Source organism: Carettochelys insculpta, chromosome 2, assembly GCF_033958435.1.
Source record: "Carettochelys insculpta isolate YL-2023 chromosome 2, ASM3395843v1, whole genome shotgun sequence".
Lineage (NCBI taxonomy): Eukaryota > Metazoa > Chordata > Testudines > Carettochelyidae > Carettochelys > Carettochelys insculpta.
This window is the reverse complement of record NC_134138.1, coordinates 278184655-278328050: the sequence shown is the minus strand read 5'-3', so window position 1 is coordinate 278328050 and position 143396 is coordinate 278184655. Positions and strand designations below refer to the sequence as shown.

The following is a 143396-nucleotide window of genomic DNA, read 5'->3' as shown; positions in this document are numbered from 1 at the left end:
TACTTCGACGTTGAACGTTGAAGTAGGGCGCTATTCCTATCTCCTCATGAGGTTAGCGACTTCGACGTCTCACCGCCTAACGTCGAAGTTAACTTCGAAATAGCGCCCGATGCGTGTAGCCGCGACGGGCGCTATTTCGAAGTTGGTGCCGCTACTTCGAAGTAGCGTGCACGTGTAGACGCAGCTTATGTGTGAAACTGATTGTTCCTTCCTAAGTGGAGCACTTTTCATTTGTCTTTTTTAAACTTCATCTTGTTTACTTCAGACCATTAATAGTTTTGATAGTATACAGAGTAGCATGGTTATCTCTCTGTTACTCCCACCTCCTGTTATGCAAAAAACCCAGCCCTTGGCAGCTACAGTTGAGGGAAGGTTGACTGTCTGTGTCACAGATGGGTGGGGGGTCCCCAGGCCCTGCCCTCCAGCCACAGTCAGATGTGACTCTGATTCAGCAGGGAGAACAGAGGGTTATTAGGTGACAGGGACATATCATAGAACAGACTTTTTTTTTCTTGCATGCCTCATAGAGCTGGAAGGGACTGGGGAGCATCGAGTCCAGTCCCTGCCCTCTTGGCAGGACCAAGCACCATCCCTGACAGATTTTTTTTAAACCTATTTGCCCCAGACTCTAAATGGCCTAGTCAAGAATTGAACTCACAACCCTGGGAGTACAAGGCCAGTCTCAAACTAGTGTCAGCACGTAAACCAGAACCGTAACAATGTTTTCAGAGAGTGGAAGGGTAACTCAGTGGTTTAAGCATTAGCTTGCTAAACCCATGCTTGTGAATTCAGTCCCTAAGGGGGGCACTTAGGGGTGAACAGGTCTTAAAAAACTTGTCAGGGATGGTGCTTGGGACTGGACTGTGTGTGTGTGTGTGTGTGCGCGCGCACGCGCGTGCGCCCATTTTGGGGTAGGGGGTCCCCAAGCTAGGGCCATTCCCTGTTCCAGTTCAAACCAGCCAGGCCTCACCTCCCTCCTTTGTCCTGTTTCCCTGGGAAGAAAGGTGTTGCCTAGGTTACAAAGTTCCTAGAGGGCTGTCTATGTGAGAAGGTAGGCCAACCCTAGGGAAGAAAGCTCATTTCAGATGCACAGTTGAAGCTACACCACTAGCATAGCTAGAATCAACTTTCTCCCCTAGTGTAGTCTGGGGCTTGGAAGTCTCGTGTCTATGTCCATTATTCCACACAATAATGTGGAGTACTGGGGTCGATGGCCAAGCCCAGAGCGGTTGATTTTGCCACCTCTTAACAGATGCAGCAAATTTGAACTCTGGAAGATGGATCTTTCCACAGTTGATCTTTGTGTGAGTATAGAGTACCCCTGAGAAGTCCTCATGCTGAAACGCCCAGTCCCCGTGTGCACTGATGCTGTGGAAACTCAGGGAAACTGAGGCACCCACCTTGGTTTACTACAGGGCATCAGGAAACACATGCAGCCTAAATGGGGGAATAAAATCCTCACGCACCCCTCTTCATCACAGCCTGTTAATTACGTGTTCCTGCCCCAAAGACTCAAACTGCAAAAAGTAGCAACGCTCAGATTCCTGGGCGTGCTTGGTCTGAGCGCACAAGCGTTATGAGGTTTTAACTCTACAAACCCCAGACTGTGGGTTTTCAAGGCCTGATCCCCTGCCTTGATTTGGTGCGATCTCCAGTAAGATCAGGGCTGCAGGTTCTGTTATTGCTGAATGCATTTTCTCTGATTTCTATGATTTCACCTTAGTAAACACACTGAGGCTATGTCTACACAGCAGCATTATTCCTCAATCAGCTATTCCAGAAGGGGTATTCTGGGATAGTTATTCCAAAATAGCACAGCTACACACAAAATGCATTTCAAACTAGTTCTCAGCTGGTTTGAAATAGACCGTCTACACACAATAGCTACGTCTACACGTGAAGCCTACATCGAAGTAGCCTATTTCGATGTGGTGACATCGAAATAGGCTATTTCAATGAATAACATCTACACGTCCTCCAGGGCTGGCAACATCGATGTTCAACATCGACGTTGCGCAGCACCACATCGAAATAGGCGCAGCGAGGGAACGTCTACACGCCACAGTAGCACACATCGAAATAAGGGTGCCAGGAACAGCTGCAGACAGGGTCACAGGGCGGACTCAACAGCCAGTCGCTCCCTTAAAGGGCCCCTCCCAGACACAGTTGCACTAAACAGCACAAGATCCACAGAGCCGACAACGAGTTGCAGACCCTGTGCATGCAGCATGAATCCCCCGCTGCAGCAGCAGCAGCCAGAAGCCCTGGGCTAAAGGCTGCTGCACACGGTGACCATAGAGCCCCGCACGGGCTGGAGAGACAGCGTCTCTCAACCCCCCAGCTGATGGCTGCCATGGAGGACCCCACAATTTCGACGCTGCGGGACGCGGATCGTCTACACGGTCCCTACTTCGACGTTGAACGTCGAAGTAGGGCGCTATTCCGATCCCCTCATGAGGTTAGCGACTTCGACGTCTCGCCGCCTAACGTTGAAGTTAACTTCGAAATAGCGCCCGACGCGTGTAGCCGCGACGGGTGCTATTTCGAAGTTAGTGCCGCTACTTCGAAGTCGCGTGCACGTGTAGACACAGCCAATAGAAACTATTTCAAAATAGAGCCCTTCGACGCACTGTGGCTTAGTTCAAAATAGGCTCTATTCCTTACCTACTGTGCCCCATTCTGAAATATCTATATATCTATATCTGTTTCAAGATAGGCTCTATTCCTCGTGCAATGAGCTTTAGCAATTTTGAAATAAGGCATCCACTATTTGGAAATTTTTTCAAAGTAGCAGTTGCACTGTGTAGTCGCTCACATAGTTATTTCAAAATAGCAGCAGCTATTTCGAAGTAACTTTGCTGTGTAGACACACTCTTAAAAAAGGTGATATGATGACATCTAACCAGGGGCAATTACATGGTTTATAGCTTCTATGGTGAAAGCAAAGCTGGCCTGCTTAGGCTGTCTGACTTGCTGGGGAATTCACGCTATAGGCCAAAAACATGCAGGCTAGAAAAGAAGATGCAAGTTTCTGCACAAGAGATGTGACAGCTGAGGAGCTAAGAGCCCTGAGAGTCCTCCCTTCCTGGACCCCAAGGGCAAATACAGTGTAACACAGCAGCACTGACGGACCATGAATTTCAGAGTTGCTATGAAATCAGGGCTCTCTCCCCAGCTAGTCAATTCCAAGGGGTTGGTGGGAAGGTTAGAAGTGGACAGACCCTCATTTGGGTGGTAGGCGATGGGCCAGTGGGGATAAAGCAGCCCGATCTTACTGTGTATTCAGCACAAACAGGCTGCCCTTGTCTGCATGTCATATGGGTTCCCAGAGGGCCTCAATGTTGCAAAAACCGAGAAACGCCCCCTCCCCGAAACCCCCTGCCCAGCTTGACTTTTATTCTTCCTGCCTCAAGTTTCGTGGCTGATGCCAGCTGGGGATTCAGCTTCTGGTGCCTTGCAGGTACAGAACATTATCTGGCGGGGACTGACTTGTTTAACAATGCGGGTAGATGATTAACCATTAAAGCAACATAGCTTGCTGAGCCATTAACCGCAGAGGAAGGGCCTTCCAGTTTGCTAGACAATGGGCTTGACACATAAAAAAAACCAGCTCCAGGTTTCCATCTGTCGCTATATTTCCCAACCCTGGCAGTTATGTAAGCTCACGGTAACACCAGTGTTAGCCAATCTGATACTGGTATGCTGAGACCCCCGCCAAGGGAGAAAGAAGCACCTGCTAAGGGTCAGCTGGCTTTTCGCTCATGCAGTAAGCACGTGGCTTTAGCTCAGGGGTCGGGAAGCCCCAGCACAGGTGCCAAGAGTGGGAACTCACTGGCAGGAGCTCAGCCCTCCCCTGCTGGAGCATGGGGCTGGGGCCCGTTGGGGCCAGCGGAGGGCAGGAGGGCACCGCCCTGGCATCTGCTGCCCTAGCAGATGCACTGTATCTCGCTGGGCCTTACAGGGCTAGGTGCTGCAGGCAGAGCTTCTCCTCGTAGGCCTCGGGCACCCAGCTTCCAAGGCCTTCAAGGTGCACAGATGGCTGGATGGCTCAGCCCCTTCCACTGTACTCTGCAGCTGCGCCCGCTGTGGAAAGACCCGACTGGAGCTGTCCAGCTGGGGGCAGAGCATCGGGTGAGAAGAAGAACCCCTCCCCGAGCATCTGCCCTGCTCTGCTCTGGGAACAAGGACCAACCCCTCTGACTGCCCCCACCTCTGCCATCTGCCCCCATCCCCCGGGGACAAGGATCAACCCCTCTGACTGCCCCCACCTCTGCCATCTGCCCCCATCCACCGGGGACAAGGACCAACCCCTCTGACTTCCCCCACCTCTGCCATCTGCCCCCATCCCCTGGGGACAAGGACCAACCCCTCTGACTGCCCCCACCTCTGCCATCTGCCCCCATCCCCTGGGGACAAGGACCAACCCCTCTGACTGCCCCCACCTCTGCCATCTGCTCCCATCCCCCGGGGACAAGGACCAACCCCTCTGACTTCCCCCACCTCTGCCATCTGCCCCCATCCCCCGGGGACAAGGACCAACCCCTCTGACTGCCCCCACCTCTGCCATCTGCCCCCATCCCCCAGGGACAAGGACCAACCCCTCTGACTGCCCCCACCTCTGCCATCTGCCCCCATCCCCCGGAGATGAGGACTCACCCCCCCGACCCCCCTGCCATCTTCCCTCCCACCTCCAGGGGCAAGGACTGACCCCTCTGCCCCCTCATGCCTGCCATCTGCCACACCAGGGACAGGGATTGAGCCCCTCTGTGCCCCCCCACCATCTGCCCCAGGGCAGAGATTTTTCAGTCCCTCTGCCCCCACCTCTGCCCACTGGCTAGGATGGGGGCTGAGCCCTTTTGCTTTCCATTTCTGTCCTGTCTTGCTGCCTTGCCAATCGCTGCTGGCATCCTTCGGGCAGGCAGTTAATTCCAGCGAGGGGCTTGGAGATCTGGCTTCCCCAGAGCAGCTCTGGTTCCTCCCCCCAGCACATGCCAGTTCCACTTCTGCACACCAGGGCCCCACTCTGGCCACCGGCCACAGCTAACTGGGTATGCTCTGCATCTTCACTGATGTGTAAATGAAGCTCTTGACAGGAGGACTATTAGTGACTTTGAAAAGTATCACCAGCACTCGGGCTGTGCGTGGCAGTCAAAAGGTCAATTTTGTGCACTCAACCTCTCAAAGGTTGCTGATCTTTGCTTCAGCCCCCTACGGTGACAGGTTCAAGTCCCTTCTGCTGCTAGCACGTGGGCCACATGTTTTCCTAGCTACTCCAGAGGACCAGAGTCAGGCTGGGATTTAAAAGTTGGTGAGAACCTTGGCACCATTGCTATATTAAGTGACTTCACACACTCCACATTAACGCTCATTTTGGTCCCTGAGCGGCATGACGCTGACATGACGAAATGTATCTCTGTGAGGTACCGAGGCTGCTCGCGGACTGTGTTTCAAACTGAGCTCGTCTAACACCACTGGTACAGCTCCCAACAGCCTCTGCGTGGCCCACTCTGGCAGCCCCCTCTCGCTGTAGTCAGGCTAGGCCAGGGTTACTGGAAACAGCTGGGGAGTTGGCAGCGCAGGTTTTGACGAAGTGTCTGCAAAGTGACGTTGATAGCGCTGCCAGAAAAGCAGCCAAGTGTTTCGATGATGTCAAAGTGCCAGTTTCAATCCTTCAGATTTTTTGAAGATTTTTTTTTTCCAGCGACATGGGTGGAACTGTCAGTTTACCATGGTCAGAGTCAAAATTGAACTGGAATATTTCTATTTTCTTGGCAAGCAGGGCTGCAGGCTGTGTTCCCCGTAAGCTGAGTGCTTGGGTGGCCACCCAGGAGAGATTTGGGTGCTGCCCAGCTGATCAGCAGAGAGCCCACAGCCATCCACAGTGGGAAGCCTGTGTTCTTATTGGTGGTGCACATACCCATATGCCTGGGTGCACCTAAAATTTATTCCACACTTTGGGGAAAAAATGGGAGGGATCCTGACCCATCACCCACTGAAATCATTAAACACCCAGGTGGTTTTGGGGAAAAAAAATAACCTCATTAAGAATCCACATACCAGTGAATACTTTGGCCTTGAGAACCCTGTGTCTACAGTAGATGGATTACTGGATGGAGCACTGGAACGTGTTACCTAGAGAGGGGGTGGAATCTCCAACCCTAGAGGTTTTTATGTCCTGGCTTGACAGAGTCCTGGCTGGGATGACTTAGCTGTGTTTGGTTCTGCTTTGAGCAGGGAGTTGGGCTCAATGACCTCCTGAGGTTTCTTCCAACCCTATGATGCACTGACTTAGCACAGAGGTTAGCAGATACAAAACCCCAGGATGGTCTAGACCCAGTCTCTGGAAGCCATGAGCCACTCCTCTTTCCTAGGACCTAACTGGCCCTATGTGTTCCCATGGTAGTCAAAGGGTGTTTCCCCTGGTGTTCAATGGAAGCAGAGCTGAACTCAGAGCCCCAAGAGGATGGACTGCCATTAGCACTGCTCTTCTGATGTTGGTAGGTTTTAGTTGAACGTGGCATTATTAGACATTTGCTTCATTACACGGTCACCTACAGACCCACCTGGAGAACAGGGCCTTCTTGTGCCTAGCACTGTGCATGTAACCCACACACTTACTGGATGTGGTTCACTGGCCCATATAGAGGGCTAGGCAACCTGCAGAGAGAAAAAACAAGTCTCCACTATAGCCTTATCGGGGAGCCAGGCTAGCTTTTCGATCAATCTGTAGCATCTCCTGTCCTACTCTCTAGAGGCTCCGGGTTGGAGCCCACCTATGTATGGTTTCATACAAACACAGGAGAAGACAATCCTTTTCCTCAAGGGTGTGTAATCTAAATAGGCATTAGAGAATCATCCATCCCATTTTATAGCCAGCAAACTAAGCATGGAGAGGCCAGGCCCAGAGGGACTTTGCCGATGGACTTGGAGTTGAACGCAGCTTTCCCAAGTCAGAGGCAATCACAGAGACCATTGCTGCTCCTCGTCCTCCCTTGAACATGGGTTTGTGTTACTAACCCATCCCCATTTGGACTTACTGATATTTCAACTGGTTCCCAACATCTGCATGAACACAGAAAAGTTCTGCAGACACCTCGAGTCTCTGTTCTCAGTGAATTGTATTTTTCCTCACCTCAGAGGAGGATCTCTTCGTTTCAGTAAACTTGTTGATGTGATCCCACATGATATTCTCCCAAACAAGCCAGGGATGTGAAGGGAAGATAAAATTACTGTACAGTGAATGTCCTGCTGGCTGAAAGATTTTACTCAAGGGGTAGTTGTCAGTGGTCCACAGTCCAAATGGGACAGTGCCTCTAGTATGACCCCAAAGGGGTCAGTCCCTGTGATATTTTCATGACTAATTGGAAGAATGGAGGGGAGAGCAGGCGTATATAGTTTAAGGGTGACACTAAGCTGGGGGTCAAGCTGCCAGCCCTTCGGAAGATGCATCAGAATTCAAAACACCTTGACAAATTGGAAAGCTGGTCTGAAATCAACAAGCAGAAATTCAGTAGAGCCCAGTGGAAAGTACGGCACTTGAAGGAGGAGAAAATCACAGACTTCTTCCAAATGGGGACCGACTGTCATGGCAATAGCACTGCTCAAGAGGGTGGGCTCTAGGGGATCAGGAATTGGTTCATGGGTTAATGGGACACTATTGTTGAATAGGCTAATATTGTGTGATGCAATATTGGACAGGGCTGTTGCCTGGAAGGCGTGGCCGTGCTGTAGGAAAGATGCACCAATTAGAGACCACCCAGAGGAGAACAAAAGTTAAATGGTTGAAAACAAATGAATTCTGAGGAAAAGCTAAATTAACTAGGCACTGAGGGGGGACCCAATAGTCTTCAGATATGTGAAAGGGCGATTATTAAGAGGCTAGGAATCAACTGTTCTCCATAGCCACTGAAAATAGGGGAAGTAATGGGCCTTGTCTTCACCAAGAACGATTTAGGTTAGCTATGAGGAGGCATAGAAAAGTATTGGGACAGGTTACAAGAGAGGCTGTGGAATCCCCATCTTTGGAGGTTTTAAAACAGGTTGGACAAACACCTCTCAGGCAAAGGCATGGGAAGCTGGGGTGCAGGCACCTTCAGGCTGTGCATACAGCTCCCCCACTTCCAGAGGCCTGGCCTTGCTGCCAACCTGCCGTTGGCTCCACCAGCCCTGGGTTCCAGTCTCCGGGTGGCCCCTGAAGGGTCCCACCAGCTCTGCCACTTCTGTGGTCCCATTGCTTGCCGTCCCTGCAGCCCTCCTTCCTTGTGGTCCAGGCCACCAGCCCTGTAGGCTCTGCTGCTGATTGGGGTCCTGCTACCAGCTTGTGGCTCCACAGCCACCTCACAGCTTTGGCTAGGTTGCCAGCTCTTCCAGAACAGACACAATTTGTAGCAGTGACATCCAGTCTGGGAGAATTCCCAACCCTTGTTGTTAACCCAGCCTGGTGCAGTGAGGGGCATAGACTCGGCACCCCATCCTAAAAATAGCTCCAGCATCACGGCTGTCTGTGACGGCCTATCATCAGCACAAGGTGCTGGACCAGATGGCCTCTCAAGGTCCCTTCCAGTCCTACATATCTAAATTTGTTGGCCCTTTCCTAGGTTCATCTCATCTTCTGACATTCTTCTGAGATGTCTTGCTGCCCCTGAATGTTTTCTTTATTCATTTAATTTCAGACCAGGAAGAGGGTTGGAGAAATTCAGGCTGTAACCCAGTAAGGAGGAGAAGTGGTCTGTCCTATCCCTATGGCAGAAAAAGGAACCCCAGTGGCAGTGTCAGCTTCCTCCAGACTGGAGTCATGGCAAAGAGAAGAATAAGTCATTAAAAATATGGTATTTCATTGTTTCCATTCAGTGGTGTTCAAAGTGCAACATTCACTCCTGCTGCTGAAATTCTTGCTGCGTTTTCATGAGAATGTAGGAACCGGCCACACTGGGTTGGACCAAAAGTCCATCTCACTCAGTGTCCTGTCTGCCAACAGAGGCCAATGCCAGATGTCCCAGAGGGCGCGAACAGAACAGGTGATCTATGAGTAATTCCTCCCTTGTCATCCATTTCAAACTCTGACAGTCACAGAGGCCAGGAACACCGTTCCTACCCATCCTGGCTAGTATCTATTGATGGATCTAACCTCCATGAATTTATCTAGCTCTTTTTTGAACCTTGTTACAGTCCTGGTCTTCACAATATCCTCTGGCAAGGAGTTCCACAGGCCAACTGTGTCCTATGTGAAGAAAAACTCCCTTTTGTTTGAAAGCTGCTGCCCATTGATTGTATTTGGTGATCCCTAGTTCTTATGTTATGGGAACAAATAAATAACTTTTCCTTATGCACTTTTCCCACACCAGTCGTGATTTTATAGACCTCTATCATATCCCCCCTTAGTCTCCTCTTTTCTAAGCTGAAAAATCCCAGTCTTTTTAATTTCTCTTCCAAGTTAAATGTTTAGAGCCTGGATTGACAACTGGTATCTGCCTCTGCCAAAATGAGCTATGGAGATCCATATCTGTGGATTTGCAGGGCTCCCTAAACGTTCTCCTTCAGCTGTTGCATAAAGGGACCCCTGCCCTGGTTCTCTCCCCAGCTCCTTCGCACTCTAACTTCTCAAAAAGTTCTCTACCTTAGTGAATGTGATGCATTACCCCTTTTCCAGAGTTGGAGAAGCTTTGACAAGGTACAGAGTGGGAGAGAAGAGGCTGTAACGAGATGTTTAGGCAGAATCTCCTCCACTGCATTCAGTGCCAGGATAGGCAAATTAGGAAGGGGAAAAAAAATGAGCTTTCCACTTTTCAAAAAACAGTGGAAAAATTTTGATTCACTGAAAGAATTCCCTGTAACAGCACCAGATACTCCAGCTGGCTTCAGGCTAACCACAGACTCACGTTTCTCCCGTCAGCCCACGACTGCTACTGGCTTCCCATTCGGGTTTGGGCAGTACAGTAACTAGGCCCCATGGCTAAGTCAAAAGAAAACCTCAAAATAAACATGGAGCACAAAGGCTCCCAACACAGATTGAAGCTGATTACAGCCCCTCCTTAAAGGGCTGTTCTCCTCTCAGTCCTGCCTGGGCTTCTTTCAGGTGTTCCTTGCAGGTCTCTTGTGCTGTAACTTTCAGCCTTTCTACCTATAGTCCTTCTACCCCCACCGAGCTCTCTTCCAGCTTATCAGAGAATCAGAGAATCCTAGGGCTGGAGAAGACCTCAGGAGGTCATCAAGCCCAGCTCCCCGCCCAAAGCAGGATCAACCCCAACTAAATCATGCAAGCCAGGGCTTTGTCCAGCTGAGACAATCTCCAGGGATAGAGATTCCACCACTTCTCTGGGTAACACATTCCAGTGCTTCACCACCCTCCTGGTGAAATAGTTTTTCCTAACAGTCAACCTACACCTGTTGCTGTGTAACTTGAGGCCATTGCTCCTTGTTCTGCCATCTGCCACTCCTGACAGCAGCCTCTCTCCATCCTCTTTAGAGCTCCCCTTCCAGAAGTTGAAGGCTGCTATCAAATCCCCCCTCACTCTTCTCTTCTGCAAACTAAATAAATGCAAATCCCTCAGCCTCTCCTCATAGGTCGTGTGCTTCAGCCCCTGAATCATCTTGGTCCCTTCTCCTAGCTACATCTCAGAGGCCTGATCTGCCTGTTGTCATGTGACAGCCCATCTTCTTTACCTGGGGAGGTGAGCCAAGTGTATAGCTGGTCTGGCACCTTGAAGGCCCAGTCACACTGTCAGGTTCTCCATGAGAACTATGTCTCACTCCATATGGAATTTTGTTTCCAAGGACTGTCTGCCCAGGACCCCAGTTTCAACCAGCTCTACCCCAGACTGACACACAGCAGCATCAGCCTTCTCCAAGGGTTGCAAACATTCTAACTGAACACACCCAAATAACCTTGCCCTGCCCTTTGCCCCATCCCGAAGCCCCAACTCTGCCCTGAGGCCACACCCCCCACTCACTGCTGCCCCACTCCCTCATTCCCTTTCACTGGGCTGGAGCAGAGGGTTGGGGTGCAGAAGGGGAATACATTCTGGGGTGGGAGCAGGGGTAAAAGGTTTGGAGGCCAGGAGATGGCTCAGCACTGGAGCAAGAGGTTGAGATGCAGGTTCTGGCCTGGAAGTGCTTCAGATGTCTCCTGGTCAGTGGTGCATTGGGGCTAAGGCACTTTCTCTATGCTGCTCCTGGAAACAGCCCAGACATCTGGCCCCTAGGCAATGAAGAAATGTGCACTGAGGAATTTCAGGGTTTTACCTCTTGTTCATCTGGAATGAAGCCTTAGGTCACTGGAATCTGCACAGCCCACCCATGGGCTGTACCAAGTCCTCAGCTAAACTTGACATCCCATGTTCCTGGTACATTTCTTTACTAGGGATTCTTACGAGGCCAAGAAATGCCACCATGGCAGCCCCAGAGAATGAGGTTTTTACTTATCAAACAGAAGCAGAATGAGTTTCTCACACAGAAGTATCATGGAACTAGAAGGAACCTCAAGAAGTCATTAAGTACAGTTCCCTGCCTTCGCAGCAGGACTAAGCACCTTCTACATCATCTCTGTTAGATATTTATCTAACCTGTTCTTAAATATCTCCAACAATGGAGATTCTACAACCACCCTAGGCAATTTATTCCTAATTAACCACCAAGTAATTAACCACCCTGACAGGAAATTTTTCCTAGTATCCAACCTAAACTGCCTTTACTGAAATTTAAGCCCATTGCTTCTATTTTCAGAGGCCAAGGAAAATAATCTCTCTCCTTCCTCCTTGTAAAACCATTTTAAGTACTTGAAATTTGCTGTCATGTCCCCTCTCAGCCTTCTCTTTTCCAGGCTAAACAAACCCAATTATTTTCTCTGCTCTCATAGGTCACATTTTCAAGACCTTTAATCATTTGAGTTGCTCTTCTCTGGACCCTTCCCAATTTTTCCTAAAATGTGGGGCCCAGAACTGGACACAACACTCCAATTGTAGGTTAATCAGTGCAGAGTAGAGCAGAAGAATGACTCATGTCTTGCTCACAACATCCCTGTTAAGGCATCCCAGAATCACATTTGGTTTTTTTTCTTTTTGCGCGCTATATTTGGGTCCACCATCACTGACACCCTGTCGTTGGACACTGAGCTAAATAGGAGGATTGGAAAAGCAGCCACAACTCTGTCAAGACTCAGCAAGAGAGTGTGGAATAACAAGCTGTACACTCACACCAAAATGCAAGTCTACAGAGCCTGCATCCTTAGCACCCTCCTTTATGGCAGCGAGACTTGGACCCTGCATGCCCGCCAGGAAAAGAGGCTGAAAGTCTTCCACTTGCACTGCCTCAGGCGCATCCTTGGAATATCATGGAAGGACAGAGTGACCAACACCACCGTCCTCGAGCAAGCTGGAATCCCAGCCATGCACACCCTCCTCAGGCAGTGTTGGCTCCGCTGGCTTGGCCACGTCCACAGGATGAATGATGGAAAGATTCCAAAAGACATCCTGTATGGTGAGCTAGCCTCTGGCAAAAGACCTCCTGGATGCCCCCAGTTGCGCTACAAAGATGTCTGCAAGAGAGACCTCAGAGAGGCAGACATCGAGCTGGACAACTGGGAAGAACTAGCAGGCGACCGCAGCAGATGGAGGCAGGGGTTACACAAGGGCCTTCAGGAGGGCAAGATGAAGATCAGACAGCTAGCAGAGGAGAAGCGAGCACACAGAAAGCACACTAAGGACTTGCCAGACATCCACCACATCTGCAAGAGATGCAGCAAGGACTGTCACTCTCGTGTGGGTCTTCACAGTCACAGTAGACACTGTAAATGAAGTCCTCAGTTGACACTATAAAGGGCGCGATCCATAGTCTATGCAGACTGAAGGATGCCTACTACTACTACTACTATAGCATCACACTGCCTGAGGACACTGCCTGATTTTCCCCAGGTCTGGGTCTTACAATCTGCAACTTCAGCAACTCCTAGATTAGACCTAGCCTCATACATCCTTCCACCAGCACACTCCGTTTTATACTGGTGCTGCTGTTGGCACATGCCCAGAAGGGGCCAGGAGGGCGTGGCTTCCTCAGCCCACAGTGCAGGGTTAACTCTTCCCTGTCCAGTGCACAGCGAGTACACCCAGTCTCAGCTCCTCACTATGGGTGATAGAGTGATCAGATTTTGTGAAGAAGATGCTATTCGTGTTTGGTACTGGACCGATGTCACCAACTTATTAACACGAGGAGCCAGCAAGTGACAGTAATTGCCAGTCCATGCTGAATTGGGCTGGATTTGAACCGCTAAGCTAGAGACAATCTGGCTCTGCCAAACCCCTGAGCTACCTACCATTGACATGGTCCAGTGTTTCTGTATGGAGGCTGCCCTTATTTCCCTAGAAGAGGCTCTGATCCCTAAGTCATCTGAGCAGCAGTGGGGCTCTCTTCTACTCCCATGTATCTCCTTTTCCTGTAAGCTGTGAATTTGTGGGGCCAGTCAGGAGAGATTCAAATGCCACCAACTGATTAGCAGCACACCACAGCTAGGTTTTTTGATTCTGCCGGCGGTGCACATCCACACATGCCTTGCTGCACACAGGAAAATTTATTCTGCACACAGGAGGAAAAAAATCTGCGCAAGGATGAAAAAGACTAGCAGGAACTTGGCTTCTGAGATGGGCTAGTAACCCTTAAACACAAAAGCTGATGAGCAATTGGATTTAGTCACCAAGAAGCTCCCAAACTAACTGTGACTTACAGGCATCAAAGAAGCTGGAGATTCAAGCCAGCTGGCATGATAAGTCCATTTTACACTGTGCACCGTCGCGTAAGGCTGCTGAGCGTCCATGATCGTACCGGTCTGACGTTGCGCGTGCCTTGGGAGCATCAGTCAACACTTGGTGTCCTCTTCAGCCCTCTCAGCTGTTCACATAGGCAACGTCACACATAGCCCACCAAGGAGTGACTGGCTCCTTTAAGGAGAGATAGGCTTAGCAAGGTGGATTCTATAATTACCTGCCTCCCAGCCTGTGGATGAGAAACTGAGGAGAGTCAAGGAGACATCTGGGCCTTATTAAAAGGACTGAAAGAGCTCCGTCCGCAGTTGGAGAAAAGTGGAGATGAAGTAGCTGTGGAAAGTCAGGGCTTTACCAAAACTGACATGAACATAAGACCATGTAGCCCAGAAAGAGGTGGAGAACAGGGCCTGGAAGGATGGTGGGGCCATGGTCTTTGCTGGGGCCTTTCAACTGTAGATGGATGGCACCCTGGAAAGTTTCATGGGGAGTCAGCTGGAGGGGTAAGCCTCATCTGCAGCACACACTGGTGAGTGGAGTGTTCTGGAGACCCCTTGTATGCAGGGGAAACTGAGGCACGAAACACTAGCAGCACTGTGGCTGGCCAATGGGATGTGCAATGGCACTCCTAGGACACCTATCTAAGTTATGAAGGTGTATAGGCTCTATGTTTCTAAGCCCTGCAATCACAGGCAAGTCATTTTGCTTTCTTCCTCAGTTTCCCCATGGGCATTTTCTTTACAGAGATAGCTCAGATGTGAGGCTTGATTAAATAGGGCCAGATGCTGCCAATTTCTCCCTTGCTCCAGAGCCAGGATGCATGGTGCATTGAAAACTGAAAGTTACAAGCTCCCTTGAGCCTGTACAAGGAGATTTCTGGCTCTGCTGGAAGGGTAGAGGGCTTTGGAGAGGGGTGAGCTTCAGCAGTGGGGTTTTAGGTTGCCTTAGGGAGCAGCCTGCTTTGTCTCAGTTTTGAAGTTCTGACTCATGAGGATTCTGGATTCTAACCTCCCAATGTTATGTTCCAACTTTGCAGGCAGTCTTTGTGATTTCATCCAACTTCTTTGCTTCTGCTGTGAACACAAGGGGAGTCAGCAAGACTCAGGTATCTTTTCTTTGGAGGCCATTGCACACAGCAGCTGGAGAGGGCTAGGAAGGAAGCAAGAGGCCCTTTAATTTAATGGCTCCACCAGCCAAGTGTCTGTGCATTTTGGCCCAGGAAGGGGTTGCTGCAGCCTAAGACCACAATGATAACTGGAGCAACTCTGCCAGCATCCCATGGTGGGGAGCAGGGTTCCATCTAATTTTTTTCCATCTATGGGCAGAATAAATTTTATGTGCAGAAGTGCAAAACCAACAGAAATGCAGGCTGCCAGCTGTGGGAGCTCTGTTAATCAACTGGGCAGCACCCGAACCTCTCCTGGGCAGCCACCCAACCACTCAGCTTACAGGGAACACTGGGGGTGAGGACCTGAGCCCTTTTCCTAGGGCACCTCCATGGATCCTCAGAGTACATCCAGCGCTAATCAGCTGAATCCCACTGATGGGCCATATTTTGCCCTCCCCTGACCTAGGCTGATGCCTTCTATAACAGGACAGCACCCAGCATCGGCACACGGAACCCCATGATCAAATTAAACCAGGCTATTGCATGCCACAGGCTGAGATTCAGACGGACTGTGGCACAGCTCTGCTTGAGTGGTTAAATGGCTCTCCTTGTTATAGAGAGCAACTGGGGCAAGATGGGCTCCAGAACCAAGCTTCCCCACAGCTCAGATGAGCTGGCAGGAGGGTTTGTTGTGGGCTGGGTTCTCCCTCCAAAGGAGAAGCGAACACAAAGGTGCCCCACATGGAGGTGGTGTTAGAACCTCTGGTGTGCCCATGAATGCCAGGAGGCTACCAAATGAGTGGTTGGCCCTCACTTGGGAGCACCCCAGTCCACAAGAGCATTAACAAGGCATGATTTTGGCACCCACAGGGTGATGCAAGGACTGCTGAGGGGTCTTCTTACATGCTCCTGAAGCAGGTAGGCACAACCACCCACAGATTGGCTTGAACCTGGGCCCTCTAGAGCTCAGCACAGGCCTTAAGCTAAAGGCCTACTGCCATGCAGCTGAAGAAGAGACTCATTCCCTCTCTCCATAAGAGGTCCGTGTGCCGCTACAGGGGCCAGTGACCCGCACCCCAGAGGCCCGTGGCTTACACGCTTCCCCTTAGCGAACGAAGCACAGCAGGAGCTTCAGGGTGTGTCGACACAGCAAAGTTATTTCAGAGTAACAGCCGCTAGTCAGAAAGAACTTTGCGAGTATCTGCATAACAAAAACACTATTTTGAAATAACGGACGGCTTATTTTGAATTCTGTAAACCTCATTCTATGAGGAATAGCATCTATTCGGAAATAGATACTTTGGAGGAGTGGCTGTGTAGACAGGGAACGGGGGCTATTTTGACATGAGGCATAGTGCTTCCAGGGACTCTAATCCGAAATATGTGCTATGGTGAGTAGATGCGCTATTTTGAAATAGCTGAGTGGTTTCAATACACATTTGGGCTGTTTCTACACATGCTGCTTTTCGAAAGTGGCATCCTAATAAATGGCCCGAAATGTGATAACGAGGTGTTGATGCAAATTCCCTGCACCTCATTAGCATAAGGTCATGTGATTTGGAGTCTGGAAGACATTCTTCCAGACTCCAAAACACCATTTAGAAGTGCAGCCCCTGGTGGGTCTTCTGGAAAGAAGTCCTTCTTCTGGAGGCCCCTTCTTCCCAAAAATTTTCAGGAAAAAGGGGCCTCTGGAAGCAGGACTTCCTTCCAGAAGGCCCCCCCCCAGGGGCTGCGCTTCTAAATGGTGTTTTGGAGTCTGGAAGAATGTCTTCCAGATTCCAAGTCATGTGACCTTATGCTAATGAGGTGCAGGGAATTTGCATCTGTGCCTCATTAGCATATTTCGGGGCATTTATTGGCATGTGTAGAAATGGGCTTGGTGTGTCGCTGCCCTATTTCAAAATCAGCTCTTCTGGAAAAGCTTATTCCAAAACAACACTGCTGTGTGGACACAGCCTTAGACTTTCATTTGAAATCCTGGACAAGCTTCACTTGGAACTTCCACAGTAGACTTGAACCTGAGACCCTTGGAGCTCAGTGCAGGAGCCTTCACAGTTTGGAGCCAAAAGCTGCGGGGTTTTTGGCTAAGAGGAGACACCTGCTGTTGGTGTGTGAGTGGTCTGAATGCCACTGCCTGGGTAGACAGAACCTGTCTCTCCTGTATTAGATTTGAGATTGGCACACAGTCAATGCAGTTCATGCACTCAGGCTTAAATTCCCATGCACCAGCCCAGGGCTGGTGTGTTGCACACCACAGCAGAGTCATTCGCATCTTCCACACCCCCTTGAAACCGGCCTAGCGAAGAGGCGCGTGATGAACTCGGAAGGGAGGAGGAGAAACAACATGACCGAAATTGCCCTCTCGGAGAGTGAAGAGTTTTTCAGCAGTCCTGGAAAATACCCAGCCCGTTCGATGGGTGGGCTTGAGAGCGTGACAGCACAAATATTTTCCCTCTGTTGCTTTCTGGCTCCTTTGCAGCTGACGAGGAGCCAGATCTCTTGGCTGCACCCGGTATACCTCAGGCTGTGTCGGACAGGCCAGCTGACTTGGACAGGAGCAAGGGACGCGAGCAGGGCATCTGGTAGCTTTGCTACAAGCAGCTCAACTTAATTTGGTTGCTTTTAAACACAGTTTCACAGGAGGAGCTGCCCAGGGCTTCTTGAAAGCCTTCCCTGGGCTCCTTCTGGTTTTGGAGCGCAGAGCAGGGTGTTGAGAGAAGGCTCGTTTCCCCGCTTATTTCAATAAACATGTTTATTTCACGTACAGTGTGTGGAAGGAAGGGGAGATCCCTGGTGAAGCTGTTGCCATGTGAGCCCTGACTCTCAGTGGTTTCTAAGAGCTGCTGTCTCTCCCTGGCCCTTGAGTCAGCTCAGCACTCACGGGCCAACTCTCTCACTGCCCTCCAGAAACAGATGGTTAAGGGTGGTGTAGAACAGGTTCTTCTCCTGAAGCCAACAGGGGAACAGGATAATGATTAGATCAGATGCACAGAATCTATTCTCTCCTCTCAGGGCACATGGACACTCACACAGATCCTAGCATAATACATACTCTGTTCTTCCCCACTCCCCACCGGGTGCAAATCATGACCCATCTACAGACGGCCAATCAGGTACTGCTGCCTGCCCCGCTGTGACACCAGCACAAGGACACATCTAGGGGAAGCGAGGTGAGAGAGTAGGAGTGGATACAAGGCACCCCAGGGCTTTTGTTTTTCTCTGTCTAAAACGTATCGCTTAATTAATCCGGGGAACTCTACCGGTTTTCCCTGCAAGCTGAGCCTTTGGAGAAATTCAAGTGCTACCCAGCGGATGAGCAGAGCAGCTTGTGTTTCTACTGGTCGCACACATACGCATAGGCCTTGGTGCACGTAACTTTATTTCACCCATGGATGGAAAAAAATGAGAGGGAACCCTGCTCACTACCCCATAACGTTACCGTGGCAGGGTCCCCAGAAGAATCCAGTGACAGGACTAGATGTTTTAAAACAGAAAAGCTTCCATGGTTGCGTTTCACTGGATCAAAACAGGCCTCAATCTACGTTTCATATCATGAGCCAGCTAAGTTAGCAGCACCATGAAGCTGCTTCTCTTGTTGGCAGATGTGGCATAATCGCTACCCCCTTCTGCCTGGCTGGGGGACTTTGCCTCGGTTTCTTTCCCCTTCTTTTGACCGACTGTAGCCAGAAGAACATGCTGGCCCTCCAGCCAAACCACTTTACAGAGTCCAGCTCCTTCCAGGACCACAGTCCTTTATCAAAATCCAGCAAAAACGCACACAAACCATACATGTGGCCTGTGGGGCTCAGAAGCCCGTCAGCTCAGGGCAGGTGCAGCTGCATTGCTTCCTCTGTGGTTCGATCATTCCCAGGATCTCGTGTAACCCACACCTGGGTGTGGGAGCTCTGACCCGTGGAGTGGCCCTGAGCCCACTGAGAGGTTAATGAGTGAGGCTTAGACTTAGTGAACAGCCCTGTGGCTTTTCCCTCATGCAGTAGAAGCTCACACACTTAGTTGCAGAGGTCTCGTTTTCATCCTGCCCGTTGCTGATCAGAGTCTGCTGGTGTGAGACCCCGCGTCACACCTGAACCAGCACCTCTGGTCTCCCCCAGAAGATGTTGTCCACTTTCTCCTTTCTACACCCTTTCTTCACTGGGCCTCTTCCAGCTCTTTATGGTGCTGCTTGCCCCCAGCTGGGCATTATTGCTAATTTCTCCAGGTGCCCCCAGGCTGGAGAAATGGCCTCTCAGCCCCCATGATCCCTGGATCATCCTGTGTGGTGTGATCACCCCATCCCAGCAGGCTAGGCTGTTAGTGAGTTTCTTGCACTTCAGCCTGAACCATCTACTGCTGCCATGTGGCAGAGATGAGATAACGGATTCACTGGAGCACAGGTTTCACCTTGTCTGACAATTTCTTTCCTCTTCGTTGGGTTTTCAAATGCACGTACTTAGGGGTACCGTATCTGACCTTGCCGAAAAGAGGGCCCCCCGAGAGGGAGTGTATCTGTATGTCTCTCCCACCTCATAAGAACATAAGAATATATGAACGGCCATACCGGGTCAGACCAAAGGTCCATCTAGCCCAGTATCCTGTCTGCCGACAGTGGCCAGTGCCAGGTGCCCCAGAGGAGGCGAACCAAAGAAAATGATCAAGCGATTTATCTCCTGCCATCCATCTCCCGCCTTCGACAAAAGGCTGGGCACCATCCCTTACCCCTTGCTAATAGCCGTCTGTGGACCTAACCTCCAAATATTTATTGAGCTCTTTTTTAAACTCTATTAGAGTCCTGGCCTTCACAGCATCCTCTGGTAAGGAGTTCCACAGGTTGACTGTGCGCTTTGTGAAGAGAAACTTTATTTTATTAGTTTTGAACCTGCTACCCATTAATTTCATTTGGTGTCCTCTGGTTCTTATATCATGGAAACAAGTAAATAACTTTTCTGTATTCGCTTTCTCCACACCAGTCATGACTTTATATACCTCTATCATATCGCCCCTCAATCTCCTCTTTCTAGACTGAAAAGTCCCAGTCTCTCTAGCCTCTCCTCACATGGGACCCATTCCAAACCCTTAATCATCTTAGTTGCCCTTTTCTGAACCATTTCTAATACCAACATATCTTTTCTGAGGTGAGGAGACCACATCTGCACGCAGTACTCAAGATGTGGGCGTACCATAGTTTTATATAGGGCAAGTAAGATATTCTTCATCTTATTTTCTATCCCTTTTTTAATTATTCCTAACAGCCTATTTGCTTTACTGACTGCCGCTGCACACTGCGGGGATGTTTTCCACAGTGTATTCCCGCACTATGGAGATGATACACATTAATACAACGTGAGGTGGGAGAGACTGACACAGATATACTTCCTCTTGAGGTGGGGTGTCCTCTTTTATACAGTACCCCTAATTTATTGCTTTACCAGCCCCTTCCCCATTTCCCCACTGCTCTTTTCCTTTCTGGGGCCCCTGACATGTCCTTCACCCAGCTTGTCTAATACATTTTCGAGGTCAGTGATCCCTGACACCATCACACCATCGATAGCTGAGGTACACAGGCAAGGCGGATGACCTGAAGATAGAGTCCAGGTGACCAGGGGCACCTGTCATTCTTATGGAGGAGTTAAGCAATGGGCATCCTTGGAGATTTTCCTATAACCATATGCTCTGTTTTTATTGGGCTGCAACAGAAGCGTCCTCGTCCAGCAAAACACTTAGCCACCCGCCTCACTCCGTTAATGTTAGTGGGATATCTTACTTGCTTGAATACGTGATTGCACTGGGACCTCCCAGACTCCCATGAGGTTTTTTATAACAAATAAAGCCAAAGCCAATCAAGCTAATGAAGACCCAGTCTTACTAGGAGGCTAATCACAGTAGCAAGCCCTCTAGGTTAGATTTTTAAAGGTACTAAGCTGCCTAACTCCCATGGGACTTAACCCTCTTGGTCTAATCAGGGCTGTGTGAAGGTTTAAGCTCAGAGGCAGTGCTAATTAAGACCCCTCATCCTGCAAAGACAGGTGCACCTTTTTATCTTTGGGCTTACCCATGTGCTTGAAGCAAAGCATGAGCAGAGTCTTCAGAAGATCAGAGTCCACACCAATAAAGAACATGACCTGAGCTCAGCCAAGTCAATGAGGTCTTTACAGGGGATTTATAGAACAGCTTGTTATAGTCCATCACAGTTAATGAACAGACTCCTATCGACTTCCATGGAACTCGGAGCTGGGCTGAAGAGCTGAAGTTCAGCTTTCAATGTGCACCAGCAGGAAGTGTTGCCTTTCCAAAGCAGCTTAAAGCTAGAGTTTAGGTTTTTGTGATTAAAAAAAAAATCAAAAGCAATTTGCTTAAATCTAATACCCTCCTGCAGTGGCTCAGGCCAAAGGCCTGAACTCAGCAAAAGTGATCAGGCAGATGTTGCAGGGGTGCATTACGAGGAGGAGGGAGAAAAACTGTTCTGCTTAACTTCCGTGGTAAGACAAGAAGCAATGGGTTTAAACTGCAGCAAGGGAGGTTTAGGATGGACATTAGAAAAAACTTCCAAACTGTTGGGTTAGATAAACACTGGAATAAGTTGCCTAGGGAGGTTGTGGAATCTCCATCAGGTTGGGCAGGCATCAGTCAAGGATGATCTAGATGGTGCTTGGTCCTGTCGTGAGGGCAGGGACTGCACTCGGTGACCTCTCGAGGTCCCTTCTAGTTCTAGTGTTCTACAATTATATTTTATAATCTGGCTTCAAAGCATTTGGGCATTAAAGAAGTGGCTTGGACAGACTCTGGTCCTGGCATTGGTTCTTGGCTAGATTGGCAAAACAGCCCAGCATCCTACATGGAGCAAACAAAGCAACTTGTGGCAGGTCACAAGGATCAGAGGTGAAACTGGCTAGCGACCAACGCAGACTAAAGGAGTTATGGTTTGTAATTCACTTTGCTCTAGAACGGTACAAAGTTAGGGTTCAGGTTATCGCTGCAGATCAGCCTACACCCTGAGTGAACACATCCCGTAAACTAGAGTACAGTAGAACCCTGAGATACGTGCACTCGAGTTGTGCGTATTTCGCGTTAACATGACTCTGAGCGGTGGGGAGCTGGTGCCTGGCTCTGGGCTGCCCCTCATTCAAGGGAGATGTGAAACTGACCAGAGCAGCAGCGTTGGTCAGTTTCTTGGTTCCCCTGAGTTACATGAACTTTGACTTAGGTAGGATTGTGCAAGAATAGAACCTCCGTGTAAGTCGGGGGCTACTGAAATGGTGAAAAGTCAGTAAGATCTATAAAATGTCTTCCTTTTTTAGTAAACTACAGCATATTGTAACAGCATAATTCCAGATAACAGGATTCTCACTAAAATCAGACTGCTGTGTCAAAATGTCTTGCTTTCTGCTGCTCCCAGTATTGCAAAAGGCCCTGATCCTGTACCTGGGTTTGGTTGTGTAGACTTCTGAACAAGTGTGAAGTTCAGATAACTTAATTGTGGCTTTGTATAAACACAGAGGCCCAAACATAGAGATCCCATGTAGGATCAGCACTTAAAATAACTGAAAGGTATTAGATGGAGGAGAAAAAAGCTATTTTATCTTTTTATTTTGTACATGTGACAGGCCATCAGTTTTTGCCTGGTTCCATGCCCTTTCAGTAGGCATTGATCTTGCTGGGAAGTATTATGTGTATGCCGCTGACTCTCTATTGCAGAATTCCCCACTTGGCTATAAGAGAGATGGTGAATAGCTCTCTACAGGGAGAGGATCTAGGCTGTGGGCTGAGCAATCCTTGCGGGGGATCTCTGTGTATGTCAGTGGACGGCACAGGACGACCCTGAACCCATTTAAACTCAAAGGGATCTCCCTCCTCAAAGTCGAGAAATTTTCAAGTGGATGGTCTCATCTTAAGACAAATGCTGCACAGAACTGCCCGTAAGGTGGAAAACTGTCTTTTCTGGGCTATCGCTGATGTGAAAAGTTGGAAACCAAGCTGGAGGAATGAAGAATTCTCAAAAGTCACGGGCCCTCACCTCAGACTCCATGAATGGAAAGTTCGAGCAAGCCCTTTTCATGGAGATACACATCTCATGGAACTGGAAGGGACCTTGGGAGGTCATCACGTCCAGTCCCCTGCCCTCTTGGCAGGACCACGCACCATCCCTTTAAGCCCAGAGCATCTCTGAAGAATTCAGTAACATCCCTCTCTTAGTTCTTCTCTGTGGTGCATCAGAAACACAACGCTATAAACAACCCACGAGTCTGACCTTCATTCCCCCCAACATAGCAAGATTGGCTTGGGGTTCTAATTGCCCGCTGATTCACATGTTCAAGCCTTTCTCTGCAATCATGAGAAGGAGGCATTTCTGATTCCAGCATTCCAGCCCCACCACCGGAACCCTGAGGCTCTCATCTCAGTCTCTGACTTCAGGAACTGAAGCCCTAAGAAAAACCTTATTTGGTGGGATAACATGAAACAGCTTGCAATACCGGGAAAGGATCTGAGCTCGTCCACGATGGTGAGCTAGGAATAGCGATGACTCGTCACCAACATTTGATGAGGTTTAATGACTGTGGAACAGACGCTTACTTAGGAGTGCCACCCTGTTGTTAAGCCTCTTTGGATGTGTCCTAATATTCACCCAGGAACAGCTGCTGTAACAGATCTTGATGGCCTAGGGGACGTGATCAGGCTTCTCTGAGCACAGCCGGTAAGGAGAGAGTGTGGTTCAGTGGTGCAATTACAAAGAGACAGACCTCTTGTGCTTTGAGGTTGTGTGGATGAGGCTCTTGTAAAATGACTTAGACTTGGTGTGGCTTTGTCCACTCAACAGACCTAATGCCACTTACAGGAGAGTGACTTACACCTATGCTGGTGAGATCAGGATCAAGTTCTGTATAGGGTGTTACTAGAGGCAGAAGAACCGGCCTCTGGATTGGCTTAGGGAGAGTTTAAAGCAGTGGTTCCCAACCTTTTCAGTACCAAGGTTGCACTGAAATGACACAGACAATTCCATGGCGCACACGCTTTTTCCAGCTGAATCGATTGCTCAGAAATGTCACATTTACTTACATTTACTATGGTTACAATCTTGCCAGGTAGGTTTGCAACGCAGTCGTGCAGACAACAAGGATCAAATGCAGATCAATTTTCAAATTTTCAGTGGTTACTCGATTACTCAGGGGGCAGGAGGAGGAGGCAGCTCCAGGGGTCAGGCTCCCCTCCCCACCAACACATTAAAATCGAGTTGTGGCATTTAAACTAGATCCCAGCTCCGACAAGCTCCCTCCTGCCCTTCCTACCTTCTTGCCACAGTGGGGGCTCCCTGCCAGCCTGTTTCAGCCAGGAAGCAGCATTTCAGCTGCCTCCCAGCATGAACATGCTGCTGCAGGGGTGGCATTTCCCCTCATGGCGGCTCTGCAAAAAGCTGTGGTGCAGGGAAATGGAAGAAATTCTATGGCGCACTTGCACAGTTCTCATGGCAGGCCAGTGTGTCGTGGCAGACGGGTTGTACGCCACTGCCCTAGGGTCCCTTCACTAGGCAACGAGAGGCTGGGAATAGGATCCTGGCACTTGCACAGGTGATATTAGCTCCTGTGTGGAGGGCCTGCATAAAGGCCAATGCACTACTTGACTTACTTGACTTAAACCCTTGTACTCTGGGTAGAGAACAGGTCACCTACTCTGTCTTGGGACAAAACTTCAAGCTGACTCCAGGATTACCTCAGTTGCTGTCCTTTAGTCTCAGTAGATTTTCTCCATGTTGTCCGAGGTCTACCTGTTTTGCATTTTCCTTGTGGGGTCCATCGGAGAGTGTGATGATTCTGGATGATGGTTTTCTGATCATGTGGCCTAGCCACCCCTGCTTTCTTCTCTTGATTTGAACATCAAGTGGTCCTTCTCCTGCTCTGCACCAGTTAAAGTCCTTAAAATGGGGAAGGGGTTAAGTGCTGCATTTCAATGGAAGGGGCAACCTGAGCAGGAGTAAGAGGTGGGAGTGAAGAAGTTGTAGCATGTGGGGAAGGTGATGCAAGGTTGCAACTGACAGCTTCCTGATTCTGTATGCCAGCATGAATTATCTTCAGCCCAGGCATAGGCTAGCAAAGCTACCACTGTAAATTACCCCAGCTGGAGATGGTCCCTTAGGGGCAGTACACCCATGGGGCATAAATGGAGCACAGTGCAGTCTGACCAGGCCCTTCCTCATGCACCTGTATTTTGGTACTTGGAGCTGAGAAGTATGGTCTGATGGCTTGACTTACTTCACTTACACCCTTGTGCTCCAGGTGGAGCATAGGTCATCTACCAGTTTCCTCCACTTCGCTCTGTTTTGAGACAAAACTCCTAGCTGACCCCAGGAGTACCCCGGTTGTTGTCCTTCAATCTCAGTAGGTGTTCTGCAAGATCTTCTTGTTTTATGTTTTCCTTGGGGGTTCCATGTGAGAGCTTGACGGCCTCTGCTGGATGATGGTTTTCTGAGTGTGGCCTCGCCGTCCCCACTTTCCTCTCTTGATTTCAGTATCAATTGGTTGTTGTCCTGCTCTGTTCCAAAGCTTCTTATTTGTGACAAGGTCTTACCATCTGATGCAAGGGATGGACATTGGGCATCTGTTTGTGAATGGCTGTAGGTCGTGATTTGAAGATTTTTTTAGTACGCCAGGTCTCACATTCATACAAGAGCATACTCTTCACATCACCCATCACCCATCAATGTCTGCCTATGACTATTTGAATATTTGAATTGTGGAAACACCCTGGAGGGAGCAATTGTTTAGGAGTGGCAGCAGGCATCACACAGTTAGAATAAGCAAACCGATATAGGAGGAAGATTGGGGGAAAAAAATCCCAACAGTGAGATCTATTAGAGTGTGGAATGAATGCTAATAACTTTAAAAGAATTACTTTTTTGGCCTGCAGAGGCTCATTGACACCCTCAAATGCACCATGAACTCTCTGTGAGGCAGAGAACTGTAATCTTCATTTTCCAGCTGGGGAAACTGAGGAAGTGGAGTGTGATAGATTCCTTCTGAAGCACATCAATCTCAGGGTTGGAATGATAGCCCAGGGCTTCTTGGTACAAATAGCCCTTACCACCCTTCACTAACCTGCATCACTAAAGTCACTTAAAACTGGAAGCTGATCCTAAATATATTGTAGAAAACCCAGGCTGGACTGGTAACCAGGGACAAACTACATGATCTCATAGGTATTTCCGTTAGCTCCGAATCCTGGCTCAGCCTATGTGCACCCTCTTGAGCTATAGTCAATGACTCAGTGAGGTTTGGTTCATGCAGTCAGAGATCTGGCTGAGTGGTCACGAGCTGAGATGTTGGCACTTTGGTTCCTGCTGGGAAATGCCGTCAGACAGGGCGGACGTCTGGGGCGAGCTTGGTAAAAAATAAGCCAAAGTGAAAGGCACGAAATGGGAAGTGGAAATAAAATGATGGCCGTTCATGCTAATGCTTAGGCAGGTAAGAGCAGGCTGAGTTTCACGCGGTAAAGCAAAGCACGCGGAGGGTTCAATTAGGGAAAGAGGCAACAGGGGAAGAAAGCTTGCCTTGATCATGCAATGGCCCTTCATGGGCTGAGCCTGGAGCCTGAGAGCTGACTCAGCTCACAGTGAAGGAAAGCTTGAAGTCACCCTGGATATTCCTGGTGATTGAATGCGGGGGCTCCTCAGGACACAGGAGGCCATGGCTGTTGGTGGGGAAGGGACTGTTTGCAGAGTTCACTGCTCACCCCTCTTTTGGCAGCTGAAGTCTGGCCTGCGAGGGCCAAAGTGACAATGGATTTGGGGCATTGCTCTAGACAGTGATCAGAGATAACCCACCCATCACCGATGCCATTGCAGCCCATGCCAGGGCTGTAGGATATGTGCTCTGAGAAGTCGGCCATGAGACCAAAGTGGTGGGTAGGGGAACCATCTCTAGGAAGAGCTTTTAGCTACAGGGAATCAGGCTGGGAATAGGATCTGGTCCAGAGGAGGCCTGTTTTCTCCTATCTAATAAGTTCCTTGTTCAGTGTTAGAGGAATGTGACTCTGTGATTCTTCGCCATTATTGTACTGGTGGGCAGAAGGGTGTGCACATGTAACCCACGCACTGTGGTGTGCTTCAGTGTCCCCCATTATATATATGGGGAGATACCGATCTCATAGAGCTGGAAGAGTCCCTCAGGGGTCCTTGATTCCAATCCCCTGCCCTTGTGGCAGGACCAAGCAAAGCATCTGGGGCAATTTTTTAGAATCTATTTGCCCCAGACTCCTGAATGATCCCCTCAAGGATTGAGCTCACAACCCTAGGTTTAGCACACCAACCACTGAGCTAGCCCTCCCTGCACTACAGCACTTCCAGAGAGAAAGCCTGCGTCTCCTCTGCAGCCTTAACCCGGAAGCAGCTGGCTCTCAGTGCAAACCACAGCAGCTCCAGTGCTAAGCTCCTGAGGTCTCTGGTTTGAGCCTGTCTGTGGGCTGTTACATATGGTCTCTGGCTCTCTGTAGCACCATAAATAATTGAATTCACCACTGGCCAGTCCACACCTTTGTCTCTATTGCTCTCCATAGAGTCTGCTATCTCCAGGCCTTCAATTCAGTGATAAAGGACTGGCTGTTTCTCTTAGCTCCTGAGCAGCATTCCTCCCAGGCTGCGATGTGGCTGTATGTGCACTGGTATTTTCAAACCAAAAGCTCTTTCCTGAAACGTGGGCTGGTTGTTTGCTCACTGGTTTGTTTCCGGCTGGCTATTGTGCACCCCCTGAAATTCTGCAAAACGCTGCATGCAACAACACGTCTAAAAATGGCCATGGGTCGTTTTACCTGCGGACAACACCTCTATCAAGGCCTTCTCTGAGCAGCACTGCCCTCTGCTGGGTAGAATGCCAGGCCAGCTCAATTGCTGAGCTGGAGTGGGAGGCCTGTGTCTAGCTTTGGACTGCAACTTCCCAGGGAAGTGAGACTTTGAAAATCCTGACTAGGCACAGGTCTGTATCAGCATTGCACCAGTCACACTCTCTGCCATGCACCCTAATGGTATTCATCAGGGGTTAGGCTCAGCAAATATGACACTGCTATCATAGAATCCTAGGGCTGGAAGAGACCTCAGGAGGTCATCAAGTCCAGCCTCCTTCCCAAAGCAGGACCAAGCCCAACTATATCATCCCAACCAGGACTTTGTGAAGCCAGGACTTAAAGGCCCCTAGGGATGGAGATGCCACCACCTCTCTAGGTAACGCATTCCAGTGCTTCACCGCCTTCTTGGTGAAATAGTTTTTCAAATGGTTACAATCCATAGACCTCTGGGTTATGGGCCTCACCTACTTCTGCTGTGCCTCTCTGCTATATTAAAGGCAATATAAACTTCCTTTTTTAATAACATAGTATGGAAGACCGTTGGGTCTCAAGAACTTTCTTACGAACTACATAACTGGAACATTAGGGAAAGGGATGCAAACGATGGCTTAGATCAGCAGTTGACCAGTAGGACAATGCAAATCCACCATCTAAACATTCAGCGGAATATTCTGCCAGGGAAGACATTAGTCTGAGCAACATTGTAGAATGGTCTTCCTCTGCCTCACAAAAGCAGAAATCTTGTCAAGTTCTGATTTCATTTCACCTAGTTGGAGACACCTCAGAGAGCCAAAAATACCTCCAAAGTGTCATGGAACTGTCTATGGTCCAGTGTTCTCATTCATTCCCACGTAGCCTCATTCATAAAAGAATCATGTGCGGTCTGCCCTTGAATGTGAATCAAGTTTATTTCCTCTTTGCTTAGCTCCAAGTGAAAGGAACCAGCCAGAGGTTACAGCTACTCCACTTTTCCAAGCACCGTTGCTATGTGCATTGACTGACTCTGGAGAAGATTAGCATTCTTTTCCACAATTGGAATCTCATCTCCAACATACCAGCCTGTGGCTTTATTCATGATTCTGAAACTTAAGGGTGGTTTTTATGCATCTCGTTCATTGGTTGAAGGATTTGTGGCACTTACAACCTCATTTGGAGCCTTTCAGATGTCAGCTATTTTGTGCAGCTCTCTCCCATTGACCTGGATGAGGGGATGACTTGCACCCTCAGGAAATACGCAGATAACACTAAGCTAGGGGGTCAGGTAGATACATTGGAGGGTATGGATAGGGTCCAGAGTGACCTAAATAGATTGAGGACTGGGCCAAAATAAATCTGATGAGGTTCAACAAGGACAAGTGCTGAGTCCTGCACCTGGAGGGGAAGAATGCTAAGAATTGTTAGAGGCTGGGGACTGACTGGCTAAGGAGCAGTGCAGCAGAAAAGGACCTGGGGACTGCAGTGGATGAGAGGCCGGATATGATTCTACAGTGTGCCCTTGTAGCCAAGAAGGCTAATGGCATATTGGGGTGCATTAGGAGGAACATTTCCAGCAGATCTAGAGAAGTTATTATTCCCCTCCACTCGGCATTTGTCAGGCCACATCTGATGTATTTTGTCCCGTCCTGATTTGCAATGCCATACCTGTTCACTGCAGGACATTCACAGACTTTTTACATATTCTATTTCCTCACACTTTACATATGTGTCTGTAGCACTGTCTTCCTGACTTTCACGCCTGAACCTTCTCTCTCTTGATGGAGGATGCCGGGGGAATTATGTAATGTTTCGAGATCATGTATTGTTTGCTATTTAGATATGAGTTGTTCATTTTTGGGCTTTTAGATGTTCACCGTTTATTGAAAATAATCAAGAGGTTTTTGTTTTGTTTTGTTTTTAAACTTTGCAATTATAGCTTCGGGAGCCATAAAAAAGTCCTTAAAGAGCCACGTGCAACTCTGGAGCTGCAGGTTGCAGACTCCTGCTCTGGTTAAATGGTGGGATGGTGACACGGTATTTCTCAACCACTCACGCATGCCACCTTCGCTTGAGAAATGACTGTCTGCTGGGGCCCCGGGTGAAACTGGTGCCTGAACATTGCCATTGGCTGTGGAACCTGGGCTGCCCTGACCTTGTCCATGCAGAACTCAGCTCGACAGCAGCTGCTGTGAGTTTCTGTAGCTCATTGTGGAGATGGGACACTGGAACCCTAGAAGGTTCCATGATCCTTTGGAGATATTTTTGGCTGTCTGAGGTGTCTCCAATTAGGCAAAATGGAATGCAAATGTGATCTCTGAAAGTCATGGAGATGTGCAAAGCTGGGAAAAGAGGGTGTGTGTGTGTGTGTGTGTGTGTTCTTCCAGGTGGAAAAGCCAGATGGGAATGGGAAGGAGACTGGCCTGGCATGAAGGGCCCTGGAAGATCTTCCCCACTACCTATCTCTGAACGGCCGAGGTTCTGACCCATCTCTGAACGGCCGAGGTTCATAAAGGTGGCACAAACACAACCCTCCTGGCACTTGTGAGTCACATGCAAGCCTCATAACTGTGGAGATCTTGTCTGGCGTGAGATGACCCTTCTGGTCAGGGAGGGTGAGCCCTGTTCTGTGCTTAGTCTGCAGTCGATTTAGGTCTCTTTCAACTTGACAGCTTGGGTATTCTACTGGAGCTATGTTGACAGTCACACCACGATCTCTGAGGTCTGTGTGGCTCAGTCCCTGGTTAGGGTGACCAAATTGCCCTAGGGCAAATATAGGACACTGACCACCAGGTATGGGGAGCGGCTATTCCAAGTGGGGGTTCCTTGGCAATGGGAGCAGATGCCCCCACAGTGAGGCACCAGGGAGGGAGGCTCCGCAGCCTCCTGATGAGGGGGAGTGGAGGATGGGGGCTCCATAACCTCCCAGCAGGGGGGTGCCAGGGAATGAAGAGGCCACCCAGGGACAGAGCTCACCAGCAATGGGGGCTACCTCCATGGGGTGCCCTGGGAATGGGGCAGCCACCCAGCGGAGGAGCTCCCTGGCAGAGAGGGCTGCCACCTTGAGACCCCAGGTGCCAGGGAGCAGCAGCCCCGCAAAATATGGGCCAATTAGCCCATTTTCTTAAAAAAGAGCTGTGAAACAGCTTAAATAAGGGACAGTGCCAGGAAAAACGGGACGGATGGTCACCCTGTCCCTGGTGCATCCGTTAAGATGGCATTTGCCACATGGTGATTTGTCTGGGCTTTGAACTGCGGGGAACAAGCTGCTTTTCTCCAGAGGTGAATCATCTTGTCTGGAATACTACATGCCCTCATCTGTGTCTGATCCACGGATAACATGGGTCATATTTAGCTGGCACCTTTTCCCACATTGCCTTTTTAATTATAGCGACCATATCTCCCTGTCCCAAATATGGGACGGGGAGACATGGTGGGAGGGGAGGCTCCTCCAAGCCTTGGGGAGCCTGGAAGGAGGAGGCAGCTGCCAGAGCTCCCTGAAAGCCCGGTGAAGCCGCAGCTGCTGGCAATCCTGGGGAAGCTGCAGCTGCCAGCCTCCGTGGGAGCCCTGGGGAAGTGGCCTCTGCCCAAGCTCCCCTGCATCCCTGAGGCTGGGGAGGAGCAAATGAGGGACAATTTGTCCCTTTAAACAAAAAATCGGGATGCCTTTTCCACATCCCAGATACAGGACCGTCCCGCCCAATATGGGATGGATGGTCACCGTGAATCAGCAGTATTTAACCTTTCATCCCATGAAAAAGTACCAAGCTGCTGAAAGAGCCTTGCAAACACAAGCTGAGGGTAACTGGCATGGGGCATCTGCCTGTGTTGGCAAAGCCTGAAACCACAGTGGTCCAGGTGGTCCTCAGTCCTCTCGTGAGTGTCGGGGATTGGACTCAATGACATCCTGAGGCCCTGTCCAGTTCTAGGATTCCATGACCCCTGGACTAACTCAGATGACTGGGTTGCGAGGGTCACTGCTAGTCTGACATCGATTGCCCTCTAAGAACCTTCCTGAGTCCCCGTGGAAGCAGAATTTGGTGAGTTGCTAGTATGTGGTGTCTGCACGGACCCTGTAGGGTCACATCCCGCCGCTGCCTCTTCAAAGCCCTTGTCCTTGCCATCAGGCCCCTGACAGGTGCCCCAGGGCAGAATTAAGGTCATGGGTTCAGGGCCAGGATCTGCCTGTGGACAGTGGGAAAGGGACAGAGTGCAATCCCTTGGTCAGCAGCTGTGTGGGGAGCCCATAGGCTGGAGCACCCATGGAAAAAATCAGGTGAGTGTAGAGCACCCACAAACAGCCCCCTGGATTAGCACCTCTCTCAGCACTTCCAGTCATTCAGTGCTTCCCACCTGCTGCAATCAGCTGTTCCATGGAGTGCAGCAGGCACTGAGGGGGAGAGCAGAGGAGGAGAAGTGAGGGCATTTGGGGGAAGGAGTGGAGGGGTGTGTGGACTTGGGGTGCAGCACCCCTCTGGGAACCACACAGTCACTCCTTTGGGGGAACCCCTCACTCAGGTAACAATCAACCACCTGACATACACACGCTTCCCAGGCCCGGGAGGAGAAGCTAAACTTTTCTCAGTAAAGTTCCAATCCAGAAATCTCAGGGTTTGGGGGGTTGGTCTGTCATCTCTTTAGAGGTTAACGAAACTGAAAACCCCAGCGTGGCAGTGAAGTGAGGGGGATGGTTATATTGCCTGGATCGGACACAGCCAGAGGTGATCAAGCAAGGAGCTTATTGTAGATACATTTCAATTTCAATTACAGTACAATTTCCTAGCAAGATATTTGCCTCTTTATTGCAGAGCAATTTGTGTACATGTTCACATTCTCACCTGCATGCTCTCTCACATACCCTCAGAAATTTCTCGGGATGACGCAGGCATTGAAGGAGTGGTAAATAATTAAGAGACCAGGTCCAATCTGTGTCACTGGGTGAACTGAGTGAAAGCAGACATGTGTTGTAATACAGCTAAATTGTGAAGGTACACACCCAGGAGCATAGACTGCAGGGCACGTTTCCTGCTAATTTTTGACATCCACATGTAGAATAAATTTTGTTATGTGCACCAAGGTATGTGTGGATGTGCACCACCAATAGAAACATATGCTAACAGGTGTGGGAGCTACTCAGCGGGGCAGCACCTGAATATCTCCTGGGTGGTCATCCAAGTCTTCAGTTTACAATGGTACAAGTCACATGACCAGGGTTGAGTACCCTATCCTGGGAATAAGTGGCTCTGAAAAACGTGTGGGAATTATAATGGATAATCAGTGGAACATGAGCTCCCCATGTAAGTTTTGTTGCCCACTGAGTGAATGCCATGCTGGGATGCGTACACAGGGAAATCTCCAGTGCAAGCAGAGAAGCCATTTTATACGCATCTGACAAAGTGGGTCTTTGCCCACGAAAGCTTATGCTCCAAAATATCTTAGTTTATAAGGTGCCACAGGACTTCTTGTTGTTTTTGAAGATACAGACTAACTCGGCTACCCCCCGCTACATTTTATATTTGTGTATGCTACTGGTGTGACAACTGCTAGAATGCTGAGTCCTGCTCTGGGGCCCACAGTTGAAAAAGTAAGTTAAGAAATCAAAGACAGTTCAGAAAAGACCTAGGAGAACAATTAAAGGGTTAAAAAAATCTCCCTCATAGGCTGTGTCTACACTTTATTGTTTTTTTTTACCATACTCTTTTCGACCACCCAAGGTCGAAATAAGCAAAGGCGAAAAATCACATTCATCCAGCCACAGCATTGAGAAAGGAGCATTCTCATTTACAGCCACAGCATTGAGAAAGGAGCATTCACCTAAGCTGGTAACAGCTGTACTTGTTTCACACACATTCATTTTTGACCTAAAAGGGTGAGTGAGGTGGTGAAAGTACTTCCCAAAGTTCAAGTGATTATTTCAAGGGAAAAGGCCTCTGATCTTGACTTTTCATTCATGGCAAATGCTCTGGGTTTTTTCTTCTTGAGAAAAAAGATTTTTTCCCTCCAAAACCCTGCAAGTGTAGAAAAGCCATAGTGAGAAACTCAAGAAGCTCTATCTAATTAGCACAACAAAGGTTAAGAAGTGACTTGATTACAGTCAAATAACATCTACACAGGGAACAACTATTTAATAACCAGCTCTTTAATCTTGTAGAGAAAGGGATAACCCCATCCCGTGGCTGGAAGTTGAAGCTAGACAAATTCAGATGGGAAGTAAAGTTTGTACTTTTAACACTGAAAGTCATGAACCCTTGGGACAATTTATTGAAGGTGTGGTGGATTTCTCATTACTGACAATTTAAAAATCAATCCTAAATAATGTACACAAGGAATTATTTTGGGGCAAGTTCTTTGGCCTGTCCCTCATTTTAAACCTATGACCTGCATCCCGCCCCCGTTTTCTCATTAGTTGTCCCAAGCAATCCTTTGGGTCCTGGGTCCAGTTGTCCGTCCCTCTAGGCCAGGGAAGAGCCTTAGGTCAAATAGTACACAGGTCACACTAGAAGATTGCAATGATCCTTTCTAGGTTTGGAGTCTCTGAACTGGTGCAGTACCACGATTTTAGCCTGCGTGAATGGGTCTAGTTGCCCCAAAGAGTTGGGAACACCAGGATTATTTTTTCTATTTGGATCTCAAGGATTTTCTTTTTAATGAGCATATTGACAATTTCATGGTTATTTGCTTTGGAGAGTTTTTATATCCTACTCAGTTGGTGACTGCTGTTGACGCACGTTACATATAAAAAATAAACCCACTGTAGTATAATCCCTATGTCTCTGAACCTTATACTCTTTGCTACACCAAAACATACATTTTTTGTGTCTCCTTCACACTCTTCTGGTCACACTTATTCACATATGCACATTTTCTCTGAGTCTCTCCTACTCACACACTTCATACTCACATTCACAGTCTGTACATCTGCATGCCCATAAACACACGTGCTCCATTCCTTTAGGCACAACAGACACACTCATGCACAATGAAGCTCCTGCACAAGTTCTACCTGTGTGTGCATGAGCCTGCAGGCACAGTCACACTTACGTCTTCTCTCCTGCTGCAGTCACGCTCAGGCATGCAGGCACACATGCTCACAATTGTGCTTACACAGCTGAGCCCCACGGTCATTCACACGACTCTCGTGCTTATGCGCACAATTGAGCTTATGCAGCTGATGCTCGTGCACACTCATAACTGACTTTTGCACTCGTGCACAATCATACTCACGCAGCCGACGAGCACAATCACTCACACCACTGATTCTCACACTGACTCATGTGCACAACCATTCTCACACAGCTGAGGCTTGCGTGCACAATCACTCACACAATTGATTCTCACAGTCACGTGCACAATCATTCTCACGCCGCCGAGTCTCACACTCACTCACCTGATTTCCCTGCTTGTGGGTACTGTGGCGCTCTCTCTCTCTCTCTCTCTCCCCCCCGCCACCCCTTGCCTTCATCCCCGGCCCCGCCCGCTATTTCGCGGCCAGCCTCCGAGTCCCAGCCCGCAGCAGCTCCCGCCCCGCCCCACGTGCCTGCCTCTGCGGGGGGCGTGGTCCGAACGCCTAACCCCGCCCCCTCCGCCGAGCTCTGACGGCCCATGGGCGTGGCCTGCGGGCGTAGCCCCGCCCCGCTGCCGGCGGGGCGCTAGCTGCCGCCCCGGCTATAAGAAGGCGGCTCGGGCAGCCGGAGCCTCAGCGGGCTCTGCGGGGGAACGAGATGATCAGCCCTGGCGCTGCAGCAAAATGCTGGATGGACACCTCCTTCTGGGATGGCTCTCCTCCTGCGCGCTCCTAGTGCTGCTGGGCGGCGCCCCGGCCCCCTCCGCCGCCTACTTCGGGTAGGTCTGCCCGGCCCCGAGGCAGCGGCCCCGTACCCCCACTTCCCCTCTTCCCGAGGCTGCTTCCCGGCCGCCCCCCTCCCCGTCGGTGGTCCGCGCGTACACGTCTCACAACGCTGCAGCCCTGTTAGGGGGCATTCCTCGGGCTGCTTCCTCCGTGGCCCCCAATACCTCCCCTGCACCCCTGCCGGCATAAGCTGGCTCCCCGCTTCCCTCAAATGGCCCCCGCGAGCTGAGAGTGCCCGGGGCTGCTCTTCGCCCCAGGCGGCCGTCCCCTGGCGCCCCCATTTCTCCAAATGCTGCAGTTCCTGGGAGCGCCCCTCCGGCTCCTCCCTGGCGCGTTGCAAGTCCTCCCGCGCTGCTTCCCCCGGTACCCCCACTTCTCCCTCTGCACCCCCCGGCTACATCACCTTAGGGCGCCTTGCAACTCCCCCTACGCTGCTTCCCCCTGCACCCCCTCTGTCGGCGCTGTGCGCCCCTGGCTGCATTCATTCCTCAGCTCCCCCTTCTCCCGCGCGGGGAGCGCCCCGTGCTCGCTGCACCTTGCACCCCTCCCCCTTGCAAGCGGGCGCCTCTGCCTTGCGCCAGCAGCGGCGTCCCGGGACCCTTCCTCCCCGTGGGCAGGTCGCGGGGCCTTTCCCTCGGCGGGCTGCCTCGGACGTGCCCTTCGGGGTGGGGGAGGACTGCACCCCCAAGCCCCGCCGCGCTGCTCCTCTCGCCTGGTGCGGGGTGGGGGGGGGGGGATGTCACCTGCACCTCTCTTCCCTGCCCCCGGGCGAGATGCTCGGGCCCGCCAAGCGCCTTGTGCTCCCTGGGGGAACCGGGGCCGGCCCGGGCAGCCGGCGTGTGGCTGCAGCGCTGTGTGCACGGGCCCTGCCCCCAGCGGTGTCTGCGCCCAGCTCCGCGGCGCGCCGGCTGTGCCGCCCCCTGGGAGCTGGCGTGGGACGCGGTCAGGTGGCCATTAATCATCGGCAGCCTGGAAGCGGCAGGTTGTTGCTCGGGAGCTGTTTGTTTGGGGCCGGAGTGGGATCTCCTGTGCCCTGCCTCGCAGCCGCTGCAGCGCCGAGCTGCGCTGGTAGCTCGTGCCTCTCCCCCAGCCTGGGCAGGGCTGGGAGGCACCTTCCGACCTCCTGGAGTCCCGCCCCCGGCACTCCCAGCAGCGCCCTAGCCACATCCCGGGCAGGCGCTTTCGGCGACTTGCCCCAGATCCCTAAATGGCCCCCTGGAGGGTCGAACTCTCAACGCTGCGTTTAGTAGGCCAATGCTCAAGGCGCTGTGCGCTAGCCCTTTAACTAACTGGGGGTTAACTAAAAAAAAATGGTGCTGATGCTGGAGTCGGACTCGTGTCCTCCTTGAAGCAGCGGAGTCTGCACGCTGACGCTTTCTTCTGCCTGTGGTCCACCCTTCCTTACTTTCTGCAAACTGCACTTTAAGGGCACCTGTTGGGCAATGGCAGAAATCAGAGGCATGCCTGAGGGGTTCTGCTTATGGGCTGTGGCTCTTAGAAGTGAAGCTACTCTTCCCTTATCCTAAAAGGCACTTTAAGATTGGTGGTAGGTAAGGAAAGCTGAAGCCCTGCATAGGGGTTGGGGAAATAGCAGAGCGTGCAGGTCCCTTTCTGGGTGTGTGGTGGTAGCAGCAGGTGCAAGTTTATCCCTTTACCTAAGGGATAAACTTGCCTGTCCTCTACCCTGCCCCCCCAGCTACAATTCTTCCCACCAAATTAATGACCATAACATGTAACAAATCCAGATGTGTACAAATTGTTTCATGGAAAATAACTAAAAATCCCTGGATCTTTTTCGGTCTGCTTGTCTTGGTGTCTGCTTGTCAGCATAGCCTGTGACTGGGCTCTTTGATTTCCTCCCCAAAGAGCAGCACGAAGGTTTTGATCAGATAGACTTGAAGTGCAGGAAGACAAAAAGCATGGCTGTGTGGGCTCTTTAAATATAGACCTTGAATTGGGCTTTTCCCCTAGCTTGTGCACACCAGATTAGTTTGGTTCTGTGGCTCTAATTTCTTAGCATTTATTACAAAATAAATGCACTCAGGTATAGATCAGGAAGCTTGCTAGTTCTGGCACTACTCCTTGCTGACAGGTAGGGGACAGTGAGATGAAGGATGGGAGAGGTGTGTGTGTGTGTGTGTGTGTGTGTGTGTTTAAGGCTTTCACTGTTCTTGCGTCCAGCTTAATTTAGTTTAAAGCTGACCACGTACAAGGCCGGCTCTTGTTCTGCAAGGTAACAGCAAGTGCGTGGCTTTTGTGGAGCTTCCTTTCTCTGTTGCTGTCTTGGAAAATGGTGCCGCTTGTGATGCGGCTGTTGGGTGCTGCTAAGACAGGTCCACCCCTTCTTTCATGTTTCTGTCACCTGTTACCTCTGGCCCCCCTTCACAGTGCTTTGTATGTAGTTCACAGTTCCCCCAGCAGAGGGATCCATGAACCCATTAATGAAGCTGCAGAAGTTGGAGGGGAGTCAACTGGAAGAGACTCACAGGTGTATCCTGTTCTTGGTGAAAACAGAACATTTTCATGGGAAAGCTCTTCGGGTGTTTCACCCTCTTCTGTCAGGATCCATTCTCCCCACAGTCTGCACTGGAGTCAGTAGCTAAACAACTGAGAAGAGGGCAAGGCTTTTTTGTTCTCTAAACTGGTTTCTTCTGCTGCATCTTACTGAAGACCTGAACTTCCCTTTTATTGACTCTGCTATGGAGAGTCACTCCTGGCTTTCCTACCCTTAATACCAATGACTGGGCTGGAACCTCATAGTGGCAAGGCTGACTGGTGTCTATAGAGGAAATTTTGCGTTGGTGTCTGGAGCCAGTCGGGCCGGTTTGGGTCTCTTTGTGATCTGTTAATCCTGGTGTAGCCACCAGGCATGGAACTGGGGAAGGCATTGTGGAGTGACCTCTTGTCTGTCGGAGAATCCATTGTGAAATGGGATCAGTGAGTAATGCAAGGGAGCAGGGTGGAGTGGAATGGGAAGAACAAGTTCATCAAACTAGCATAAAATCTAATAGTGACTCTAGATTGGAAAGGTTCAGAAAAGGGCGACTAAGATGATTAGGGGCTTGGAACGGGTCCCATATGGGGAGAGGCTAGAGAGACTGGGACTTTTCAGTTTGGAAAAGAGGCGATTGAGGGGCGATATGATAGAGGTATATAAAATCATGAATGGTGTGGAGAAAGTGAATATAGAAAAATTATTTACCTTTTCCCATAATACAAGAACTAGGGGACACCAAATGAAATTGATGGGTAGTAGGTTCAAAACTAATAAAAGGAAATTTTTCTTCACACAGCGCACAGTCAACCTGTGGAACTCCTTGCCCGAGGAGGCTGTGAAGGCCAGGACTCTATTAGGGTTTAAAAAAGAGCTTGATAAATTTTTGCAGGTCAGGTCCATAAATGGCTATTAGCCAGGGATAAAGTATGGTGCCCTAGCCTTCATAACAAGGGCAGGAGATGGATGGCAGGAGATAAATCACTTGTCTTCTGTTCTCCTTCTCTGGGGCACCTGGCATTGGCCACCGTCAGCAGATGGGATGCTGGGCTTGATGGACCTTTGGTCTGACCCAGTATGGCCATTCTTATGTTCTTAGATGCTGTTTGGGGTGTTTGTACTGAGCAGCTTGTAGTGTTGCAACCCTAGTGCATGGCTTCCCAGCAGTCCTGAGACTCGTCTTTCAATGACAAGGGTCTGTCTTACTGAAACTTGTCTGTCTGGCTCCATAGTCCAGCAAATGTCTCAGAACACGGCTGCTTGTAGGCGCCCTTCTCAAACTAGTTGCTATTTCTCTCTGGGCTAGCTTCAAGCAGACATCTCACCTGAGGCTTTCACAGTAAGGGTCTTGCAGTTCCATAAATGCACTGAAGCATGTACACATTCACAAACCACCTCATGAATTGTCTGCAGCTGTGGCCTGTACCTAAGCATTTGCAGTCTGGCTCTAGATGACAGTTTGGAATTGCTCTGAGATGACTAGTCTGAGGGGTAGCTGTATTGGTCTGTAGCTTCACAAATAACAAGCAGTCCTGTAGCACCTTAAAGACTAGCAAATTCATTAGGTCATGAGCTTTTGTGAGACCTGTTCACATAATGAAATCCAGGATTTATACAGGCAGAGGCAGGAAACCTGACTTGAGTCACCAGCAGCCACACACCATATCACAAACCCTAATGTAGGGACCTATCTGTGCAACAAACCCCATTGCCAGCTCTGTCTGTGTCAATGCTAGACACCATCGCAGGACCTAACCACATCAGCTGCACCATCAGGGGCTCATTCACCTGCACATATAACGTAATATGCCATCGTGTGCCAGCAATGCCCCTCTGCCATATACACTAGCCAAACTGGACAGTCCCTGTGCTGAAAGTTGAATGGATGCAAATCTGACATCAAGAGATGGAATATCCACAAACCTATATGCTTAAACCTCGCTGGCTACTTCTAAATCCATTATTGAATGTCCATCTTTCTAGAAGAGTCCTTCCAGAAGATGACAGAGGGGAACACTTGCATGTTTGGCACACTTAACCTCTGGCTTAACAGATTTCCATTATCATGCATGTTACAAGGGCAATTTCCCCACCTCTATCTTCCAGAACTGCACCCATCCCACTTAATTTACTTCTTGCACTTGTCCTATTAGTGACCTGCTATATAAACCCTGGATTCTGATCTACTCCAGTCTGAAGCAGGTCTTACCTGCAAGATGTAATAAACTTGTTGGCATTTAAGGTGCTGTAGAACTGCTTTTTTTTCCCCCTGAGATGAAGTCTGTCAATGTAAACCATGCAGTGTGGGTGCTGCAGCTGTTTGGAGTGGCCCTTCTGAAGTCCTGCCTCAACGGTTAATTTGCCTCAGGCACTTCAAAACTAATAGCCTGGGTCAAGAGAAGGGCACAGTTATCATTACACCTGACTTGACTACAGATTTTCCCTGCCCCTCATGTCTCGGGAATTTCTTGCATTGCTGAGAAGAGGGGCTGGGAGTGGGGTGAGACTTAAGGTTTGTTCTTAGACCTCTGGCAGGGTGAGGTGGGGCTGGGGGGATGCCTGCAGTTCCTTCTTGCTAGGTGACTATTCCCAGTCATCTAGGACTTTGGTGTGCACAATGAAGCTTGGTTATGTTTATCAATTCTTTTCTGTTTGGCTCAAGCACTGCAAATGATGAGAATCTGCTGCTAATCCCCTCATTGCTCTTAGGCGGATTAAAACTGAGATCATGCTCACTGAGCTGCCTTGCACACCGAAGAATATTTGGTACTAGGGTTCATGCTCCTTATTGAGCCACAACACATGCTTTACAGAGGGTATGGAAGACAAACTTTGGACACTTGTACTGAAGAGTACAGTGCATCCTGTCTCAGCAGCAGGGACGTGCTTGTGGCTTCACCCAGACCCTGCCTTGTAAGACACTCAGCAGGGCTCCTGGTAGCTTTCAGATGGTAATATGGTAGTCTCTGCTGCTGGGGGCTGGTTGACGCAACTGGAGTGCAGCAGCTGCTGCTCTTATAGGATTGTAGTCTTCAGCCCCTCTGCCCAGACAAACATGCCCATGACTGTGCCATCTCCCTTGACCCATGACAGTGGATCGTCTGCCTTTTGCAGACATGCTTGAGGATCTAGGAACCTAATCTCCAGCAGAAATTCTCAGGAGCCCACTTTGTTCCTTGATCTACACCAGGCAAACCAACATGCAGCCTCTTCTGGTGCACCTGGGAGCTATGCCAGTGGAGCAGAGTAGCATCGGCCTCCTGCTAGCAGTATCTCCTTTTTAAAGCACCAAGGTGTCTAGAGTGGCTCTATCCAAGCTGTTGGAGACCACCCATAATGGGCAATACCCCTCTTCTTTGTGGTGCCTCTAACAGCTGAGTAGCAACTCCTCAAAGTCTCTACCCTGAGGGGGTGAACAGCAGGCAGCTGTGTTTAACAGATGTCACCATGAGGCTCCAAACTTGGCTGCTCCATTCCACAGTCTGGAAAGGAATTGAGACAGCTGTGCATGCTGCCCCCGCCTTCCCTGCATTCCACCCAAAACTTTCTGCTCAGGGAGACAATTCCAGTTTCCAAATGGGTGGCCGACCCAGAATTTAGTGCCACTGGGAAAGAAATTTGTGCATGGTTCCATGTTAACAAGATTGTCAGCATGTGGTAGTGCTGGTGTCTGCCCGCCTGCAAAGGGGAGAGGGCAGAAGGAGCCAGCTGGCCTTGCAAGAAGGATGGAATGTCCTTCTAAATGCAGTAGCTTGATGGTATGAACACAATGCTGGGGGGTGGGTGGGGGGTCAGTGGGGGGCATGTATGATTCCTCTCTGAATCCATGAATACCTCTGAGACATGGCCACTGGAAATTCATAGGATCCCTGGAAAACAGGGAAGGAAACGGGAAAATAAAACTCTATTTTTTTTTCCCCCCTTGCCATCCATTTAGAGCAGCTCCTTACTTGGTACACATGCTGCAGAAGAACCTTAACTGAGACAGTCCTCTGGACAGAGCACAGTTGACCAAACTAAGGGCTCTCCAAAGGCAGGCCATCCTTGTGTAACAGATAGCGGTGTTAGTGTCTATATTGCCAAAACACAACGCAGTCCAGTAGCACTTTAAAGACTGACTAACTTATTAGGTGATGAGCTTTCATGGGATGGCCTGCTTATCACCTAATAAGTTACTTTGTTAGTCTTTAAAGTGCTATTGGACTGCTTTCCTTGAGGGGAAAAGTGTAAGAAGGGTCAGCAACCTCCAGAATGGGTGCTTAGAGCATCACACAAGCCAACTTTCATTCCCACATGAAGTGGGACCTCAGCCCTGCCCCTTCTCCCCCATGCAGCCAGGATCTTGCTCAAGGCCCCATCACCTGTGGATTAAGAGAAGATCAGCTAAGGCTACCAACCACCACCTAAATGGTGAAGCTTTGCATTTAATTTATTAATGAAGCTGTTGTAAAGTAGGACTTAATGACTCTAAAAAGAATCTTCAGTACTTGGACTGTGCATGGAGGTCAAATGGCAAACTTCAGAGGTCTGCCTTGGAAAGACTGCTGAACCCTGTTGTAAGCTGTGTGTTTTGTTTGTGGTTTGTTTGTGTTTGTGTTTGATTTTTTTCTTGAAGTTAGAATGCAAATCTGGAGCAGATTGGAATTTGTATCTCCTGACTCCCTTAATCCCAAACCTCTTCTGCCACTCAGAGGAACAGGTGTGCCCCAACAGACTAGATCAGAAGTGACTGGTGACCACCAATCTGCTCCTGGAGGGGTGACACCAAAATCTGAATTTGGGTACTAGAGAACGAAAACATAAAAATGGCATCTGAAGGAAGCCAAGTTTGCACTTGTGGCATGAACTCTACTCTTTTTCAACTGATTTAGTTGCAGCCTTACAAGCACGCTCTGTCTGTCTGGGTGCCACATCTTAGGAAAGATTGAAAGAAGTCCAGAGGAGAAAGATCTATAAAAGTTTGGAAGACATGCCTTTTTCTCCCCAGGAGGAGAAAGGGGCTAGGGCAGGGCTTTTAAAGTACAGTAAGCCCCAGTTTAGCAGACTAATGGACACCCCTCTGCCCACAAATGCCAGAGGCCTGCTAATGGAGAGGGTTTACATCCCTGTGCATAGGGTGCCCCCACAGCCAGGCTCCCCCTGCCCCACAAAATACTATAAAATGGGCAGCTCATTAGAGCTGCTGGAGCCTTGTGTCCTGGGCCACTGCCATGGCTGGAGGAGCTGCTCTTGCAGCTGGGGCTTTCACTGCAGCAGGTGCCACCAGCAACTCCTCCCACCAGGTGTGGGCTACATGAGCAAATGCCTTCTGTCTGTGTACATACTCCACCACTGGTGGAGGAGTGCATGGCAACTCAGTGACCCCCTACAGGGGACCCCTGCCATGGCAGGTCTTGCAGCCAGTCCAGTGGTGGCTGGGTCACTAGTGTTTATGTATCTTGGGCAGGGCAGGGTGGGTGGATTCAACAGACTTTGGGAACAATGCAGGGCTGGTGGACATAGGCTCCCAAAGTCTGAGTTGGGGTGGGCCAGCTAAATTGGGCATTTCACTGTACATAAAAGGCTCCTGCAAGGGTTAGGGGAGGAGGAACTCTCTTCCTTAGCCTGAGAAGCAGTGGGTTTAAACTGCAGCAAGGGAGGCTTAGGTTGGATATTAAGAATTTCCCAGCTACGAGGGTGTTTCAGCATGGGAATAAATTACCTAGGGAGGTTGTGGCATCTTCCTCATTGGTGACTGTTAAGAGCAGATTAGGTATTGGGTGACTTAGATGGCGTCTGGCCCTGCTGCAAGTGCAGGGGATGGAAGTAGGTGGCTGCTCAGTCCCTTCAAATCTGTGCCCTAATAATACTGGGTAGGGCAGAAACTCCCATGATAGTCTGATGCACCAGGCTGTCACCACCAATATGCAAAGCACACAGCCACTTAGGATGCCAGACTGCCCCATGTGCTGTGGGCCCCTGGGCAGCTGTGTGCTGTCTGGAGTGGTGCCTGCCCTGTACTTGCTAACTTTGTACAGTAAACGCTTGTTTAACCAGTATTTGAGCAATGAGCAGAGTCATCCTGGTCAGGGACACCAGGTGGGAATGCAGCAGTGGAGCCTGCTGGCTGCACTCTCACAGCTGTCTCCCTCCCATCCCTTGGTGGCAGTGGAGCATCTGCTTGGGCCAGGCTGAACCCAATGCCCACCTGCTTAGGGCACAGGCTGGGCAGTGAGCTGCCTGCTCTTAAAGAGGAAAGCTGGCATGGGGGAGGCACTCTGGAGCTGGCTGCAGTTCCCCCTTGTGGGACTCCAAGTTGGAGGGCTTTGCAGAGCCCTGGGGGAAGGAGATGGCAGCTGCAAACCTACATTCTCCTGCCCTGGCCCATGGCTGTCCTACATCCTTACACAGAGCCAGGAAGAAAAGTACAGGGCACTGCAGCTGGTGTTTGTGTACAGAGCAGGAGCAGTGCCTTGTCCCTCAGGGGTGGGGGTAGTGTTCAGAACCATGGGCTGATTCATTATGTCCTGCCAGGTCATGAAACACTCTGTAAAGCTTGGACGTTGCTTAGTTCTGGTACTCTTAACAGGGGGTCTCCCAGAAGCCTAGGCACAGGTTGAACCTCTAATCCAGAACTCTCATCAGCACAATTTTAATTAACCAGATGACCACTTATCATGGGTGTTGCCAAGTTTCCCATGGTCCCCATGTTTATAGTCACCAGTCCAGCTCTCTGTGTGTTGGTGATAGCTAGCTGTAATTTACTCCTAATCTCTAAGAGCCCAGTAAGCAGTGGAAATGGTGCTAGAGAACATTGACCTCCCATGGTCCAGCAAATTCTCTTGTTTGGCACCAGTCGGGTCCAAAAGGGACCAGAGGAAAGAGGTTCAACCTGTTCTTGCACAACTTCCTTCTCTATAGCGTATTGGCTGGCATCACTGAGGAGAGTTCCTTTGGCGCTAAGTGACAGTCACAATGGACAAATGTTAAATGATGGCCTAATTACCTCTCAATACAGGGAATTTCTATAATCACATCGCCATCCAATATCAGCTACAGAAAGTGGTAAATGGGCAGCACCTCAGTTCTGTGCTGCAGGTTTGAAGTCTGGACTAGTCAAAAGCACAGGGCTGAATGTTATAACAAGTGTGAAACACAGCAGCTGTTTAGAAAAATGAGCTCTGATGGCAAGTGATGAATACTGTATCCCGTTGAAACTACAGCTGGCTGGGATTTACATAGGCCAAATGTAATTCTCCAAATTGGAATCGGGCCAGGAGCATGGTTTGAACAAGTCTCAACACTGTCTAGTGCTCCCATGGCACTGTTTTTTAAAGACCCCAGTGGTCCACACAGAGTTTGTAATCCTCCAGGCCCAAATGTGTGGTCTTGGAATCCAAACAAGGACTACAGTCAAAAGTAGCAGAAGAGGGAACTAGGAGAGAGAGATTCTGTGATCCCTTTTCTATATGGGACATCAGCTCAAGACTTTCTTCTGCTTTTACTTTGTGGGAGTAAGTGAGCATTGGGTTGGGCCCTGAGGGGGGAATAATGGCTTCTTCACCTCTTTGAAGAGATGTATAGCCATCAAGCCCCCCCACACATCAGCAGTAAACAAACCACAATCTTCATTTGCCAAACTGTAGGCCTTGGTCTAGGTGAACTTATGAAGCAGCTTTTGATATGCCCCTCTTCTGCAGAGGGCACTACTTCATGTGCTCTTGTGTGTTGTCCAGAGTGCCTATGAAATGCCTGGAAAGTAGAGACCCACTTGAAGTGCTTAGTGGGTAGACCCTGCTCATGTGCCAGATGTAATCAGAGCTTGTAATAAACTCACTATTTGTGCAGCAGAGAACAAAGACCAGTGCTTTCAGACTTGAGTGCACAAATCCACTTCTAAGTGCTTGTTGAGTTTCGTAACTAAAGGGTAGCAGAAGGAGCTTTGTGTAAAGAGATGAGGGAAAGTCCTCCCTGTCCTCTTTGGAGGAAGAGAGGTGGCCTTGTGCTCCAGGAGGCTAGCATTCAGATCTTGCCTATTTGTCCATTTCCCTTCTGTAAATGGGGCCAATGCTTTGTCTCCTACTGTGATGTTCACCATGACAGTAGGGAACCTTGCTCATTGTGGTGCACACGAGAGACCTCGGCCAAGGTTGCGGCCAGGTTGTACAACTCTAGATCACTCCATGAGGAGGCCCTATGGGCTGACTTTTAGTGCCTGACTCAGCATGTTCTTTCTACTCCTTTTTGTGGAACTGGCTATGCAGACCTTGACACTAGAAATCTTTAGGATTCTAGCCTCCTGCTGAAGGGACAGATTAATGATCTTCCTTTCATTGTGGTCAACAGCTCCCTAAAGAGTCCAGTTCTCAGCTCTGCAATGCCAATACAAAAAGCTCAGGAGCATTCTCATAACTTAAAGGGCTCTTGCTTAACTGGGTAGCTAAGTGTCCAGAACTTAAGTCTGTGGCTGGTAATTTAATTAAGCTGGAGGGTGGTGAGGCTGTGAATAGCAAGGGTTTAAATGATGAGCAAAGACACCTGATTGCATCCCACCCAACTAAGTCATATCCATGTTTGCTTGTCCCTGTCTCCATCCTTTCAATTCACTGGTGGCTCAGGGGAAACGTTGGTAGCCCAGCAGAGCATCCTGTACTGTTGGGGTGTGTGGGGTAGGGGGATTGGTCCCCCAGGCCTTGCACCTCATTCAGTCAGATATGACTCTTGTTCAGAAGGTTTTAGTCCACTGGGACACAGCATAGAATGGACTTGTCAGCACAAACCAGAAGCAGCCCATGTAATCTCCTCTTGGAGAGGAGGAGCCCCTGAGCTGGGGTCCTGGCCCCTCTTTCGCCCTCTCCAGCCAGACAAGACTTTCCCTAGTTCAAATTCAAACCAGCAAGACCTCTCCTCCTTCACAACCTTTGTAACCTAGGCAGGCAGAAGATCATTGTATGGCGTCGGCAGTCATTGCCTCAAAATGCCCTTCACCAGTAGGCCCTGATGCTGTGCCTAGGGAAACTGAGGCACACATCTTAGGCTCCTATAGGACAGTAGGAAATGCATGTGACCTAATGGGAATAAAATCCTCATACGCCCCACTTCATCACATAATCAACAAAGGGAGACCCTTTCAGGGAGGAAAGTAGGGTGCTGCTTGTCAGTGTAGCTTCCTGCCTCCCTTAATCAAGGAAATGGTGATGCTAAAAGGCAACAAATAAAAGGGAGGGATCGTTGCATTGCACTGGGAGACCAACTGCTCTTTTGTGAGAAGCATGGATCATGGCCTACTGCTCTGTACAAAGGAAGGGTGTGTGACACAAGTGAGATTCCATCATTCATGCAATTGGTGAGTCCAGTACAGGCATGTGTCTAGGCCTGACATCACCTCTGGAAAGGATGTTCAATAGGGAAAGCTTCAGAGAAGCTGAATGCATGATCCGGTCTAGAAAACCAAGAGCTCAGCTTCTAAAATAGCCCAGAAGACTAAATGATGAGTGATCAGTCCAGATGTGCCCACCCAGGTGGAACACCTGACTTACCAGACAGACATGAGAACCAACAGATACAGGACTCCATCTGCCCACCAAATGGGAAAATCAGTTCAGACTTGGCTGTGAGAGTAACTTGTATGGTAGCGGCTTCTGCCCCTGGGTGGGCTTAGCTCAGTTCCTCATGTTCAGCCAAATCGCTGGGTGCAGTTCTGTCCTTGCCCATACCAAACCATAATGGTCCTTCTTAGCCTTTCAATAGGCCTCAAGTAGTAGAAGCCTTTTTAGCTGCTGGTGCAGTGCATTGTGAGGTTGTCTTTGGAAACACAGGGGTCACCAGGTTGGTTAGAATTGTCTTGGGTTCCCTATTGGGGTTTTGGATCATGTCTGAAGTCTTCCAAAGCCAAATCTTCAAATAACAAGATCCAAGCTCTTCAAGTTAGAAGCACCCTTGTTGTTGCTTGAGTCTTGCTTATTCCAACGTGCTAGACTAAAAGGTCCCGCTTCCTTTGGCTCTGATGGAGGACAAACAATCCGCTGAGCCATGGGAAGTCAATCTTGTCTAAGAGCTCAGTAAGCAGTAGAAGTGTTGGTAATGCTGCTAGACAACACTATTTTACAGCTAAGTAATGGCACAGAACAGAGCCAGGGCTGGTGGCTGGAAACACTTTATGGGACTATAGGAAATTTGGCCACATCCATAAGTGATATCTGAACTGAAAATCCATTCTGGACTGCAGCTGTTGCTGGATGAGTGCCAGATCAGAAGTTCAACCTGTACTATGTTAATAGAACACACCAGGGTCTGATGCTGCAAGTGTAACAGTACAGAAATACCCATCAGTTATCAACTCATAGGCTTGAAGTGGGGGCAGCTGGAACCTGCACAGGGAGACAAAGTTACCTCCTACCCCAGATGTTGGTAGAGACCTTGTGATGGGCTCTGAAGGTATCCCAAGCAAATAGTGAGCCTTTGTTGTGGTTGTCGTCAACCGATACACCCATGTATTCCCTTGCACCATCCTGATCTCCAACAATCTGATCAAACTAGTTGCATTCAGATTGAACCCAAGTCAGTGGAGCATGGGAGAAAAGCTAGAGGCTTTAAATGCAACAGTTTGGTTTTAAATCTCCCTTGGGTTGGGAGGTTGGGGAGTACTTGGAGATGCTTCAAAGCTGAATTTTTTTTTTTTCTTGAGTAGAAGGGGTAAAGTGGTGACTTATAGATGGGGATTGTCAAAGGAGTTAAGATTTTTTTCAAGCCAGCCTAACAAACTTAGCTCTGTAGGTAGCTTTAAATTTTTGTGTTGATCAATAAACGAAGTCGGGGCTAATGACCACTTCTAGGGCCTTAAGTAGATCAAGACAGCTAGTCTGAATCAATTTGAATTGTCTGCATTCTTTTTCATGCTGCAGAAGTAAGACTGTTTTCCCCACAGAGAAGGAGGGTAGGGAATCCCAGGGCAAACAAAGCCAAACAAGTGCTGGGCTTCAGAGGCAGAAGCACTCTCCAGAAATGTGCTCTGAGAGCACCCAGCTGACTGTGCCATGTCAACAGGTACCTCAGTTCCCCCAGTGAAAGGACAACTTTCACAAGGCAGGGAGCTTTCTTTTTTACAGTAATGGTGGGTTAAAACCAGACTACATGCAGAAAGGAAGGGAGAGACTCATGCCAACAGGTACCTCTGTGTTCTCCTGGTGAAAAGGCAGCAAGCAGGCCACTGAGATTGGTTCCTTCAAGCGACATGCTCTGGGAATAGTACTAGAGTAGCTCTTTCTCCCTTCTACTTGAGTAACACTGGAAAATAACTATTTGACTTGTGCGTTCTAGATCCAGGAGTCAGCAGCCCTTGGCATGTATGCCAAAAGTGGCACACAATCCAATTTTCATCAGCCTGTCTGGTGGTAGCTCAGCACCACCCTTCTCCCCCATACAGCTGGGGACATTGCTCAAAGCCCTGCTGTCAAGGGATTAATAAGAGACCAGCTAATGCTACCAGCCCCTACCTAAATGGGAATGCTCTGCAGCTTTATTAGTGAAGCTGTTTGAAAGTAGGACAGTTAGTGACTTTAGAGTATCAAGCACTTGGGCTAGAAATAGAGGTCAAATTTCAGCCCTTTGCCTTGGAAAGGTTGCTGATCCCTGGTCTAGGGCCAGAATTTGACCCCTGAGGGCTAGAAAAAGCTGATCTTGATTTCTAAAAATCCTTAGTCTCTTATGGTGGTAGCACAGTACAAAATAGTAACAAATGGAGTATTTCACAACTCTAGATAAACATTGCTCTAAACTCAAGGGACTTGCCCTAGCAGATGGGAGAAAAATCAGGTTTTTGTATAGCTGTTGCAAACAGCTTCATATTTGAAATAGTCAAAACAGCTTTGATGTATGTAGCTTCATTTTTTGCTTTCAAATTAAACTGTTCTTTCAGAAGGGTCATGGATGGGGAGTTGTTACTAAAACTTGAGTGAGGGGGACAGTTCTTAGAATTTGGGGTTTTGTTACTAGGTAGGAAATTGAGAACTGATCACTGATTAGGCTACATAATTATTCTAGATAATAGATCTGGTGTTCAAGTAGCTAATTTGTGCTGACTTGAAATGTAAGTATATTGTGGATTTGTCATGAACAGTGGAATAAACACTACCCTGCTACTACACAGATCAAGTCAATCTTCATAAAGAGTAGCAAGTCATCCTTAGGAGTCAAGCTTGCTTGTTCACAAGCTCTTGAAGTTCTATCACTCTGTTTTGGCATCAACTTTCCCTTCCAGCATGTCTACAAAACCTTAGATAAATACCTAGGGAAGATGAGAATCTGACCTTTTTTCAAAAAGCTGAAGCCCAATTGGGAGGCTTAGCTGAGTATATAACTGCCTAGCCCACTGGTGGGATATTACAAGAATCTCCAGGAAGGCTAGATACACAGAGGTGGCACAGAAGCATTGCTTGCCATCAAACAAGAATACACCATAGAGCTGGGAACAAAACCAGGACTTCCGAGCACCATTGCCCTGTTTACAACCTATGCAGCCTTGGGATTGTATTTCCTTGCACATGTCCTTTGGTACAGTCTTGTGGATGGGGATGGCTGCCTGTATTCTGCCATGTTCTTCATGTACCTGAGAAACTCAGCTGGTGGCTCCACCTCTTACATGTAACAGACAGCCTCTGGAAGGCTGAGACATGGGGCTCAATAAGGAGGAGGTGACAGAGGCTTTTGAGCTCTCATTTAGCTCTAAGTCCTGAAAAAGCATGTACTAATTTGCAAAATCTCCAGCAGTGAATGGTCTGTTCTAGGCCAGGTGCCCCCTCTTGTGCTTGGGACCCTCAAGGAAGCCCTCAATGTCATTTGGCTACAGTGAGGAGCAGGCCACAGTCTACTCCCCCAGGTGCCTAGAGTTTGGAGTGGGGGTAGAGGTGGTTTTGGAAGCCTCTCTTCTTTCCTCCCTCCCCCAAACAGCAAAGAAGTCACTGACAGCTACACCAAGTCCAGTCTGTGGCTAAGCACTGCTCTGAATGGCATGGATGCACTGCAGGCTAGAGCAGAAACAGCCTGTGGCAATAATGAACCCTGCTCTGTGTAAGACAGCGCTGGCTGAGTGCATTGGAGGGTGGGGTAGTAAGCCTGAAAGGGGCCATGGGGTGCCTGTTACTGTCTTCCACCAGCTGCCAGTCTGTCCTCAGGAGTGATACCTGGCAATCAGCTTGAGCCATCCAACTGTCAGACCAGGTGACCCTAAGATTCAGGGTGGGTATGCCCTAGTGTCCTTTGAAAGGCTGTTGCTGGGGCGTTGTACTTGTCGTCATTAATCTGTCATAAAAGGAGATTTTTCATACAGTCTTCAGTATGAATTCCTGACCCAAAGTGCTCACAAAGGGTATCTAATGGATCTTGTGTACATCTCTGGCCTTCGCTAGGACCTGTGGGTGCTTCTGGAATGTAAATGTCTTGCAGACAGCACCCCCTCTGCTTTTGCAGGACCGAGTCTGCTTGCAAACCAGAGCTACTGCTCTCATTGCAGAATCTAGAGGAATGCCAAGAAAAATACAGAAAGTAGCCGCTTGCATGGCCTAAGCTAACAAGGGGATCTCCCTTCCCACTGCCCTCAGCTGTGCCCTAAAGTACTTGGTCTTGCAAGTTTTGATGCTTGGATCGTCATCTGCTGACATGCGACAATACTACTTACTGGCCAACATATGGCTGCAATGATGGAAATGAATCTTCAGTGAGCCAGGTGCTCTTGCTTTAGTTACTGTCCATCTGCCTGAGATCCTTATTTAAACCTCATAAATGAGGAGGTCAGAGAGGGAAGAAATCTGACGGATGCAATGGAAACTTTAGATTATCTCCTCTCCTGTGAGGTGTAATAGTTTGACTGCAGCGAGGAATGAACTGCAGTTGCACACTGCCTAGCCCAGCCAGGAAGACTAGCCAGGAAAAATATCAACACTTCCATTAAAAAGTCTGCTGGTTTGCTCATAGTGAAATAAACATACCTGTAGGCATGAAGGGCTGAACCACACAGGAAACTCTAACTAGCATGAACACACACACAGATGTAGTCCTTCTCACCCCCCATCCCCATATATTTACACAATATAAATCCTGGACTTGCACAGTAATACCTAGCTCAAACAGCTGTCATGTGGCTTAATAGCAGTGGAAGAACCAGTTCAGGTCAAATGAGAGAGGACCAAAAGCACACTTTAGAAGCAAGACTAAAACTTGGTCTAGTTAGTTACCCTCCAGCTTTGTCACTGTATATGGCATATTTTACTTGGAGCCAGGAGAGACCTGGTGATCAAGAGGCTTCATAGGACCCTTTATGCTAGAAAGCATGTTCTAACTTGGAGGTGGTCTCAAGTGAAGTTTGCCATTAGGCCAATTTGGGCAGTATTTAAGTCAAGGTGGGACTTGCAAAGCACTCTACCTGGTCATCCAGGTTAAGGAGTCCATTCTGTCTTGTCTATTGGTGGTCTCTTTTTTTTTTTTTTTTTAATTCAACTTTTCTTCACTGCTTGGCAGCCATGCCAGCAAACAAGACTGCTCAAGACTTGCATTGTAATGGAACTAGAGAATTCAGCTGCAAACATAGCTTGGTTCAGGTTTGTCAGACTTGAATCTTGCTTCATTTTAAAGGCAGTATGTAGAAACTGCAGTCTTGACAGCTGTTGGCATTACCTGACATGCAAACAGAGCCTCAGCTTGAGGATGGAGTAGCCTCAGGCATGAGGGACAAGAGATGAGGATGTCTTGGAAGGAAATCCAGGTGGCACAAATCAAGAATCAAATCAATTTGTCTGGTGTGGAGAATACACGTTTACTGGAGTCTGTGAAAACACTAAAGGTGTGTCTACACTTGCATTCCTCTTTTGAATGAGGTGCCCAACTACAGAGCTGGTGCCTCATTTGCATACTTTGAAAAAAAGAAAGTAGTGTAGATGCAGCTTTCAAAAGTAAACCATATCCAAAAGAACCCTTTTTCCCTTAGGGTTCACTTCTGAAAGAGCTGTGTTTTTTTGCTGCTTTCTGTCTTCTGAAAGAATATGCAAATGAGGCACCAGATATGTAAATCTGCACCTCATTTGCATACCTCTTTCAAGAGCAATGCAAGTGTGGACATGGCCTAAGGGTTTTGTGGGTAGGGAGTTACCATATAAATCTAGCATAATCCTCACTGAGGGATGCAGAGGGAAATGACCCATCTAAGGCAGCCTTGCAAATCACATGCATGAATGAGAGGCTTATTGCATGAGAGCTTTCCCTGCTCTCTCCAGTTGCCCCTCCTGAAGTAGACTTTCTTCCTTTAAGTAGTGATTTGCCTACTGTGCACACCTACACATGGACAATATCATTCAATACATGTCCAGAGACTTCCTAGCCAACTGAGAGAGCCTCCTGGTAGAAGCACGTAGCCAGCACCTGAAAGATGTCCCCCAACCTCCAGCATGAGTGCAGAGTGGCATGCAAGCTTCTTATTGGCATGTGAGGCAGAAGCTCAGCCCCACCCCAGCTCCCCCATGCAGCTGTACTCAAAGCACCTGTGGATTAACAAAAGACCATCTAATGCTGCCAACCTCCACCTAACCTTTAAAGCTCTGTATCTTAACTGATGGATGAAGCTCTTGCAAGCAGGACTATAATTGACTTTAGAAAGTGTCACCAGCACTCAGCCTGTAAGTACATAGAGGTCAAAAGGTCACATTTTGGCACTCTGCCTCAAAGGTTGCTGACCCCTGGCCTGACAGAGGCTGAATGTACTTCCAGGTCCTGCATCCTGTTGGACATGCTACATACTTTCACTTCCCTCCAGAGCACCAAGACAGTGGGTGTGGCTAATCAGCATGGGGGTAAACTTAATAGACTGCAAGTACTATAGGTTGTACCTCCCTGGGCCAGCACCCTTGACCAGGACTGCTCAGGTCCCAAGGGATTTTGCTGTAACAGGGGAGGTCAATGACCACAGGGTGCCCCCCCCCCCCCCCATCTTGGCTACCAAACACTCTTTCCATACTGCCCACTAGCTATCCTGGCTTCACAGCCCTGCCACTCCCTGTTCAGCTCCCCAGCCATTGGTACCCCACTGCTCTCCAGCCATCCTGCTGGCTTCTCCTCCCCAGCCTGTGTGGGGGGGGGGGGGGGCAGGGCTCAATCAGGCGCTCTGTCTCTAGTCTGTGCTCCAGCAGGGCTTGGCAGCATTCTTGCTGCAGCAGGGCTCCAGCTCTGGTCATGCCTGGCAGCTGGTCACTACTATGCATCAAGCCCCGGGACTCTGGTCCTGCAACATCATGGTGATGCTGGGTCTCGGATGTTGCCAGACGAGAGAGTGAGGACTAGGTTTAAGAGGCTGAATCTGCATTGCAGGTGGTGCTTTGCTGGCAGGACTGACAAGCGAATTCCACTTAGGGGGAAGAAGGCTGTGCTCTTTTTGTTGGTGAGAGTGCAGACTTTACGCCCCGACTTTAGTGACAGGGCTGTGTGGACACAGTGTTGGAGAAAGCTGTTTAGAGTGGGTGTACTCTTAACTATCCAGCCACCCTCCTCCCCTGTGCTCTGGAGGACAGCTGCCTGGGTAGAACAACCTGCCTCTTCTCATTCAAACTCACTTGAGGGTGGGCTGTTACCTGAACAGGCAGCAAAAAGATTCAGTAGCATGCTGCCTTGTTTCAGTGCTCAAAGGGTAGGGGGGCAGCACAGCTGTTGAGAAACCAAGTGTTTAAAAACCTGTGACTGGAAAAATCTGCAGTCCTCATGGCTTCTCCTACTTCAGGCTGCCAGGCCTGAGGCTGGTTTGGCCTAGAGTTTGGTCGCTTTCCCCAGTCTCTACTCAAGCTAGCTCCGTTTCTGTACTTAATTCAGCATGTTTGAAGAAATGCATGGTCTGTTTGGGTGGTCACAGGACCAGCTGGCTCTCTTCTGGGAACTAACCTATACAGTTCTGTTTGAACTTCTCACATTTCTAAAGAGCCCACTAGGCTGATGTGCTGAAGGAGAGAAGACTTTGTTCATAGTGCTTGTGCTCTTCTGTTGTTGCCCTCTCCTGGAACCTTGACTTGCTGTTCTGCAGAAATCATGACGGAGGCTTTAATCTCTGAAGGAATCTGCTACGTGATGACCGTTGATGCTACTTATTCATGGGTGGAGGCGGAAGAGTGGATGAGGTTTCATTGTGGGCTGTATCTTTAGTCAGGCTTCAAGAAACTAGTCTGATTTCTGGCCAACATCTTGATATTGTTCTTGTAACTTTGTCAACGCTCTTGACCATGTGCATAGTGTGACTTAAGAGGCTTTTGCCTTAGGGGCTGAAATTCCTTGGTGGGACTCAGCCATGCTGAAATGGGTGGATAAATGTGGTAATTCCTCAATGGTTGCCAGGTGAGTGTCTGGTCACATGGCAAGCTTCTAAAGCTGTTCCACAAATGTTAATTTTGCAGCACAGCTGTAGCTTTCTCCCCCTCATATGAAAGGATGAGAATGTTTGAACCAACTCTTCAGTCAGAGCCTTTTGAGCACCGCATTCAGTACCTCATGAGAAGCTCTTGGTGCTCAGAAGCTTGTCTTTGAGAAGCTCTTTCAATAAGAAACTTGCCCACCTTGAGACACAAAGGCAAATACCAGGTCTAGATCTCTTGCTTCCTGGTCTCTGGTAGCAAATACCACTAGCTTTAGCAAAGTCAAGATCTGGCCCAGAATCTCCATGAAAGAGCTTTGGCTTAAACTAGTTGGCTGGAGATTGAGGGGTACAACTCTCTCTCCTCTACTATGAATTCAATCTACTACTGGTGGAGAGCCTTCCCCACTTGTTGGGTTTTCTTCTCCTCCTGGCACACACAGGGGGTTGTGGTATATGCAGCATGTTCTAAGATCCTTCCTTGTGCCACTGCTTTGTTTTGGGAATGAGGTAAACCAAAGCAGCAGCACCACAGTACAAATACCACTTGTTCCAGAGCTTAGTACCGGACATCTCTTAAAGCTTTAAGACTAGGACTCGATGCCTTTTGGGAAGGATTGACTTATACAAACACCAGTCACCCACGCATTGAACCTGGTGTATGAGAGAAAATAACTGGAATTCCTGCCCTTGTTTGCAGCCTACCTGATGAGCTTGGCAGAGGGATGGGAGATTGCTACCTTCCACATAACTAAACCAAGGGCTCCAGGGAGGATGTTGGTAGCTTTCCAACATGCAGTAGTGGTAAGGTCACAAGACAGTGAGATGCGGTAGCCAATGGTACAGCTGGAGTAGTCAACTCTGCTACTATGGAGTTCATAGCACTCAGTACTAGACATAGCAACCATTGTAAGCCACACAAATCCAGCTTAGTTCAATGTCTCCCTCAAGCAAGTGGCTGAGCCATAGACTCTTTTGTTTGCTACTGTCTCTTGACCTGTAGAACCACTTCCATTTGCTGAAGCAGTAAGAAGCTGATGACCTTGTATCCACAATCCCCAGTTAGTCACTACAGGCCCTCTTCTGGGTAGGGGTGCCCGGGTCAGGCTCAGGGAGGAGAGGTCTCTTTTATGCTAAAGACTGGATTAACTAGCTCAGGAAACTGTTTGTTTGTTTGGCTTGATGGGCCAAATCCAGCCAGGTCACTGAGTGCGAGCTACTCACCTTATTGAGCTCAAGTATTGGAGTAGTCATGTTAATCTGGATCTGCAAAAGCAATGAGGGGTCCTGTGGCACCTTATAGACTAATAGAAATGCATGAACATAAGCTTTTGTGGGCAAAGGCACATCTGCCAAAGTGGGCCTTTGCCCACGAAAGCTTATGCTCATACATTTGTTACCCATAAGGTACCACAGGACCCCTCGTTGCTTCTTGAGTTCAGAATCTGAAACCAGGTATAGCTTCCTTCCAGGCACCCCTCGCCCCTGCTTCCCCCATCTCTTCCTTTCCTTTGACATGGCCATTCCTTGAAGTTCTTCTCATAGGTCTTTGGCCCACATCCTACAGGGGAGGAGTGGGCTAAGTAGTCTAAAGACACACAAGTTTAGGATGGTTCTTGGCTCCTTCCCACGTCTTATACCTGGAACAAACTTCAAGGGGCTGAGGATGCTACTCAGGAAAGAGATTGAGCTGGGGCTGTTATTTCTGCAAAGCCCCTGTGTTGAAAGGGCATCGATGTCTTCTGGGTCTCATTGTTCTGCAGCTTGACTTAGAAGAAAACAATGCATAGAAAAAGTCTTACTTTTGATGACACATGTGACCTGGTGTTCCTAGACCTACCTGCAGAATGTCATGGAAGTGGTGGCTTGAAGGCAGTGAGTAACTCTGCTGTAGCCAGAGGGCAGATCTGGCCTGCTGAGCACCCCTGTTTGGTGGAAGGGATCCGGCTTGGTTACCTCCTATGGGAATTGCAGGGGCAGAGTGAGGAGCCAAACAAGGATTTCTACAATGTGTGGGATTGTTAGCTTTCTCTTGGGTGTTCAGGGAATGGGGGGTGGGTGGGAAACAAACTTCTAAAGGGTAGTAACTTACTTGCTAGAGGGGCAGAACCACTCCACTCCAGAAGATTCAGACAACCATAGGCCCAGCTACTTGTGTTTGGGGTCGGGGGGAGGGGGGCGGGGATGGGGCTTTTTCATCTGTAGTCTCTCCCCTTCCAGGGGACACCCACACAGCTCATTCAGCTCATGATCTTAAGGTGGCTCTGTTACATCATAAGCTCTGTATTTGTGCTGATCTAATTTGGGATGGCCACAGGTCCTGAATCAACAGCCTTGGGCTATTTTAGGTGGCGGCAATCTGCCATTGGCACTGTTCAAGGAATTTACAAGTAGCAAGCTAATCCTGTAAACATACTGTCCACTTGTTAAGATCTTAAAATTCCCTAACCTGATTGGAGCTTCCTGTATTTCACACTCAGAACCCCTTTTGGGGGGTAATATGTGGAATGCATAATCAATACAGGAAGGAAATGCTTGTTTTAAGACATAGATCTCTGAACTAAGCTGTGCAGCAAGTGGATGAAGCGCTGGGCAGCTAATTATTGAGATGTTCATTAATTCCACTTTCAGGCCCCACTGGAACTGGGGGTTTCTATACAAACACTGAGACAGCCCCTGCCCTGAAGAAACATTGCTCTAGACAGAAATCTCTAACGGTGTTCCATGAACAGGTAGCAGGTGTTGCTACCATTGGACTTTTTTGATGACCTCCGTGGATGGTATACGTTTTTGTTAACCAGATACAAGGTTACTCTAATCGGGTATCACAGCAAATTACTTCATTGCTGGTTTCTTTTGTCTGACTTTTTAATGAAGAAAATGTTCATAAGTTTCATAATAAAATATTATTTTGGTGTTCTGTGGCTTCAAAGCTCAAACACTGGTTTAGGGCATCAAAAGGTATGGTTATGACTAGCCCATCTGCCTGGGCTTACCCTCCCCTTGAATGTCCTCCTGTAGGTGATATGCCAGAGGTTGCACAGGAAGTACTAACATGTCCACCATATTCTTGGGTAAGAAGGACAAAGAGCAGAACATCACTTCTGGTTCTCGTCTAGCAACAGCTGGGCTCCAGACTCCAAGTACTGAGGTGCACTGTTGCCTTAGTTGAGAATTCTCCACAAACTGTTTTGCCTGCCTATTGCCTTCTAGGCACGAACTTGGTCAAGTTATTCAAGCTACTGGCATGCTTAGCACTGGGCATGTGCTCAAGCAGCTTGGCTGGATCAGAGGGTTGGTGTTTAGCATCCAGCTGTTTGGCTGCCTAAGGCTCCAACAAGCTCAGGTCTGGATTTGATTTGGTCTCTCTCGCTCATTGCCATGATCCCCTGTGTACACCCATTTTTGTGGGTACACCCAGTCCCATGGCAATCCTGTCTGTACGGATCAAGCTACAGAAACATCACTGACTTTCTGTAGTGGTGACCACCCTTATTAATGCTGCATGTATGGTTCTTGGAAGCAGTTCTGTTCCACAGGTGTGTGGGGAGATGAGCCTACATTTGCCCCAAATTGGGATTGGGAGCTCTAAAGGTCCCTCATGTAGCTGCTGAATGCCACATCCATGGTGGAAGGAAGAGTTCATGCAACACAAAGCGCTTGATTTCTCTTGCCTTGAAGCAGGGAAGTAACACCAGGTTGACTCTCATTGGGCAGTTCAAGATTCACTTGTCCCTTGCTCTTCTCCTGGCTCCATATTAACCCCCCTGCTGCCTTCCCAGAAGGCTACACGTGGATTTGTGTAGTAGTTCCACTACTAGGACCATGAGTGGTGTATTAAGATGTGGTGAACCTCTGTCCTTGCAGGGTAGGGGGTCCCAGGATGTTACACCAGGTGGATGAGAATACACTTGAACCTCAAATCTGACAACCTGGGGCAGGGGTGGGGGATAAGAAAAGGCCATAGCCTGACAATGGCTGTTCCTATATACTGTTTTGAAGGTGAGGCTTTTGCTAAGTACTGAATTTCCCCCCCTCCCCCCCCAAGTAACAGCTAGCAGTTTATAGGGGATCTAGGAGGGTGGATGCAGGAGTATTGAGAGGTGGGGTCAGGGAGGCTTCAGGAGTAGGATGGGGTTCAGAGTTTGGAGCAGAGGGGTATGGGAAGAGACCTCCAGACAGCTGCACAGCAAAGCTGCTATCTCCCAGCTGGGTGGGAGAAGGAGTAGCGCGCACACAGCTGCTTCCTCTTCTCCCTTCCAGCACCTGAATCCCAGGTATTCCCAGATCCTGGACACCCACATTAGGGAGGATTAAGTGTCCCTTTTTAATGGACAGAGTTCTGTTGCTGGGAACACTTTGGCTTTTGAGTTACAGACCTGAAGGGCTCCAGGTTCAAAAGTTCATGGTCTTTTTTTCCCCCTCTTCCCCCACAGAAACTGGTGCAATAAGTAACAGATTTGAGGTAGAGGGCAGGGGTGACGTAGCTCATACTTTCGTCTTCCCATGGGGAAGACTCTCTACCCTACTCTAATGCTGGTCTCCTGGGTAAGGTGGGTTGAAATGCCTCTGACATTTGGAACCAAAGATGGTGAGGTCTGTGAAGCTCCTGAGTTCATGCTACAGTCCAGGATTGGCGTCAAGACAGCTTCGTTTCCCATACAGAGATGTCCTATCATTTAGCTTACCTCTTAGAGCAGCAGGTCAGGTCTTCAGTGGTTCTAAATCTGTACTTCCATTAATTCAAAGCAGCTCTGAACAGTGCTTGCTCAGAGTGTGATGGGGTTGGACTTACCACCACGGTGCCTCTGATAGGTCACACCAGGCATTTAACTCTGGCCAGAGGGCAGTGTACTCTGGCCAATGTCTTACCTGTTGTGTGGACCTGCATGATTCCCTGGACTGGTGGCCTCTTCAGTACTGGCACAAGCCAGCGTTCTGCCCACTCCATTCCTCCTCTCCATGGCTATTAGCAGTCCTTTCTTACACCTGGGCCAGCTGCTGCCACCTCAGGCAAGCCGTAGCCTGGGCAGACACAGTTGTCTGGCTTGAGGCAATGCAATGGGGGTGGGGGAGAACCCAGCCCCTCCCCACTACCCTGGGCTCCAACCCAGGGACTCTGGCACCAGCCTTATCCTGATCTCTTTACTGCTTGTTTCCTGTGACCCTTGTATCTGGGCCCACAGCCTGGCAGGAGTGTTTCTCCAGCTCCCCTGAACCTGCCCAGCACTGAGGGCTCTCCAGAAGCTGCTGGTTCCCTCCCTTGCTACTCAGGGTAAGTTGAGATCCCCTCAGCTCTGCAGCCTTTTTATAGGGGCCAGGCTGGCCCCTAACTGGCTGGGTTTGCACCAGCTCCCTCTGAGCTGCTTTTTTTTAACCCCCTCCCTGCCACAATGGGCTACAGCACCACTACACAATAGACGTGCACATTATTTGCTAGATATGGTTTTAGTCGGGAACAACTTTCTCCAGTGCTTCAAAAGCTTGTAAAGACCCCTTCAAAGGAGACCAGTGCATTCATCAGCAACCAGGGGCTCAGTGTCCGGTAGGTGTCTGCCGCCTTCTTTCCCTGTCCAGTACAGAGTGGCTTAGTTCCTGTAGACTAACTCCAAACTAATCAGCGATGTAATCTACCCATTCTCTGGGGTGTGCCACTCCTACTTGAACCGTCCTTCATGCCAAATACCAGGTTCTTGACTCTCTCTCTTCATTCCTTCTGCCGATAAGCCCAAAAAGCTGTAACACCCATTTGTATAACTTTCTGTAGTAAGGTCTCCTGGTTGTATCTTCCTATCTAATTCCTCATCGACCTTCTGCGTCCATCATATTCTCAGGATCTTTCTAGAACAGCTCCTCTCAAATGCCAATATCCTTCTCTTTTAAATCTTTCATTGTCACCCATGTCTCACATCTGTGCAACGTGCTGCTGAATACACACTTTCAAGACTCAACTTAGATCCTAAGCTAATAGCTTTGCTTTCCCAGATCTTATCCATCGCCTCTAACTCCCTCCTGCTTTTGCTATTCTCATCGCTATTTCCTTCTTACAGTCTAGATCATACATTATGTTGCTCTCCAGACACATGAACTCTTCTAGTTCAGTTCCATCTACACTGATCTTCCTTCCTATTTCCTTTTTTCATTTTATGGATGTTCATAATTAATCTGTACTGCTTTCCCTTCCTTGTTCAACACCACCATTCCCCTAGGGGCTTTGTGGTGGAGTTACTAGTGTGTTAGAACCTCTGAATTTTCACATCACCTGACTAAGGTGAGTGCCAGCCACTGCACTTGTTACAGGAATGAGTTACTCCTGTCTCAGGTTTAATAAGGAAGAAAAGCATGTACATTCCAGAGGCATAATGCCTGCTCATGCATCCTGTTCTCTCTGGCACCCCATAGGTTTTTGTTTGTCCACCTGTTGGACTTTTTGAAACCTGCCTGGGGGATAATATGACAAAGCCAGTGGCAGAGTGAAATATCTGTCGCTGCTGTGCAGCAGAGGAATTGCAGAGCTGTAAAAACAGCTCCCAAAAATAGAACTGCTGATGTGTCGGACCATCCAGCTCCTCCCCAATCTGAGCTGTGGATTAAAACACAGGGATGGATAAAGGGGAGACTAACCTGCATGCTGCTGGGCTGTGTGCAACACCTGAGGCAAAAGCCACTTCTGGTGGCTCTGGAAGAGGTGGGATCAATCCTGTTGGGTCTTCTCTTGAGTTCAGCCAGGCTGTTCCACACGGGTGGTCTCTAATGCCCACTTAAAACCAGTGCCTGTATCTAGAAACCAAGACTTTTTGTTTTTGTTTTCAGTGACTGCTTCATATAAGCTTCTAAAGCCCATGCTTCTGTGATGCCATGCTGCCACAAATCGGGGATCAGCAACCTCTGAGGCAGAGGTCAAATTCTGGCACTCCATGTACAGTCCCAAGTGCTAGTGATAGTCCTACTTACAGTAGCTTCACTAATCACAATGCGGAGCTTTGCTAGGTGGTGGTGGTTGGTAGCAGTAGCTGGTCTCTTAAGCTCCAGGTGGCATGGCTTTGAGCAAGATACTGGCTGCATGGGAGGGGAGGAGGGATGGGGCTGAGCTCCCACCTCACATGCTGATGAAAAGGGGCTTGTGTGCCATTCTGGGTGCCCATGCGAGGGGTTGCTGACCTGCTAGTAAACCCTTAACATGTCTAAACAAATGTAAAGTAAACACCTACTTACTTGCTAACAGGTGTGGCAAAAGGAAACTGTTTCCCTAACAAGGATGCTTCCTTCTGCATGCCTCTGAACTGGGGTGAGGCAATTCTGCAGCTGAACCATTCAAGCCACGCTTGGGAGGAGGGAAGGATTTATGGATGCTAATGCAGGATTGGGGGAGTGCACACAGGGCAAAGCCAGTGCTTTGCATGACTTCTATCATGGGGCTGTTAAACTGGGGCAGTGAAGCTGGCTGAGGTGCTAGGGAGACACACATGATTAATTACAAAGTCAGATGTGTTCTTTGGCAGGGGAGCAGACAGACTGACACTAACACATGGGCATGCAGTGAGGATTGCTGGAGCTGCACCTGAAGAGCTGTGGGCTTGATCGACTCAGAGAACCCTTTTGGAAATGCAGCAGAATTGCCACCTTTGCAAATACCTGAATCGGCATCTTCCATAACCCAAGTGGAAGTGACTCACCTATAAGTCACTGTCGCTGTAGCAGTAGGGCCTTAACCAGAACCCCTTTTGGCAATGCTCTTCCTCTTGTACTTACACTCGGGGTCTGGCTACATGACGCAGCTGTTAGCAGCGCAGCTGGAGCCCTATAGCCATGCTGCTAAAAGTTGGGCAGCGTAGTTGGCTGCTTGGCTCTCCTGTTAATGGTGCTTCTCACCATGATCAGGGTTCGCTTGGTCAGTGGTCTGCATAGACCAGTTTTGTCCCAACAAGGGCCATTTGGGGGAGTCAACCCTCCCCTCCTCCAAAAGTGAAGTGGTCCGTCATTGTGACCAATGTAGACATCCCCAACTGGATGCAACACCTGCCCCCCTTGGCCAAAGTGAAGTGGGGACAGCTCTGTTTAGGCTCTGACCCATGTACGCAATCAAAACTTCCCTTGTTCACCCAGTGCAGAGCCAAGCCCCCTCCACAAACAACCCTTTTGCCCCAACAAGTGAAATCCGTTGCATGGACAGGAACACTTGGCTGGGGATGAAGTGGAATCCCTCTAATGGGGGGGTAGAAGTGGGTTTTGTCAACCAAAGCTCTGGCAAACCACATTCACGTGCACTGACTTCTAATGACAGACCTGTGTTGGTACAGCGTTGTTGCTAAAACTAACAGCTGAAGGGTGCCCTGACAGACTCAATGAACTCGTAGCAAGAGTTTGAAACTGAATCTAGGCCTTGTGACTTCCAATCTTGTAGGTCTTTCTCCTCTTGCCTACAGAGGCTTGGCACTTCCTGCTCCATGGGGTAAGTCCAATCACTCAAGTATTACAAGTACCTACCAAGTCCACTTGGCTCTAGGCAAGCTTCTGGAATTCCAGTGGGCTGAATGTTGCCCACCCTGGGAAGGTGGTTGTCCAGGTCATTACACAGCTTCTGGTGGGGGGGGGGGGGGCTGCTTTTTGGCTTAAGGATGCATGCACTTGCCCCTTGCTCATGGCCTTTGTAGTCACTGTAGAGAAACTAAAATTGAAGGGTTCTTACTTCACACACTAAATTACTCACCCTGAAAAGCAGTTAGCTTAATATCTCTAGTGGCACAGACTCGCAGAGCTCCCCTAATGCCAGTAGAGCTGGGCTGGCTTATGCCAGTAGGTAACGTAACGCACGACTGTGTGATGGCTGATCATTCTGGTGCATCAGCTCTGGAGCCACAAACCTCCCATCAGCTTTGCCGTCTTGGTGACTCACAGGGGAAGGGAATGTCTAAGTTACAAGTTCTGACGGTTTAAGTAATAAACAGCTGCAGCAGGAACTAGGCTGTCTCGTCCCACTTGTTCCGCTAAAAGCAGCAGCTAGTTCAGCTAGCCTGTCCCAAAAATGAGGCACTGAAGAGGTTGAACTTGTCTTCCCAGGCCTCTTGCCTCTCCTACTACTGCTTTTATTTTTTTCTCCTTGGGCTTCCATGGACCAACACTCCAAAGCTATATAGTTGCTTTTAATCTAGTGAGATCATGGGGGAGGCATGACACTTTAAGACAAAACAATGGGTAGAATAAGGAATAGTACTGCATTCTTAATTCCTCCAGGAAAGGTGGTCGTAGCTGTTCATGGAAATTGCAGGCAATGCGGGGAAAAGGGTTTTGCACAAATAGCTCCTGGCACAAAGTATGGAGGGTGAAGCTAATGCGGTCTTAAATTTTGTGAGTGAAAGCTCCCTGGCCTACGCATTCCACTGGCACTAGAGTTCACCAGCAGTTTTTAAGTTGAGTAAAAATCCTCCATAAATCTAGCTGCTGGTTGTCTCATTCCTGAGGGGATGAAGGGGAGGGGGTGGTACCAAACTCTGCTCGCTTACAGACTAGGTTGTTTGGGGGAATTAGGTCACTGGGAGCTCTTGGTGCCAAGCTACCCAGAAGCTCCCACACCAGGGAGTTGAATGTAGTCATCGCAAAACGAAGAATGCAACTGAGCTTCCAAAGCTGACATGTGGCAGGGGAACTGGTCAACCCTCTGGTATGAGCCACGTTACAAGCAGAGAATGGCTCAACTGGTCTTTGCAACAGAATCTAGATGCGCACACTTGTTTCTGTGGGTAAGTCTCCTGTACTCTCTGCTCTGCAGTCAAAATAAGGGCTTTGGGGCCGGGGGGGAAGCAGGCTGGGAAACTTCCTGAACAAAGCCTCTTGTGAGGAATAGAAGTCTTGGGCCTGGTTGGTGCTTAAAATTTAGATCAACTGCCTGAAATCCCACCCCATGCAGTTCTGTTTCTCTACCTCCTAATGCTCGTGTAGATGCAACTAGGTCAAGGGACACTGGGTCAGTGCCACAGAGGACAGGCTAGCGGAATCCAGAGTTAGGTGCTCCAGTGATAGTTACCACTGCTTGAGGAGGTGGGTTCCCTATGGCAACAGGAAAAAGGATGCCTATGCTATAGGCTGTAGCTCTGCCTCTGTAGACTTGGGCTTAAGGCGTAGTATTATAACACTCAAGGGTGAAGCCCTGTGGGGCCCTCCATCGAGAAGGAGGGAAAGAGGCCCATCTGAACAAAGGCACCCCTAGGAAGATAAGGGGGAAAGAGTGGCCCAAAAATACTGGATGGGATTTTGAGAAGCGGGGGGAGATGGTCTTTGGTGCCATGGACCACTGAGGTTGTTACAGGTCCAGAGGCTCACCCATCCTGAATTGAGACACTCTGAATTTGCAAAGATGCTGCAGCAGGGGAGAGCCCTCCTTTTTACCGAGGGGCCACTCCATGAATTTTGGTATTTGGTCACAGGCTGGCTGTGCCCCCAGAGGGGCAGAAGGGTTGTGGGGGTGCTATGGAGTGTGAAAGAAACATTGAGACCCTCTGACTCTGTGTGCTGCTGTAGATGTGACCCATCAGCAACCAGCACACAGTCATTGTGAGTTTGCGTGGTCACCCTTGGGCTCCTTAAGGGAAATCTGTCCTGCTCTGTGTCCCATCCCCTCCTCATCTCTGCACTCCTGAATGAGTCACTTACCATCCATGCTTCAGATGGGAGCAGCTCTGCTGTGCATCTCCCCAATTCCCTTCTCTGCAGAGCTGGGGAACGCCTGACTTCAACACAACCCTCTCTCTGCTCCGCCCCCGCCTGTGCAGAGCTGGCAGTAGTGTCCTAGGTGTCACTCGGCTGCAGACAGAACAAGGTGGGACAGGGCAGCTGACCACATGCTGCTGGCTGTCAATGGGCACACTCTGCCTGGTGGCCTGGATCCAGGCCGCTGGGGCTGACCTAGCATAAGGTGGGCAAAATTAGTGTATATTTCAAGGAGTGCATGTCGCTAATGCTCCTTTTGTTTGGAAGCTCACAAGCAACTACATGCATGTCGTTAATGGTATTCAGCTTCTCACCTGTAAAGCCTCACATGGCCTGGGCCCTGTCTACTTGCAATGCCCCCTTCTGTGGTGTGGCACAGGAGAAATCAGGGGGCGGGGGGGCTTTCCACCTTCACCCTTAGTTTATAACTGGGAGCCACTGGTAGGCTGCCCTTGATGGGCATGGCATATAACTTGGGCTGACACACTCTGAAGGCCAACCAGTCTGGGCTGCCATTTGGAGGGAATATCTTTGTGGGGTGGAAAAGAGCTTTGGTTGGTGGGCTGACTTGGGAAAATGGAAATGCTTCATCTTGTACTGTAATCGGGGGGAGGGGGGGTGGCCTGCTACTTAAGTATGCAGTGATGACTTTCTGGGGGCAGGTGTATGTGTGGCTTTTGTTTGGTCCAAGCTGGATTGTACCATCATGAGAGTCTAGATTCTGGTATCAGAGGTAGCTGTTAGTCTGTATCTTCAAAAACAATGAAGTCCTGTGGCACTTTATAGACTAACGGATATTTCGGAGCATAAGCTCTTGTGGGTAGAGACTCGCTTCATCAGATGCATTCTGGTAAAGCATCTTGTGTTCTACAAATTGAAATCTATCTAATGCACTAGCTGGATGTTTACTTCTGAAATAACTTATGGGAGGCTTCCCAGGACTTGTACTGGGAAAATCCAAAACTTCTTCCTTTTGAAGCCTACAACAGAGCTGTGTTGGCTGGGCGGGCAGTGGTTCCAAACAGGTTATTCTTTAGAACCCAAAGAGCCCACTGGGATTAATTTGGTGTTTAGTCTCTGTAAGCAGTGGACCCTCAAACCCTTGTTTGCTCATAAAACTAAATGAGCATGGTTAATGCTTTGAGTTACTGGCTTTCAAAGACTGGACTTGACCACCGGCAGATGTTCAGATTAACCTCCATTGAAGTTTTAATGGCTCCAATGTCTCCCTGGGACAATTCCGCTATGCTTCAAAAAGCACTTCTACTTTGAGGAGCAAAGCTGGCAAAGTTATGGGGAGGAAGTGGAGCAGGAGGTCCCAGGTTAGAATAGCCTGAAAGCTGGAAGGAAAAGATTTCATCAGATTTTAATTCACACTGGGCCATATGGAACAATATCTGGCTGCCTTTTGCTTGAGAGAGTGGATGTACTCGTACTAGATTTAAGAGGTTCCTCCTTAATTAAAACTCCTTTTGGAGGAACGAATGGCAGAGGGGAGGTTCAGTATAGGTGTAGTACAGCATAGGCAGTAGAACTTAAGGCAGTCATGTGAAAAGGAAGATCTGCACAGATTTATTGTACTAGAATCCCTTGGTAGAAGAGTGGGCCGTTGGATTTCAGCGGGCCTGGTGTTCCAGAGGGTGTTGCGTAGTACTCTTTTAAAACTGGAGGGGGGAAAAAAAAGTGGTCCTGCTTGGTTCTGGCAGCATTGGAGCAGCTCCTGATCACGTCAAAGCAGGCATGTACTCACTGGCTTGTGCAGAGACCCTGCCTGCTGTCTCACTGACCAATCACAAATATTCACCTTCCTAGTTAAGGAACGAAAAGCTTTGGCGCAGGAATGTGGCTCGTTCAGGGGAAGCCCCTGGCTAATGTTCAGGCAAAAACGCATCACCACAAATGCCCAACTGCCAAAGGCCTCTGCAGCTGTCACTGGGGCAGGCTATGGGAAGATGGACCTTTCATGGAGATGGGACGGTTGAAACTCAAATATTCAGATGTGCGTTGCTGCAGTGCAAGAGGGGAGAGGCAAACTCCAGCATTGTAGCACCAGACACAGTTGAGCAGCTAGGATAAAGGGGTGGTATGTGGGAACATCTGGCCAGGAGGGTGCTTGTCTGTGTATGTGGACAGGAGTTTTCAAAATAACCACTTATGCATGGCTAATGAGCACCTTGAATGGAACCTGGGGTGAAAGTTCTAATGGTAAACATGGATAAAGGGTTATCAAAATCACCTCTGGGGACCTTGCTGTAGTATCACACGGAAAAGCATTCTCCCCCCCCCCCCCCCACCCCACACAACGCTTTCCTGTTGCTGGTGGCCAAGGGCATTCTGGGAAATGTAGTCCCTACACTGCTCCAGGGTCAGCTGTCCAGGCAGGGCATTGGGCAAGGAACTACAGCTCCCAGGGTGCCTGGGCTTTGCACATCAGGGAGGAAGGGAGAGAAACTGGATGTGAGGTGGGAACAAGGAAGAAGGTGTTTTCTTGCCCTTTGTGGGCACACTCCTGTCTTCAGGCCTGTTGCACCTGCTTTAAATATTGCCACAATGCTAGCATCCCTCTTTTAAAGGGAAGAGCCATTCTAGTGGTTCCTAGCTAAGCTCTGCACTGGGCAGCTGCAGACTGAATTGCGAAACATGACTCCTAGGGTCAGAACACACCACTTGCCTTGTTCCCGCCCCATGTCCAGTTTTGCTCCCTTCCAGTTTATCCCCCTCCTGTATTAGAAATGACCTTGCACCAACACCAGCTCCTGAGAGCTGGGAGAAGCGCCTCCACCATCAACTGGGGTCCAGAGGCTCCAACCACGACTGGCATGCCCCCATGTGCGCAGAGCTCTAGAGACAAAAAGCAGTCAAGTAGCACTTCAAAGACTAGCAAAATGGTTTATTAGGTGAGCTTTCGTGGGACAGACCCTCTTCTTCAGGCCATAGCCAGACCAGAACAGTCTGTTCTGGTCTGGCTATGGCCTGAAGAAGAGGGTCTGTCCCACGAAAGCTCACCTAATAAACCATTTTGCTAGTCTTTGAAGTGCTACTTGACTGCTTTTTGTTTTTATAGTGTATAGACTAGCACGGCTTCCTCTCCACTATTCAGAGCTGTAGAGAGATTCAGTAAGCCACCATTTTGAAGTAAACCAATGGGATGAGGCACAAAGTCAAAATAACTTGCAGTGTGGCAGTGTCTGATTGACAATGCCTCCAAAGAGATTCTGAGAGCCCCTGATAAGCAAGTAGTGGGGCTCAGCCCAGGCTTTAGCTGATAGCTATTTCACCCTTCCCAGCCCCCTCAGCCTAAAATAACATGGGAGTTTTTTCCTTGTCCCTTCCCCTCCCCTGCTTCTTCAGAGCCCTGGACTCCTTGGCAAGAACTGCTCAGCCTCTTTGCAGAGCTGCAAGCATCTGACTGACCCCAGGGCCTCACAGGACACCACGTGGCATAGGTGGCATAAAAGGGCTTGGTGGATTTGAAGGGTTCCATGGAGTAGCTGCTGTAAGCTAGCCTTTTGGGTAGAGGCAGATTCTCTGTGGGGAGGAGTGTTGCAGGTGATACTCTTACCTCTGGCCTTTCTGAACAAGGACAGAGCTCTGATTACTGCAAAGCCAGTGCTCCCTGCTGAACAGGCAGGGGTCTTTTTGCTCCAGTCCCTGGATAACTTGTGGAGCAAATCCCTTTGTGGGGTGGAGGGGTTCTGTGTTTATAGCTAGGAGGGGCACACTTACACCCTCATCTCAGAGGTGGAAGGGACTCCTGGAGGTCAAGTCCAGACCCCTGCCCTCTCAGCACAACTGACCACCATCCCTGCTCACCCCTTTTCCCCTTCAAATCTATTTGCCCCAGATCCCTAAATGACCCCCTCGAGGAGTAAGCTCACAACCCTGGGTTTAACAGGCCAATGCTCAAACCCCTGAGCTATCCCTCCATACTTTCATTTGTTCTCTGCCACTCCCACTCACCTCGAGATGAGACAGGTGCTTGTTGGCCAAATAGCAACTGGTACAGGCTCTAGAAATGTGTTCCTAAAACAGTTGAACTCTTCCTCTTGTGTGTTGTTTGGTTGTTGTTGTTGTGGGTCTGGCTTTCAGCCAATGAAACTGAGGACTGTGGGGGAGGGAAAGATTTGAACACTACTTGGAGCCCATTGGAGGACGACTCTCGTCACTGAATTGTGAAATTAAGGAAACTTACCTGATGCTGAGGCCTGCTGTAGACTTCAGTATGAACTCCCTTGGGGACAGAGAAGGAAAATAATCAATGCCTCAGGGCCCTGTGGCTATACCTGACTAACTCTAGGCATAGACCCAGCTTCAGTCAACCCAGCCACTGTCTCTTAGGGAAGGGAAATTCCTCCAGTGCTGCAAAAATTGTGTGCTGCAGACTTATAGCTATGGGGCTGTAGTGGCTCTGCAGAGTAGAAGAGCCCAGAAGGGTCTGGAGGGAAAGGATGCTCAAAGCTTGGATTTAATGAGCACAGAGAAGGGCCAGAAAGCAGGCCGATACCCAAAGATCTGAATGGACATAAAGAACCACCTCCCTTGAGCTGCTCTACCACCAATAGTGCTCTGAGGTAATGGGCAGGGTGGCACAATCCTGGGATACTTAACAGTTGGGCCAGACTATCTTCTGAGATTGGAAGTGTCAAAAGATGGAATCTGACCCCTGTCCTTAAATTCTACAAAAGGGGTGAGCAGGAACCACGGTAAGGCTGGAACCTGAGGACAAGCTTTGCTGATATCACCTTGGCTATCAATCGCAAGCCTTCATGGTCAATTTTTGCCACCTATCTGATAGATGCCTTTGTGCAGAGCAATTGAAAACAGATTACAACTGATCCATTTTAATGCAGCAATATTTTGCCACTTCTCTGGCTTTCCAGATACTAATCCCAAACAACTGTCAGAGACGTCACCTGACCTTTTGCATGCTGCTCCAAAGCCTCCTGTGGTATTCTTGTTAAAGGCAGAGCTCTTTTTTGAAAACCAGCTTATTTTTGGGAGCCTGGATTTTCCTTTTTCCTCAGCTAGGCCCCTTGAATGGCTTATTTTCAGAAGACTCTGAACAGACTTTCAGAGAGGAGATGGTCTACGGTACCAAGTTGGGCACTGGGAAACTGAGGCACCAAAAACCAGTAGTCACTTCCCAAAAATCTCAGCCATGATGTCCAAATACATGCATGTCTCTCACCACTGTAGGGTCCAACTGCTACCCTATCCTTGAGCTATGTTGCTTGGGGATACTTCACAGGTAAGTACCAGACTGAGGAAACAGACTGGAGGTGTGGCTTGGTTTTTTTTTTTGTTCTAGAAAATACTTTCCTCCCCATATCTCTTTTTTCCTTAGATCTGTGTGTGCCTATTGAACTGTAGAAGCGTCCAGGAATAAACTGTTCGGGCATATGTGCTGGTGCAAATGGTGGATGGCCCATAGAATTAATTGCAGCACTTAAATACAGGCTAGAACTCTCTCATCCGGCAACATCTATAATCATGATTTTTGGCTAGCCAGATGACCGCTTATCATGGCTGTGACCAAGCTTCCTGAACCACCAAGTTTCCTTCAGTCACTTTTGAAAAATCCCAGCACTGCAAAAGCTGCTAAGGATTGGGAGTGGAAGAGAACCACAAACCAAACCAGATAGATGCCTTTTGGGTGTGCGAAAAAAGTGTTTGCCTTCAAGCTTCCCCTGAAGGGGAGCATTGACTTGTGTAAAATGGTTTCTTGCTTCTGTCCAGCCCGCTGTGAGATCAGGCCTTAGCATACAAAGCTGTTTGTAAAGGGATATCTTGGCTGCTGGCTGTCCCCCCTCAGGGAGCCAGGGGCTGTTTGCCTGCTTGCTAGGGAGACTCCCTACGTAGAACAGTTTCCTCCTAAAGATTTGAGTAATTTTAAGGTTCTCCAGTTCTAACTTTTGACTCAAGTGATGGCCCATTTTTTTTTCTTCTCCCTGTCTTGTGTTTGCTGCTTTGCTCCTGTTTAGGGATCTGTGCAAATTGTGAAAAGAGCAGAGTGGATGCTGCCTTCCCAGACAAACCTGCGCTTGCTCTGTGTCTGTGCAGGACTGAAATGTTCCCACAAGCTTTTAATGTCTGGCGTTAGCAAGGCTGGCTTTTTGGCTGGGGGCACTGCATCTTCAGGTCCCTTGAAACACTGTATAGTGACTCCCATTGACTGACTGCACTGGCACCTGGCCGGAAGAGGGCAGAGCCAGGAGAGCTGGATACTGGTAGGAAAGCCAACAAACAGATCATGCTTCCAGCAGATGTTCCTGCAGCTTCTTTGCTCCCTGGGGTGGGTGCCAGCCTGGTCACCGGCCAACAGTCACTCGACACCGGGAACGGTATGCTGGCTTCTTTTGTTGCACATTGTACAAGTCAAAGACCTTGTGCTTGAAGAAAAGGATGGGGCATTTCTCTCTTCCTGCTCTCCCCCAACCCCCATTTTTAAATCTCCCAAATCTCTAAAGAGGCATAAACCTGAAAACAAAAACCTTTTGGCAGCATCACCCACCTGGATGAGCTAGAGGTGGTGGCTTGTTGGCGTCTATGCAGTGATTGTAGGGTGGTAAGGCAGTACACATTGTTCTCCAGCCCCTGCTGCTGTGAGGCAGGGCCTCATGCCAGTGGCTGGCCCCAGCTAGAGAGGCTGGCATGTAACTTATGCAAGCATGGTGGCTGTTTTCTGACAAGGCCTCCTGTCTCTCTTCCCACCCTGGTCTCTTCACAGGCTGACTGGGAATGAACCTCTGACCATCCTCCCTCTGACTTCAGAAATGGAGGAGGCAGCCGTCAAGGCCCATTACAAAGTGTGTGACCGCTTGAAGCTGGAGAAGAAGCAGCGCCGGATGTGCAGGCGGGATCCGGGGGTGGCAGAGACCCTGGTGGAGGCCATCAGCATGAGTGCCCTGGAATGCCAGTACCAGTTCCGCTTTGAGCGGTGGAACTGCACCCTCGAGGGGCGCTACAGAGCCAGTCTGCTGAAGAGAGGTAAGGGAGGTTGGCCTTCCTTGGCATTCCACAGAACGTAGCGGGCCACCAGAGCCGTGGTGTGGTAATGGTGGATCCAGGTGTAAGCTTGCTTCGCTCCAGTCAATTCCTGGCAGGAGTGAGTGTCACAAGTGGATTCTTCAGGCTATTATCTGCCCTCTGTTCAGTGTCCCAACCCATATTAACAGGGGTAAATTCTTCTCTCGGTCTGCTCCCCGGACTTCTCTTAAAGTAGGAAAGGCTTCTCCTAAACCACAAAACCTGGGCAGGGACTTATAGAGTCCATAACTTGCATGCTAGAAATGCTTTATGGTGAATCTCCTCCTTAAATGAAGGCATAGAAGCCAGATGTGCTGAAGGGCTTCACCTCCCTTTTGTGGGCTAAAGCCAAGTGGAGGGGAATAGAGGAAATGCAGAGTCAGCTTTTGCAAGGTCCTAATGCAAAGCAAAAGATGAAATTTTTACAAGTTTTTCAGCCCTAGTGGGCCCCAGCCCGTAATGGGGCAGGGACAATCCAGGTGGTTAATGGTCTGTGAGAGCTTCTCTGTAGAACAGAAGGGTGGGTATTGGTGCATTACAAGACCTGCCACCAAACCTTGTATGAAATGGGGATGGGTCCAGGAGATGGTATTACTGCATATGTGTGAAGCAAGTTGGAAGAGTCAAAGAACCAATTTCTGATCCCAGAGTGAAAAGTGGGGCTTGGGAAGTGCAAAAATAACTTGAGTTCTTGGCATCTTTGAGATGCCTGGATATTGCTGCAGCCTCCTTCCAGGCTGAGGCCCAGGAGACTTTTTGAGTGGAAGTCCACCTTCTTAGTGAGAACCTGAGCATCCAACCATTTAGAAGATGATGGCCATAGTGGGTCAGACCAAAGGCCCATCTAGCCCAGTATCCTGTCTTCCAATAGTGGCCAATGCCAGAAGTCCCAGAGCAATGAACAATGATCAAGTAATCCTCCCCAGTCACCCATTCCCAGTTTGACAGAGGCTGCGGATGCTGTCCCTGCTCATCTGCTAATGGCCATTGAGGGACCTACCCTGAATGAATTTACCTAGCTCTTTCCTGAATCCTGTTAAAGCCTTGGCCTGCACAACGTCCTGCTCCAAGGAGTTCCACAGGCTGGCTGTGCGTTGCATGAAGAAATACTTCCTTTTTGTTTTTAAACCTGCTACAGTTTTCGGTTGATGTGGTTTGCTGTGTTAGGGGAACAAATACGTAACTTCTTTCTTGCGTTCTCCACACCCGTCCCTGATTGTAGATCTCTCTCAGCCCCTTTGTGTCTCTTTCCTAACATGAAGAGTCCCAGTCTTCTCTAGCCCCTCATAAGGCACCTGTTCTTAACACTTAATCACCTGCTGCCCTTGTTGGAACTCTTCCTGTGCCAGGGTATCCTCTTTGAGCTGAGGTGACCATAGCTGCACACAGGATTGAAGATGAGGGCATATACCACAATTGGCTCTGGCATATTGTGACACTTAGTCAGGTACACAACTGTGCACTTGCAGAGGGTCTCCTTTTGGAAGTGGCATGGCCTCATGCACACAGCATGTAAAGAGGATGTAATTCTGTTCTGGGTGAGATTGGGACAGCTAACGCATGCTGTGGGTACGCAAATGGCATGGCACGGCACCGGCTCGAGCCATGAGACTCCTTTCTTCGCCCATCTTCCGATAATACACCACTTAACCTCTTTGAAAAGTGGCGCTTCTAAACAAAGGCTCTGCCTTTGGTTGCAGAAGAGCCCAAGAAACCCTAGATGCTGAACCTGAGCTTAGATGCATGGTTTTTTTTTTTTAAATCCTCCCTGCTTGTCAGAAGCACCCCGGCTTGTCAAGCTTAGAGATGAAGCTTTCTTATACTGACACCTGGAGGCCACAGCCTGCTTCTTCCAGCTGAGAGCTGGCTTGATGGACAGCCATTGCCATATTAATACAGCTGGCATTTGAGCTGCCTGAAAACATGGCGTGTTACAAATGACAGCCCTGAAGGTTCCAGTGGCCTGCCTGCTCTCTGTTTGGGTTTGTATTTCTTTGTGGCTCAACATTAGAGGCTGAAAAATCTTGCAGATGTGCCTTTGAGTCCCTCATTTCTCCACATGGTGCAGGGAGCTCTTTGTTCCTGTCTGGGCCCTGCAAGTGTCAGAACCCTGGGGCAAAGGGAATATGCGTGATCTGCAGTTACTCAAATGTGCTGGGGGAAGCGGGGGGGGGTTCTTCTCCCACCCTTGGAGCTACTGCACCTTAGGAGGAGAGGAACTAGAGAAGCAAAGTGTCTGATCAGTGGGTTGTAACTGCCTGGTAAGTGGTCCTTTAGCCACAAAAGAGATCCCTTTCACTGTGTGCTCGTTAGCCTCTTCACAGGCTCAGAAGTGATTTGGAAACAGCTGAAACGGGATCTCTATGGATGGCAGGCTTGCCAGGCGCTTGAGGCTAGAATGCCGGCTTTAGTTTTTAGAGCCTATTATCTTGTTACAAAATATCTTGGTGCAATCAAATAGTGTGCAGCAGAGATGGCTCTAATTCTGGCTAGAGCCAAATGTCACAAGGACTTGACTGAACTGGCTGAGCGGCAGGGGAGAGAATATGCAGGCCAGTGGGCATTGGGAATCTGAGTCTTGAAGGATGGAGGAGAATAGGTGGACATTAATGGGCTGGGCTTGCACTGAAGTTTTTACCACTAAACGCTGGTGGCAGCATGCCCAGCAAATGATCTCAAGAAATTCATGTTCTGGCAGTGTTTTGATACTCCTGTCCACTGCAGAGCCTGGGCTCTTATCTGGGGCCCCGTTAATCTCACTGTCTCCTTTCCTTGAGAGTACAAAGCTACCCAGGAGGCAGATGCAAACATGCTTTGGGAGGGGGGGTCTCCCCACCCCAGCAGCTCTGTCATTGGCAGTCTGTCAATAGCACTTCCTTCTGGATCTCTAGCTGCAGAACATTTTTAATTCCCTGCCCCAATAAGGGTTTCATGTTCAGATTTGCAAATCCTCACTTCTCTAGCTCCTAGGACTGTCTAGAGAGCCTGTGACACAGCTGAGCCATTGCCCTTCACTGGAGGGATTCCAGTCATCTTTGCACATGAGGTAATTTAGTGGGTACAGAACCACACTCCCTACAGCTGAATTTCCTGAGGTGGTTACAAGAGCATCTGGCGGCATATTCCAGGTGTGTAAATGCCAAAAGCTCTATGGTTCTCCACTGCCAAGGAAGTGCCTCATCCGCCCCACCCAGCAATCCCAGCCAAATCGGATTAGCCTCCGTCCTAACCAGAGTGACGCTCACTCCCACTGATGGGGTGTTGTGTAAAAACACCATCTTTCTTATGTGGAAGGGGGCTTCTCAAGCAACTGGACGCCCAGCCACAGCTTGAGTGAGAAGGCAGCTCCCATGTGGGGCGGCCTGCTTGAGGTGCTCCACGCTGTAATTGTGTTGCTTGGGCAACAGTCCCCTTCAGCCGTCCAGCCCTTAAGTGTTTAACGTGTCCCTTGTCCAGCCTGCGTGGCAGCACGATGAGACAAGCAATAAGTGCTGTGGGAGAAGGGATTTCACAAGGTGCCAGGCCCCTCGGCAGCCGTGTAAGGAGAGAGTGACTGTGTAGTGATATCTAGCTCTGTCTGGCCTGCAAAAATGAGCAGTGGGGTTTCCCCACTGCAAGGGCACACCCTTCTGGCTAGAAACAGCAGCGTCTTCTGTGCCCAGAGTGCTCCCTGCTGATGCTTACTGTGCCGTGGTGGTGGTCTCTTCCGCAGCTCAGCCCTCTGGCTGGGACACTACCTGGTCCCCCACTTTCAGGTTTAGCTGTCTGGGGGGCACCTCCAACCATCCTGTCCCTTGCTAACATCTGGTAGGGGAATCTCAGGTCCACCCTCTACAGTGGGTCCCAGCCCAGGGACCTGAGAACTATCAGCCAACCCCCATGGTCTCCTTCCTGACTCTGGTTTCCCTGGGCTTTGCCTAGGCTGCAGTCTCAGTACTCTGCCTCCCCAGGCCTTCTAGGGCTGACCCTGCTTCCAGAGCCTATTCTTCCCCCTGTCCCTTGGGGTTTCTTTCCAGCCTTTTCTTGGTGTGGGTGCAGACTGGTCTCCCTACAGCCTTTTTGTCATGCTACTCAGCTTCTCCCAGCTAGGGGCCTCTGCAATTAATGTTCATAAATCCCATGGGCCTCCTGTCGGAGCTTTCTGGGCCACCTTAATACTTTTGGCATTTGGTGTGGGCTGAACATCCCCTTGCATTATCATAGCCCTGTGCAAACCCCAGGTCCGAGGAGTCTCTTGCGTCGGCAAGTCTCAAGTGCGTCACAATTACCATCTTGTGTTTTATCTTCAACACCCCAGGGAGGTAGGGCAGTGCTGTCACTCCCCTCTGTATGTCAACGTTATTGTACAGAGAGGTCAAGTGACATGCCCAAGGTCACACCAGAAATCTGTAGCACAGCAGGAAAGGGAGCCTGCATCTCCCAAATTCAAGGAGAGTACCACCGGTCATCCTGTAGGCCCTGCAGTGAGCTGGTCTCTTGCATAGAGCTGCACCTCTAGAAATCCTGAATCTGGGAACGCAATGGCCATGTCACCTTCCAAAAATTCGAGGCTCAGTTCTCAAATATGCACTAGCTTTGGCTGGATCGCACAGGTCCCGAGGCCCATGCTAGGGATGTTAAAAATTTAAGTGGAAAACCTCATGCCAAACTGCTGAACCTGACCAGCTTCAGCAAATGGCGAAGGGCTACAGCTGCCCCCTCCACCCACTTGCAGGCAGGGAGTTGCTTTATCCCCACTGGGGCACTCCAGCTGTGCTGTAGTCCTATGAGGGGAGCTGGGGAGGCCACTTCACCCTAGCAGAACTGGACTGGGCACCCCAGCCACAGGCAGGCCATCCTCCGGCTGGGCTGGAGCACCCCCCCGCCCAGCCCACACATGCCAGGACTGGGACTGCTTTGGCCCAGCTTTCCAACCTGTTTAATCCTTTTAACAGGTTAAAACAAAGCTGTTGGCAACAAGCTAGGGTGGGAGGAAGAGAGATGTGGATGGGCTGTGAGCTGAGTTGATAGTGTGTAGTGGATGGGCTGTGAGCTGAGTTGATAGTGTGTAGTGGGCCAAGAGTCTTAAGCTGTCTGCCTCAGTTTAGCTTACTGTAAAATGGATTCAGTTGCGTGCGTGTGTGTGTGTGTGTGTGTGTGTGTACACATGCATGCACACACGTGACTTCCTTTTGAAATGTAGCAGTGCCTTTGGCTGGCAAGTGGAGGTCACCCTCCTACCTGCTGCATGGTGTCTTGGATACTGTATTGAAGAATAATACCTGGCTAATTGTTTCCTGAAGCTCGTGGTCTTCTAGAGGAGACAATCTTCCCATTCCACACTGTGATCTCTTAATTGCAAGCGGCTCTTTGGGCATCACAGCCACAATTGCGTTGCATGTGCTGACCTCAAATTGCTGTGTGTGCTGCTGTGCCGTACTGGTGGTTTTGGCTTGTTCTCCTCTGCAGCATCTGCCTCACTTGGAGGCTGGGGAGCTACTGTTGCTCTTTCCTTTTCAGGCCTGGTCCACGCTTCACTTCTAACCCTCAGGCTACCATAAGGGCACGTTTTCTGGGGGTGAAATGACAATTGGGTCAGTGGAAGCTCTAGTGTAGGTGCAGTTTATACCGGTATAAGAAGACCTCTTTAGCCGTTGTAGCTCTTGGGCAACTGGAGTGAACATGGCTGGAAGAAGCCCTTTCCCAGCAAGAGTGTCCTAGCAGAGACCTGGACTTGATGACCTCCTGAGGTCCCTTCCAGCCCTAGGGTTCTATGACAGGGGCTCCTGTATGTGGAAGATGAGAGCTGCAGGTTGAGTTTTGAGCTGGCCTCTTCCTCTTTGCTTCTCTGTCATGGGAGAGACTTATCCCTATGTTGTATTCTCCAGTCTTTCATATAAACAATATGGGTGAGGCATGATAGGGGCCCGGACACGTGTCCAGCAAGGCAGTCCTGCCTCAAAGTAACAGTCCTTTTTTATTCTTCGTCTCCTAGGTTTTAAGGAAACTGCCTTCCTTTATGCCATTTCCTCAGCTGGGCTCACCCACGCCATGGCCAAGGCCTGCAGCGCTGGCCGCATGGAGCGCTGCACCTGCGATGAGGCCCCCGACCTGGAAAACAGAGAGGCCTGGCAGTGGGGCGGCTGTGGGGACAACCTCAAGTACAGCAACAAGTTCGTCAAGGAGTTCCTAGGGAAGAAATCCAACAAGGACCTGCGAGCCAGGGTGGACTTCCACAACAACCTGGTGGGCATGAAGGTGAGGTGGTGCTGCTGCACACTGGCTCATAGGAAATAGGGTCTGGGGGAGGTAGGGAGGTGGATGGATGGGAGTGGGATGCTCTGGATTAATTGCTTTTCTCCCTCTCCAGGGTTGGGTCTGAATCAGTGTGGTTCACCAGTGTGTGTGGTTTTTGAGACTGTCTCCTCTCCCCATGTTCTAGACTGGTGCACTCCTTGCAATCTCTTGATGTTAATATGATTGCTATGGGGCATTTTCACCTCCTTCCAAGAGCAGGAGAGTTTTACTGTGTTGCTGTCGGGGCTAAGATGTGCCCAATGTAGTTAGGAAGAGATGTCTTCCAGGCTGAAGAAGCTGGGAGGCGTGGATTGGCAGGGAGGATAAACTTTTCTGCAGCCTCCTGGAATAGGCTTCCAAGGGAGGGTATGGTATTGCCATCAGTGAAGGCTTCTTAAGACTGGTTGGACAAACACCTGTAAGGAAGGTCTAGGTGTACTGTGTCTGCCCTCAGCAGAGGGGCTGGGCTAGACTTCCTCTAAGGTCTGCTCCAGTCTGAATGTGGCCTGGGTAGTCTGCCTTGCCGGTCACTCTGCAGTACTGTGAAGATGTAGACCAGAAGCTGTTTTTTTGTGTTTAGCTGGCCTGGTTTGCTCAGGCTAGCAGAGCAATGCTGCCCTGGCTTTGATCACAAGAATAGGGAAATGGTACTAAGATGTGGTGGCTGACCCTGTTACCGGGGGGTATGTGGCTCTTGTGTGTAGAAGTAAGGAGTGCTCTTGTAATGGGTTTTTCCTTGTCTATCGTCCCACTTCTGTGCAGGGATGAGTCAGTCCGTGGTATCGATGGAATTGCTAGGCGAGCATGTCAAAGGACATATTAAAACCCAGTTTGGACCCTCTGCTTTGCTGGGCTTTACAGCAGACAGGCTGACAACGAAGGTCACAGTATAAAGGATTAATCAGGCTTGCTTGCTGCCTCCTTCCCTCCTTAAAGAGGTTAGGTGCAAGTCTGTGCTCCTGACTCTCCAACCACTGACTAGTATGGGAAGCTAGATGGCTGAGAGTCGGGGCTCATTCCACAGTTAACTGAAAGGGGAGACCCTTTGTGTGCTTCAAAATGAGGCACTTAAGATCTGAATTAGCATCTCAGTTGGCCTGTGCTGCAATAAAGCTCGCTTTGGATATCAAACAGCTGTGGAACCCCTGTCAATGTTCCCTCTAACTTGTTTTCCATCCATGTGTTGAATAAATGTTTCATGCACGGGGCATGTATAGATGTGCACCACCCATAGACAGACATACTGCTGGCTTGGGTCGCTCAGCTGGGTGGCATCTGAATTTCTCCTGGCCGCTCATCCAAGCGCACAGCTTACCAGGAACACTCACTCCTCTGTATGTGGGCATCTCTTGAATGTAGTTGTCCCCTCAATGCTCCTCTGAGGCATTATCCCCATTTTACAGATTGGAAAACCACTGATGTGCCCGAGGCCTCTGTCTAATGGTTCTGCAGGGAATTCTACAAGTCTCAGGGTAGGGCCCTAAATTCTGGTCCACAGGTGTCTGCACCAGGGGTTTCCCTGGTTAATGACATTAATTTAGTTAAACTATGCACAGCAGAGCCTGTTCTGAGTTGGCTCAGGCTGGTCCAGAAGTTGCAATAAGAGATTGGAGAAAGGCAGCTTCTGGCCTTAGGGGACAGCCCATCCAGATGTGCGCTGCTGCACACACTAGAGCAATGCGTTAAAGGTGTAGCACAACTTTTGGTGGTCCTCTCCCAACTCCACAACTCAGCAGCATGGATTCCTCCTCTTCTCCGCCCCGCCCCCCATTATTCCCCATCCTGGCAGAATGTGTAACAGGCCCTCTGAGAGGCAGCAGGAGGGAGTGGAGCCTAATTAACTGAGCTGGCGACGAAATCTAGTCTCCTTGCAGCCCGCATCTTCTCTGTGGGCAGAAGCAACCAACCACTCTTTCTAGGTGGGGGTATTACTCTGTCCCGCCCTTAACACAACCCTAGTTTGCCTCTTGGTAGAGGTTCTGACTTCACTACTTGACACTCTGGATGGGTTGCCTGTAACTTGCCACAAATGCCTTGCAAAGCGCTTCCCAGATGACCTCAGCCGCTAATGAAAGGGCAAGCTTGTCTGGTGTGAGGATGAGGTAATTAGACATAGGCCCTCTCCAGCTGCCTCTTTATTATGAAGCAGGCTCTCTGAATAGCCCACTTATTAAAAAAGCAATTTCCCTTCCATTGCCAAATCCACTCGAGCTCACTCAGCGGTTTTCCCCACCCGCCCCCAACTGAAAGAAGTCAACGCCATAAAGCTCTGTTGGCAGTGAAGTGGAAGCTGCTCGGTTATTACATAGCACGGCTGGTCTCTCTCTCTCCCCCTCACCCTCTGTCCCCTCTTTTGTAACCCATTAATGAAAGTCAGACTATTAGAGCCCTCAATTAGTTCCACTGGGCTTGAGTAAGTGATTTAATTAAATTTGTCCATGTTGCTCGGCAAAGTATCTTTAAACATGACTTTGCAACTACTTCTCTGGAGCACTGCTAAATTCCTGTAATCCCACAAAGGCCTGGCCTCATCCTGGGGCATGTTTGGTCAAGCATACCTTAGCCATCTGAGGGGCACTACTAGAGGGAACGTAGCAACTCGGGAAAAACAATGCTTCCAGCCCTTCCTGCCTGCTGGGCCCAGGAGCTGAAAGGGACAGGAAGGCACATTGAATGCAGCACCTTGCAACTCCAGGCCTCTCCCACAGAATGAGGGTGTAGAGCAAAGGAGGCAAACTGTGGGGGGGAAAAAGTCTATTCCCAATGCACATCTGTGCATGGCAGACAAAATTGTTTAGCCTTTAGAAGCATTAGGCGCACCGTTTTTTACCTGTCTCCATCCCCAGCGAACAAAGGATTATGTAGTGATCCAGGCTGTGAAAAGATGGCCTTGGGTAAGTCGCTTAATCTCTGTGCCTCAGCTCCCCCTCTGTAAGATGGGGGATCTTAGCACTTCTTACCAGAATTTGATGGGGGAGGACAGTACCCCAGAGGGGATAGGGTAGGAACAGGACCACAGCGGGACAGGGACAAATTCCACCTAGTGCATCAGGCTGGGTATGGAGGGGTCACCTCCAGCACCCCGAGGGCAGATGAGTCTGTCCTGGAGCTGCCTATGGCCATAGACCCAATGCCTCCTTTTGGGCTGTGACAATGGAGATTGAAAGGTAAACCATGGTGAGATAGCACAGCTGTGCCGAGCAGGGGTTGTGTGCACCTTGTGGGCCTCAAGGGAGAACCCTGACTTGCTTGGGAAACCACTACCTGTAGTGTAGCCAGCCTTGACTGTCTCGTGGTAACCACCTTCCCCTGCCAAACACACACTTACTCTCCCTGGAGTCCTGGGGCACCTTTATAGACTAACAGTTATTTTGAAGCATAAGCTTTCGTGGGCAGAGACCTGCTTCAACTCATGCATGAGTCAAAGCGGGTCTCTGCCCACGAAAGCTTATGCTCTAAAATATGTTGGCCTATAAAGGTGCCCCAGGACTTCTTGCTTCTGAAGGTAGACTACCATGGCTACCTCTGATACTTGTTTCCTAATCAAGATGCTCAGTACAGAAGCACGCAATGGTGCATGTCACACATGCAGTTCTTTGGGCAGGGTGTAAATTGTACCTGCCTTTGACAGCCACAACTATTGGCACATATCGGCATGTGCATCTGGAGTGTTAATTACAGGACTTGATTTGTCAGAGAGGCCCATTAGCAAGGCAACTGCAGGTAGGAACACCCACAGGTTTGTGGGCTATTTTAGCTTGGCCTTGCAAAAACGTTCTGAAAGCAACGGCCTGAAAATGAACTCGCTGCTGGAATTCTTTCCAAGTCAAGCCACCAGGAAAAGTACTTAGCTGTTCCATATGGCTTTTTCTCTTCAGAAGTTTTTACAAATGTTAACCAAATTGGGAAGAATTTTGAGGCTAACCTTTCCCTCCAAAGCACAGCTCTAAAGCTGGGTCACCATTCTTAAGTTTTGCACAATTGAATCTGTTAGGCTTTTTTTTAACTAGATCCTGTGATTATTTCTCCCTCCCCTGCTTTTATCTAGAATGCCCCTGCAAAGGGGACACTTGTGTTGTGACCCCACTGGTCACTCATTGTGATCACTTGGTTTTCTTCTTTCTCTGCTGCAAACATGTCCAAATCTTCATCTGAGGAAAGCATGGGGGGAGAGGCAGTGGCTTGCCGGAGGTAAGAGAGCTGCTGGCTGGGATCGATGAACAGCAATGTAAGAATTCCTAGGACTCTGTGGCCAGCTCCTGGATTTAGACAATTCCAGGAACTGGCTTAAGACCATTGAACGGTTGATGGCTCTGCAGGGGATGAATCGGGTTCTGTGCTCTGTTCCAGCTGAAACAGATTGCCTGCAGTGTCCCTATCGCAGGCTTTTTTTAAACTGGGTTTCAGCCTGTGCTCCACAGCCAGCTACCCTTGCTGTTGTGGGAAAGGACCACACTGCACAGTGGTGCTCTGCTGGGATCCTTGCTGGAATCTGGTGCATGTGGGGTTCTCCAATGCTGGGTAATCGGTCTGGCCCTCAACACAGCCACAGGGGCTCTGCCCTGTGGAAGTGATGTACCCTAGTCGGGTTCCGATGAGCCCTTACAGGGGATTAAGTGAGACACTTGGACAATCCCAGGGAGTGACTCAAGCTCACACACTGCAGAGGAAGGCAGAAGTCTCAGGGTTGCTACTCTGACAGGGCGGAGAACTCCTTCCCAATGTTGCACGTGGCGGCTTGTTGTATCTGAGCAAGAGCCAGCCAGGTGCCTGAGAAGGAAGCTAAGTGCTTCCTCCAGAGGCCTAATCCACCCTGCTCAGAGTCCCACTTCCAGCCATGGGAAAATCTGACCTTTCAGGGGGTGTCTACACAGCAAAGTGTTTTGGGATAACAGCCACTATTCTGAAATAACTTTGCACACATCTACACAATGCAGCTGCTATTTTGAAATGGTGTAAGGCTTATTCCACATTTTGTAAACCTCATTCTGCAAGCAAGAGGGCTGGTTCCAAAATAGATGTTTCAGGAATAGGGGCTGCGTGGACAGGGAATAGGGTTTATTTCAAAATAAGAGATTCCAAAATAAAGCTGCTGTGTAGACATAGTAGTATTTTGGATGCTTCCAGGGCCTTAACTCCAAAATAGGCTCTTGTGGGTGAAAAACACTGTTTCAGAGTAAGGCCTTTGCTTAGTTTAGGGCTTCCCTATAGTGTGGATGTGGTCTGTTTATAGCTTATTTTGGAATAACTCTGTAGTGTAGACACACCCTTATCGCTGCCAGACCCCCTCTCCCCTTGCATGCTGCAGTGGATACTTGTACCCATAAACCCTTGTAGCCCATGTGCTTTGCACGTCTGTCCTCTAGAGTCTTGCATTTCCTCCAGTGCCAATGGCACATGGGCAGAGGTGGGCCAAGGTGGTCAGATATCCATCCCAGCGGATACTGCAGGGGTCTTAAACAGCCACGCACCCTCCACTTATCCAGAATCCTGTGCACCCACCAAGTCAACTGTGCAGTCCTGCTGGCAGCAGGTGGGTGGGGCTGATAGCCAGCAGGGGCCCTGGGGAGGGTGGTCTGCCACTCGGAAGGGGTAGGCCCATGGACAGAAGGGGCAGTCAGCTTTCTGTGCTGCCTGGACCATAGCGCTGGCCCTGTCAGACAGCCAGAGAAGAGCTGCTGTGGCACTTCAAGGGATCTGGAGCTTCGACTACCACTGCTGCCAAATGTCAGGCCGTAGGGCAGCTGCCCCTTTGCCCCCACCCCTCCTATGCCAGTGGGCCTGTAAGCAATAATGAGACTTGTGAGGGGGGGAAAAACCAGCTGCTTCTGGAGTGACTGCAGTGGAGATGCAATGCAAGCCTCTAACTTCTGGTGGCCTGGGCATGAAGTCAGGTCTAAACTTGCATGTTTTCACTGGTGGAGTGGGGCACATGGGTAGGGGCTTGAGTGGCATCAGAGCAAAAGCACTGGGTCCCCTTGAGTGTTCTGTGCGCTCTCGAACAGTGTGGGATTTTATTTGCAGAGCTGGCCAGACGGCTTGGCACATAGCACGTAACAGCTTCTAACCACGCTGGCCCTGCTGAGCAAGAGCCTGTCAATCTGTAACCCGTCACTTGTTTGAATGCTACTGTGTATTATTGGATTACATTTGAGAAGGTCTTGGCTGGTGCAGGAATGAAGTGTGACCATTGGCTGGGGTTTGCTTGAGGCCGTACTAGGCAGAGCACCTTTCTAAAAATGCGTGCAAGATCAGGATTGCATTGGGCCCCGGCTCCCACCCAAGTCTGTGACCTATTGGAAATCTGTGTGTGATGCTTGGGATTCCTGCAGCCAAGTAACTAAGAACTTGATGATTGGGGAAATGGATTTGAGCCAGTCACAGGCTGGTGTGGGCGGCTGTAGAGTGGCAAACACCACAGATATGGAGCTGGGGCTGGTGTGGGGGGGTGGCCCTGGGGGTTGATTTAAGATGCCACATCACACCAGATGGCCCAAAGGAAGAGTGCACAGGAAGGAACTTATAAAAACCCCACTTGCTTTGTTTGTTTTTTAAGGGGTGGCTTTAGTGTGTCTGTGTTAAAGTAAAAACCAGTCTGCAGTGAAAGGAGTCTGTTACCAGCTGGGGCTGAGGAAGGATTAAACAAGACTTGCAATCCATGAAGAGACAAGCATGACCGTCTAAGATGCTCCCTCCATTTTCCCAGCAGCTGCAAAATGGTCTTGGGGTCAAACCCACCTGTGGTGGAGAACCTGACACCCATTTCTTAAGAGGAGGGGCTCCAAGTTAACGTCTGAAAACTGGATCTGATCCTCTGCTGACATGAGCCAGGGGCACTAAGGTGCTTTGCTCCAGCTGAGAACCTGGTCCTTATTTTTCTTCCATTCATGAGCACGAGCCTTGCCTGTCTTTCGTTAAGTTTGCTACCTGGGCAGCAGCTGCCTCTTGCGTTTGGGAGCTGCTTCTCTGTACCTTGCCATCTGCCCTCCTCTAAGTGAACCCACTGCTTCCTTTCTCCAGCTCCTGCTCACTTCGCTGTGAATTGTTCTGAGCACGGTAAGAACAGACCTTGTGGAAATTCAAGCTTCAGCTGGAAGAACTCCCATGGTGGGCTGGTGCACATACCCCTGGGCGATCGATAGTCTCCCTTATTCTTGGAAATCACATTCTGCTTTGGAGTTGTCCAGCCTGACATCAGCCTTCCCCACCAGTGGTGGAGGAAGGATGAAACCGCTAGAGTAAAGAAATAAAAGCCTAGACTCTCCATGCCAAACTCTCTGTCCTTGTGCTACCACAGAAGTCAGTGGGGGGGAGGGGAAGACGAGCAGAACCTGAGATCCTATGTGAAGTTGTCAATTTTTGTGGCAATGTGCAGGGCTCCAAAGCCCCCTTCTCCCTCCCACCTCCTGAAGTGGAACTGCCCATCCCCCTTTCTGAGACGACAATATGCAATTGCAGCCTCTTTAGAAAGCTGTTGGTTCCTCTCAGGGAATGTGGCTCATGGGATTAAATAAGGAACTGCAACTCCAGAGACCTGAGTTGTTACCAGCTCTGCCAATGGCTAGCTGGCTGCGTTGACCATGTGATGGCCCCTCTCTGCCTCCATTTCCCATCTCTTCAGTAGGGATGTTCTAACCACTTTCCCACAGGATTGTGGAGGATCCCTCCAGTGGGGCAAGGAAGCAGCAAGGTTTTGCCCAGCTAGCATGCCTTGTCAGGAGGTAGGGATGTGTTCCAGATTGTTTCGTAACCTGCCTTCCATCCTATCTGGCCCTGTTTGAAGTCTCAGCATGGTAACATGCTCATGGCTCGGCTACTCAGAAGTCCAAACTCCTTGTAAACCTCTGGCCTTTGATTCCTGGCCTCGTTTGCTGTCCTGTTCTCAATGGGCCAGATGAGCATCAGCCAGGCTGCCCATGTGTGACCTATGAGACCTCTTGTTCACTGTTGCCCGTGGGCAGGGTTGCCAGATTCCACTGGCTTCTGTCCAGGTCACTCTTCTCTACCAGCATCCCTAACGTGGGACCCCCGCCACCCCAGTGAGCAAAACTAGCCTGTCCCCAGAAACCATCTGGGTTACAACAATCCCAGCTCAGCATGCTGGAAGAGGGCCACTCATGGGGCCCTTTGCACACACTGCATCCCCTTGATCTGTAGTGGTCCCCTGTGCTGTGGGAGAAGAGCAGAAGTGCCCATCATGGGCCTTTCCATGTAACCACACTGAAGCAGCAGCAGCAGCAGCTTTAATCTTTTAGTTGAGGCCAGGAGCTCCTGGGTTAAAGGCAAGGCTTCTCGCAACTTAGGAGCACGCACTGAGGCTTGGACCCAGTGGGCCTGCTTCTGCTCTTCCACCATTCTGGATGTTGAGTAACACTGGCATGGTCTGCAGAGCATCAGGCATTGGAACCTGCCCCTGCCCAGGTAACTGTAGTTAGTGGCATGTGTGGGATTGGTTTAAAAGGCTTTAGGGCTTTTAAACACCTTGTCCTTGCCTGGACCATTGAATAGGGGAATTATTGACCCCTTGTACTGACTAGGCCTGGGCCAATCCCTTTTTTCACTGGAAAAAATGCTACTTTAGAGGTGGCAACCATTTTGCTAATGGGTGTCTCTTTTGGAAAATGGCTTCAGGAAAAGGGGCAGAGGCAGAAGTGGTTCATTTTAGCGCTTGGTGAAACAAGGTTTTACAGGGTTTGGTGTTTAGATTAACAGGAATTGTAGGAACCATTCACAAGTCAGAGGCGCCCCTTAGCCCGGGGCTAGTTATCTCTAGGTCAGGGATTCAAACTGGGCCTTGCATCTAAGGCAAGTCCCCTAACCAGTGGACTTTCTGGTATGGAACTTGGGTAGGGATGCCTCCATTTTAAGAATATGTGGTCACTCTGGGCCAGACCAAGGTCCATCTAGCCCTTAGCCTGTCTTTTGACAGTGGCCAATGTCAGGTGGCCCAGAGGGAGTGAGCAGAAGAGACAATAACCTGATCTATTCCCTGTCCCCTGTTGACCCTTCATTTGTCACAGGCTGGAGAGACACTATTTCTACCCTTCCTGGCTAAGTTTTGATGGACCTAACCTCCATGAATGTATCTTGTGTTTTCTTTTAAACCCTGTTTAACGTCCTGATCTTTGCAACTTCCTCTGGCAAAGATGGTCCACAGGTTGACTGTGCAATGCATGAGGAAATCTTCCTTTTGTTTGTTTAAACCTGCTACCTATTTCATTTGGTGAGCCTGAGTTCCTAAGAGAGTTATTTACTTCTATCCATATGCACTCTTCTGTACACCTGTCATGATTTTATAGACCTCTATCCTATTCCCTGCCTTAGTCTCCTCTTTTCTAAGCCAAAAAGTCCCAGTCTTCTTAATCTCTTCCTATGGTGCCTGTTCCACACCCCTAATCACTTTAGTTTGCCCTTTCCCAAATCTTTTGTTAAGTGTCTACATGCCTGTGTGAATCTAACCCTTTGCCACCTTCCCCCCGGCCAACCTTCTGGTTGCAGCTTGACCTGAAGCAAGCAACTGTTAGTGAACCACAAAAAAAATATAAGCGGTTATTCCCCCCACCTCTGCTGTTGACACAGTGAGATCATTGTATTCACAGATGTGAATGTTCCATCCTTTCTGAGGGGAAAACAGAGGGGTGTCCTGGGGTTTCATAGCAAATTATGGCATGGTTCATTACGCCTGCACTTGGCCAGTGAGCAGTGATACTTTGAGAACCAATGCATTTATGACCACTTGCAAATTCTGGCAGCTTTTTGGAAGAGCTGTTTGCTCTCCGGGATAGGATCCTGAACTCTGGATGGTCTCAGTTGTCTGCAAAGGTGTTGGGTTGGTATGTACTCAGCTGCTTGGCTCATGTGACTTCTAAGGTGGGAGTCCTGCCTTTGACACACCATAGAATTCCAAGTGACTTTGGCATGGAGTCCTCATGACAGCTGTCAAGTTCTAAAGGGCTTCAAGATTGGACTCTCTAGCTTCCCCTTCTTTCTCTTCCTCCCTCTTGGACACAGTAACTGGCTGTCAGTATGCTCATGGTGAAAACAGACCCAGGGAAGTGCCCTTAAATCCCTCCAGGGCCTTGCTTGTATCATAGGAGACTGGTATGACCTGGGACCTAGTAAGCAGCTTTCTCTCTCTCTTCTGGCTGCTGCCAAACTGAAATCCAGTGTCCATAACAATTCTTTTGCAGAATGGTCACTACAAATGCTATAGGTAACCCATCTTCAACGGGCACTGGTCAGTCAACTTTTTCAAAGTACAGCCATCTGTTCCTGCGGATGCTTCCTCTCTATTCATGATTGCCATCTTGTCACTGGTGGATAGCTGCCATTAAGGCATGTATTTTGCCTAATACAGCCTTAGAGGGGCAACTATACTAGTGTTAAAACAAGCAATACCAGTGCCCCTTAGATGATCAAACTTATTAGGTCCATGTGCTTTAGTGGGTAAAACCCACTTCATCGATGAGTTGGAGTGGAAACTAGCAAATCCGGGGTATGGGCATGTATACATAGTAGCAAAATCTTTCCCGTCCTTACTGGGATCAGTTAATGAAGCAAACTAAGCCGGATGTCTCATTCACACACGTGACTGTAGAAGTGTGAATACCAAAGGTGGGAAAATTTGCCTTTGTAACATGTTTAGCCCATTAAAATCAAGCCTAAGTTGATGCTTAAATTTGTAAAGGAATTTCGGTTCAAATGACTCGCTCTAATTGGGCGACTTAAAATTCCACAATAGAAGGATGGCTACTGTTCAGTCCAGTACTGCATGTTCAGGGAGGTTACTGTTCCCCCACAGGTTTGTGTTACCATGCCTGGTGTCTGGTTTGGTTTGTGTCTGTCCATCCTTTAGCGCAGAGACTGTCTAGTTTGCCCAATGCACATGGCAAAAGGGAACTGCTGGCACTTGATAGCATATTCACATTCGTGGCTGCACCGGTGCATGAACTCTGATGGTGTGGTTGTGTCCTGTGATGGTGTCACTTGTCTGGTTATGTGGATGGAGGTGACAGTGTGGTTTGTTGCAGGGGTAGGTGGTTGTTTCTGTGCTGCTATTTGCTTCAGGCTGCGTGCCTATCCTCTAAGGGAGGACTGACCTGTTTCCAAGGCCTCAGAGGGGTATTATTTTCCAGGTTAGATTGTAGCTCATCAGTGACGCACTGGGGCTGTAGGTGATGGTCAATGGACGGTCTGTTTTCCCTTGTTGGGCCTATCTTGAAGTAGCTCCTGTAAATAGAGGAAGAAATCTGCTCAACGTGACCAGCAAAGGATGTGTAAACCACTTATGGCCTACAGACCACTACTATAAAGAGACTGGATTAGGTCACCCAACAGAGAACGTTCTCATCCATCCAGTTAGGTACTTGGCTAGTGGAGAGATGAACCTAGGGGTTGTGACAAAAGATGAGTCTGATGGTTTTTGGAATTTTTACCATGGAAGGGCATACAGTAACAATAAGCAAGGTAAACTGAATTCTACTACATTAACCTTAACCATGAATGCAGGTGTGATCCCACTGCAAAAATACCACCTCAGATTCATCCCAGCTTCAGAAATACCTGTAAATATAATAGATAACACTAAAGCCCGTGATAGTACCAAAGATCGCAAAGCACTTCTGGTATTAACTAAGCACTGTCACTCCCCATGGAAACTGGGATACAGCCAAGGTAAACGACTTGGCTGAAGCCCGATTAAAACCAGGAAAAGGATTGTACACCCTCCCTTCAGTTTCCTTCTTCCAGCCAGGAGATGGCCTTGGTAGTGCTATGACTGTGTGGTTGGACAGGGCTGTGGTTAAATTTCTCCTGCCTCTATAAGTGACTTTTTTTTCTCCCCCTCCCACAACCCTCTTTTTTGTTTTCATTCTTCTGTTTGCAGGTCATCAAAGCTGGCGTAGAGACGACTTGTAAGTGCCATGGGGTGTCCGGATCCTGCACTGTCCGGACTTGCTGGAGGCAGCTTTCCCCGTTCCATGAGATTGGCAAGCAGCTGAAGCAGAAATATGAGACCTCCCTCAAAGTGGGCAGTACCACCAATGAGGCCACAGGGGAAGGAGACATCTCGCCACCCAAGAAGGCCGCCCCAGGTCACAGTGATCAAATCCCAAGGACTACAGATCTCGTCTACATTGACGATTCCCCTAGCTTCTGTCTGATGAGCAGGTATTCCCCTGGGACTTCAGGAAGGAAATGTTACAAGGACAAGAACTGCGAGAGCATTTGCTGTGGCCGAGGTCACAACACGCAGAGCAGGGTGGTCACACGGCCATGCCAGTGCCAGGTCCGCTGGTGTTGCTATGTGGAGTGCAAGCAGTGTACTCAAAGAGAGGAAGTTTATACCTGCAAAGACTAATGCATGCTCTGCCTAATGGATATCCTCTGTGATGGCAGGTTATTATCTATGAGAACTACACATGGAGACAAACAGGGTTTGATGGACGTTCTAGGATCCGAAAGCTATGTTGAGACATAAGCACTTTGTAGGGTACAGGTGACCCAGCTATGTTGCGTGTATTTTTTTTCCTGTAGACTGAATTTTAACCATGAGGTCCAACCGTGTGGAAATAAGTGCCTGTCACGTTGGGTTTAAGCATCAGTAGATCTTCAAAGCAATCCATGAACCTGTTGGCTAGGTAGCCAAATTTACCTTGAGGTTTTATTTCACCAGTCTGCCATAAAACTCCTGGAAATCTAGCTACTATGCAGAGAGCCAAACAAGTGACATAAACTGACTTAGGAGCTTTTGTGCCTTGAAACATTGTGGTCAAGGTGGCAGCAGCTTGCCTTAAAAGTAGCTGTGGGTTGGGTGGGGCTTAAGTGCAGAGGGTACTACTTGTTCTGCTAGCACAACTTCTGCAGATCTAACTTACGGATCTCTGACAGACCCACTGTCAAGGGTAGCAACCTTAACTTAGGCTTAACATCTGTTTTCTGATCCATGAGCCTAGCTTAAGAAATGTTGGTGTCCACCTGGCTGTGTTGCAGATGACAAAGTTTGGGAAGAATTCAAAGATACACCCACCCCACTCAGTCTGATCAGCCACTCCTCTTTACATGATGCTCTTCAGCACGATCACTGTCTTAATTTCTTTTTTTTTTTAACCACTAGAAGACATTTCATGTCTCATTTTGTAGAGGGTTAATTTTTTTGTCACCTCTTTGATCAGGCTCACCCTGTGGCGGCTGCTTCAGAAACCCAGATGAAGACCCTAGCCTTATCTAGTCAGAATTGGAACACTTTTTTTCCTAACAGTTATGACCATGTCTAGTCCATTGCATCACAGAAGGCGAGGCTGATTTGATGCTTGCCCTGCACAGCAGCCCTTCGGGACTGGCTTGGTCCTTCAGAGAAGCTTTTATATTACTAGTCAGCATTCCATTATTCTAGAACGCACTACAAGCTAGCTGTTGAGCTATGACCTTAAGCTTGTCTTTTTTAACCACTAGAGTGGAATCCCATGACTCTTTTTAAAAAGTAAACAAAATTCACCATGCCTAGCCAATCTATGGCTCTGCTTGAGGGTGGACAAAAACCAAGCCAAATGCAATGGCAGAGAGCACATACGCTGTGAACTAGGTGACAACCTCCATTGTTCTTTTGAGGATATTTACAACGCAGTACTTGATGGGGCAACGTTCTTTGGTCATATAACACTGCTGGGATCAGAAGTGGCTGACAAATGCCTGAACAAAACTTTCTAAACACTGGAGAGTGGAGGGCATTTTTTGTAGATTATCTAATAGTGATTGTCACTAGTTTATAACACACGCCTGGCTTTCACAGGAGGCAGGCTGGCTGGCTAACTTTTTCTAAGAAAAAGTACGTTGTTGCCTTGTGAGAGCCAGGTGACCTTCAAGAGGGACTATCTTCAGAGCTTCTTCTCAAATAGTAGCCACTAATATTTTAAGCTGTTCATGTGCATCTACTGGGAGGGGATATTTTGTTACCTAGTCAAGAGAAGGGCAGTCTGTCCTGGCTTGTTGGCATACTTTGCTGTGGGTGGGGGAGGGGTGGTGGTGGTGGGGGGGAAGAGGTGTGGGAGGGGAAGTATTTGTTCCCTTTATAGCTTTACAATCCTGCAAAGTGAAGCACCTGCTCTTTTTGTGCACTTCTGGAGATGGGTGTGTGCTTGGGGTGGGCGTGGGGAAGTGCACAGACGCATCAGATGCCAGGCATGAGGAGGCTGTTGCGGCTTCTGCCAGCTACGCCTGTTTGCAAGTCGCACGCAAGCAGTTTACCTGGTTTATTTTTTTTTAAATAGACTGAACAGAAGCATAATAGTCAGTGTGGATATATGCGTAATTATATATAAATATTGAATGAACATTTATTTATTGTAAAGCCTTTCAGAAGGACCTTGTGGTTTCAATGTGGTATTATGTCCAATCTCTCTCTCTCTGGTACAAACTCTTTGCAGAGCAACTTTGTCACACTAGAATACATTTTTCTGCCCAAATAAGACTTAAATCCAGATCCAAGCGCATCCAAAAGTTGAGGCATTTGAGATCTGGGCTGCTGGGTCCAGACCCATCTCGACTCTTCAAAAAAGAGGCTTGTTACATTCTGGATTTTGTTCAGTTTCTGTAATTATGGGACCTAATTGTTTTCCTCCCCCAACCTTAACCTGTGTATCCATCTACATTGATTGCTGGGGTAACACCGCATTTTTGTCAATGCTGGGGGATGGTGAGGTCCCAGATGTGTGAAGAGGGTGTAGGAGTGTGACCCGAGTGTAGGAGATTGTGGATTGGACACATTAGGGTAGCTTGCACTTGGTGTCTGTTGTCCAGCAATCAGTTTGACACTGGGTGAGAGAGGGGAAAAAAATAAGGCAAACTGAAAGATCAGAGGTAAGAGGCAAAGAATGAATGAACTACTGAGTGAAAGAGCTCTTCTATGTATTATAATTCACGCACTGAAGCCTGGATGCTTTCTGTAAGTATTTAAAAACAAATTGTATTTATGTTAATTTGGATATATTCCTTTCCTGTTGTATATTGTAAATAGTAAGGTTTATTCTCCTGTGGTTAAGCAAAACTTATAAATAACTAAATAGTAGCGAGGCACATGCATTAAATGTATAGGTAGTGTATAAAATATACTAACACCATGAAATCAGGAGAACTTGCCCCTTTTGATGTAAGGAGGTATAAAGAACACTTTTTTTGGTTTGTTTTTAAATGGCAGGGTTTTCCTGTGTTCACCTTATTCTTGGAAAATGGATGCGGGAAACTTAATTTGGGTCAAAACAATAGTGTCTCAGCAGAAATTCCTTGTCTTGATTTTGTAAGTGCCAGAAGATCATTAATCAGACAACTCTATCCCTGCTGCTCTATAGGGTAGCTCAATTCCCCCTCCCACCCCCATATACATAATGATGTAAATCTGTCAGCGTAACCTCTAGAGAACCTATTAAGTTCTACTTTCCCATAAGGGCTCGTTCTGCTGTGGCTTATGCCATTGCAATTATTCCATCTATAAACCTGTTGTGAGTGGAACTGGAACCTCTTAGTGCCATTTACAAAGGTGGAGAAAACCCCACTTTTTTTTTTCTATAAAATGAACTCTTGCAGCAGATACAACCGGAGAAGGAGGGTATAGGGGATGGGGTGTATGCACATAAGCAACCTTTCTGCTTTCCCATCCTCTTCCTTTCTCCCTCCTTGTGTTTTGAAGGGCTTGTTCTCCTTATCTGATCTAGACAGACTTGGAAGACAGTAGAGAGGGTGCAACCATTATTTATAAACTTTATTTTAATTTTTTATAATAGAGACAGCTGATGGAAGATATTTGTATTGAGCAGTGCATTTTGCTAGGTCAGAAACAAGACTATTTTTGTAAACCAGGCAAACTGTGTTTGTTTTTTTTTATATTAGATTTTTCTATTAAATAACCCCACACAAATAATTGTTGCACCCATCACCTGCTCAACAAGGTTCTGAGCTCTGCCATGGACTTCTAGGTAATGGATGTGAAGGGGTGCAAAGCCAACCCTAAATGTTGCTTTACTGGACTGCTCTCTTCTGACTTCAGAAGCCTTAAATTGGCAAACCTGAGTAGTATTCACCTTGAGGTGATTACCTTTTTCATCTGCTGCTTCCTTCCCTCAGCCTGAAACTGGAATTTCTGATCAGTGGAGGAAGGAAAACTTTACAGCAAAGATGCCCATGCCTAAAACTGGTAAACTGAACTTTCAAAGAGCTGTGTCCTAGCAGGTGGAATGTAGTAAATCCAGGGCTAATACCACCTTCACCAAAATGGTGATCTTTGCCCGTGATTCTTTCCTTCAATTGGAGAAGGGGAGGTGGCTATTATGAAAGCAATGGAGAGGGGTGAGGGTTCGATAAGGACTTAAGCAGGTCCCCAGTGCTACCCTTTGCCTCCAAGGAAGAATGCAAACAGATGTGCTGACTGCCCATCCTTAGATCCATGGAAAGGGAAATAGATGGGATGAAGATTTAACATTGGTCATGGCCTCACACCTACACTCAAAGAGGATGGTGGGGGGTGGTCTGCAAACATACTTTCACCTGCCCCACTTCTGTCCAGCATCAGCCACTTGTCAAGTGAAAGCATAGGAGTTCTGTGGGGGAAAGACTTCTAAAGGGCCCTTGCTTGGAAGGGAGTATTGGGCAGGTAATTGGCCACTGGCAAACACTAATGCTTGTGAAGTGCTCCTGGGGTGAGGAAGCCTTTCAGTAGTCCACAGAAGAATGCAGACAAGCTCCTGAATGCAGACCAAACTCTTTAGTCCTTGGCTTATGTGTTGTCACCTATTTGAAGTGGTGGCTTTGTCAGAAGGGTGTTGCTGGTGAGGTGCTGAGTGTCTTCCTTCCCTATATAATGTCCATGTGGTGTTGAGGCTCAGCACCTGAGTATCCCACCTGCAGACCTCTATCTGGGAGCACCTGTGCTGAGGCAGTAATAAGTCTCGGTACCAGATGGTCGCTGAATTGGTGGCTGGATTTAGCATGCAAATCAGGGTAAGAATTGGAGCAGCCCTTGGAGGGAAGAGTCCAATACAAAACACCTGAACTTCAAGTTGCTTCTCAGCCTAGTGTTAAAAGTGGGGTAGGGGATGAAGGGGGTGGGGGCATGTGGAAGGGAGAAGCCCTATGGAATAGAAATGCAGATGGCACTGTAACCTGGGTGCTAATTGAATAGGGAGCACGAAGGGATCATTTTGTTCCAGGTTTCTAAGAGAAGACCTAGGTTAATGCAATGGACCTGCATTTCTAGGTATACTGGCCCTAGGTATTCTGCCACCCACAGATCAAATGTCTCCTGAGCGCCATGCTATGGGCAGCTCTTCCTCCAATAACAAGCGCATTGAAGCACTTGGCCTCCAAGGAGCTCTCAAAATGCTGAAGGCCATTCACAAAGAGAGCAACAGGAAGTTGGGCTGCAGATTGGCTCTAAAACAGCCTTGCAAGCTCTCCTTTCAATCAACCCATCCCAAAGTAGCCTTCTCTGACTCTGGGCCCTGACCCGGTCCCCTGCCCTGCAGGGTCTGAACGTGGAGTCTAGGATTTGTTTTGTGCACTTGACAATGGCCTTTCCTTCCCCAAAGGGAGGCGGGGGACTGAACACTATGAAGGATTAGAATTTTCTTTTGGGGTTTTTTTAAATGTCTTATGGGAGCCTAAGTTATTTTTCTCTACCTCATATGTACAGCTTGTAGGTATAAATCTGATTCTGAGTGACTGAGAATGTATTTAAGTTATTTAACATCTTTGTATAACAAAAGCCAGAACAAATGAAACAATAAATGTATTTTAAATTATATGTGGTGGTTGGTCCTGTTCCTTCACTGGGGTTGGCTGGAGTGGATGCAAACGGTCGGAGGGCAGTGATGGAGTCCTTCAAGCTTAGAGGTTCTGAAGCCTACACTCCACCTCCAGCTGTAGTTGTCCTCTCCCCACTTAATCTCAGGCCCTAGTCCAGAGCTCTGTGCTGTCATCTGAACCCCCTCAGCCCAGACTCCACTTCTGCAGTCTGGCCTCCCCCCTAGAACCTGTATCCCTTGCTGGAGCCCTTGCCCTCTTCTGCACACCAACCCCAAATTCATGGGCGTTTATGGTCTTCCATACCCTGATGAGGCCTCAGGTCAAAGGGTTTGTCTACCTGGGGCTAGATCAGGAGGTTCCGTTCTGAGCCTGGTCAGTCTCTTAGGTTCATGAGTCAGGCTTCTGGGAATGAAAGACTTTTTTTAAGTAGCCTAGGATAAATTGCAGGTCAGGCGCAAATGTCTTCTGTTAGAAGCCACTGCTTTCAGAAGCATGATGCTCAGGCATTGGGGAGCTAAAAGCTTTCTTCTGAGCTGCTCCCATCAGCACCATGCATCTATTGCTCAACAAGCCTGCAGCCGCCTTGCAGCATTAAAAACCTCCGTAGTCTGTGGAAGCCACCAGACTCGGGTTTTTCGCAGCAGCTACAAAACCAGCCAACAAGCAGATCTTTGCGTGCTAAGGTTAGTGCCCTGTGGGAGTGTCTGGGAAGGTTCTGTTGCCTGGCTCTCTACGGTCTTTTACGTGTGAAGCTTCAAAGCCAAGGATGGCCAGGGTGCTGCACCACCAGTGGAGAAAGCGAAGCTGTTCTGCGTCTGAGATATGCAGATTAGTGATCAACAGGGTTCCTAGAGGAAAAGGGAAACTCAGGTTCTCAGTATCCTTGTTTGGGGTTAGTGTGTGGCTTTTTTAAAGCTCCACTTTCAGCTGGCTGCTTCCCTGAAGGCCAGCTACTCAAAAAGCACCAGCTGCCCACTGCTGAGCTGGGATCCCCTTTCCTGAATAGTGCATATCCTGTTGTGTTTATCATCTACTGTCTTAGCTGGTGAACCTCCTGGAGACAAACTGTCACTTTCTACAGCCCCCAGCACAGTGGGGATCTAAAGACGCTGGCTCCTGACTGCTCCAGTAGAAATGCTAGGTAATGGCTAAATGTCCCTAAAGCCCCTCAACCCCTACCAGGCTACTTGAGGGATAGAATAATCAGCAACCTTACCCTGAAGTAGTAATGGGGATGACCCTTTTGGGAGGTACTTCCAAGCTCCCAGAGGTTAATGGGTGAAGGCTGAGGGCAGGGCTGAAGACTGAGTGCTGGCAAGGGCTGACCTGCCTTTCATGGGTGAGAAGCTGGCTTGAGAGGAAGCCTGGACGCAGGGGAGCTGTGGAAGTTTGGAAGCAGGGTGCTTGGTGTAGAGATGAGAATGGAGTGTGGGAGGCAAGAAGGAGGAATAGAGTTACATTCTGGAAGTGTATTAAGACTGGATGTCTCCTTTCGGTGGTCTCCAGACAGGCTATATATACGTATCTTAGAACTGGAAGGGACCTTGAGAGGTTGTCTCATTGAGTCCAGTCCCCTGCACTCGCAACAGGACTGGTGAGGGCAAAGGAAAATTAGGGGCTGGAGCACATGATGTGTGAGGAGAGGCTGAGACACTGGGGCTTAGCTTGCAGAAGAGAGAGGTGAATTGATGATGAGTTTAAGGCTGTTGAAGGGGGCTCTAAAGAGGCTGAAGAGAGGCTGTTCTTGGTAGCGACCGACACAAGGAGCAATGGTGTGAATTAGAGGGAGAGGTGTAGGTTGGATATTAGGAAACATTTCCCCAGGAGGGTGGTGAAGCACTGGAATGTATTACCTAGAGGTGGCAGAATCTCCATTCCTGGAGGCTTTTTTTTTTTTTTTTTTTTTTTTTTTTTAAAAGTCCCAGCTGGACAAAGCCCTGAGGGGGATGATTTAGTTAAGGTTGGCCCTGCTTTGGGCAGGGGCCTAGACTAGAGGACCTCCTGAGGTCTCTTCTAGCCCTAAGATTCTATCACCATCCTTCAGATTTTTTTTTTTTTTTTTTTTTAAATTTAACCTGCCCCAAAACTTTGGTAAGCCACTTCCAAGGATTGAGTTCACAACCCTGGGTTTATCAGGCTAATGCTCTACCCACGGAGCCATCCCTCCTCCTCTCTAGAGTAAGCTGAGTACTGATGTGCAGGCTACAGCAGTCAGTCCTACAAAGTAAAGAAGAAGGGGGTGACCCCAAGTGTGTGTCTGGTACCTCTAAGTTCTGTGGTTGTGTGGCATGGGACTTTGCCCCACGGTGGATCACAGCAGTAGGGTAAGGTGTACCTGGATCACAGTCCTGCCCAATGGCTGCAAGGCCTGACTGGGGTTGTTGAAGGCAATGGTTGTCAGGGAAGAAATCTATTAGGAATCAGGTTGAAGGGTTGGAGCCAGGGTGGTCACGCTCGATGGGCCATGCTACAGTGGGTTGGTCTTGGATAAAGCCAGTCACAATAGGAACTGGAAGACCGGGCATTGGAGACAGGATCCAGGAACAAGCAAAGGGTGTTTCCTGAGCTCTGCCTTGTTACACAGCCTGCTTCACCCAAGGCTGGTTTGGGTGGATGGTGTGGGGGCAGGCAGACAGTTGAGCTGGAGCCAGTGTTCCCTCTAACTTTTTCTGTCAGTGTGGAATAAATTTCATGGGCACTGATGTATGGAGATGTGCACCACCTGTAAAAACTTATGCTTCATGCTGTGTATGCTCTGCTAATCAGCTCGTGGCTGCCCAAGTGCTCAGCTTACAAAGAACACTTGTGCTAGTCCTTTCTGCCCCTCAGTGGCTCTTGCAGCAGTAACAAGCTTTCTGGGGTACACAATGCAGCAACTGAGTGTACCCAGGCTGCCTGGTGGTGGTGTGGAAGTACCAGGTGCCCAGAGACCTGGGTTCAAAGTCCCCGAATCCTCCCCAAATCTGTGTCCACCTCCTCTTTCAAAGTGCGCACGTCACTGTGGCAGGGAGGAATTCACGGCTCTGGTAAAGTTACTCCAAACCAGCTGTTTGTGTGCATGTCTGTTGCACGAGCCCATCAATTAGGTGGTTGGGAAACCAACTAACTACAGTTATGCAGAACTGGGCTATGCAAACCCCACGCCCACAGCTGATAGACTTTTGTTGCTAGCAAAAGTCTGTGTAGAAGGGAGCGTGAACAACCTCCTTTTGGTAAATTACTGGCCGCTTGCAGCTGGGGTCATGGCATTCTCCAAAACCAGTTAAGGTCAGAGATTCTTAATATGCATTCCCTGAATCATTGCAGGTCCACAGAGAGCGTGGCTCTCTTCCAGCCCAAGTTGTTCTATTCTCTATGGTCTCTTATCCTGCTCTGAGCGCCAGTAGATGTGAACACCTCCCTATAGTGCCTGAAGCGACATGGTTCGCTTCTGTCCCAACTTTCTCTCTTCCTCTCCATCCAGGAAGAGTTGCATGTGTGCCATAGTGTGGGTTTGTTTTTCCTAGGGTGGTTGCTCAGAAAAAAGCCCTCCCCCCCCCGTGCCCCTGACACCCTTATGTGTTGCTTTGTGTTTATATTGGAGAGGGCAGGTTGCAGAAATGTTCCTTGTGTTTGAAATGGTAGCTGTGCGATGGCCCTTCCTTCCTTCCTGAGGAGGTTGGGTCCAAACCCAATAAAGCTCTGGCTGCTTCACGGGCAAGCTTTTTGACCTTTAGCGCAGACAGTTTCATTCTCCCTGAAGAACAAATAAAGCTGTTGATCGTGCTTTTCATCTCAGAGCTTGAGGCTATCCTGGGTCCAGGTCACTGAGTGCCTTGAAGATAAAATACCCTGCCCTTGGCTTGGTTCACGGGTGCTGGAGGCTGGGCCAGCAGACTCTTCACTGAGATGATGTCTACAGTAGACATAGAAGTCGACCACCAATGCTCAAATTTAGCTACGCCAATAACAGCTAAAATCAATTTATGAGGTTCACCTCCGTGTCTGTCCACACAGCAGAAGGTTGAAGGGAGCATTTCTCCCTTCAACTTTCCCTTTTCCTCACCTCTCATGGAATGTTCAGGGGTCGATGCTGTCCCCTGGGAGTGTCATTTCATGCGTACATGAAATGAAACCCTGGAAAATCGACCCTGAGTGGATCGATCTTCTGCTGTAGTGTGGCTCTAACCTGAGTTCTTAATCGAGATCAGGGTTTAGGGCAGGGGTCAGCAACCTTTCCCAGCTGAAATTTGACCTTTTGACCACTATGTAAAGTCCAAGTGCTGAGGAAACTTTTTAAAGTAACGAATAAGTCCTACTTACAAGAGCTTCATTAATAAATAAATGAAGATGCAGAGTTTTATTGTTTAGGGGGTGGTTGGCAGCCTTAGCTGGTCTTTTGTTAATCCACAGGTGGCCTGGTTTTGAGCAAGTTCCTGGCTGTGCATGGGGGAGGAAGGGCAGGGCTGAGCCCCTGCCTTGTATGCTGATGAAAACCAGCTTGTGGGCTGCTAACTCCTGGTTTAGCAAGACCCCGTGGAGTGACTCTAGACAGCCCTGACACTGGTGCACTCAGGAGCTGGAGAAAACAACAAGGTAGGTTTATGCTTGCGCTCTGAGTCCCAGCTCTGATTCAGATCTGTGTCTCTACAAACACACACACACACACACACACACACACACACACACACACACACACACACACACACACACACAGGTTTCATTCCGGATCTGGGTCCTAGAACAATGCTGCAGGAGGGGCAGACTCAGAGCCCTGCTGTGACTTAGCTCTGAGCCCTGTCATGTGGCAGAGATCTGTGGTTGAAGGCCCACGTAGCACAGTGTGGACGTGTCAGCATGACTGTGAGATCCGCATCTGGTCAACGTAGCATCACGAGTATGGCCGCTCTAGTCCAGGCTTGGTGTCCTTGACTGTGCCCAGGTCCTGTGGAGCTGGGTTTACAATGCAGGGGAGACATGCCCTGTGTGGCCAGCTGCCTCCAGAATGGGGCCTTCTTATCCTTGTGATAACTGAGTGCCTCTCCTCTCTAATGGCAAGGATGCCAGCAGGCTGTCTCTTCCCTCCCCGCTGCTGGCCTGTTCAGCTCTCATTTACTATGGCAACCCTCAGGAGTACTTTCGCTACACCTGCCACCTCAAGCCTGTGCACTGGTTAACCCCAGAGGGTGGAAGGACTGATGCCACGGCGTCGGGCTGAAGCATCCCAGTCAGGATGGGTCACAGGTACCCCTCTGTGCTGAACAACAGGGGAGGGAGCTGTTGCAACCCCCAGGCAATGGTCCTCAGTGTTTATTTCCAGCTGCTTGTGCTGCCACTCCTGTGGTTGGGTTGCTGGCGCGTGGGTCGTGAGAGCCAATAGGACAGCCGCTGTCCACTCAGGAGTGAATTTCTCCTGTGCCGCTAATCCAAAAACTACTCAACCTTAAGTGTTGTGGGCACCTTTCTCTGAGCCTTGTTACCATTGGGGGGCTGCTATGTGAGAAACAGCCACCCTCCCATGCAGCCTGCATGCCCCATGGTCCCCATGTCTTTCAAACCAGGCTGACCGTGTGATCCATTGGGTCATTAATGAAGGCCCAGTACTGGCTAATGATCTGGAGAAATGGTCTGAGGAAAATAGTGTTTCCCACATACAAAATAGGAAGTGACTGTCTAGAAGGGAGTACTGCAGAAAGGGATCTTGGGGGTCATAATGGATCACAAGCAAAATATGGGCCAACAGTGTGATGCTGCTGTAGGAAAAGCAAACGTGATTCTGGGATACATTAACAGGAGTGTTATGAGCAAGACATGAGAAGTGATTCTTCTGCTCTGCCCTGAATAGACCTCAGTCGGTGTATTGTGTCCAGTGCTGGGCCCTGCATTTCAGGAAAGAGGTGGAGAAATTGGAAAGGGTCCAGAGAAGAGCAACTAAAATGATTAAAGGTCTAGAAAATATGACATGATACAAGATGAAAAGAACTGGGTTTGTTTAGTTTGGAAAAGAGAAGGCCAAGAGGGGACATGACAGCAGTGTTCAAGTATCTAAAAGGTTGTGTCGAGGAGGAGGGAGAACGATTATTCTCCTTGTCCTATCAGCAGAGGCTATGGACTTAAACTGCAGCAAAGGAGGTTCAGGTTGGACATTAGGAGAAGTTTCCTGTCCAGGTGGTTAGGTACTGGAATACATTGCCAACAGTGGCTGTGGCATCGCCGTCATTGGAGATAGTTAAGAATAAGTTAGATAAATGTCTAGCACAGATGATCTAGATAGTGCTTGGTCCTGCTGTGAGGGCAGAGGACTGGGCTTGACCTCTCAAAGTCTCTTCCAGTTCTCGTAGTCTATGGTATTCTCAAGCTGATGCGCATGTCAGCCTGAGTGGTAGATTGCTTGCACTAAAAGAGATATGGACTGTTCTGATTAAGGGGTGGGCCCCAGATGTTCTTGTCTCCCCTTTCCCATACAGGGAATTGAATCACAGGAGAGGTCATGTATGCCCTGAGAGCAACCTGAGACCATGTCACGTGCCAGTAGGCTGTGTGCATGGAAGGAGGGGGTTGCCTCCATCCGCTCTTCTCCCATCAATACCTGCAAGCAGGCTCCATGCAGGGAGCCCAGGAAGGAGAAACTGAGCTTCCTGCATCCTTCATAGGCTTCTAGTGCTTGGTGACCTTGCAGAGCAGACTTAAGCTTAGAACAGTGAGGGCTGATGCTAAAGTCAAGAGATGGGACTAAATGATGGATGGATTCCATGGGCAGGTCATGAGGTTTGCTGCTTGCCATGCAGGCACCTTGTTAGACTTGCTCAGCTTGGGTTTTCTCAGGGGGTAGGCACCAGGGTTAGGGCTGTGCCAGGATGGGGCAGTGCTAGCAGGAGGCAGTGGTGGCTGAGGGCAGAGGGTTATGCAGCACAGGGGCAAGGAGGCTAATGCGGGCACGGGAGGGGGCCAAGGGAGGGAAATGAATGCAGCCTCTTGGTACAGTGGGCCGACGAGCAGGGGAACAGGAAGAGAGGAATGGTAAAGAGAAGGCAGGAAGCAGGGGTCCCCCTAATTTTTTCCATCTATGGGGAGAATAATTTTTATGTGCAGCACGGCATGTATGGATGTGAACCATACTGATGGCTGTGGGCACTTGGCTAATCAGCTGGGCAGCACCTGCACCTCTCCTGGGTGGCTGCCAAAACACTCAGCTTATAGGGAGTGCTGGCTGGAAGTGAGCTGTGATTGCGCCCCAAGGACCTGGGGCACAGGCTCTGATTGGAGGGTGTGGGGCCAGCCTTGAGTGTGGAAGGAGGTACTGAGCGTGAGCCCAGCTGGAGATCCCCCCAGGGCGAGCTCCAGGCTGCCTCCCACCAGACCTGCCACATACCTTCAGTGCTTCCCGTCTGACCTTATGGTACCCTTCCTGCCAGTTGGAGAGTGAGAAATTGCAGGCTGAAACCTCGCAGCCAGCCTCCGCCAGACCCTTAAAGAGCTGCTAATGTGAGTCGTAAAGCCAAAGTAGCCCAGCATCCCACTGCGCTTTGGCAGCTGTGCCAGCAGAGGAAGTCAGCAAAGCTAGGACACGTATTGTAAAAAATGGGAATTTTTTTTTAAAATACAGGATTAGAGACTTTCTCTGCCATGTGTTCTGTGTCTCGACGATTTAAGCCCCAGGCCCACTCTGCCTCCTTTAGGCATCAATGAAAAGATGATTTCAGCCCCAATCTGGGGGCTGGTAGATTTACTGAGGACAAAGTGGAGCCCAGTATAACTTGGAAATGACCCTTAAAATGCAATGCCTGGGCCCTGGTGTGTCACAGGCTCTGACTCATGCAAACACCTAGGAGAGCAGTCCTCAGATGGATTTAATCTCTCTCCCCTTGTTGGTGTCTGTATCCCCTCTTCCTTGCTTACCCCCACACAGGTGTGCACACCCTTTAAAAATATTAAAGCCAGTAAGGCCTTGATTCAAATAGATCCAATGATCCAAGAGGAAAGCTGTGAAACATGCACATTGTGCCACAGTGAACGACTTCACCTACAGAGGACAATGATTTTGTGTAACAACACAATGACAGCTGAGCAGAGCCCTGTGAGGATGCACAGCACCATCTGAGGACCTGATATGGTTGGAGCAATCAGCTTTTGTAGGTGTTCTAGAAGTTCAGAGTATAATTATGATGAGCTGAGGCCTGTTTGGTGCCCTTGATTTACCAGTTGGTGGGACCACACGAGGTCAGGTAGGAGGTCACTGCACAAGGTCACATAACAGGGCAAGCTGGTGCCTCTGTCTTCTCTAGTTAGAGTGTAGGCTCGGCAGGGTAAGCACAGTTGCTCTGATCTCCCATCACACTTGGGCCCTGATCTTGGTTGGAGTCTCTAGGTGCTACTGTGTAGGAATGGCAGTATAGACAGACAGACAGCTAGGGAATTACTGACTGTTGAAGACAGGGTATTAAGCTAAATGGACCTTTAGTTTGACTCGGTGTAGCTGTTTTTTTGTAACATGGAGAGAACTGGAGTCCAGTTCTGCTGGGGCTTTGTCCACTAGACGACGTTCTTCCAGTCTTTAATTATCCCCCATCCTGTTGTTGACTTCATCAGGGCAGGGGTAGCACAGAGGTTTGAGCATTGCCCTGCTAAGCCCAGGATTGTGAGCTCAATTCTTGAGGAGACCATTTAGGAATTGGGGCAAATGGAAGCTGGGGCAGTGCTTGGTCCTGCTAAGAGGGCAGGGGGCTGGGCTAGATGACGTCTCAAGGTCCTTCTCCATTCAAATTTAATTTGAATTTTACCACCGTAAGAGAGTGATGTTTCTGCTCTGGAAACATTTTAGATTGTGGTCCTGTTGGCTTCCCTGGTTAGTATTATTTTCTAAGGTGTAAACTACAGGAATATGCATTGTGAACTGTACCTCACCGCTCCCGCTAGTGTGAAAGAGACGCAAACAAGGGCTAGTTTAATTAATACACGACCTTTCTCTCCTAAGCCCTGTAGACTTGTAGACCTGTGCTAGGAATTCTGACAGATGCAGCTCAGAAGAAAAGGGGACATGGTGAACATCAGCTCTAGAATCATCCCAGACACCACTTGGTCGTCACAGTTGACCTGAAAACCTTGTGATACCTCTCGTCTTTGATTTCGGAGCTTTATTGCTGTCCTTTATTTATGGGCCAGTGGAGGTTGTGGTGTTTTACAGGCACACGAAACAGTCTTTCCATGCCGCCTATGCAAAATGTGGATGAGGCAGGTTGTTTGACTCTGGGGTATCATGGCAAGGCCTCTCTGTAGCACCTGGATCGATTTGTAGGGTGAGGGTGGATTGAATAGAATTGGGTGTACCATTGGGTACAATGGGAATGCTGGATGTAGAGAGTATGAGAAAGGAAATAATGAACGGTTATGCATAGTACTGATCTGACAAGTTGGGTGAACTAATATTTTTATTGGACTAATTCCTGTTAGAGAGGCCAGCTTTCCCTCTTACACAGAGCTCTTCAGCAAATGTTGGTCCAGTGAAAGATATTACCTCACTCACCTTGTCTCTCCAATATCCCAGGAACGTTGTGGCTTCAGCAACAGTGGTTGGCACCGGTCTTGTGTGTTCCAAGGGTGGCTTTTAGTTTGTTTTATTGTGCGCTTAGATTGCAATTCCACCTGATAATATGGGCAAACAATGAGGGTGGCCATTTCTACACAGGCCACTTCTTTCGGAAGTGGTATGCTAATACACGGAGCGAAAGATGCTAATGAGGCGCAGATGCAAATTCCCTGCACCTCATTAGCATAACATCACGTGATTTGGAGTCCGGAAGACCGTTCTTCCGGACTCCAAAAGGCCATGTAGAAGTGCGGCCCCTGGGGGGGAGAAGAGGGGGGGCCTCCAGAAGGAGGACTTCCTTCTGGAAGCCTCCCCAGGGCCGCACTTCTACACAGTGTTTTGGAGTCTGGAAGAATGGTCTTCCAAATCCAAATCACGTGACATTATGCTAATGAGGCATGGGGAATTTGCATCCGCACCTTATTAGCATCTTTCGCTCCGTATATTAGCATACCACTTCCGAAGGAAGTGGCCTGTGTAGAAATGGCTGGTGTGCCTACACAGCAAAGTTATTTCAGAGTAAAGGCCCCTGCTATTTCGAACTAATTTTGAAACTGTGGATGGTTTATTTTGAATTCTAAAAGCCTCGTTCTACAAGGAAAGGCTGCATAGACAGGGAATAGGGGCTAATTTGAAATAAGATTTTTCTGGAATAGCTTATTTCAACATAGCGCATCTACACACAGAAGCTGGGCAATTGAAAATGCCAATGAGGCACTGATTACGTATCTTGCTCTTCGTCTGCATAATCTCTTTTTTCGGAAAGAAGAGAAATAAGAAGAAGGGCTCTTTCAAAGTTTGGGTTTATTTTTGAAATAGTACCATCTACACTGTTTTCTTCCTTTCGAAAGACTCTCTTCCAAAAGAAAATTATGCAAATGAAGTGCAAAATACGTAAATCAGTGCCTCATTTGGATGTTTGATTTTGAAAGGTATGAAAGTTCAGACACTGCTAAAATGTGTATTGAACTAGCACTCAGCTGTTTTGAAATAGAAAACCCAGGCACAACAGAGCCGATTTCGGACAGGAGCCCTTGGATGCACTCCAGCTTTTTTCAAAAAAGCCCCTATTTCTTGTCTCCGCAGCCCCTATTCTGGAAAATCTGTTTCTGAATAGGTGCTATTCCTTGTAGAATGAGGTTCACCAAATTCAAAATAAACCATCTGCAATTTCGAAATAATTTCAAAATGGTGGTTGCATTGTGTAGACGCTTGCAAAGCTATTTTGGAATAGCGGCTGCTATTCCGGAGTAACTTTGCTGTGTAGCTATACCGCAGTGGATGGAGGACGGTAAACAAGAATCCAGCACTACGTTTCTTGTGGGTGGAGGTTAGATTAGGATGACATCTGCCTTTCTGACCTGGTTTGCCAGCAGATTCCAACCTCAGAGTATCTGACTTTAATATGTTCTTGGGCTGTTTATGGAATAAACAGAATTCCAATGGGCTGGAACCTCCTGCAAGAATTGGCAAGGGTGATGTTTTTTTTGACTTTGTTCACTTTTCTTTCTAGAGATACTTCAGAATGTTTTTAAACCAGGCCTTGGGTTTGCTGTTCATGGAGCTTCCACCAAAGATTTCTTTCCTTTAGACTTGAAGCTTCTCCTACAGTTACCCTCTACTCCACAGTAAAACAGTTTTGAATGCGGGAATCAGATCGATGCTGAAGTTCTGTCAATGAGGCAAGTGCCCTTAATAGAGATGAACTTGCTTTCAGGAGAGAGTTCCCAGAAAACCCAAACATCAGTGCTGGTATTCATCTTTGTGTAAAAATCCATGATATTGGTAGTGTAGATGCAGAAAACCCTATTTACCTAGCTAACAAGACCATTCATGTTTTATGTTCATACTTAAAAATAAATCATGAAATTTTCTCCTTGTGTTTTTTCCCTTGGCAGCTGTAAATCTAGTTCCTTATTTTTTGAAGGGTTTAAAATAACATCTCCTCAGCTTTGTAGTAGAATGGTAACACTTCCTTGGTCCATCTCCTTTGGGCAGGTCTATACTAGGCAGGTAAGTCCATTGTAGATATGCAATTCTAGCTATGACAATTATGTAGCTAGAATCGATTTACCTGCAATTAACTTACTTGGCCGTCCTCACAAAGAGAGGTCAATGGGAGAAACTCTCCCATCAAACTCCCTTGATCCTCATGATATTAAGGAGTACAGGGGTCAAATGCTGACCTCAGGTAGTTCGATTTTGCGCTTTTCTACCAGGCACACAAAATCAAATACTCTTCCACCTAGTATAGATATATGCTCTGTTTGGACTGAGGCCCGAGCAGAAGTATTATCTCCAATTGTACCACAATTTAGGCAGGGTATGGACAAATTGGAAAGAATCCAGATGAGAGCAACAAAAATGGTAACAGATTTGGAGTCCCTGACCTATGAAGAAAGGTTGGAAAAACTGGGCATGTTTAATCTTCAGAAAGGAAGAGAGGGGGAAACTCATAACTGTCTTCTGATATGGGAAGAGTCGTTAGGAAGAGTGTGGTTCTTAATTGTTCTGCATGTCCACTGAGAAGAGGACAAGATACAATTGGCTTAATCCACAGCAAGGGAAATGCAGGTTAGATATTACGAAGAGCTTTCTAATGATAAAAGGAGCTAAGATCTCGAATAGACTTCCAAGGCAGAGGGTGAAGTTTCCAACATTGGAAGTGTTAAACCAGTTGGACAGACGGGGTGGCCCAAGTTTAACTGGTCCTTCGTTGCTGCAGGGGATTGGACTTGATGACTTCCTGACTTAACGATTCTGCACTTGTTTCACTAGATTACAGCACTGAGAAAACAAATTGGATGTGAGAGTGTCTTTTGTTCCACCAACTTATCAGAAGCAGGGAACAGCCCTGAATAAGATAACTAATGGGCCTGGTCTAATGTTTATGGAAATCTGTAGGAGGACTCCCATTGGCTTTGTCATTCACCAGGTTTCTTGGCCTTCAAATTATTAATCTCCTGAATTTCCGGCATGGATGATGTCATGAGGTCCCACCCCCGACAGCTTCAGAACACTTTCTGGGAGCCTTTGGAGGCTGGGAGGGTCTCAGGCTTGCTAGAAGTAGCACACAGAAGGGCCAGCCAGCTTCAGACCCTCCCTACTGTCTGTGCTGTCTGACCTATCTTCATTACTGTTATAATAGCATCTCTAGGAGGTTGGTGAGATCACAGCCCCACTGTACGAGCCCCAGAGCAAGAAGGAGACATGACAGACGAAGGAAGGATTTTCACTCGCCCGCTACTCATTCAGATCTGTAGCCAGAGGGGAGATGGCAGAGCTAAAAACCAAACCCCAGTATCGCCAGAGACCCAGTTCAGTGCCTAAAACCCAAGTGTATCCTTCTCCTCCCTCACGAGGGGGTGCTACAAGAGAAGGCCAGGGTTCTCTTTTAAAGGGCTAGTGCACTTGGTGATTATTTCAGATGCCATGTATCCGACTTTGAAAAGTTAATTGTAGAGGGCTGTCAAACAGCCGCACAAAGTAAACCAGCAGAGTCATTTCTTCTTGAGAAAAAGCTTAGGAGAAAAGAAGAAAAAGTCAAGTGTGGTTTTGTTTTTGAACAATTGTTCTGCTGAGGTGTAACTCTGTCCTTGGCAGCACCTGTACTTCAAAGGCAGACTGTCAGCAAGAAGGGAATGCTAAAGCCACATTATTATTATTACTGTTTGTTTTATGCATTGGCTAGAAGGTTTCATGCCGCGGATGGCCCACAAAGTAAACTGAGATCCACTGATGAAAATAAAATACCACATTGTTCAGAAAAATAAATGGGGATGGGGCAGAAGGCACCCTGCAGCTGGGGAATAATGACTTGTTCTTTAGTCATTTAATTTGTTTTTGCAAACAATGGTTTTAAGCCCATCACTCTGGCAGCTGAACTCATGATTTGACTCTTAGGCTATGTCTACAGTAGAAGCATCTGGCGACAGAAGTTACCATCGACAGAATAATCTCGACAGAATCCCTGTCAACAGATTGCTACTACACACCGCTTTCTGTGTCAACAGAGAGCCGCCAGGCTGCACTGCCTTCTGGTGCCAGAAAGTGGAATGGCAGCTCTGCAAAGAGGGCTGCCCCGCAACTGGAACTCCTCTCTGTCGACACGCTGCACGTTTGTCGACATTACTCTGTCCAGAGGTTGTTATGCCTCAAATTTTTGAGGGATAATACTGTCGAGGAAAATACAGTGTTCTGTCAAGACTTTGTCGACAGAATGCTTTAAGCATGCATACTATGCGCTTCCCGAGTTATCTCGACGGACGTTCCCTTCTGTCGACAAAACCCAGTAGTGTAGACCCAGCCTTTGTGTACCAATGTCAGAGATCTAAGACAGATGATTTCACCAGTAAGTAGGCGAGTTACATTGGCTTCAGCTGGGAGGGCCTGGGTTTGTAGTTGCTCTTAAAGTGACCAGTGTAGAGCTGAATATTATTGTGCCTCTTCATTGGTGGATCACCACAAGCAGGCAAAGTACTCTGAATAAGGACCCAGGCACTAGTTCAGGACCACGTTGGTTTATTACTGGAAAGGAGTACAGAAGTTTGTGCATCAGATCCCCTCCTCCCCCGCCCCCCCCGATCATGAGATTGGCATAAAAATCATGGCATTTTACAATAAAAAGTGCTCTTTTTCTTTGGTCTTTGACCATTGGGTTGCTCTTGCATGGTATTTTGAAGCTTCTGTATCCAATGGCTAGAAATTGACATTTAAACTTATTAAAAAGTGGAGATTCTCAGGCAAAGTCCTGAATTCAACAACTGCTGCTCTAAGGAAAAACACCGCATATGGTGAGATTTGGGAGAGCTGGTGACAATGTGGAGGTAGCTCCTCTTCGGCTGCTGCTATCGGCGTAGGAAAGTTTGGATTTCTCCTCCATCTTCCTCCTCTGCCAGGGCTGGTCCCAAGCCTGGATGAGAAAGGGAGAAGGTTGGGTTCAGGGCTAGCACCTTGTACCTGTAGAACAATTGCAGCTACGGAAACACTGATGGCAGTTCAACAGATTCAACGCCTGGGAAAATAGGGCCCTTATCTCAAGGGAGTATGACGTGCTGAAATGAAATATGGTGCTTGGTCCTGCCATGAGGGCATGGGACTGGACTTGATGCTGTCTCAAGGTCCCTTCTAGTTCTTATGTTCAATGATTCTATGGAAGCCGGAAGGAAGCTGCAACACTGACTACCAACCAGGAAAACCCTGATCATGGGAAACCCACTAGAAACGAGGAAAAGAGGGCACCCAAGAAACATCTGACCTAGAGACCTGATGGCAGACACTGAAAGGACGGGATACAACACGTCTGAACTGAAAGTGATCACCCAGGACAGGGGATGCTGGGAAATAGTCATCAATGGCCTTTACTTCAAGACATAAGAGTGGAAGAGACGATAGTAGTAGTCTGCCCTCCATCCCATCAGGAAGCACAAATGGATAGTTCAGTGGTCTGAGCATCAGCCTGCTAAATGCAGGCTTCTGAGCTCAGTCCTTGAGAGGACCATTTAGGGATCTGGGGCAAATGGATTGGAAAAAAAAAAAAAAAAGGGAGGGTGCTTTTTCCTTCCAAGAGGGCAGGGGTCTGGTTTCAATGGCCTCCAGAGGTCCCTTCCAGTTCTATGAGACGTGTATCTCCATAACTCTACCTAATCTCCAGTTTCTTCAGGCAAGGGCCCTTTCCACACCTCGGCTGTGCCTCTTTCACTGGCAGCACAGAAAATCTTGCAGGACAGATTTCCGAAGCAAGTGTGTTTCTGGGAACGCTTCATTCCTGGGACATTCAGTGCTAGTGATTGGCTTGGCCAAGTTCCAGAGTGGGGACAAAGGTTTTCATAACGTCTTACCCAAATGGGTTCTCTCCCAGCCCCAGATTTCACCCTGCTGGCTGAGATGGAGGCACAGGCTCCATTCACCTGTCACAAACACAACTCAACGAGTTGGTATTATTTTAAACGGGGCGCGACCCTGTGTGCTCTTGTTTTCACCTCTCATTGGGCAGAATCACCTCTTTTCTCCCTTTGCAGCAGGATTCGGTGGCTTCCTGTTGGTTTTATTCTCAGTGATATTTAATATTTATTTTGGTTCAAAGACTTTTGTTCGATTCCCTTCCAGCTCGCAGATGCTCCGAGTGAGAAGAGCTACAAAAATTCAGTGCGGATGTTTCAAAGTGTAGTCTGGAAAGGGACTCTGAGTCTGTGTTTCTTGTATCTCTCGGCAGTACCAGACCACATATCCTTACTGGGGTTTGTATTTTGCTTTGTAGCTGGGCCTAGCAGGGGAGTCAAGGAGCACACAGAACTAAGCACTACACAAACGTATCTGAGAAACGGAATACCTGCCCTCAAGGGCTTCAGCTGTGTTCTCTTCACTGAATCATGAAGATAGCTATGTAGTTCACAGAGCTGGAAGGAACCTGAAGAGATCATCAAGTCCACTCCCCTGCACTCACATCAGGACCTATCACCATCCCTGGTAGATTATTTTTTTTAATCTAACCTGTCCCAGGACCTTGAAAGATTGAGCTTGCAACCCTGGGTTTACAAGGCCAAAGCTCTAACCACTGAGCTATCCTTCCTTCTGCTAATAATGGCTGCTATTTTGAAATAACTATCCTAAGGTCTACACAACCCAGCTGCTATTTCGAAATAATTTCAAAATAGCGGTTGACTTATTTTGAAATTGGTAAACCTCATTCTACGAGGAATAGCATCTATTTCAAAATAGCTGTTTTAAAATAGTTGCTTTTAAGGCAGGCTGTGGCTACACTGCTCCTCCCTTTCAGAAGGGGCATGCAAATGCAGCTGATCATAAATGCAAATGAGGCATAGATTTAAATATCTCATGCCTCATTTGCATACTCACGTGGGATCTCGATTCCAGAAGAGCTAATTTCAAAAGCCAAAACAGCCACGTAAACGGGGCCCATTCGAAAGAAAACCCCGCTTTCAAAAGCACCCTTCTTCCTGTTGTCTATGGATACAAATAGTTTATTAATACTTTTAGCACCATCCTAAACAGACCCGCTCAATAAGGCAGGTAGAGATATTGCAGAATGTAATCTGCAGATCCATATGCTCACACCATCCCTTGCAGAATGATCTAAAATTTTCACCATCTTCTTCCTCATCACCATCATTTTCTCCCTCACCATCGACTCCTATAGTGACATCTCCCAAGGACTGTATCTCCTTCTCCGCAATTCCTAGGCTGGGGTGCAACTTTAATTTTAAGTTAAAATGTTTATGTACCAGCTGGGCTAGAGTGGACAAATACGTCCTGTGACTGACCCAGGGCAGCTGGCTACAATAGTTTGGTGGACAGCAGATAGACTGGGAGCTGAGTCAATGGTTTTCTGTTTCCTGAATAAACTGCTAAAGACTGGCCATGTAATCAAGGCAGGCTAATTAAGAGAGAGCCTGAAGCAGCAGGCTAATCAGGCACTTGCAGACAATTAAGACTTGCTGGGCTATTTTAAAAGGTTTCGCCTCAGGTAAGTGTTGTGGTAGGGGAAGGAGGCAAGTGAATAACCGAGAGGAGAAAGTATGTTGCTGGAGAGCTGAGGAAAAAGTGTCTGTGCTGGAGGAGGAAAGATTTGCTCAGGTATCAGGGAGAAGGTGCTAGGGGATCATTTGGACAAGGGGCTGAGGGAAAAGGCTGCTGTATTGGGGCTAGGGGGAAAACCGTGTTGCCACAACCTCAGGACCCTTGGCTGGAAACCCGGAGTAGTAGGTGGGCCTGGGTTCCCCCTAGTCCTTTCCACACCACAAAAAGCCTGCTCCTGGAAAAGTGTTGGGGGAGGGGGGGGATTACGGAGGAGTTTGGCCCCAGTCTTTTGAGTTGGCCAAAAGTGCAGATGGCTCAGTAATCTGCCACCCTAGCCTCTATGAAAAGGTAAGAGGCAGTGTGGAGGACCCCAGGGAGCTTCTGAGGCCTACAATAATCATCTAGCAGCATGGGGGGGCCTGCGGGGGAACACACTCAGATCTTTGCCACGTGCCCATAATCAATAGCGAGGGTTGACCGCGTTCCATCATTGACAGTTTTGTTTTGGAAAATGCTGATGAGAAGAGATCACAATGGGCATATTTCACTGAAATGCTCTACGTGGTTTGTTTTGCCGACTACTCTTTCACTCTAACTTCACCGTTTCGATGTTGGTTGGGTAACAGAACGTAAAAGTTCCATCATCATGCTTGAAACCCTGAATTCTGAGGTTTGGACTTTTCGACCAAGTTTGGGACAAAACCACATTTTAAAGTCTTGGAATCCCTGCGCTCCCCCGGAGCAATGCTCTGATTTTCAGTCAGGGTTTGTACTCAGAAAGTGAGGTGGTGTGGTTGCAGTCTTGGGTTGCTGCCATGTCTGAGCCTGGCGGACAGGCATGCGTTAGTGGGAACTCTGGTGGTCAGCTCACCCATCGGTAGCTTTGTTCATGCTCTACGGGCATCTTTGTTCAAAGGGAGCAGGATTTTTGGGCAAACTCATTCCTGTGCTGAAGACCTATGTCTTGTGAGCCGAAGTGCCTGAACCTTCAGCAGTCCACCTGACAGGAGGATGCTTTTCACTCTTGATGAGCAAGAGTTGATAAGTCATTTCTGGGTGGGTGGTTTGGCAGTATCTCTAAAGGGAGGGGACCTCTGGGCAGGGAAACTGACTCTTTCCCTCACTCAGCCACCTCTGGTCAAACACAGCATTTCCTTAGCAGACACTTCCAATTTTAATTGGAATCACTGTTTTGAATTCCTTGAAAGACTGAAATTAAGGCAACTGGGGTGTTAATCATGAACCAGAGAGACCCTTTTCTGACTCACCCTGTTGCTATGCCAACCCCACTCCTTGGAGAGGTGACAGGTTTCAAATTTAAGATGCTTAGGACAGTTATCACCTCTTGGAGTTACAGTTTCAGGCCCTCTGAAAACTCAGACAAGCAACAGTTACACTAGGGTCAGTGTGTTCATATTTTCTTTTGCTTCTGTGAATGTTAGGAGCAGAAGGTAAAATTTCCAATAGCTAAAGTGACTGATATGCCTCAGTGACATCCAAAGCCAGAGAGACTTTTGAAAATATCACCCATTTCTTGTCATTGCTTGTAACTAAGAGATTTGGCCCTCACTTGACTTCTGGAGCTTGTCCATAGGTCTCCAGTGTCTTATCCCAGCGCTGATATGGAATGAATTGCTAAAAAGCCTTCTCAGACATTCCCTCCTTCTGTCATGCTAACGATGGCCCCCTTGCCACAAACAGGTCTTGGAGAACAGGGGTTCGCAAACAGATGAGCATTTATAGGACCACCTCCCAGTGCCAGCAATCAGGCACAGCTTAATAATAAGGAGCAAAACCACCTCCATCTCAATTAACCCAGTGGGCAAATGCCACTGTGGATAAGGGAAAGAACCCTGTTTCCCCCGCGGCGGGTCAGTATTATTTACACACAGCCAGGTTGCTTCTGGTGTTTTTTCCCTTTCAGCCAGCTGTGCTATCCAGCCTCACATTGCTTTTAGTTCTTTTCCATACTGTGTGCATTCTTCCCAGGCCCTCTGGAAAAGGCTCTGGGGGCTAACACGGAGGTAGGGTAGGTAATAAAATAGACGTCATCAAATGCTGTGCAAACAAGTTATGTCACACTATTTAGCAAATCTGTTTTTTTTCCCCTGACTGTGGAAAGAACCTGCCCTTTCAGAAGGCTGGAAAGTCTAACGTCTGCCTTGTTTTCTTGTTTGTGTTTCCTTTACCTAGCCCTCCCCTCCATTTCTCGATGCTACCTTGTTTATCCTCGGTGTGGATTGTTAGGTAACTGTTTGAGGATCAGCAGCGCTGTCAGCAGATCACACTCCCCTATCCTTAGCAGCAGAAAAAAACAACTGGTGGCTGCTGACATGAGCTTTATTTTTATTGGCATCTTCCAGACCTGGAATTGCCCAGTTTTTCCTTGAAGACCAATTATAAATCAATACTTAACAACCGACAGGGCAAGCAACTACTCCAGTCTATGCGGAAAGCTTATTAATCAGGGCCAGTAAGTGGAGGCTGCAAAGCATGTGCCCTGAAGAGGCAAGCCACTGATATAGCAAGGGTAATACATGCTACATAGGCTGGAGGGTGTGGTCAAGAGATGTGTGTCTCATGGATAAGAAGGAGTTTTAGGTTCTTTGTGCCTTAAATATTGAGTCTGTTCTGGTATGTCTATGATCTGAAGAAGTGGGTCTGTCCCACGAAAGCTCATCACCTAATAAATTATTTTGCTAGTCTTTAAAGTGCTAGTTGACTGCTTTTTGTTTTGATAGTATATAGACTAGCACAGCTCCCTCTCTGTTACCAGTTAAGCACATACTTCTTTTAAGGACCTGAGTACCTCAGGTAATGTGTTAATAACTCATCCGCTTAAATCTAGCAGGCAGCTTAGGGCTTTGCTGGTTCAATAGGGACAACTGGAAGCTTGTCTATGCTTACAGATGATATATTGGTGCAAATATGAAATCCTATATCAGGGAGTATAGAAAACCCCAGGAGAAATGAAGGAGTCAGCCCTACGTAAGGAACACTGAAGCCACCAATATAAAGGGTGATACCCTTTTATTATATAGTACCCAGCGGCACAGAGACCTCATCTGGGGTGAGTGAAGTCTCTGCTCTACAGCCTTCATTGAGAGCCAGCTGGCCTCTAGCTCATGTGGTAGAGTGCAGTGCTTTAGACCCTATGCTCACAAGCCCCATCCGTGGGCCTAGCAACCCAGGTCTGCCGGTGTTACAACTGGAAAGGCAATCTTCAATGCCAGCTTCTCACCTATGAAATGCATTTCCTAATGTATGAATAGTTGAGTAGCTTAAGTCTCTGGAGCAATGCAAAAGGCTAATTCTTATCTAAATATTTCATGGGTACTTGTCCATGCCCATAATGTATGGCTATGCGGTGTAGTTTTAGCCATGTTGGCCTCAGAATATTAGAAAGTTGGTCTGATAAAAGTTTTACAGGTCGAAACTCTCTCATCCCGCAGCCTCAGGATCTGACTGGTGATGGATGGGAGAATTTGCTGGACCACAGGAGGTCATATTGTCTAGCACGTCACCAACACTTCCACTGCTTATTAGGCTCTTAGAAGACATTTAGGGGTATATTACAGCTAAATATCAGAACAGAACACTGAGAACCAGGACTGGTGGCAGGAAACAAACTTTATGAGACCACAGGAAACTTGGTCACACCTGTGATAAATGGTCATCTGGGTAACTAAAATCATGTTGGATTATGGATGTTGCCAGACGAGAGTGTGCTGGACTAGAGAAGTTCTACCTGTGCCTCACCTATGTCTTCTCTTTAATTTACCATGCATTTTTGTTGAGAACATAAAAGATTTTTGGAAACGACTTTCCAGGAAAACGGCAGAATCTCCCATTGCTTAACACGTTTAAAAGTTGGTTTGACAAAGTCCATGTTCTGGAGCCCAGTCTGACATTGGCAGGCAACTGGATGAGTTGACCTAGGAGGTCTTTGATATGATTCCATGAAAGGAGGACAAAATGTGTATTTTGGTTTCTGAGTTTAATAGGCTTGGAGAGGTTTCAAGCTACTGGAGGCTACAAAACGGGACTGTTCAAGCTGGGAGGACCTAGGCTGGTCTGGAAGGAGGAACAGCATCACTGAGTTAAACAAAACCTCTCCCACGTTGCCTTTTGACTTTGGGGCTAGTGTCACATTTCCAGAAGAAGGCCCCATCCTTTATTTTATTGCTTTTCCTTTTCCCCTGGCTGGCTACCGATCCTGCCAATCCACTGGATGCCTTTAGCCCCAGAGCAGTGTGATGAAGATCATGTTGGAGGAAAGAGAGATGAGGTTCCTAAAATAACTTGAATTGTTTTGGTTGTTGCTGTCTTTCACCAGGCTCATGTCTCGTGTATATTCAGGTTTTTCCCTTCTCTCCTGTGTTTGTGTTGGCAGTCAAGGCTTTCCCCATGCTCTGCGATCAGCTGTATTTTCTTGTGAATCCAAAGGCTTCACTTTCTTACTTTTCCAAGGAAGCCAGAGCTCTTGGAAATGTCGACTCAGAAGGGAAACAGGTGATGTGGACTAGCCATGAGTAAGGCGGGAGCAGAGGCTAACAAAGTGTTGGCTTCCAAGTGTTGTGTAAAAATACAGACCTACTGGAGAATGAAATAATCCTGCTCATCCTCACCTCCTCTCTTTGCGTGTGTCCTTGGTATTACCCAGTGGCGCTGTGGGTTTTGGATGCATGCATGCTCATGCTGCAGGACACAAAGATGCGTCCACCAAAGAGCATTAAGGGAGCAGATAAGCCTTGGGAAAGCACTGAATCTAAGCATGAGTCATCACAGAAGTTGATCTGAAAAAACAGCTGTACTAACATTGACTAAGATGCCCATTAAAAACATTGGCAGGCAAGGAAGGAGCTCTTACAATTTGATCATTCACTCTGGACAGGAGCAAAATGATCTGCAGAGATTCCGAGTAACGTATTCATGTGGAGATAAGGACTCTATGTTTTGTAGTTTTTCACATTTTAGGGTTTCACCCGGGAACCTGTGTGCATTTTAAACACTCCCCGTGGGCTCAGGCAGGCTGGATTTACAAACCCTATAACCAACCCACCCACCCACAGCCCTGCCTGGGGCACTTTCTCGAAGCCTTGTTATTTTTCCCTGTGCACTTATTCTCTCTGCCTTTGTGGCAAGGGGCTGCTGCACAGCCTGGGTCTGGTAAATCAGGGGCTTAACCAAGCCCTCCTGGGCCCCACCCTACTGCTGTCTCATGGTCTCTTTGGGCTGGTGATGCAGAAGAACTATTAGGAAACCTCTGGGCCAGGGGTCAGCAACCTTTCCGAGGCGGAGTGCTGAAATTTGACTGTTTGAGCTCTAGGTATGGTCTGAGATTCCTCCACCTCTCCGTGTATGGCTGAGGTGACCGACATGAGACACACCCACCCCTCAGACTCTGGAGGTGGTGTAGGGTGGGGCTGGGCAAGCCCTCCCAGGGGCTGCCTGTGCCCAGAGCTCCCCATCCCCTCCCCCGCACGGGGGGCTAAGCCAGAGCTGGGCAGCCAGGGAGGGGGCAGGGCAGGAAGGATGTGGAGGGCACCGTAAGCGCACAGCCCAGGGGTGCGCCTCTCTGCTGACCGGCTTGCGGGCGGGGCTGTCTCGTCCCAGTCTCTGCTCCCCTGCGGCATGGGGGGAGGATGGATGGGGCTGAGCTCCCTCCTTGTGCAGCTGAAGAGCAGCTTGTGTGCCAAGCCAGGGATGCTGATCCTGGCTCTAGGCTCCCTGGGGAACATCCCCAGCGAAGACGACCCTCATGGCCAAGTGCTGAATAGGTTCGGTTGGTTCTGCTCCACCTCCACAGGCATCCCCCAGGGCGAGGGGTGCTCCTGGAAGGACCAGGTGTCTGCCTGCAGCAGTGCCAGTCTCTCTGCCCGAGGAAAGCAGCTGGCTCAAAGACTGCCGGATTGCCCACAGGGCGCAACTGGAGGGAAGAGTCAGCTGACAGGCCCCATAGCCCACAGTAGCAGTAGTTGGGTGCCTGCCCAAAGCAGTGGCCCTGGGACTGTGATCAAGGCCCAATTTATATCTTATGTGCATCTCCAGTGCCCCCAGTTGAAGAACTGAAAGATATACCTCCACCAAGCATCAAGATCAAGTCTGATATTTCGAAGAAGGAAGTAGAAAAAGCAGTGAAATGACTAAAGAAAAACAAGAGCCCTGGAAATGATAAGGTCACGGGAGAGATGATCAAATATGGCAGAGAAAGCAGGATTCAGGAAATACACCAGCTAGGTAATATCGCATGGAAAGAAGGGAAAGCGCCCAAGGAATGGAGAAGATCTGTGCTAGTGACAATACCTAAGAAAGGAAGTACGTTGGAGTGCAAGAACTACAGAACGATTGCCCTAACGAGTCATCTAGGCAAGGTCCTGATGATGATATTGACTGAGAGACTAAGATCGCAGATAGAAGAACATCTAGCAGATGAGCAAGGGGGGTTCAGAAAAGATAGAAGTGCCATACAGCAGATATTGGCACTAAGACTGATAGCGGAGAAAGCTTGATGAAAGAACAAGAACGTATACACTTGCTTCATCGATTTTCAAAAGGCATTTGACAGTATAGATCAGAAAGTGACTTGGGAAGTGTTGGAGTCATATGGAGTGGATAGCAGACTGATACGGTTGTTAAAGGATATCAGTGACAATGCGGAGGCAGTGGTGAGAATTTGTGGGGAGTTGGGAAGTTGGTTTAAAACAAGTAGAGGTACGAGACAAGGAGATCCAATATCTCCAAGTATCTTCATCGCACATCTGGAGAGAGCGATGGACAAGATCAAGGAAGAGGTAAGAAGGGGTATGTGTGCATGGGAAAAGAATTTACAACTTGAGGTTTGCAGATGATATAGTTATCATTGAGGAAGATGAGGACAAGCTAGCAAAAACAGTGCAGGTGTTAAGCAAAGAAGGGAAGTGGTATGGACTGATTATGAACATTGATGAAACAAAAACAATGGTGTTTGGAGGTAAGTAAATAGGAAGGAAGATCAGTGTGGATGGTATTGAACTAGAAAATGTAGAGAAGTTCACACCTCTGGGGAGAAACTTAACGTATGATCTAGACTGTAAGAAGGAAATAGCGACTAGAGTAGCAAAAGCAAGAGCGAGTTTGAAGGTGATGGATAAGATCTGAAAAAGCAAAGCAATTAGCCGATGGACGAAGCTGAGTGTCTTGAAAACGTGTGTATTCAGCAGCATGTTGTACAGATGTGAGACATGGGTGATAATGAAAGATTCGAAAAGAAGAATATTGGCGTTCGAAAGGAGTTGTGGAAAGATTCTGAGAACAGGATGGATGCAGAAGGTCACCAATGAGGAATTATATGGGAAGATACATCCGAGACAGAACCTGTTGCAGAAGGTTATGAAAAGGAAACTACAACTATTTGGGCATATTTGCAGAATAAACAATGAATGAAAAATCAAGACCCTGGTATTTGGCATAATGGACGGTTTGAATAGGAGAGGCAGACCCCACAGAGACTGGGTAGATGATGCAGTAGATTGGTGCGGAGCTAAACTACAGAAACTCATCCACTCTGCACTGGACAGGGAAAGATAGAAGGAAATAGTGAGAGCGGCATCAGACACCAATGGGCGCTGAGCCCACGATTATTGATGATGATGAGTGCCCCGTCCACGCACAGACTCAGTGCCCCACTTCCCTGCACCCTAATACCCCAGACCTTCCCACTGCCCAGCACCTCACAAACCCCCACAGCCCAGCACCCCGCCAAACCCGTCCCCCCAGCCCCTAAGACTCAATCTCCCCGGACCTACGGGGAGGCGATTGTCTCTGCCAGGCTCAGCAAGCCGGCAGCGTGGGTGGGGCCCGTGGAGGATTGAACTGGCCCCTCGGGGGGAGTCACAGTCAGTCAGGCTGGAGCAGACCCCGCTTGTCTTGCATGACCCAATTGCCTCTGACCAAAACCGGACAGCTGAGCTCCCCCCAGCACCGGAGGCTGCTTCCCCCTCCAGGCCGGTGGGAGCCCTCCAGCAGGCCGGTGTGGGGCCGAGTCCCCCTCAGCTGGGCCTGCTCCTGTCGGGACCCTGGAGCAGCTTTGTGTGTCGTAGCAGCTGCTTGGGCCTCACACAGCCCCTGGGCTGAGAACCACTGGTGAACGTATGAACCTTTTAACCCACTTTTCGTTTTTAGGGGCCCCTGACTGCCGGCAGCCCTAGGGACTTGCCTGCTCTGCCTAAATGGAAATTTAGCCCTCGCTGGGGCAGCTCCGGCTTGTTCCCACTCTTGTTCCAGGCCTGTTTTGTGTCTTGGATTCAGGCTTATTCCTGCCTTGGGCCCAGCCTTGTCTCATACCACATAATCCGTCTCTGTAGCCTGGCTCTGATTCCTATCAACACCAGTCCTTGGCTTTGGCATCTGGCCTCCAGCTCTGGCTCTGACCCCGGGATCTGATTAGTGATCACCAACTCCTGGTCTAACCATTAGGCAGGGCTGTCCCCAGGCTGTTCACTGAAACCAGGGATGTGTTACGGCCGAGCTAGGTGGGTTTGGGGCTGACACCCTCAGGGTGAACCCCCTTCATCCTCCCCACAACACTATTTTTAGCTCCCCAGCTGGTGCCATGGGACTTACATTCACACAGCGGGTCTGTGATAGAATCAGGTGTTTAACCTCGATCCCCTGATTCCCTGCCCTGTGCATCAGCCCCACTCTGTGCTAAGCCTCTTCCAGCTTCTGGGTTTTGAACTCTCTTCCATTCCCCTCTGCACCATCCACCAGAAAACGATGATCCGGTCCATGTGGAGGATGTGCTGTGAGCACACTGAGGGCTCAGAGACAGGAGAGCTGCAGCATGTCACAAAGCACAGTGCTGGCCCTGATCCAGAGCTCCCGGCAGAGCACATGGTCAGTGTAACTCTGCCGATGTCAATGGAGCTGCACCACTTTACACCAGCCAGGTTGAGCTGCTTTCCCCACAGAATCAGGAGCTATTCTCCCTGCAGAATCCCTTTCCTCTACTGATGTAGCCTCAAGAAAGGACTCTGGGAGCGAACATTTCTATAGAGTCTGTTCTTCTTCAAGGTCTGAGGACAGCTGTAGTTGCCTGGCATGGGATGAAAGTGTAACTGCTCACAGGCAGACTCGAACCTGGTGTCATGTGGCTGGACATTTATATTGGGTCTGGAACCCATTTTATATGCCCAGTGGCTATTGGCCCCAAATATTGTGCTGCAGGGCCATGTGAGGGGTCATATGAAAGCTGATGATGCCCTGAATCTATGCAGGCTACTTGTGCACCAGTACCATGTATGTAGGGAAAGTTATAAATTTTTAGCACTGCAGCTGTGTGAGAAATGGCTCAGGGCCGACGTTCACAAAGGGATTTGGGGCTCCACCCCAGCCAGGGCAATCGACTGAGCAAAAGCCCAGACGGCCAACACCTATTTTGTGATGGTGAGCTTTTCCTATTGGGACTGCAACGAATGGAAGCTCAGCACAAAGACCCCCTGGGTGAGGTGGTGAGCCAGGACCCATGGAGAAGAATGGAATTTTCCCTCCACATATGAAAAGCTATAAGATGGGCCCTGGCAGGGACTTTCCTTGTTCTTCAGTCCTCACAGGTTCAGCCTGTCTGGACAGGGGGCCCTTTCTGCAGAGGGATGAGGTGGATTTAGCAGTGTCCATCTCAGATCTTTTGTCTTGTGGTCTCCAAGGCCCATGTCCAGCATGTCCACCCCAGCAGGCCAGGATCTACAGTGCTCCAATGACTGAATCGACATAACCTGAAATGAATTTTCAGAAACTTTCAAGAATCAGCAAACAACATCGCTGGCTGCATCGGTAGTTATGACTGATGCATGTACAGTATTTCTTTAACAATTCTTCACTCTAACCCTGTTCTTTCTTTTGTATTAAGAAACCCTTAGATATTGGATCTAAGGATCTGGCTTTTGCATGGTTGTTTGGGTAAGATTCAAGTATATATTGACTGGGATCTGGGGCTGGGCCCTTTGAGGTCTGGAAGAATCTATGTAGGTTTTGGTGGAACAGGTGTAATGACCTGTCACCTGAATTTGGGGTTTGTTGGTCTGGGCCGGTAGAGCAGCTGAGAAGACTGTGGGTGTGCTTATGTGGCTTCTGGCTGGCCAGGGAAGTGCTGTGGAGGCTGGAGGCTGCCTTAGTAAGGAAATCCCAGCCTGGGGCTGTCAGTGGCCCAGATTTCAAGCAAAGTTACCCGGGGTTGATTTCTCTAGCTGTGCCCAGAACCCCATCCTATTACACCTGGGACCTCTGGAGCTTAGTGCAGGAGCCTCTACAGTCTGAGTTAAAAGCCAGTTGGCTCTCAGACTAGTGGTCCAGCTAGCCCAGTGGCCTGTCTTCAGACAGTGGCTGGTGCCATATGCTTTTGGCATTTGGGATGCCCAGAGGAAAGGCTTGTATCCCTGACCATTTTGGCTAATAGCCAGTGCTAGACCCATGCTCTCCGAGCTCATATAATTCGTTTTTGTTTTTTTTTTTAATCCTATTTGTACCAGTGTTCTCTGGAAGCTGTGTGCTTGTGCAGCTGCTCAGGAGAGAATCAAGCGGTGCTCAGGTGATTAGCAGAGCACCCATGACTGAGTTTTTTATTTCTACTGGTGGGGAACCTTCACACAAGTGTCAGTGCACATAAGAATTTATTCCACACTCAGATGGGAAAATTCCACGCCTGGACTCAAAAGATTAGAGGTAACAGTGATTTGTACTTTGTTCCGTCACAACATCCCCTGGTAACAAGTGCACGGGGCTGGGAGTCAGCAGATCTAGGGGAGGTACTTGATTCTATCACAGACCTGCTGTGCGAATGTAAGTCATCTAGGCTCAGTTTATTTCTTTTTTCAGGAGAGGTCTATTTTTGCATCCTTGATTGTTGAGTGGCCCAGCTTTCAACCCCTCTGGGACTGGTTTTCAGAGAAACTGAGCACCCGTTGACTACAATGTGGGCTGAGATTTCTGAAAAATGGATTGTAGCTGTCTCAGTTTGGGTGCTCAGAAAAAAAAAGAGGAAACCAAATGATGGGCCACTTCAGAACGCATGAGCCACCTTCCCCCACTTCTGTGAAGTCAGGAGGTATTCCCACGGAGGTCTGCTTGAAAGAATTAATTTTCCCCCAGAATGTCTGCATGGGGATATCTGAGATTCCCAATTCCAGGCATAGGCCAGTGTGGGCTCCTGGGATGAAACTGACTCAGAATAGTGAGCAAACCTCACAGAGAGGTTTTAACTCCACAGAAAAGAGCAAGAAAGCCAAAAGTGGCACCTTCAAACTCAACATTTATTTGCCCCCAGAAATCACCTATTAATTTTTATGGCACCTAAGTACCAGAAAACCAGACAGCCCCATGTTAATTAGTGACTAGTTTGGACCTTTCCATTCAACCCCAGTCACACAACAGTATTTTAAGAGGTGTGGGAGGGAAAATAAATTGTGGCTAACTTGATTTTGTTGCTTCCTATAATTTCGAAGTGCCTCCGAATGGACATGTTAATTCGGGAACACACAACTTCTGGAACGTCCAGACTTTCTGATAATGACATTTTTTTGTTATAGGAGGACCTGAATCAATACAGATTTACAAATCCAAGCATGCAAATTTATCATCTATGACAGGGATAAATCATGCCTTCAAATTGTGCATCAAAGTTGTGAAGTGGGCTATAAATATAATACAAAAAAGGCGCCACCTCGGTCTCTTTTCAATGGGGAGACTAAGCAAAAGGTGGCTAGACCACGGATTGGCAAGGGTGAGGCAGACTGAAAGTAGCACCGTGACAAATAATGTATAAACAGAAGCAGATCTTCAGACTGGAACACACCTGTGGCTTGCAAAGGGAACTGCTGCTGTGGGTTGTGCTGGTACCTGTTCAGGGGCAGATGACATCCTGACAGTGGCCTCTGCAGATAGCATGATCTGCATGCCCTGTACAAGTCTGTACAACTTCAACATTGTGCTTTACCTGGAGAAAAGGTGTGTGTTTGGAGCAGGGGCTCAGTGTTAGGCCAAGGAATACACCCTTGTTGGGAAGGGAGCTAGTGGGAAATTTTTTATGAGATTTTTTTTTTGGTTGGTAGGTTGTTTTGTGTCGGAAAATGCCAATTTGTTGAAACTTCTTGTAAAAATAATTAGTTTCACCTAATCTTTTGTTGGGATGATCCCCCAGATCCAGGATGAAATATCTGCTCAGCAACTTTGAGGCCCAGTATAACCCATTGGTTAAAATACTGAGCAGGGTTGCCAAAGACCCAGCTTCAAATCTTTCCTTTGTATGACTTGCAGAGGGACCTACACGTGTCTCTCCCATGTGTTAGATGAGTTCCATAGATCTATAAAATCATGACTATTGTGTAGAAAGTAAATAAGAGGAAGTTATTTACTTGTTTCCCATAATACAAAAACTAGGGGCCACACAATGCAATTAATAGACAGCAGGTTTAAAACCAACAAAAGGAAGTACTTCTTCATGCAGCACATGGTCAACCTGTGGAACTCCTTGCCAGAGGATGGTGTGAAGACCAGGACTTTAACAGGGTTCAAAAAAGATTCAGATAAATTTGTGGTGAACATGCGCATCAATGGCTATTAGCCAGGGTGGGTAGGAATAGTGTCCTTTGTTTGTCAGAAGATGGGAGTGGGCAACAGGGAATGGATCACTTGGTAGTTACCTGTTCTGTTCATTCCCTCAGACCATTGTCATGGAACAAGACACTGGGCTAGATGGACCTTAGGTCTGATCCAGTAGGGCCGTTCTTATCTTTGTAGCATAAAGTCATTTGCTAGTTTCAGGCAGCAGCTTGTTCACATTTTGCACGAAAAGTCCAAAGGTCTGTCTTGTCTTGCTAGGACACGGGGCTTTTTTGAAATCTCACAAATTTTCATGGCACAGAAAAATCCATTTCCAGAGCAACTGTAGCTGTGAATCCCGTGCGGGACAGAGAGAATTGTAAAGGCTTGCGGCTGTAGTGGGTGGGACAGGCCTGGCCTTTATGCATTGGCACGCTCAATTTTTCTAGCTACGTTAGAGGAAGGGAGTGTGCTGGACGAGGGAGAATTGCAGCCTGGGGATTTAAAGAGGATTTCAATGGGCGGCCCTGGTTGTGATTGGAGGTTAGCAGTGGAGGTCTGTCTCTCTGTCATTTTTGATTGAGAACTCTCTGGGGCAGCAGTGGTCTTTGTTTCCTGTTTGCACAGAACCGAGAGTAGTACCCAGAGGTAGTGAGACCTCATCTGGGGTGAGTGAAGTCTCTGCTCTACAGCCTCAGCTGAGAGCCAGCTGGCCTTTAGCTCATGGGAGAGTGCAGGGCTTTAGCCCCTATGGTTGCAGGTTCTATCCCTGGTGCTGGTAGCCTGCATCTGTTGGCATTACACAAGGATACATGAAGACCCTTGTCTTTGTTCCTCTCTGATGCCCAATGCAGTCAAATAGTCCCTGGGGTGTAGCTGAATATTGTGCATGTTGGATCCAACTTTGGCCACTGGTGGAGGGGTGGCTGGGTGGTGCTGGTTGCCTGGGCTATAGAGGTGATCCCTCTGGGTGATCTGCAGATCCCTTCTGGCTTTAAACTCTATGACTCTTGGCCAGCTAACGTTACCTGGCACTACTGCACTGAAGGGCTTTCCTAGTGAATAGGGTGTGGGATGGAGGCAGTTCCTTTCCATTTTTGGTATAACCCTTTTTTTTTGCCATGCTTTAAAAATCTTCTAAGAGGCAGGACATTTGCCTCTGGTATGACACCATTTTCAAGGGGAGGAATCTTAAGCACCACTCCCACCACATTGTTCTTTGTAAGTACACCCCCAGCTGGTCACATGCGGCACCTAGTTCTGTTCCCCTGTGAGCTCTTTTGATTTGACTCCCACTATGGCGAGCATCAGGTTCCGTCGTGCAGTGCTTCTTGCAAGCCGTTCATTAGCAAAGCAGTGGTCTTCTCACATGCCCTACCCACCCCTGGCTGAGGCAAATAAGTGGCTTTAAGGAAGTGCTAGCGCACTTTCCCATGCTGGGTATCAATTGCAAAAGACGTGTAGAGTCCGTCACAGCTGGCATCAATCAAAGCAGTTCCAAGGGAGCTAGTGGGGCTACAGACCTAGCTGGTGTAAAAGCAGCATAGTTCCACTCCAGTCAATGGCTCTACGGTGATTTACGCCGGTCGAGGATTCAGTATTTGATGTGCAAATGAGTTCAGCAAAACTGCAAACTTGGATCTGAACTTTGGTAGATTCAGTGTTTGGCTTGGAAGAAAACCCAGCCCCTGGGCAGGAATGTTTGCTCTAGAAGCGGACCTGGATTTCAATTACCCTCTGGTTTTGGCTTTGCAAAACCTCAGCTGGTTCATTAGGGAGAGAGCTTGAGTTTTGTCCTAGCTAGACTTAATTCTCTTCTCATTTACATGGGCGTAAATCAGGACCAACTCCAGTTACGTGACTGGAGTGATGCTTTTTAAAACAGGTGTGCCCAGAGACTCAGCAATGTTCCATTCAAGTAAGGGGAAAGTGCTGTCCCTTGAAGGCAGTTCAGGAACAGACACAGAAATGTGACTGCAAAGGTATCTTATAGCAATGGGTAAAGCTCACAAAAACGTATCTGATTGGTATCGGTGCAGGCCTGCAGATACTATTGTTATGGGAACCATATATTAATGGTAGGTAGATATTTAGGAATCTAGAGCTTCTGGAAAAACAACAAGAGGTCCTGTGCCACCTTATAGACTAACAGATATTTTGGAGTATATGCTTTTGTGGGCAAAGACCTGCTTCATCAGATGCAATGAGGAAGCGGGTCATTGCCCATGAAAGCTTATGCTCCAAAGTATCTGTTAGTCTATAAGGTGCCACAGGCCTTCTTGTCGTGTTTGAAGATACAGACTAACACGGTTACCTCTATGATATAGAGCTCTGTGAGGGCCAGAACGTTCATTTTGTTGGAAACTCTGCAATTTTGAAATGTTTCGATTTGAAAGCAAGCAAACGAAGAGAGCCAACATTTCCCATGAAGTTACGTTTGGGGTGGGCACGGGCAGGGTGGGCATGTGAATTGAGTCAGTTGAACTATTTAATTTGGATAAAAATCAAAATGTTTCATTATGTTGACCTTTTAAACCAAAAATTGCTACTATGAAAGCAAAGCAAGTTCTAAACGGCAAGGGGTTTCAAAAGGAAAACATTCCATTTTGATAACGGCCAAATGCAGCGGTTTTCCATCAGCAGCTCCATGCCTTTTCTTTTCTGAAATGAAACATCATGAAGACTGACATATTTTCCTGGGCATCATTGATAAAACAGCCTTTTCCATCAGACAAAATGCTCCATCTGAAAATGCCAACCAGATCTCTTGGAACATAGACTCTGACGTTGGGCCTGTTTCTCATAGAATCATAGAACAATAGAGCTGGAAGAGACCTAAAAAAGCCATCGAGTCCAGCCCCCTGCTCTAAGCAGGACCAAACCCATCAGATCAGCCCTGCCAGGGCTTTGTTGAGCAGAGATTTAAACACCTCCAGGGATGGAGACTCCACTACTTCCCTGGGTAGACCATTCCAATGCTTCACCACCCTCCTAGTGAAAAGGTTTTTCCTAATGTTCAATCTGGACCTTTCCAACCGCAACTTGAGACCATTGTTCCATGTTCTGCCATCGGTGACCACTGTGAACAGCCTCCCCTCAGTAACTTGAAGGCTGTTATCAAGTCCCCCTTCACTCTTCTCTTCTGCAGACTAAACAGTCCCAATTCCCTCAACCTTTCTTCATAAGTCATATGCTCCAGCCCCCTAATTATTTTGGTCACCCTCCGCTGGACCATTTCCAGTGTATCCACATCCTTCCTATAATTGGGAGCCCAGAAATGGACACAGTACTTCAGATGCAGCCTCACCAAAGCTGAATAAAGAGGAATAATCACTTCTCTGGATCTACTGGCAACGCTCCTCTTGATGCAACCTAATATGCCATTGGCTTTCATGGCTACAACAGCACACTGTTGACTCATGTTCATCTTCTCATCCACTACAACTCCCAGGTCCTTTTCTAAAAAACTACTACTGAGCCAGTCGGACCCTAGCCTGTAACAATGGCCTTGCACTGTGGATAGTTTGAAAGCAACCTTATCTGAGCATTGATTCTGCTAAATGAGTGCTTCCCAAATTTTTTCATCTCATGGCACACTTTTAAGATCCCAACTTTTCATGGCACATCAAAACTATATATACATAGCCAATTATATACAGATTTTAGTGGCTGTATCATGTTATTACAATGCTGTTCTTTTAAGCGGAAAAGTAAGCGCCTGCTCATGCTGTGAAATCTATTTTGAAACAGTTGGGTGTTGTTTTGAAATATATATTGATTGCCTCTCTACTACAGTGATCTTTTGAGAGAATATCTTCTGGAAGATCTCTTCCAGAAGCTCTGCTTTTGAAGGAGCACGTCCACATGCAAAAAAGCAGCTCAAACGCACGATCTACTCTTTTGAAAGAGAGCATCCACACAGCCCCCGCTCTTTCCAAAGAACGGGCCAGGGATAGAAAAATCAGGCACCCTGAGTACCGCTCTTTCGGACAAAGGGCCCCCGGAATGTCTACACATGCTTTTTTCCAAAAGAATCTTTCAGAAAAAGGCCCTGTTCCTCATTTGGGAGAGGAAGAAGGCCTCTGGAAAAAGCACTGCGTTCTTTCACAAGAAACTTGAAAGAGTGTGTTTTGTCTGTGGACACGCCACTTGCTCTTTCAGAAGAAGGCCTGATTTTCTGAAAGGATTTGCTTGTGTAGACATAGCCCTTGTGTGTCACTGTGTTCGTTCAAAATAAACCATTTTGGAATAACTGTTCTGGAATAGTGTATTTTGAAATAATACTGGTGTGAAGCTATGGGGTAGCTTGGTGGTTAACATATTGGTCTTGTAAGCTTGGGGTTGTGAATTCAATCCTTAAGGCCATGTTTTGAAGGACTGGGGCAGGTTAGGTTTAAAAAAAAAAATGTCAGGGATAGTGACAGGTCCTGCTGAGAGGGCAGGGGTCTGGACTCCATGACCTCTGAAGGTCCCTTCCAGCTCTATGAGAGTGGAATACCTCCATATTATCTTATCTATGAGAGCGCTTGGACTGGAAAAGCACAGCAAGGACCTGCCAGACACCCAGTACATATGCAGCAAGGACTGTCACTCTCCTGTGGGTCTTCACAGTCACAGCCGACGCTGCAAGAGAGGATGCCAAACGGAACTACGAAGGGCACGTTCCATAGTCTACGTAGACTGAAGGATGCTACTAACTAACTAATGTGGCAAAGAAAATATAAAGAAGATAAAAAAGAAATCCAAAGAATCAAAATAATTGATGAAAGATTTACTTTACTCCATCAAAATTCTCCCAAGGAGGGCAAAATTTCTGCTGTACGCTTAACACCCGTCCGTGGCACACCAGTGTGCCGTGGAACACAGCTGGGGCCCAAGATCCCCAGACTCAATGTTCGGATAAGTCTGCTTTCAAACCTGGACTACCCTCTCGTCTCTGCTTTTTGTTACAAAAGTTTTATTTACTGCTCGGCTTTTCCCTTGCCAGACCCTTCCTTCCTACCCAGCTCCCTCCCTCCTATTGTGTGCTGGATGCATAGCAATATCTTTAAGTAAGCCTTATATCATTCCAATGACCTTATTTCTCAGCTACGTGGATCACCCGTGTGTGAAATCGGAGTGTCTGATGTCCTCACCCATACGCAGGGAAACAAATATTCAAGCGGCAAGATGACAGGGCAGAGCCAATGCCTCCTACAGCTGCGACAGATTCGGATGCTGCTGGAGATGGACCCTGGGGCTTACCAGTTAGGGATGGTTCTGCGTCTCGCGGTGCGTTCTCAGGCCTCTTCTGCGATGCCAGCTGAGTCTCTCGGCTCTGTGCCACGGAACCCGGCTAACCATACGATCAGAGAACACTAGACCGGAAGGGACCTCGAGAGGTCTTCAAGTTCAATGCCCTGTCCTCATGGCAGGACTAAGCACCATCCAGACCATACCCGATGGCATCTAACCTGCTCTTAAATATCTCCAGTGATGGACATCCCACAACCTCCCCAGGCAATTTATTCCAGTTTGACCACCCTGACAGGTAGGACGTTTTTCCTAATGTCCAACCTAAACCTCCCTTGCTGCAGTTTAAGCCCATTGCTTCTTGTCCTGATGGTATTATGGCACTCACTCCACACAGGCTGTACATGTCTGGTAGTCTGGGGAGGAGGTAGCCAATGTGGTGCATGGAGTGATAATTTCAAAACACCGCTCTGGAGCCTGCTCTTTAGAAGTGTCCCACACTATCAAGTGCCTGTCAGAAGAACCAGCCCAGCTGTGTTCTGTCTTCACCCTCCCACCCTCCAAATGCTCTCCGTTTCCTTCGGTGAGCATCGGTGCTGCCCAAGGGGTGATCTTTGCTCTCCTCGCCCACCTTCGGTGGTTTTAACAGGCCCTGGAATGTGGGATTATGCCTTGTAATGCTGCATTAGGAGCCGGAAAGGTTAAGATCTTGGTTCCCAAAGTCATTTTTAGCCCCTTTGGTTTGCTAATGAAAAAGAAAAAGGCAAGCCGGATTTAAGAACAGGATCCGAGGGCTCACAAGGGGGGGGAACAAAAATTAATAAACATCCCTCCCAAGGCATAAGAGCCAGGAGCCCTTCAGCATGGGAGGCCGGCAGCAATTCAGCAGCTAATCCATTTGGCAAATGCAGCCTGGTGCATATGGCCATTCTTCCCATCCTGGGGTTTTTGTGTGGGGAATGTTTGCTGACTGACTTAGGGACGGGAGAGGAAAATACCCCACTTGTTTCCATGAAGGCAGACGGATAACCTCACAAAGCCGAGAGCTCTCCAGGCCGCAGGCTAGGGAGGCGGGCGTTGCTAGGCGTCGTTCCTGAGAGACTGGGGTGGATAAGAAGAGAAGCTGCTGCCGTCTGGTGAGAATTCCTGTTTGCTTCTTGGCCCCGCCGAGCTAGGGAGAAGTTAATCCTCTGACATTTCACCCATCAAACACAGCCTTGGCTCTGGTTCAAACCTGGCTTAAGCAGGAGGCAGGGGAGAAAGGGGAATCAGGTCGTGTGGGGGGAAGGAGGGTGGGAAAGTATGAGACGCCAAGCTGTTGAAGCCATCTTGGCTGGCAGGGAGGCCTGGCCAGAGAGCTCTGACTCAGCGCGGCTGGGGTTTAGAAGGCAGAAGCGTGTCTAGACTGGTGGGGTTCATGTTTCCCTTATCAGCGAAATGGCTTGGCCCCTTCCCAGGGCCTAGGTAGGGATGCACAGGCTTTCGCATTCTTTTGTGGTTCACTTTGTTCCATGCACCTCTTCTGTGCTCTGTGTGTGTGTGTGAGAGAGGGGGGAGCTTTCCCTCCCCACTCCTTTGGCTTGGGGAGTAATCCTGGAAATGCCAGAGGGAGCAGGCCTCACCCACCTGCCCGGGTAGAGGTTGCAACCAATGTCCCTTGTAAGCTGGGTGCTTGAGCAGCTGCTCAGAAGAGTGTCAAATGCCGTCCAGCGAATCTGCGGTGCACGCCTAGAAGGATTTTGTTTCTCTTGGTGGTGCACATTTGCACATGCATGGGTGCATCTAAAATTTATTCCAGACATGAATGGAAAAAATCCGCACGTGGCAGGGAAAGATCAGAGGGAACATTTGCTGCATCTATACATGGCATTTTGGAAGGGGGTTTATAGCTGTTCTATCTGCTGTGCTAGTGTAACCCATGCACCTAAGGGTGTGGTTCACTGGCCCATGGAGTGGCACCTAGACCACTTACACAGAGGAAGAGTCTCCTCTGCAGCCTTAGCTGAGAGCCAGCTGGCTTTGAGCTCAAACTGTAGCAGCTCCTGCAGTAAGCTCCAGAGGTCCCAGGTCCGAGCTGGCCTGCAGTTACCCAAACAGCAACCATAAAAGAGAAAGCTTGGCTCAGGATTTGAAGGTCTTGAACCAGTACTCTGCTGACCTGCATTCAGGGCCTAGCTCTGTGGCAGGTGAACATGGCCCTTAATCGTTCTGGGCTGGCAGTTCCCATCTGTAGAATGGGAAGAATGTTTCCTTGGTCTCTTGCATCTATTACAACAGTAAGCTCCTGGGCTGGTCACATGGTGGCATCTCACTACATGGCCAAATGGTGCATTCTCTGATCTTGACCAGGTTCTCCAACTGCTCAGGAAGATAAATGATATGCAGCAGGCTCGGGAAGGAAATTTTCACCCCTGTGCACAATGAAGAGGTTGCAACCAATCCCCTTCCCCCAAAAAAACCCTCATAAGACTCGGGACAAAACATTACAAACAAACACCTCCCTTTTTTCATCAGGCAAAACTTCCCAAATATTTGGTTTGTTGATGCATGGGAACAGCTTCTCAGCAAGTGTGAAGTCTGGCCAGCCAGTCAGCCAGGGAGCTAGGCAGCTGGGGAGCCTGCATACAGGGGGCTGGCAGCCAGCTGCCCTGCGGACATGCCTGGTTTCCGCTGATAGTTTGATTTCCAACAAATCTGCCTTTTCTGACCGCGAAGCTTTCCCTTGGAAAAGGTCTGACCAACTGCAATAAATAATAATAAAAATAATAATGCACCATCCGGCCTGCTTCTTGCACGGTCAGCTGCATTTGGAAGTAGGGTGCTTGTCTGCACTGACCTGCCCAGTTTTGTCCAGCGTTCCCTGGAAGCTATGGGCGTGTGCAGCCACCATCCAGGAGAGAGTTGAATGCCGCCCAGCAGACTGGCAGAGGATCCACGGCTAGATTTTTTTTTCCTGTTGGTGCACATTCACACATGCCTCTGGGCACAAAAAATTATTCACCACATTGATGGAAAAGATATGGGGGAACACTGGGTTTGTCCCTTAGCAGAGGCGCCCCTGGACTAAATGGCCCATTTATCTGGCGGTTGCAGTTCTTATCCCTTTCCAGAAAAGAAGGTGGAGTCCCAATGGGCCGTATGCTTGTGGGCCCCCTTGCTGCCCCCCTGCACTTTTCACTGGGGGCATTGGAATCCAGCACATCTTACCCTACCCCTGCCCTCCCAGCACCTCTGGAGGAGCTGCCAATCACCTGCTTCGTAGTCCATCCCAACCCCTTCCCTTCCATCCCAGAGCTGGAACACTGCGAATCAGCTGTGTGGGGCATTCCAACTCTGGAAGGGGGTGGTGGGAGCAGGGAGAGAGCATGAATCAGGTGATTTGCACGCTCTGAAAGTGCTGGGAGGGAGTAGGAGGAGCAGGTAAGTGCCAGGCTCTGGTGCGGCAGTGTGCGAGAGGTGCATGGGAGAGGAAGGGCAGAGAGAAGGACCTCATGGCTTCAGGAGGTACCTCCATGGGCCTCAGACTGCTACGGAGAAGGGGGGCACTCATGCAGCCCACCTACTATTTGTGGTTGCCTGTCCCTGTTTTCAGTCCTTGGACATGGCATAAATCTCAGCAAGGGGAGGGTCTGCCTTTTGCCCTGATGTGTGTGTGTGTGGCGGGGGGTACCTCTGGGGGTGAGTGAACAGTGGGTTCTGCTTGGTTCCTTCTGCCATCATGGGCTTTTTTGCCTAGGGATCCCAAGCAAGGGGGCATTCAAAGCCTGCGGTTTCTGTCAGTTCTTCTGCACTGCACGCTAAACCCAGGTCTGTATGACCTGGGAAGGTGTAGCTGGTGTTTCCAAGCCCATGCCAGAGCATCCACGCTTCATGAGAAACCTGGGTTTACAATGACCGCACCCCAGCCTCACAGCCGTACCAGTGCACCCATGCTGCACGACGCAGACCTCCTGACTGGGGTCTGCGGCTCAAACAGCATCCACACTGCTAAAGGACAGGGCTGGGATTTCAGAGCTACAAAGCGGGCTAGAGAACATCTGTTACGGGACCAAATTCTGCTGGGGGGATTCTGGCCCTTACCAGCCTGGTCCTAGATCCTGAGTCAGGCTGATTTAGGTGTGGACAGAAATGGGGCTTGGCCTTTAAACCCAAGGAAGACCCTGGTGTAGTGTATACATCTTGGGTGACACAGATGTAACCCACCACACCTACTGGCGTGGTTCCCTAGCCCATGTCATGGCATCTAGACCACTTATACAGAGAGAGAGTGAATCACCTCTACAGCCTTTGCTGACCGCCAGCTGGCTTTTAGCTCAAACTGTACAGGCTCCTGCACTGAGCTCCAGAGGTCCCAGAACAAGAAGAAGTCCTGTGCCACCTTATAGACTAACTGACGTTTTGGAGCATAAGCTTTCGTGGGCAAAAACCGCGGGTCTTTGCCCATGAAAGCTCATGCTCCAAAATATGTTAGTCTATAAGGTGCCCCAGGACTTGTTGTTGATTTGAAGATACAGACTAACATGGCTACCTCTCTGATAGAGGTCCCCGTTTTAGCCTGCTTAGGACAGTTACACAGCTACTTATCCCTCGGGACTAGGGCTGAAATGCTTTAGCTCAGTGAGATCTTTATGCATTTGAAGGCTTTTAAAAGGGTGGAGTGGAGCTGGACTGATCTAGCCGTGAGAGACTTTGTGGGCAATTACCTTTCCTTTGAACCATCTAGCTCCTAGTGGGTGACTGCTGTGAGGGATGACCTTTCTGGCACTGCAGTAGGCGTGGCAGTGAAATAATGCAGCCTACAGCAACAAGGCAGAAGATGGAAGAAAGGGAGTAGATTCTTTTCTTTCCCAGGTTTTGTAGTGCCCTGCCTGAACTTTCCAAACCTTACTCTGTGGCGTAGTTTTATGCATCTGTAATTGATTCCTGCAAAACTGGGCCAAGAAGGACGAGGGCGTGCACGGAATGGCAGGAAGTTGTGCACAGTGGGGAAGCTAACTCAGGATGGCTTCGTGCAGCAGGGCCTGAAGATGAGAGATGCATTTCAAAGAGGGGCTGCCGGCAAGAGCAAGGCCACTGCCCCCTGAGCCAGGGCGTGGAGAGGTTTTTGCAGGAGAAGGAGACATCAAAGTATTTGAGAGTGCAAACAGGCTGGGCTCAGTACACATCACCTCAGCTCTGATGTTCTCCAGCTCAGCTCCAAGCCCCACATATCTTTCCCATTACTGCAATTCCCAAATGATGCCTCACACATCAGCAAGCAGAGCCTTTGCTGAAGAAAGGCAAGTGGATAATTTACAGCGTTCTCCGACTGCTTTACAGAGAAGACACCATGGGCCTACTCATGTCATCATATCTAATGGAAAGAGTGAAGCAAAATCGCTGTGTTCAGCCTCTTTGGTCCCCTGTGCCCCGTAAAAAAGAGGGTTTAAGGCCCAACCCTCAGGAACTGGCTCTGTCTAACTCTGATTTCTTATTTGGCCTCCTGCCCTTTCCCTACATTTCACACAATATATGCGTATTTGTCTCTAGCCAGAAAGATATAATCACATTCCTTTTTGGACCACAAGTTGATGGACTGGTTAGGAGCCTTGGATAGATCCAATTTATCAGTGCCAGGAAAGGCAAGTAGAGAGCTCAGAGGATAGATAATGGTGAAATAGGTTTTTGTTTTGGGGTTTTTTTTTTGTGTGTGAGTGTGTGTGTGTGTGTGTGTGTGTGTGTGTGTGTGTCTAAGATGCTAGGTTGTGTCTGGCTCAATTTGATTGCTTGCAAAAGCCTTTCTGTTCTGATGTTGACCTATGTGATGTGTAGCAGTGGTCTCACACCTGTTTGCACCAGTTCCCACTACCCCTCTTGGGCAGGAATGGCAAGCTCTGGCCATTAGGACCTGCAAGCAGCCCTACCTGCAGATCAGCAGGTAAATAAACAGCTGGAGGCCCACCAGGGGCTAACTCTGGTGAACTGCATCCAGTTTTTTGCCCACCCTGGGGTAGACACATCCTCTCAGTCAAAGTCACTCTAGTCCTGAACAAACCAGAGGCCAATATCTAGCTTTGGGCATGTTCAGTGCCTGCCTAGGAAGTCCAGGGGAAGGGCATCTTTGTGGAAATCAAGTGGGAGCGTGAATCTGAAGATAAAATGCCGACCTGAGTGGTCAAGTTCCCATGATCACCAATTTTGTTTTCAATCACCTTTCTTTTTCTGGTGGTGGCCGGTCGGTTTTTCCTTGCTCCAACACTCGCGATGTGTGACTTAAAAAAAAAACAAGGTTGAAAGGGGCGAGGGAAGCAGGCGGCTCCCCTGGCTGCCATCAGAAACCAGTGAACCAGAAATCAGATATCAGCTGGGAATACTCTCTGGGAAGTGGTGACATGCTGGGATTCTGGACACCTGAACTTGCTCTTCTAGCCACTTTACTGAAGTGTTGTGCTTCACATCTCTTCTCTGGTTCATCGTCTTTGGGGCAGTACACAACCTATAGTGGCATCTGTGTCCTTGACTTAAACCCTTGAGCTCCAGGTGGAACATAGGTCATCTACAAATCTCCTCCACTTCACTCTGTCTTGGGGCAAAACTTCTAGTGACCCCAGGAGCGCCCCAGTTGTTGCCCTTCAGTCTCAGTAGGTCTTCACGTTGTCTGAGGGCTTCCTCTTTTGCGTTTTCCTTGAGGGTTCCATGTGAGAGCTTGATGGACTCTGCTGGATGGTGGTTTTCTGAGAGTGTGACCTAGTCATCCCCATTTTCTCCACTTTGAGTCCTACCATAATAAAAACAAACCATCCTACACACTCATTTTCAGGCACACACACACAGGCTAATCACTTTCCCCTTGGAAATGTAAAATATATGATTGCAATTCTAAGCAATGATGATTGAAGAAAAAGGTACGTCCTAGGAAATTCATAGCCAAGTGGGCAGAGCTGATGGCTCAATGTGTCATCAGGAATGGCATTGCTAAGTATACATTTAAAACGGAGCTTGGGGAAGGCAGGTGGGATGGGGCAGGGGGAGAAGGGAGGCATCTGGGCCAAATTCTGATCTCAGTCTCACCAGGGTAATTCTGTTGTCACCAGTGGAGTCATGCTGGATTTACACCCAGCGTAACAGAGATTAGCTTGTGGGCTATGATTCGTTCGGTGGGTGATGCAGTGACAGCCGGGGGAGCTGTTCTGTGCAGGGTATTCCGAGGGGATTCATACTTTCTCTGTTAGACAACCACATGGCTTGGCTCACTCCTTTGCATGCCATTCATCTTAACGTTTCCCAGAAGCCTCAATTTGACTGCAGAGCTGGGGCCATCTTTCACCCACCTCAAACATCTCTGGATGCTTTCTGGTTGGTGCAATTAAAGGAAGGAAATCGTAGTGCTGGTCCCTTCTGCCCTGGCCACTTCCCCTCCTATTTATAAAGAGGACTGAAGGAGTCTGCTTTGGTGGCTAGGGCAGTGTATTTGTGTATTAGAGTAGGGGGTGAGCAAGATTTTTACATTGGGTCCTACTTTTAATGCCCCCCCTGCCTGTTTAATACAATTCAAAACAATGGAAATTTCACTTATGTTCCTATTAAAAAAACCAAAACAACCTTTTGGCATGTGTAAGTAAATAAGACTGTAAAATGTAAAAAACTTTTTAAATCAATATATAAATGTGAATACAGAGACATAAGAACAGTAACATACAGTAAGTGCTTTAATATCCATCATTCTAGCATCCAGAACTCTCAGATAACTGGCATTTTAGCTATAAGTAAATTTTAGTTACATTTTCCGTAAGTACAGGAGCGTGAAAGCAAATAAAAATAAATATAGCAAATACCAAATAAATTTATGGTGTCCAATACTACTGTTGTTGGTAAGTAAAGTATTCCTCAGGCATTTTTGTTCGTTTCTTAATTGCTAATCTTATTTTTCTTTAGTGTTACGGATTGCTAGGTGTACATTTCTGTTACCCAGAATATTTGACTATCCGGCAACTTTCCAGTCCATGGCTCCCAGCTATGAAAGAGTTTATTGTATTTCAACAACTTTAACGAGATGGAAGAACCTGAGAACCAGCAACTGATTGTGCTGTGCCTTCCCTGTTACAAAATTTCATGTCCTGCCAAAGGGGCCCACCCCTGACTTTGCACACCTCTGTATGAGAGGAGCTAGATTCTCAGTCCAGTACTGCAGCTGATACACTGTGAGTGCCTGGATAAGTCGCCCTCTACAGCCTTCCATGACTCAGTTTCCTTAGCTAGATAAAATGCCAGTGCTAACATTCAATCCCTTTTTGCAACATTTTGTAGGCAGAATGAGCTCCCCATTATTTTTTTTAGCAGCTAGCAGGATGTGACCAATGACCTTATGCAGCCCCGGGACTTTCATGGCAAGAACAAATCAGGCAGAGGTACTAAAAATGCCATCAGTTGACGACTCCTGTCCCGCCACTTCAAGTTTCAAAATTTTTTGATCTGCTAATTAGTAGCTTTATTATGAGCCTGCTGCTTTGCATGCCAACGCTTGCTGGCCCATGATTACCCCTGGAAGGAGATGGCGTGCCTGGAAGGTCAATATCAAAGCTGGGACCTTGTCCAATGGAGAATCATATCTATTTTGAGGAGTTTGTTGCTAGTTTTAATTCGGGACATCCTCAGATCTTTGCTTATCCCTCTGACTTTGTGGCTTTCCATTTGGAGGTCACAGGCTCAGCCTCGCCCTTGACATGACAGTGACATTAGTATTCTTTCAGAGGGGAGCCAGCAGTGATCGAGGAAGTGCGGAATATCATGGGTGGTTCTGCCAAAACCTAGCTGGGAAGAGATGGGTTTCTGCACTGTCACGGGGCTTTTTCCTGCTGTGTTGTGATGTGTGCAGTGATCATAGACTCATGGACACCTAGGGCTGGAAGGGACCTCAGGATGAGACAACTGCTGTGAGAACAGCTGAACTGACAGGTTTGCAGTGTAAGTGTCATTGGGGAGTGATCCTTTGTGCTGTTAAACACGTGCTGGGATTCACCCCAGAGCAGGCTGCATCCCAGCACCAAAGGACACTGCTATATAGTTGCCTTTGTAATGTCCTCTCCTTGGGAGTCCCAGGATTATAGATAGCCAGCTGCTGCTGTATTTGGAAATGTTCTTTCTCACTTGTTCCCAGCCACACATGGTGTGCAGGGTGGTGGCAGGTGTGTGTGACAGCCATATGGAATCTGTTTGACTGAGAGGTGGATGCCAGCTGTATGTGAACCAAATGGGAAGTGATGGAAGAGCGACAGCATGTGGCACTGGTGCCTGCAAGCTGTGGGAATGGCACGGCTGTGGTATAGTCACCGTGCCACCCTTCACCATTGGGACACAAAGGGCAGCCAGCTGCTCCTTACGGAATGCCTCTAATTTCCCACCAGCTGTTCCTGATCAATGACACTGACATATCAGCCCCTTGTTCTCACGATCGATTAATTCCCCTGGATTCCAATACCCTTTCCCAGGGTCCACCCGCTTCAGGTCACAGGAAAGGGTTAATACCCCAGGGAGCTTTCTATGAGTCTGACGTAACCCACCCGCTCCATGCTGCGGCTTTTGATTTTTTCCTTCCAAAGCGCAGGAAAGGAGCAGAGTGGAGAACGCTTCTCGCATGAGGAGGAGTGTTGCCAGCAGACTTTGGGGAAGTGATTATTCCCCTTTGTGTGACACTGGTGAGGCCACACCTGGAATATTGTGTCCAGTTCTGGGCCCCCCATTACAAAAAGGATGTGGACACGTTGGAGAGGGTCTGGCAGAGGGCAGCAAAAATGACGAGGGGGCTGAAGCTCATGACTTAGGAGGAGAAGCTGAGGGCTTTGGGCTTATTTAGTCTCCAGAAGACAAGAGTGAGGGGGGATTTGATAGCAGCCTTCAGCTACCTGAAGAGGGATTACAAAGAGGATGGAGAGAGGGTGTTTTCAGTGGTAACAGATGACAGAACGAGGAGCAATGGTCTCAAGTTGTAGTGGGGGAGGTCGAGGTTGGGTATTAGAAAAACTATTTCACCAGGAGGGTGGTGAAGCACTGGAACATGTTACTTAGGGAGGTGGTGGAATCTCCACCTCTTAGAGTTTTTTCAGTCCAGGCTTGGCAAATCCCTGGCAGGGATTATTTAGGCACAGTTTAGATTTTTGCAACTGTTTCCCAGACTTGATGTCTCTTTCTTCCTTGTTTGTACAGCACCTAGCACAAAAGGGCCTTGGTCCATGAGTAGGGCTCTTGGAGTGGGTCCTGCTTTTGGCAGAGGGATGTACTCAATAACCTCCTGAGGTCTCTTCCAGGCCTAGGATTCTATGTGTGGATTTTTGTTGGGTACTTTGTGAAGTGGGCTGGGCAGGATAATTCAACCAAAAGAGCCCACAGACATCTAGAACTATGGTTCTGCTGCTAAAACGGTATCAGAAGCTTTAAGAAGTCCCAATGCTGGTCACACCTTGGATACAGCACCAGAGGGTCAGTCAGCTCTTAACCCTGAGGCTTGAATGGTGCCAGCTGTGGTGACCCCCTGAATGTTTGCTAATATGCTTCTGAAATCTCTGGTAGGACACTGAGATGCTGCCATTCGTCCAGAGTCAGCAGAGTCCGAGGTACACACAGTGCATATTGTGACCATGCTTAACAGCCTAAGAAATCATCTCTGAGAGAACAGCAGAGGTGACTTTGTTCATATGTGTAGGTTAAAGACCAGAGGGGTAAATATGTTGAAACCTCATCTTTAAATATATGTAACTGCACCAAAGAGAATGAGGAACATAGACGGCTGTAGGTCCTAACAGCTTTAGTCCAAATTCTGTCTACAAGGTTTTCTACTAGGTTTCCTGTGTGCTTTAAATGTTCATTCAACTCAGGCTTGGTCTTCACTACAGGCTGAACCTCTCTTCTCCAGCACCCTCGGCTGAGAGAATTTGCTGGATGACTGGAGGTCAATCTTGTCTAGCAATGTTACCAACACTTCCACTGCTGACCAGGCTCTTAGAACACATTTAGGGGTAAATTAATGCTAAAGAACAGCACAGAACACTGAGGGCCAGGACTGGGGTCTGTAACAAACTTTATGAGACTGCGGAAAACTTGGCCACACCCACCATAAGCGGTTGGCTGGTTAACTAAAATCATGCCAGATTAGAGAGTCTGCCAGATGTGAGAGTTCCAGATGAGAGGGGTTCAACCTGTACAAAATCAATCAGGCATCTTAGGTCGACCTAATTATGGAAGTGTCTGCACTTAAATTTTGCTCCTGCTGATGTAACAGCCTAGTTACGCCAACTTAACAACTCCTCCATGGGCAGTGGAGAGTCAACGCTGATGTGGTTAGGTTGAA

The 143396-nt window shown here is 48.6% G+C and overlaps 1 protein-coding gene across 1 annotated transcript; it reads left to right on the top strand.

Annotated features, from left to right (window-relative positions):
• The first annotated feature begins 35382 nt into the window (after positions 1-35382).
• On the top strand, positions 35383-93351 carry WNT9A (Wnt family member 9A). Its single transcript, XM_074986352.1, has 4 exons — positions 35383-35499; positions 72794-73053; positions 79067-79329; positions 91253-93351. Exons 1-4 carry the CDS (start codon positions 35405-35407, stop codon positions 91724-91726), a joined length of 1092 nt encoding a protein of 363 aa, XP_074842453.1. The 5' UTR covers positions 35383-35404; the 3' UTR covers positions 91727-93351.
• Positions 93352-143396: the final 50045 nt, after the last annotated feature.

Bases quoted from the DNA above. Each gene is read 5' to 3' on its own strand.
- WNT9A (XM_074986352.1), top strand. From the start codon at position 35,405: ATGCTGGATGGACACCTCCTTCTGGGATGGCTCTCCTCCTGCGCGCTC. The intron at 35,500-72,793 runs GTAGGTCTGCCC...GTCTCTTCACAG, and splicing joins CCCTCCGCCGCCTACTTCGG to GCTGACTGGGAATGAACCTC. The intron at 79,330-91,252 runs GTGAGGTGGTGC...TTCTGTTTGCAG, and splicing joins ACAACCTGGTGGGCATGAAG to GTCATCAAAGCTGGCGTAGA.